This window comes from Falco rusticolus, chromosome 6, assembly GCF_015220075.1.
Source record: "Falco rusticolus isolate bFalRus1 chromosome 6, bFalRus1.pri, whole genome shotgun sequence".
Lineage (NCBI taxonomy): Eukaryota > Metazoa > Chordata > Aves > Falconiformes > Falconidae > Falco > Falco rusticolus.
The window spans coordinates 48,819,183-48,959,537 of NC_051192.1; the positions used below are offsets into that span (position 1 = coordinate 48,819,183).

Genomic DNA, 140,355 nt, shown 5'->3' on the forward strand with positions numbered 1-140,355 from the left:
AGCATTCTCTCAAAAATGTGCAGATAATTCCTATACAGTAAAAATGAATGATAAAATTGCACTGTAGCAAGAGCAAAACTTATAAAACAGACCTTCCTGAGAGGAGCCAAACCAAACGTGTCCAGCACTCTTCAGGAACCTGCCCTGCTTCAGCTCCTGCTGCCCAAACCACAGGGCGGTGCTGGGCTTGGCAAAACCCTGAGTGCTTATGGTGACAGCCTGGTGAGCCCAAGGGGCTGCACCCCTGCAGATGCACTCTGTAGCCAGCACCGTTGCCTTTGCTATGATGGGGCCAGGGGCTGCCCCCTGCCCACAGCTTTGCCTGTAGAGCACCACATCTATACATCTACAGGCTCACACTCTTTGTTTCTAAAAGCTCTAGTGTACTCCCTCTGACCAGTTTCTCCCCTTGCCTATTGTCCTTCCAGGTCCTTCAGATAAAAAATTATCCTCCTTCCTACTACTCCAGTTAGTTTACACCTTCCCTCCTTGCTTCTTTCACAGACCTCACGTCCACTCTCCCAGTGATTGTATGAGCTCAAGTGTCTGTCCAGGTCTTAAATGGCCCACCGAAACACTTCATTATGCGTGATGCCTTGTCTGGCAAGCTTATGTCTTGCTGTTCTTCCTACTGGGTGTAGTCAACATAGTACTGGGTGTAGGGTGTCATCAAACCTGCCAAGGTACATCTGCCTTCATGAACCAGGTGAAACGGCAAGCTTCTCACCATTTTCTTATGTAACCAGAACCAGTTTCTCTCACCACTGGGCTCAAGTTCATCCTAACTGGTCAAAGCAGATCTTTTTGTGGAGTTTAACACAAAGTGAGGAGTGCGAGGCCTGGAGTCCCATTGCCAGATGTTTCTGCCATTGTAAAGAGGATGGAGGACACACGGCTTGATGCACAGCTGCAGCTCTGCTGAGGCCTGACCCACCTGCTGCTGCACTTTGTCTCTGCAGTCATTGCTGAGTTAATTGGAACCATCTGACTGTTGCCATCTTCTAACAGCCACACATTTTCTGCATATTTTCTTGTCATTGCTAGTGCTTTGTTCCAGTGTCTTTAAGAAAACATCTGCCCTGAGGATTCTCCCTTTTTATAATCTCTTTAAAATATATCACCATCTGCTCGCTTTTAAAATCTTTTCCTTCATCCCATCACTAGCGACTGGCCCCTCAATGACCTCCCATTTCGTAGCAAGGTGCTCGAGTAGGAACATTCATTGCTTTGTTTCACATCATATAGTATTCTGTATCATGATTTGATCCAGTGGTTTGTTCAGCATTTAGCAGAGAAATGCGTCTGCTTTAGCAAATGACTCTCCTCTTAGCTGCTGAAGGCGCTCTGCTTCTTGCCATTTATACAGTGTCAGGAAGCAGACCTTCACCCCACTTCTCACTGCACCAGCCCAGCTCCAGACATACAGTCTTTGGGTTCTTGCATCCTAACAAACAATGTTTTCCACTGCCCCCAAGCCCACCTACACCATATGCCCAGATATAACCACCCTTGAACCTTCACTGATTGCTTTTTGCCTTTGTCCCCTTGTTTCTTTAACACCTCTGCTAGGTACATGCCACATTATTTTGCTGCTCCCTCTGACACCTCACCCTGTGCTGTCTCCATTTACTTTACCTCTTTTCAGCTTCATTTGGCTCAATCAGTCAAAGCCAAAGTGTTTCTTTTCAGCAACAGCAGGATCCACAAGAAGTTCCTCTTCCCCCTTTGCCCTCTCCAGTCCAGGCTCCCAGCTTGCCTCTGCTCTGTGAAACCCTTACGAGACTCTTGCCTCAAGATAGCTTTCTCCTTCTGCATAACCCATCTCCAGATAAATCCTTATTTCTGCAGTGACTCTGCCACTGATGACAATTTTTTTATTTTTTTTTTTTACTGTCGTAACTCTCCCTTTCTTCATATCCACCTGAGGTTCAGCTACTTCATAAACCAAAACGTCCCTTCAGGTTTTCCCACATATACAAGAAACATAACAGCACTGGAAGCTCCTATTGCTATAGCAGCCTTCATTTTTTAAAATCTTCCCAGATACTCCCCAGTTAACTTTATGATCTTTAGTTCAATGCTATTATGCATTTCTCCTTCACACCAGTTTGCCAGTGTTTTTCACATCTCTCTGCAAGTAGCGTCTCATTTCCTCATGCTTCTTAGCTCTTCTCTCCCTTCTTCCTATTTTTAATCACATTATTGTGATTCCTCTGCAGTATTTTGGACTCAAAGATTGCAGGGAATATGCTCTGTCAAGTGTCAGTGGCATCAAAAAGAGGTCCAAATAGAGCCAGGAGGGACCACTGCTGTCCTGCTTACCCTGAGCAGCCCTGCCTGTGGAGATGGCTTCTTGCTGCCAAACAGATTCTTCGAAAAATAATTTGCTTTTCAAGACAGGGACTGGAAAACAGAAATCTGTACATTTTTGTTGTAGCACTCTCCAAACTAGCCAGCTGCAACAAGGTCTTTTACCATCACATACCAAGATACTCTTCACATCAGTCCCTCTGCTGCCTTCTCCTTGTCTCTTCTCATCCAGAGCATATGCTCTCTGCTTCTTCCTCCCCTTTCTTCCTTGGCTGCTCCCTCTTCATTGCCCCTCAACCACTTAACCAGCCACAGCTGCACCTTATCTACATCGGCCAACCCAGTGCCCCTGAAGCCAGCCCACAGCTGTATATTATCAATGGTAATTAACCCAGCTTCATTCCACTACACATTTTCAGATCCGCTTGAATGGAAAGCTGAACTGAGTCAGTGGAGGTAAATTGTCTGTGGTACTTGACACAGTGGTTATATTAAAGTCAGTTTATAGATAATGTAATAATGCTTCAAGAGGTACTCTGTAATGGATTTTACTTCTCTACTTTCTTTCAGACTAAGCAGCTTTCTCCTGATTGCCAGACATGGCTTTGAACACCCCAGAGATTCTCTGGTATAGATTTGGGATCCCAACAGGACCCTGGTAGGACCCCACTCTGTAGACTGGTTCCTCTCCTCCATCTGTGCTCAGCATTTGTCTGGTCTCATCTTCAAATGTCTTTCTGCATGCTTTCTTCCTAATTAGCAATGGACTGCTGCACAAACATGGATCATCTGGTCATGCAGTTATCATCTGTACTAGATTTTGTGCTGCCTGCACTTGTGTGGGCAAGCAGCATCAGTTTGATTTTGCATGAAACACAGAGATGCTGTAACCATTGCATTGGGAACTTTGTCTAATTCAACAGACACACCACCACATATATGTACTGGGTGATGATCCAGTTTGTACTACCCTTCTGACAGCTCACAGCAGCAATCACAGTGTAACTGCAGCCTAATCCACACTAGGAGCAAGTAGGTCTGTACCCACCTCTGCTGAGGGATCCTTGAAGGACACAAAGTTATTAGAGTTATCTTGCTATCTCAATCTAACTGTAAGCCTCTGCTTCTGGGATCCTCAGCTCATAGCTGAACAAAGCAGAAGCCATCTCTGCATGTACTTTAATCATCAAAGGTAAGCACGGGAGATATTAAATTTGCCTCTAGCATTTCATGGTCACAAGGCGTCTTGCAGATGGTGATCTAGAACCCCTGAATTCCTGCCACATCCACCTTGCCCGGTGCATATGCCACCATGGAGGTATGCGGGTGGTACCCAGGCTAGCCAGAGCAAAGCACGTACTGCACCCGCTCCTCTCCCACCTGTCCACCTCCAGACCGCTGGCAAACGCATGGCTCAACGTGTCCTTTGGACATCACAGAGTGGCAAATTCTTTGGACACCCCTGGGTATTTCATACAACCAACAATTCCCTATACTGAAAAGAAAAAAATGATGAAACTTGATTGTGAGAGCCCAAAAGCTGTTTCCCTATACACAATGTGCATGGTTCCACATGTAACTGTTATGTTACAGCCAGTTCTTGGTAAGAACAGTTAATACCTGCTTTAAGATGAGGAAAACTTATTCCCAAGCCTCCTCCACAGCTCAGCTTTGAGTTGGGATTTTCTCACATCTCACAAAGCAAGCCACCAGGACTGTCACAATTGCTAGGTAAACTGCTAGTATTTTGACTCCCAGTTACCAATATAAAGAAACACAAGCTCTTTTTCCAAAGGTTTGAGAGGCACGGAAGTCTGTCTTTCTACCACCTAAAGCAAGGAATGAGGAATAAAACTCTTGCATCTGTCAATGCTTTAGAAAGTGCTACATGAGCTGGTTTGCAGGCAAGTGTAGGAAGATCAGAAAAACAGGCTTTGATTTCTTCAAGCAAGTTTATATAATAAGGGCAATTGGCTTAGTTCATTTGAGACTGTGAAGCACAGGAAGGGTAAAACAGTTCTGTAAGAACATATCCTGAGCAAATAGCAGGGAGGTGAAGGAACTGCCTGAAGAGAAGGATGTCCTTGACACTGGCACAAAGGGGCACAAACTGGATGGTAATACCATTAGGTTGCAAATCGGGAGAAATACCTGGCCCAGGGTACCGTGAAGATGAGGAAGACCCCCAGACTCTGCTGGGACAAGCAGCTGACCAGGTGCAGTGTCTAGTCTCTGGATCCCCAAAGGAGTTACATGCACCACTGTCCACAGCCCAGGGAACTGGACTTGCCATGCCAGAGCATCTCTCCCAGGTCTTTGCCCATCTCCAGCTTTCCATCCTCCATGGTTCAGCTGGCTCCTCTGACATCAGGGAGATGGCTGTGATCCACCCGATCCATGGACATGTTCCTCCTCTGCAGAGAAACATGTGAGAAAGCCTCGGAGTTTGTCTTACAGCAGAAGCACAAAAGAGACCATCGTGTTGCTTTGGATGGGGACCCGTTCCAGCAGCTGTGGGCGCACAGCCCCTTTGGCATCACACAGCGGAGCATGGGGCTGATTTGTGGCAGAAGAGGTGTCTTTCTGCACCTGGGAGACCTACACCAGCAAGCCAGCTGGCCCTCATCAAGGAAAGCCTTGCAGGACCTTAGAGATAAATTTTAGCATCTTAGAGACTCAGAGAAAGTTACTTGTGTCACTGCATGTTATTCGAGTTTGTTTGAATATAGCATCCTAGAGCATTACTTGCGGGACTGTGAGGATCTGAAACTGGAATCTTTGAGATGAAAAGAAGAAATGGGTTGATTTTTGTTCTTTCCTTTTTTTCCATTTGTTTTTAATTTTCTAAAATACTTGTGAATCTTCCTGGAGATTCACCAGGAATAATTCCAGAGGGACTAATACTCATCATTTTTCTGGATCTAATTAAATCTAACATCCACTGCCCCCATCACTAACATATGTCAAACAGAGCTAAATATATCGTCTTATTGTAAATTGCATATAATTTGCTTTCTTTTGTTTTTCTTCTGTGGGCACTAATATCTGTTTTCTGCTCCGAATTTGTCATCAATAAACCAGAACTCATCCAGAGAGAACAATTAATTGCTTGTATAAAATAATCTATCAGAAAACGTTACCAAACAATGTCATCAGGTGGGTCCCATGGACATTACAGAGAGTTACAACCATTTCTAAAATGGGGCAAATTATGCAATTCCTGCCACTGTTAACTGCACAACTTGGCTTCTAAAAATGCTGGCAAACAGAAATGCAGCATTGCCAGCGTTCGCAATTGTATCGTGAGTTGCTGATACTGAACTTTTCAATGAAGTCCCCACTCCTAAAAGCATCTGGATTAGATGAAAATCTAAACTTTAATTTCTTATAAAAGCCACATCTTTCTAACCCACATGGTTAGAAAAGCCTGGCAAAGCATGCATGTCATCTCATCTAGTTTTACTGTCTGTAACTTAGACACCTAGTACAAGCAGGTCATCTGCTTCTACTCTACAGTCCATGAAAGAGGCTGGTACCTCCACGGATTAACCTGCTCCCTCTACTCTCTGCTGACTGGAGCTGAGCCTGTATAAACTGCTCCCGGAGGTGGAAAGGACAGGGCTGCTCCTGCCCTGTGCCCACACTTCTCCTTCTTTGACTTCCCAGCAACTTGATTCAGCCCACAGTAACTTCATTTCAGATCAGATCCAGCAGTGGAAATGCAAAGTTTTGGCCAACAAAGATCAGCACAAAGAGCATAAAGTGGAGTGGTCGCAGGTGGTGTCTCTGGGGGACTCTGAGCTGTGACAGCCATTTACTGCAACAGTAGCAAGAGGGACAAATCCAGGTGACTCTGTGGCCCCACCAGGTCCAGCACCCCAGCACTACCTCTCCAACTGGTGGTCTTGGCCTGAACACCTGGGTGGTGCTGGGTGCCACCTAAGCCACAGAAAGCATCAGCTGCCCTGGCAGAAAGCTGTGAGCAAAGAAAGAGTACAGAGCTATGAAGACAGCAGAGCCAAACTGGTTGCACTGGTGCCAGGTGATATAAAAGAGGACAACCACCACAGACTGTGACTTGGGAGATTTCACTTAATGTTAGAAAAAATCTTTTCCCCCAGAGGCACTGCAGTGCTGGAGCAGGTCCCAGGTCCAGGCATGCCTCCCTGCCTTGGGGGTTTCTGCAGGACTCACCTGGCCTGGTGTTAGTACAGAGTGGGGCTGGACTAGGTGACCTTCAGGGGTCCTCTCCTACCTGGGCCTAGATATTTCATGATATACTCACCCAAAAAGAAGTGGATTTCCCGTGAGTGGTTACACCAGCACTTCCCAGAGAGGACTCATGGCACAATCCTAAGATGCTGCTGGGAGTCGGCAGAGACCCTCTGTTTTGAGACATGAGTTGTACTCCATGTACTGGCACACGCTCCCCTTTGGGTTTTAATGTCCCCCTTTTGCCTTCACTTTCTTACAGCAGCTGTGAAATAAGTTATAATTTTTAAGAGCTCCCTTCAAAAAATGGTGGTTTTCTGTTTTCAAGAATCTTTTGAGGAAGTCCAACAACAACCCCTAATCCATCAGGCTTCCTCCTATCTCCTTGTGAACACCTCAACTGGTTCTGCACCCTCACTCTCTCCTCCTCATTCTGGTTTTCCGTTCTCCAGAAGCCCAAGGGGGTGCTCTCTCCCAGCAAAACAGGGAAGCGGCTATACACAAGGCATTTTCAGAGGACCAGTTGCTCTTTTCACATCCTAGCTGAGTCTAACATCCAACATTTTCTCGCATCCCTGATGATGGTGCTTACCCCTCCCTGACCAGGGAAATCTGTGTGCTCATGATCTGAAAGTGGATCTTCCAATGCTGTAAGTAACTTGAGGCTGTTGTCCAGCAGATCCAACACACCACCCAATCCGTAGCCATGTGTTTTGCACCAGGAGGTCCTGGTCCATGACAATCCTGGCAAGAATGGCACTCACACTCTGTAAGGGACCATTTAAGATGTTATTTATTAGAGCTAATGCAGTAAGAAGACAATAGCATAGATAGCATTATGTCCTTTTCAGGTGCTGGGAGCCCCGAGCAGTGTGACATTGTGCAGGACTCCGGCACATGCACAGTGTGCCGTATGCACACCCCATCCACAGCAGAGACTCTCCCCTTTCAGTGATTTGAGCTATTACAGGATTTTCTTACAATGAACAGCTCTACAGTGGTCTGCACAAAGGTATTCTGACCAGGATCACACCACCACGTCAAGCACAGTGCCATATGTTAGCAAGACAGAAGAAAAACAAGAAATTTAGCAGTTTGGCTAAAATGAGTGCTTAGCGTGGTAGAGACTCAAAAACAGTAAGCCAAACGGCAACAGGAGTTGCATAGATAGGATTAGAACTGTTTATACTGCCGCCAAAAACTTTTTATATCCCCAGAAGGCTTGTTAGAGATGGGGGAAGTTTGATGTTGGCTGGAAATATTGTGTTAATAGGAGGAAACACAGGCTCTGTAAAAGAAAATTATTGTGTGCTACATAAATTTAATAAAAAGCTATTTGAAAGACAAATACAGTAGTGTATCATGGGCAGAGTAGAAATTACTTTGAAAAAAATGATGGTTAAGAAAACCTAGCACTTGCTCTCATTTTCTAAGACAGATACAAAACAAAACACCAGCAGGCAATCTGAAAAACAAGTATGTTGTCCCACAACCCATGCTGCTGGCCAATGTAGGGAACACTGGATTTCTGCTTCATGTAAACCCTAAATGCTCAAAATATTGCATTTAAAGAAAAAACATGAAACAAGAAAAATGCCACCAGAATGCAAGTAGCAGGTGGCTTTTTGGACACCAGAAGTGGAAAGCAGACCAACCTCTCTTTGGGCTAGAAAAGCAGCTGCACTGGTTTTGGGGTTGAGCATTTGAAATACCATTCTGCAGTATCTGCTGCAGAAATGATGCAAGGCTAGGAGTAAGAGAAAGATTTTTTTTAAGTCAAAAATTGGTAGGAAAAAGAAAAAAAAGTCCAATTAATTGCACTAAATCAACCAGCTTTCCTCAGGAACAAGAACTTTTTCTGTTCTGAAAGCCATGGGGTAATGGAAGGGCAAGTACTGAGCCATGGGGCAATGGAAGGGCCAAGCGCAGCTGAGAGAGGCTGCCCAAAAGCTCACCCAGCTGCTACACCTCCCTGTCTGGAGGGGTTCCTCAGCGTGGCAGGAGCCCAGCTCACCCAGCACCCCGTGTTGGGGTGTGGGACCCAGCAGCACCCTGCTAAGGGCAGGAAGCCTTGAGAAGGGTTGAAGAGGCAAAGGCAAGAAGGAGCAAGGCAGTGGCACAGCTGGAGAGAGTTGTGTCACACCATGTTTCTTGGCCATTGTGACAAAGGCTCACCACCCTGTCCACAGCCTGGGCTTCACTTTGGACTCGGGCTTTCTTCAGGTCCCCACACCCAGGCCATCTGCACCTTGCACCGGCAGCATGCTGACCTGCGCATCTGGACAAATACATGTAAAAGCAGTTTCTCACTATCTCACATTTTAATTAATGCACCAACCTGAACAAAAGCTGTTCTGATCCATCATTTCACACAATGGTCCTTCTCTCAGCCCATCACTGGTCATACGTCTCCTTTGGCACCTGCACAGCAGCATTCCTTCATCTTGGCTACTTCGGCTGTAGAAGGGCAAAGACAGGAGCAAGCTCCTAGGGGTACATGCAGATGTACAAGTTACATTGAGGTGTATTTGCATTGTAGCCAGCAGCAAACAACCTCTGTCCATCTAAATTAGCTTTCAGTTGCCTCGTGTCCACGACACGCTCCTCTGGGGCATCAACACAGTTAAGGACTAAATGTGCGGGAACAAGGAGAGAAGTAGCCAGCACCCATGCAGAATTCAGCCTTAATAATCTGGCTATTTTTCAGGAACTGAAACTGAGTTTTTAAACGCAGAGCTCCAACACCCCAGCCTTAGCAGGATTAGCAGGGTCTTGGTGGAACATCCGCACTTTGAAGGACAACTGTTCTGCTGAGCAAGTTTCTCCCAGCACCCAACAACTGGACCTTAACTTAAAATGGCAGGTGCAACATTCAGCCACCCTGTGTACCCAGCCTTTTCCTTGTGAGGAAAGGTTAGGAATCAGAATCTACACCAGGTGTGATCACCGTTCACAGCTCTACTCTTTATAACACGGCTAACTGCACAAACTGAGCAAAGCAGAGAATGGCACGGGGCAGCTGCCCCCCGGGCAGCAGAGGGCAAGGCGGTGCCCAGGCGGGCAGCCGGGCAGGAGGTGTGTTTGGCCTATCATTCCTGCAGGCACAGCACCACATTTGCTCAGGAAATATTGCCAAAGGGATCTAAAAGCCCTTCTGTAGTTCTGACATTCAGTCAGGACCTGAAACTAAGGAACAGCAACGCTACCCATCTTCTGCCACAACGGAGAGCGCTGCCCTGGCTTGGGGGGGGGCAGTTACCCCTTCTCATAGCAGTGGGGCAGAGAGACCCTCCCCACACCCGCGTGGGGCTTTTGGTGGGGAGTGAGGAGGAGGACAAGCCATTGCTGGACAATGAGCAAAGAATGTTTTGAAGAGTATCTTTGTAATGTTTTTTACATTACTTTGCCGGCTGGACGGCAGCGTGGAGCATCTGTTTCCAGCTACAGAACTGCTCATGGAAAATGCTCTGGCAAGCTGCAGAAGCTCCCTTCTCCCTCCCCGAGGCTCCCCCCTCGACCGCACCAGCACTGGATTGCAGGCTCCATCGCTCAGGGCATTTTGCCTGTAATCACTGGCAATAGATTTATATGTAGAGTCCAATTATGTCCTCAAATTTATGATTATAACAGAGTGATTTATACAGCAAACAAAAGAGCTAATGGGTCACAAGACTTGTCTTCCTGTGTTTCAGTTTGTTTCCCTGATGGGTTTTTTTTTCTTCTTTCCCTTTTGGGAAGTAGGGGTTTGGGGTTTTGTTGGGATTTTTCTGCCAGAGAAGCTGCTTCCTCGTAGCTTGGCTGTACAAGACAAGAGGAAGAGGGCAGGCCAGCAGGAAGCAGTGACTCGCCGTGTCTTGTGCATTTAATTGTTTTTAATTTATGAGCTGTAGGCAGACGGTGGCTGCAGCTCATTAAAGTTTCTTTAGGAAAGAACACAAAGGTTTTTCCCTCTAGTATCTGAAAATTTTGCATCCTGATTAAAAAGTATGAGGGCAGCCCAGTGTCGGCACTGGCGCAGCACCTGCATACACCTAACAAACCTCAGGCTCCGTTGCTGCTCAGAGCTTTTGCTACCTGAGGGCAGCTAAGGGAAAGTACAAGAACTCCAATGAAATCAGAAAAGCTGATGACAACAGATGCTTGCTCTGAAGGTGTGCAGTCCCTCTCATCCTATGCAACACCACCTCCGTATCCACTTAACTTCCCTGAACTGGTGAGAAACCTCAAAGGAAAAAGAACAAAGTGAAAAGAAACAGGACCTTGGAAGAGAAGATCTGCTGCTATGAATAAAGGATGCCAGATGGGAAAAGCACCACACAGAAATGCAGTGTGAATCACTACAACAGGAATTATGGCTCTTTTGGCATACCTGGACCTCAGCAGGCAGACATAGCTGCAGACACTGTGTGTCAGAAGCCTGGCATGTATTATTACTATTACTAAATATTTCATCTCAGGTTATTTGGAACATCTGGTTATAAAAAATCTCTGCAAGAAGACCGAGTAGCTCTCTGGATTTCACTGCTGACAACAGTGAAAGACAGATAAAATCTTTAATTCTGTTCATGACGTGAGGAAGCACCCTAATAGACTTGGCACAGGATGCTACAGGTGTAAAAGTCTGCTTGGGTTCAAGGGACAACTTTACAGGTTCATGAACCAGAAATACATCAAGAGCTATGACATACAAAGGCTCTCCCTTTTGGCCCAGATGCAACCTGCTGGAGGATGGGGAAGCCTCCCTTCACATTTGCCCCATTCATACCACTCCCTGGCTTCGAGTGTGAGCAGTGGCGGGACGCAGCTTGCTGGGCTGGGGGAACCTCTGTCCTGACCCACTCGGTTGCCCTCAAGTTCCTGTAGATGCATTTTATAGCAAGTCTGGTCCATTATTGGTAGCTCATTCCCACACCTCCCCTAAGATCTCCCTTCCATGAAAGAGTATCTCAGACCTTACCTACACACAGTAGTTTGCACTGGCATAGCTATTAAGTGTTATAATCAGTCTGATTGATTGAACCAGTGAGAGATTATACACAGGTACCAGTACTGTAATACTGTATTTTGTCTTAAGCCTTTTTTTTTAATTTATTTTCAGCATGTTAAGAGATCAGAATAAGCCACTCAGCCCCCAGCAGCCTACACCTACGCTGTCCTATCTAGCCACACCAGTTGAAATACACAATGTTAATTAATCCCTGGTATTTTGCATGCAAAACAGGCCTTTCTTGAAGCTCCTTGGGGGTGCTTTGCTCAGCACCGTGAAACTGCTTCTGCTGTAGACAGGAATTACTTTTTGAGGGAATACAGAAAGGTGTTGGAATGCTAAGGTCTAGAATGTCACTCTACATACCACCAGGGTGACAGCAAGCCCCTCTCTGGCTGCTGAGGGCTGAAATACTGCAGCTTTGAAACATGCCTCAGATTCGAGCCTTTGAGGAGGTGGAGAGCCATCTTTTCCCTGGAAAGGCTGCTTGGAGTAATAGATGCCTTTGAGGCATCCAGGCCCAGTATGGGATGAGCACTTTGTTCCACTGCACTAAGAACAAACTTAAACTTGGATTTTGGACTGTTTTGGAATACAAGTATAAACAGAAGTTATACCCAACACATAATTCACACCTTGCAGTGACAGAATGTGCTCAGAATTGTTCTTTCCATTGGTCGGTCCCTGCTTTCAACAGAATGATTCAACCTTGCACACCATTTGGAGCTTGAACCTTGCGGGGGTTATTATACATCCACATGCTTGCAGAGATGAGAAAGCCTTTTGGCCATAAGACCATACTCAATGTTTAAAACAAAATCATATGGAAAATACATTGCAAAGAACCATATTGAGAATCTTGAACCTTCAAAAAGACAGTATTTGGAGTAGCTGGCTTCTATTAAAAAAGAGAATGCAGAAGAAGTTGGTAAAGAGTTATTGTATCCCAAGAAAAGCTTCAAACTGAAGACAACCCCTTCCACAATCCCAGTTTGATGTTCACCAGCCTCCTAACACTACAGGCAAACATATACCCCAAGGCCAAGCTTTCCTGGGTCAACCCATTCACCCTTGCGCTCAAGAAAGGAAACCATTAAAAGCCTCCTGGGCTGATACCAAAGAGCAGGGCTGTGCCAGTCCACACCACTGAAAAAGAAAAAGTGGAGCAGAAGCACTGATGGTTTTTTTTGTTGGCACCACTGTGTATCTCACTCCTCAGTGTTGGTTGCTCTGGAGCACAAGCACAGCCATTGCAGGCAGGCTGCTGGGGAGCCAAACACACTGGCGAGGCTGGCACTTTCACCCATCAGCAGCGTATCTCCATCCCTGCCCTTGTCACCTGAGGTGGGACAGCTGCCTTGCCCTCCTCAGTGGGGGGGAGAAGCCGGCAGAGGCTGAGCCATGTCCCTGCCCTCGGTGAAGGGAGAGGGGAGAGAGCCAAGGGGTCCCCTTCCCACGGGCTGGGTTTCTGGGAGCAGTGTGGTCCCTGCCTGGTGGCTCTCGCCAGCACCGCTGTTTTCTCTCTGGGCTTCTCTTGGCTTCCTCCTGTGCAGCTGTGCTCTCCACATCAGAAGGGACTTTTCAGAGAAAAGTGAAATTAGTAAAAATAAAGATAATTGAATGCATTTTGTTTTACCAGAGAGACTGTTTGTGGTTAGCAAATAGACATGAAATGTTATAAAATATTTTCTAACAGTACCCTATAGAGATGACTTGTCTGTAAAACATGAAATAAAGCTGGCAGGAAACCACCGCATTGAGTTAATAAAACATAACATTAACTGACATCAAAAAGCAACCTAGTTAAGAAGTAGAAAACTTTACAACCTCAGTTATTTGAAAAATACAGAGGTAGCCCAACTATTAAATGAAAAGGGATCATTAGGGTAATTTGCACTATTTGGTTCGATGCTATTAAATGTGATGCACTGGATTGGAATCCCTTTGACTCTGTTATTCTCCTGACTACTCCTACTCAAAAAACAGTAAAAGACTAACTACCATTTTAAAACCATACAGTGTTTAGCAACATTCATTTAGAAATAATTCTAGCTGAGCCAATCAAGGCTTCAGAGTTTATGGAGCATATATCTTCCCAGTACATAATAGTACATACATTCTTGACATACTCCATGGCTCAAACTGGGTGACTAAAGGCACTGCCTTGGTCTCACCAAGGCCCTGGGAGCAGGTATTGTTAATCCTTTCCGTCTTTTAACTGGGATTTTATGAGAACATCTGTGCACAGAAGAGGTGAAAACAATAGTAGGATGCTAACCTAGAAGGTAGTTATTTGTTCACACTTGTATTTTTGTACTGCTGTAGTCCATGGGGACCCTGCGAACAGAGCGGGCCTCCAGGACGGCTGGCACTACGCAGGTGTGAGACAAGGCAGAGCCTAGGAACTGGCTTCTCAGCACTTGCATCAGATGCATGAAAAAGGAAAGAAAAACAGCTGAAGATGTTCTTGGCTGGTTTTTTTAACTATTGCGACCTTCTGGGCAATAGTTCTTGGAAGACAGCCCTAAAGCACCTCTCAACACAAACAGCAAAAACATTCACGTTCACCCTAGGTCTGACTAAACCCCTTGCGCCGTGGGGCCCAGAAGAGCATCACAGTCTCTGCTATTGTGCCTGGCATGAGCAGCTTTCTGGAAAATCGCAGGATGCTCAAATGGCTGGTGAGGTGGGACCAGTGTGACATCAGAGAGAGGCAAACATCACTGCCTGCGCCACAAGCAAGCCCTTGAGATGCTGCAGCTGTTATTATTTTACTTGCAATACTACAGCCCCAGCCCTCAAGTCTTTAGGCTGGGAATCTAGGGTACCAGATCATCTTGATATGACTGTCAGCAACAGGCTCAGTGTAACCTTACTTGAGGTGCTGCATGATCCCAAAGCCTTCCTGAAAGGCCTATCCCATAACTGGATGGGTCCTGACCCTATTCCTCTCTATTCTCCTTGCTGTCTGAAGTGTCTCCATTTTACCAAATCTCCTCTAATAGCACATTTAGTCATTTGTTCACTTTTAGATGTACAACTCCTCTGGGAGAGTCAGCAATTTCCCCACCTCTTTCTAAAGACAGGCCCAGCACACGCCGTGGTGTCAGGGATGCTTTCAGCTGCCTCTTCGCCAGGCAGACAAAATACCTGAAAGATGCCTCATTGTGCAACAACAAATACAGCTACCGCAAACTTTTGTGCCAGTACCTAAACAGCCCCAGAAAGAGAGAAAGGTGGGGGGGTTGTTGGTGGTGTGTGTTTTAAGAATGTCTAGTACCTTGGGTTATAGCAAGTAACTAAGTCTCCTGAGTGGTAAAATAATAAAAAGAAATTAATTAGGAGAACAAAGTAATTATATGGAGTAAATGTATAAGAGCAATTGATTCAGCCATCCCTCTTAAATTCTGAAGTGGTGTGCCATTCTAAAAAGAGAAGACTCCAAATACCAACATGCAAAGATTTAATACACTTTTTCCCTTAGGCTAAACTAAAGAAAAATTGGCTGCACTTTCCTGGATTTAACATTAAAACAGGTCACATTTATCATCCTGCCACTTATGTTCAAGAACTAGCAATTTAACTTTCCTAAATGGGTTGGTTTGGCCCTCCTGAACTTGCAGATGGGTTGTGGTTTATGTGCAATCTTATCTGCTAGAAGTGACTAATATTAGAATAACAAGGCACTGCAATTTTGGCATTCTGGAAAGCTGGTGAGATCCTAGCCCTAAATTCTCCTGCTTAAATGCTGCTGGTAATTTCCGCAGCGTTTGTGTTATTACTGTGATTTATGTATATAGGTCCCAGATAAGTTACTCATGAAGGAAAAAATAATTGACAAATTCTCCTCTAGCCTTCTGAGTTGATTTTTCCCCTCCTGGGATCAAAATTTCTTTAGAAAAAAGATGATTATTCTCTCCCCACAGCTATAAATTCCTCAGCCAGCTCCTCTGTTACCATGCTGTCTGCTGGGCATATTCCAGAATTATTTCTGAACTTTTCTCAGACTTCCATATAAGTCCAAAAATTCCACAGCCCTGCTCTCTGCCAGCATGACAGCTGACCCTTACTGCTTGGTATAAATTTTTGAAACACCCAGTTCTGCTGATGCTGAGAAGCCAGTTACACTGATCGGTAAATTAAGGACACAAAATCCGCATAGGGCTCTGGGCAAGCGCTGCCACAATAATTACAGATTGCTTTGTAGCAAACCAACCTGCCTCAGAAACCATGGGAATAGGAAGCATCCAGCCATCCCCACATGGTCCAGCATTGATCACCTCCAGAGAAAGCTGTGTTGTGGGGCAGTTATAAAAAAGAGGGGTGGGGGGGTGGGGGGGGTGGTGGAAATTCCCAATATCTGTGGAAAAATACATGAACAGTACAAAACAAAATAACACTCCCCCACTGGCAGCAAATAAATTACTCCCAGGCTCCGAGTCAAGCATGACTTGAAGTGCTTTGTGAAAACAGATGCAACGTCCTCAGCACGGTGGTGTTTGTGGTGAGGGCTTCCTAGCAGAACCTGGTGTCCCAGGTGTGGTGTGGCCCCCACACCCGCCATGGTCTGGAGGTGCAAGGCAAGCATCTGCTCGTGGTCTGTGCATCCCTGTTCCCTGCTAAAGGAAACAGCTAGCCAACAACAGCACTGTTTGTTTTGTTGCCATCTCAGTAGACGCTCTAATAGAGCTAATAGGAAAAAGAAACCTCACCAGAGAAGGGAAAGGTCAGGAGGCTAATAAAATAAATGCAGCTATTGTGCGTTCACTTGGCAATTTAAAAGGGAGCGTGATTTTCTTTTCTTTTCTTTCAGTAGTAAAAGCGTCCACTGATTAATCCAAAATGAAATTTCAGCTTTCGCACAAGTGTTGTTACAAACAGCCACATCATTGCAGAGTCAGAACTTTTAGAGGTTTAGGTTTACACTTACTAGGTTCCCTCCTCATTTAATTTCCTTGGGGTTTGAGTTTTTCTTCCAGCCAGTTCTGGTTATCAAAGAGAAGCAGTGTCATCCATGAGAAAATGTTGGCCAAAAAAGTAATTTTGTGCTAAGAGCCCTGTATTGCTCCTGAAGGGCACAGCTAGCCAGCTGCTGCCCGTTTTAGTGTTGCCCGGTGAGGTAATACGTGGTTGTTTTATCTTTCAGCTTGTGAGTGTTCCTCGCCTTATAGTCAAACACCTGCTGAAGTGTTTGGCTGAGCTGGGGCTTTGAGTCAACAAACTACAGTGAAAGCATACTCCTCTTCAGCACTGTTCTCGACACTGTGGCACTGTTGGATTCAGGGACCCCCATTCCTGTGTGTGTAGGAGTACACATGCACATGTATACGTACACATATATCCCGTGTATCACCACATACACACAGGGCTGGAATCTGATCCTCTTAACAGCGGCAAAAAATCACTATGGTGCTAGAAAAGATGTCCGCACGGATAAGGGATTTAAATGCAACTGCATCCCAGAAAAGATGCCCCTGTGCTCCCCTGCCTCCCGGCAAGGGTCAGGGTTCTGAAGCAGCAATGGCAGCCTGGGGCTATGAACGCATGGGCACCTCGGGAGGATCCAACCAGTATCCCAGAGCCTGCCCTGCACCCAGGCAGGACACACGACCAAGGCAACATGTATGTCCTCCTGGGCTGCCAGACCTTGGCTGTCCTCAGAGTCAGCGGAGAGAGGCAGCCACGACTCCGGAGCAAGGCAGCTGTTGTAAGGCTTCTGAGCACAAGCCACAGTGCTAATTACAGCTGATCACCAGCACAGCAGAAACTGGGGGAGAAGGTAGCCTGAAAGGCTGTGGAATAAGTTGCATGGCCACATTTACGAGTGCTGATTTGATCCAGGAACCAAGGCAGTTCCTAGAACTGGGAATCTGAACTCCAGAACTGGGGATCTGCTGCAATAAAATTCTCCCAGGTCCCAGAAGGACCCACTCAGGATGGATCCTGCCTTTCACATCAGCCAGCACACTTCCCTGCTATGGACTCCTACGCAGTCATCAGCTGAAACAGCAGTGTCTGCAGCTTCCCCAACAGCCCAAAGAAAAGGCCTAGTTTAAAAATCCATCAAACACATGAGAAGGCTCCATCCTGAGTTCTTGTACAGCAGGCTAGTGCAAGTGAACACCCAGCACCATGCCCTGCAGTGGAAGGAGGGCAGTGTTCTGGTGCGATACGCTTCCCTTCCCAGCGTACTAGAGAAGAAACTCCACGCTAGAGGGGAAAGAACATCTGCCAGGCCAGCCATCCTTCTGCAGCAGTGGAGCTTTTTCCTAGGCAATATGGTTGTTGCTTTATAGGGTCCACACTGGGGCTTTTCATGTCAACCATCACTGAAGTTACATCCTGATCCCAAAAAACTACTTTTGTACTCTTTCTAGTATATATGTTTCATAGGTAACAACATATCCTGCCTCAGCTTCTCTTAGCTTTACTTCATTTCTCTAAAAAAAACACAGCCTGAGATTCTCCACAGAGTTAATGGGATGCTGTGGTAAGGAAACAGGGATTAAGTATCACTCCCAGGTGCTTTTGCTCTCTGCACACAGTACTGGTGAAGGCAGGACAAGGAGAGCTAGAAGTATCAGGCTGATAACCATGCATATAAAGGGATGCTGGAAAAATGAAGCAGGTTCATAGATCAGCTACAAGAAAAATCTCATCTCATCTTGCAATTGATGACAGACCATATGGGAGATGCCTTTTGGCAGCTCAGTTAAATAAGGAAAGCATGGGAACGTGGAACTGGCTCGTGAACATCTTAATTTTTACTCTACAGAAAAATCCATCGCTCGCCACATACAATCTATCTTCTGATAGGCAGCCTGAGTCTTCTGCCTACATTAGTACTACAGGTCCTTAGTTTTCTGATGAGAGTTTCTATCCAAACTCCTCACTCGACTGGAAAAATATAAATTATATGTCAGTGTGATTCAGAGGAGGATTAGTTATTGCTTATTAGTTATCTCTCTAAAACAGAGACCATTTTTCTTTTTGAGGGTCTCTTGTATCATATGGGACTGGATGGCCTTGGAAAACCCGGTTGTTCCACACACTTTAGTGAAGAGGCTCAGACTAGCCACAGGCATCCTACTAATCTACAGAGCTACACACATTAGTAAGAGGGAGTGCAAGGATTTGATCGAAGCTCTCAACTTCTCATCAGGGAGAAAGACAGGAAGAGTAAAGCAAATGATGTGGAAATTGAAAAAGGAAAGAAAAATATATTACATTTACTGGCATTAAAAGACAAAGAGACACTGTGATCATCCATTTCATATAAATTCCTGCATAAGCCAGGCCATGACATGATTGATTACCTCCAAACAAATACATGGTTAGTTCCTCTACAGCTGTAATTAGAGGTATCTTCAGAAAAAAAGAGCATTTACTTGTACGCCAATATAGCAGTATTTTACCAGCATCACCCATGCACCTTTTGGGAACATATATGGACGTGAATTCTTGTGCAAAAATACTTTGGACATGGCCAATACATTCACTAGGGGACCTCAGAAGAATACGGGATGTCCCAGACCTCCTTATTAAAGACTGCTATTCAAACTTACTATAAGTCAACACCCCTCAGAGGAGGAACTGTCTCAGATTTTTCTACAAGCTCTCATTACCACAGTGATATTTATGGCTGTGCCTTAGGGGAGCAAGCAGGCAGCCTAGTCCACCCCATGCACAGCCAGTTGTCCCAGAGACCTATGTATTCAGAGGGTTCTTTTAATACAAATTTAATCTCAGGCCAAGGGATCAAGCAATGATCTTCTAGACACCACCACAGCCCCAGCAGTAATTGCTTGGACAGATTTTTATGCCACATTACATTTTGTAACCTTGATCTGTTAAATGGTACTGAAAGAACCTACAGCCCATTTGCTCGTAGCTGTTCTAATCCAGCATTATCAATCAGAGATTCGCAGACTGTCATCATGCTGGACAGGGTCCCCAAGGACTCTTTCAGCTCCCAAGAAAAAACACAAAAGACTTCTCCAGGTATTCAAGCTTTCTCCAAATACATACAAATCTGATGTGTTTTCAGAAAGCACCAGGAGCAGCAATATTTTTCCAGTCTCCGTTGCTTGTGTCCCTTCTGAAGGATATCAATGTCGTATCTCTTAAGGAAATTGCAGCTGAGATTTCCCAGAAGACTTGTAAAGAATGAAAACTTTATGTGCTGGGGAGGCAGGACAAGACCAGCAGTCAAGACCTCATGGACTTCTGCAGCTTTAGAGAAGTGTTGAGACTTGCTTGATATAGACTTCACTGAAACGCAGCCGATTTCTTACTCCGTGACATTGCTGGATATTAATACCACATGTGAACACTTTAACATAAATTGGAGATAATTGTATTTGTTCAGAATTTAGATGTCTGCATACTCACATCCCAAATTCACCTGTTTCCTGAACTCATTTTTTATCAAAGGTTTCGCCAGCATCAGGAAATTTTCACCTGAATCTGGGCCAGTTTAAGTTTTTAATTGCAATGCCTTGCTTGGATTAGTTCCAAACCAAATTAAGTTTATTAATCACTCATTGTAAATGGGATCCACACAAAGCTTGAAATTCAAAACCAAGTTCAGACAATAAAGGTGACATGCCAAGTCTGAAGAAAAAAATTCACCTGGCTCTCAGCAAAGAAAAATATTTTGAAAAGGAAAGATAACATACAAATCAATTCTTTTAAAAGCAGAATATATATTTCAGGGCAATTTTCTCATTGTTTTCTATATAATGCCATTTTCCCAAAAGTACCACAATTATCTGCCAGCTGTATCAAATGCCACTTCCACTCTGCACTATGTTGCGATACTTCATCCTACTAGGAAGAACACAAGAAACTTCTACAGTCAGTTTTGTTTGCACTTTTGGCCACCTTGAATAATGGATGAAGGACAGTATTGTGAAATGCCTACGTGTCCCAGTAAACCAGAGCATCTCTTTGGTTAATGGAAAAGATTAATTTGATTTTTACGTGGTCACACTAAAAAGCACAATCCCAGTTAAAAGCGTATGACACAGGACAGAAAATAACCCACAGAAAGGTTAGAGGAGAGGGGTAGATCTGCCTAAGTTCCTACCAGAGGAATGCAAGGCTGGACTCCAACACGAATTAAAGAAGGTCACTTCAGTGTGACAGCTCTTGCTTTTTCCATGTATTTGAGCTGATAGCGTACCATGAACAACAGTAGGGAGTTCCTGGGGAAAAAGATGAAAAAGACTTTTTGTTTGAAACCTAATTTTTTAATTTGCATGATCTGCACGGTTTTAGAGGGCACAAGAAGCAGCCAGGGTTTACCGTTGTCTGTTCCCTTCTCTCTTTTGCCACATGGCAAAGAAAGTGACATAAAATGGATTATTTTGTTCCTATGGAAATAAATACCATCTCCTACTGGAAGTGCTCTTCCCTGCCTATGCGGATCATGTCTTAACAGACAGCTGTCTGCTAGATTCACCCAGCTGCCTGCTCTGCCCGAGTCATGGTGACTGTGCAGCTGCTATCAGGAAAGGTGGATATTTGAGTCTGGACTGTCTATACATCAGCCAATAAACCTCACAAACAGCTACAGGCTCTTCTGGGAGCATTTTCTTTGGTGAGAAGGAGCAAATCCTCTAGGACAGCAGAGGGTCTGTACATAAGTTAAAGCTGCTTAGTTTCATGTTAGTTCAAGTCGAGAGTGAAGGTTATTGTAGCAATAAGATATTGTTTGGTCTAGGTGGGACATGGCTTTTATTGGATGTATTTTTCTTAAAGATTAATGTTGGCAAGGCTGGGGCATTCTCAGTAATACTGGACTGCAAGCTGAGAACTTGACAGGTGAGGTCAATGGACATGACAGGTTGTTTTGGGTGGACGGTGGTGATACTACCTCCTGTGGGCAGCTTTTAATCTTCACAAAAAAAATACTGTAACAGATGAACAACTGGCTTTCTACAAGCACAGGATTTTGGGGGTTGTTCTTTTTTCCAGCTACATCCTTTTTCTGATTCCTTGTTTTTTTCAGAAGAGTTTTACAAGTTTCTCACCATTGTCAAGAACAGCAAATGAGTACAAAAGACAAAACAGAGGCATGCTCTCCTCTCTCTACCCCTTCCACTGCAATTGTTTTTCTGCTCAAAATGAAGAATAAAACCTGATCATTGCTCCAAGAGAAGCTGAGGCTGCACTGCTTCAAAAAAGAATGTGATTATCCCAATTTTCAGCCTATAGTCTTTTTTTTTTTTTTTTTTTTTTTGCTTTTTGCTAAGCAAACAAACAAAAAAATTAAAAACTGGTGCTGTAATTTTTCCCTTTTGATCTGTAGCCTTACAGGTAGTTTCTTCTTTTTCACTTATTTTTCATGATGCTAATTCCTACTTATTATATTTAATTTTGCCCTCTATTTAATTTTGTACTGTATTTAATTTTGTACTCATTAACATAACCCAAATGTCACTGCCAGCTGCCACCAAGACAGTCATTCTGACTTGAGATGAACAAATTCATTGCGAATTCCTTAAAAAAAAAAACACTCCACAGCCTAAATATCCATAGAAAATGAAGCCTAAATTTGACTGTGATGAAAAATCAGTAAATCAGAGTTCTTGTTTAGCTGCCGTTACATGTTCTCTGACTCAGTCTGCAAATTTATTTCATTCCTGTTCCCCTTTCAAGCCAACAGAAAATACTTTCATGGAGTTGGAAAATGCTTTGGGCAAGACTAGGGGAAGCAAATAACTTATTTACTGAATACAGAGTGTTGACTGATTCAAAATGTCTTGCCAATTAATCCAAAGTCACCAAAAGCTTGGAGCCAGAAAGAGGATGTGGGGCTCAGTTAGTGGAACAAGACCACGGCAAGGGCAGATGGCTCCCCTTGAGCAGTTGGGATGCAGCCTGCAGCATTTTTCAGAAATCCAGAGTCCCCCTTTTAGGTGAGCATCTCAGGCACTGGACTGGAGGGGCTCACCTCTGCCTGACCACCCCAGCTAATGAGCATTGCAGTAATTTTGGCTGCAGGAACTCAAAATTCATCACCTCCAAAATGCCCCTGGTACGGCAGACAGGGCACTCTGGTGTGAGATAACACATTCGGGTCCACTTCAGCAAAGGAAGAATTCAATGCTGCTCTCCTGCATGTTGGAGGAGTGTCCAAATTGCCCACCCAGAGAGCAGAGGCAAAGCTGCAGCGCGCGCCTCCTCCCTCTTTGCATGAACAGTGCTGTCATCCCACCCTTTTTCATTCATCCAGAAATAAATCAAGGGGGTAAGACACAAGGTCTCATTTCCTTGGGGGTGTGCATGTGTGTGCACATGAGGAGGAACAGACAGACACCAAAACATATTTTTGCTGAATTTCAGTTCAGAGGCTAACAGGAAGCCTTCATTTTTTATTACACAGTGCAGAACTAGCATTTTACCTTTATGATACACCTGGGTAACTGCAAGAGCAGTTCCAGCTTTTTAAGGGGAAGGCTTTAACAATGAAGCAACATGAGAACCATACACATACACCGCCACTTGGATTAACCGGCTACAGTTCCATGTAAACAAGGTCTAATGGTGGACACTTTCTATCCTTACAACACATCGTCAGCTTATACCCTGCCATGAAGGGCGAGTTCCTCTCCAGCGCTCAGTCGTAGCGGGGAATCAAAGCATGGAAACCACAGGAGCAGAGATTACACAGCCTCTCAAGTCTGGCAGCCAGATGTTGATTTGCAAGAGTGAGCGTAACCAGATGGTTTTTCTTCCATTTTTTCCTCTGAACACCCAGAAGTTAATAGAACGACACACACAGAGATAAACTCACTATCACATTTGCATATTTAGACACATACACCTATTAGCCCCTTCAAAACTGTAATCTTTAAGGCTCCATAATGGGACAGCATGGTTAGTATTTCCAGGTATCAGGTCCAGCTCAGACTGTGCAAGAAGCTCCAAGCGAGGAACAGCCAGACGAGGACTTCTGCATACTGCTGCCTTGATGCCAGGACCAGCCTGGGGATGCAGTCCGCAGAAGCCCTCTGCAGCTGACTCCAAGCACACTCCTGGGTGCAGCACATGGCGACAGGTTCTCAGCTGGCCATGGAGAGCCTTGCTCTTTTCTACCCACGCAAAACCACCTGACAGTGAACTCTGGGATTTGGTGTAACAAAAGCAGCAGAAAGATCATTGCACTGTTGTGATGCACTGGCTGCTGATGCAAAGGGCTCAGGCAAAGGAAAGAGGGCTTTGATGGGATAGTCCTACACCTCAGCATGAGCTAGCTCCCTGGGTACTTCTCTGAGGCCACAGAAATGCGCTCCTTTCTAATGAAGCTGACATCACAGCTTACTGGAGAGAAATAAGCACAGGTCAGCCCAGAACCAGTAGATGCAGATGTTACTTTCAAGGACCAGTTTCAGGGCAGAACCCTCACCCACCAGCCCACACCTGTATCTGTCCCACAGTGTCTGTGCCAGACAGCCACATCTGGAACTAAAACATTTAGTTCCATTTAATATCCTGTGCTTTCTCCTATACAAAACATGGATTTGACATTCACACACACAATATGCATTACACAGTCCCACACCAGCTGGAGAGAATGCATTTAGGACAGCAATGTATATCAGCAGATAGACAACCACCACCACTTAACTGCTACGACTTATGTTTAAGATAAAACAAAATCCAGGAATAACTCCAGTTCCCAGCTAGATAATAGAGAAAAGCAGCAGTTCTGGCTCTGAACTGCTTTTAACTGACCTGGATCTCATGAAGGCAAAGGAAAAACTCCCAGTGGAGCTTTCAACCCTCAGACACGCCAATTCCAATTGATTGTTCCCATTTTATTTAGTTATACAAACAAGCACCAAGCCCTACACTTAAGCTCTCATAAATACATTCTTCCATCCCTAAAAAATCTAGGTGAGAGTTCTAGTTTTGTGATCTTATTCTTTCATAAGAAAAATAAATAAGCAGAAACTGATGAGCATTTCTTCCCTGTAAATACCAGTACAGCTTATTGTAATTAAACCCGAAGTCTTCTGAAATGGCCTGAAAGTCTTTAGAGGTGAGGGAGCCCAGATGGAAGAGAAGGGTAAACTCATTCTGACGCAAGTTTCCCTCAGCCTCTTGGGAAAGGAACTCAAACACTGAAATGACCCAAGAGTCAAGCTCTTCCTCTGGCAAGCTGGCCAGGTTTGTGTGCATCTTTTATGGGAGGAAGAAGTCAAAGACTGTCCAACGATGCTTCCTTTGAAAGCCTGCATTTCCCCTCCTCCCCACAGCCTCCTAACACAATGCTGCTTGAGGACTAACAGTGGCTGGAAATATCCCAGTGAAGCCTTTAGTCAGAAGACAGATGCATAGATACACAGAGAGACAGAGAGGGAGAGCTTCCTTAAATGCTGTGTTGGTGAGCCCAAAACGCTTTATTTGAAAAAGCTCTGTCTGAACGACCTTTGGAGAAGCCTGAGGCCTGAAGCCCATGACAGCTGCCCCAACAGACAAGAACATCAGCCTTCCCCAGCAGCTGTAGGGCCTTGGGAGCTTCTAGATTCCTGGAAATACTGAGAAGTTTTCAATTGTGGACAGTTTTGGCAACAGCCAATTTCAAAATTACTGCAAACTAGAAGCCCTTGCTTTTAGTTACCTCAGGACCGAATTTCTAGAGGCATAACTGGGGTTGCAGTATCACCCATTCCTGCCAAGTCCAAACACTAAAATAGTATTAATTGTAACAATTAGTAACAGTTCTCAGAATTGTGAGATTACCTTCAAATCACCACTTAAATTAACAGATGCTCTTTCTCCTTACCTTCTGGTTTGCAGATGTCTGATGTGCCGGTGATAATTTTTGTAATAATGGTGTAAAAACTTTTAACCCTGTCTTAAAAAACAAAGAAAAATTAAAATTTATATGCAGTAGTCTTCTGATAACTGCCAGTGTTGCAAAATTCATGGAATAAAATAGCTGAATTACCATGCTACTTGCTTCTAGATCTGACTTTTGAGAGCTACAGTTCTATGGCCAGCAGCATAAAGGACAAGCCCTTAAGATGCAGGCACTAGGGAGCAGCCATGGGAAGGAACACAGCTACAAGGAACACAAGAACCGCAGAGCTCGCTCTGAAGGAGGTGGCTCTCAATAAGGGACCTCACCAGAGGTAGGGAGAAGCCAAGGAAATAGAGACTTGGTTCCTCCCCAGAAAGACGGTGGCAAAAATAAGAAAGGACTAAGGGACTGTAGCCCAACTGAAGACACGTTTGGACTTTTCAAAGTTTTTACCTTCCCTAGCAGGGCAAAACTCTACCAGAGGAAGTCAGATCCTGGAAGCCCCCAACCTGTCTGCAAATACTTAGTGCAGTAACCAGCAACTTTTACATGTTTCCCCAGAGTTTTGGAGAAATTAATACTTTCAGAAAACTCTCATTTTTTCCGCAAGTTTATGTGCAGCAGGAGCCCACAACTATGGGACTGCCAGTCATTTCACGTAGCCCTAACACCAAGACTTCCCAAGTGCTGTACTGTAGGGAGTTCTCTGCATTCCAGGGATTTGCCATCAATCCAGACAGATCCTTAAAAACACCACAGTGGGACACATCCTTCAGAGAGCTGCTTCAGTCGTGTCACAAGGCTATGTGGGCCCACCACCAGCTCCTGCAGGTCCAGACAGCAGGTCTGCTGACTTGCCTCTGTGCTAATTTGTCTATCCAAATCTTCAGGTGGGAGGATCCAGTGAAAAGCTGGAGTTTCTTTGGAGCAGCGATAGCCCTATGAAGCAGCACAGGTGTAACTGTAAACATCCACCCCTCAGGTAGCCCGCTGCGTACTCTGCAGTCTTGGCTTAATAATAGCAGTAAGACAGACTTCATTCCCTGTGGTTAAATCTCCGGGCTCAAAAGACCGTTCAGGATGTCATGGACATCGTGCGCCCCTACCCAGATAATAGTTAGAGCCTGATGAGGCAGTGAGGTGGGAGCCCCAGAAGCATCTTCATTTTAATAAGCAGTACCTTCCTCTAGCCTCTGTCTGCCTGGCTCTAATTATACTAAGACCTGTATTTGATTGTATGTACTAAAATAAACGGTCTTCTCCACAGCAGCAGCATTACCTTCTCCACACATACTGCTCCCTGAGAAGTAGCTTCATTGACAGGGGTTACAGTGATGATTTAGAAAGCGGAAGCCCCAGCAGTTCCCCTTCTGTGCAGTGAGAACATACAAGCTGCTTCTTAACTTGCTTCTTGAAAATTCAGCTCGGAAGCCCTACTGACTACGGAGTAAAGTAGGTACACACTCCCACCTAGTGGGAAGGAAACACAGGGCTCTGGTTTTCTGGGGTGGCTTCAGCTCTGCAGTCAAACATACAGCCTACCACCGACCCCCAGAGCAGCCTGCCTTTTTGAATCAAAGGGGCAGCAGTAACAGCTGTGATGAAATCTGGGGGCATTACTTTTAATCATTAAGCAGAAAGCACTAAGGAAAAGGCAGGTTAAGCCTACTAAGTTACCAGTATTTTACCCGCTCAGTGTTAGACACGACTGCAAACACAACTCTTGCTTTACATTAGTGTAATGATTAACTTCCACAAGGTCAATGCAAGAGGCATGGAAAACGTTAGCAGAATGGCATAGCAACATTTTAAACTTATTTTGCTACACTAAAAATAATTAAATTATTGAATGCAGAACAAAGACAAGTCAGTGTCCTGTAGATAATGAGGTTTTAATACGTCTAGAAGAGCCTACCAGCTCACAAGCTGAGTCACTGACAGTATATTCTGGAGACAGTTTGAGGTTTACTGCTTTCTTAACACATGCTTTAGATAAAGGTGAAGTAAGTAATTTTGAGGTGGAAAGCAGAAGCTGGAGGGAAAAAGCATCTTTGACCCCTTTCCATTTGACTGCTCAGTTAAGACATCAACCGACCACTCCTGTTTCAGCAGCAAAACAAAAGCACTGCCTGCTGGGCTTGCTGGGACCGGCCACAGCATCAGCCCCACGACCCACCACAGAGGGAGAGCAGAAATACTGCAAGAGCTCTGTTTGGCTGGCCTTAATCTTTTCTAGTACACAATGAGACACACATACTTTGCAATTCATATTATTCATATGCCTTTTCACAGGTCAGAAATGTGCACTTGCATTTCACAGCAGCATATTGCCCTTTGAGACAAGATTGCATCTGCTTCTGAAAAGTTCTGCCACTGAAATCTATTTGCGGTCTGCAAACCGAAGTCTCTTACATGCAGCAGCTTTGCCAGTTCTAAGTATTGCTTATGGGGTCACCCTGATGCACTTTGTTCTTCCAACCCATAATACATAGTCATTTCCAAGAGGATTTGGGTTGGGTACTGCACTTTATTCCTCTTTTGAAAATGATTCCAAGTTCTTGTTTTAACATAGCATGGCCTGCACACAAATTAACCGTGTATACATACACTGCAGCTTCACAAGCAACGCTGCTAAGCAAGCACTGACAAAAACTAGGCTCCAGGGGGCTGCCAGGATGCAATTCTGCAGCTCTTCTGCCTGGCCCAGGTCAAAGACTGATTCAGCTAGCACTTAAGTTAGAAAAATCATTGTTCCTGTCACACACAGCAAATCTGCAAGAAATTTCATGCTCATTGAGGAGAGACACTGCACAGCTCAGGTTGGAGACGTCTCACACACAGCTACTATTTTTACCATTAAGGTCAGGAAGCTCTAGGTAGAACAAACTGTGTTAGTAGCTCAGTTTTGAGTAACAGGTCTTAGACTTGTCTGTTCAAACAGGGCATTTGGGATGGGCTGTAACGATTTACCTTCCTGTTTCACAATTCATGGAGAGAGAGACCCACCTGCCCACTTCCACAGCAACTTCTGTAATGCAGTGTTACTAACAGAGATTAGCGAGAGGTTAAGCACTTTCACTGCCCAGAGCCGACAGCTTTGAGACCAGAGTTGTTAAATTACAGGCACGTACTCCAGCTCCTAGCGTTGGAAGACCCACTAGGACTTTTTCCAAATTTCACAGAAGTTTGGAGCTAAGACAGTTTAACCAAGCCCTTCCTTCAAATGAACCACACAACCAACCTTTGTCCTTTATAACTGTCCACCAGAACAAGCATTAAGTCATTTTAATTGCTTCAATGTTCCCACTATTTGCCTTCAACATGTAGTAAACTTCCACCTTCCTGTTCCACAGACATTCCTGTCTGCATACAGCTTTGGACCTTCTGTACTCAGACTTAAAAGACGGAACACGAGGCAGCAGGACCAGCTCACCAGCTGACTGTAAGCAGATGAGCAGAGCCGCCTCTTAACTTTGGTGCGCAGCAGAAACTGAGCCTTAACAGCATGTGCTGGGTGTCTCACTACTAGCTTTAAAGCCTCCGTACGTGGTGGTCCTGCTGGAGGAGCTCTCCATGGCTACCTCCTCACTGCCTGGAGTTAACTCAGGCTTCCTCCATAGCTTAAGCACTCCCTTCCAGAGCACCAGTGTATGGGCACATTTCCCTCTCCATTCTTTAAGAGGATGCAGCACCAAGAAGATGCCTGACATCAGCATTACAGCACTCACCAACAAAGCCCTGCCTCAGCATTCACTCATCATGAGGAGCACTCCACTAGGGTCTCCTGCTCTATGCTATATGGTACTTCATCGTATCATATAGTCTTGAATAAGGAAATGGGGAGGGCGTGGGGGGGGAGACTCCACCATTTCCTTCATCTTCAGGCAGACATCATGGTAAACACAACATGACGCCTCTGTACTTTGAAGGTACTTCCGGAAAGTAAGAAACAAAGGATTCTCTTAATACCCAAAGTGCCTGTTCCTCCTCTTAAAAAATGCCACTGCTTCACCCCTGCTCAATCCACCCTATCTGCAGGATTTCAGTCAGCTGAAGTCTGACAACTAAAACCTAATATTGGCCTTTAAGGCCAGATACTAACCCAACTTGCTTAAATTAAGCCTTATATCTACAGCTAGCTACACATGATTTACTAGTTATGGCAAATATTATTCCTTTCTCTCCTTAATAACTTTCAACAATAGTAATCAACTCTGTAACTAATATTAAGTCCTTAAGAAGGATTTGCCTCAATTATCCTGCAACGGGAATCTTGTGGGCTACATGATGTATTTTGCATTAATTTCAGCAATCTGAAGCGCTTAAAAGGAAACACACAAGGACAGAGGCTGGGAAGTTAGGAAGATGTGTTTCAAAATAGACTGATCACCCCTGTAAATTGAGTTGCCACCTAGGAAGTATAATTCTTTCTGCCAGAAGCTTCTATTACGGAAAAATCTATGTAATGCTAGAGTTTACTCATGGAGATCCCCGCTTCCTCTAGGAGGAAATGCTGAGCAAAGTTTGTGACACAGATCTCAGTCACCAGCTCTCCAGACTTACAGAGGATTTTGCAGACGGTAAGCTTTCTATTTTTTTAAATTTCAAAGCTGCCAGACTGATTACCAATACACTTATTTTAATTCATCACTGCTCTCGCACCCTCAGAGGCAAACGAAGGATATGAGCGATGATGATACAAGTCTTAAACAAGATTATGAAGCAATCCAGACTTAAGAAGAAGCTCAAAAGCTGCATATCCAAGATGAAAACTAGGCCTAGAGAAAAAGTATTACATAGTAAAAAAATAAGCACTTTAAATGTGAAATATGCCCTGTTTGCACAATTCACTTTCATTCACAACAGAGGTATCTCACCAGTCACAGCACTGGTTAATGACTAAAGACTGTTGTTGCGGTGGTGACAGTTTCTCTCCCTGCATCTGCTAATGAAAGGCATTTCTTTCTTTATAAACACTTCTCCCCTTAATCTTACTCAATACTTCAAAACAGCAGCCTAGCAGTACGGTAATGTAAGCCTATTCCTTGTTTCCCTGAGAATCCATCCTGAACTTAAAGGGGCATACAGAGTATTGCATTTAACCAGGGCGTGGAGAAAGCTCGAAGAAAACTTAAGCACAAGGTACAATGTATGTTCAGTAGCATCCTGAAACACTTGCAACAAAAACAGCAAAAACACCGAAGCACACCAACAATTTCTTGTATTTTTCAAGACCTTTTGGGCATGCTCCTTTATAGCAGACAGTACTTCGTTCCTGCCTCAAGCATTAAGTTTAATTTGTTAGAACTGCTTCAGGAACACAGCTATGCAGAGACATCTTATACCTGGCATATGCATATAATCAGTCTCTTAAAGGATTTTTTAGCATATATACTTCAACAGCTAGTATGAAACAAGTATCACATGCTGTCATTCGGTTCCTAATTTAGCCTGAGCCAGTGCTGTAACCTCTTGCCCGAGGTAACACTTCAAAAGCTAGTGCATCAAGCACTACAACTGAAGAAGATCTCACGTGAGAGATCCAGGAATGGGTAGGGATGACTGAAGACAATCAATTCAGGCAGTCACAGCGACACCTATTTCCCCCCTTGCACCCATCTCTTTAATCTGTAAGAACCTCCATAGCCTGTAATACAACAAATTAAAAGAGGCATTTTTAAATCTTGACTTTTAAACCAACTAACTGGACCAGCTACTACAAAAAAATTAGTCTCCTGTACACAGTTATAGAAGATTCTTCTTTTGAGTTTTATTTGTTTATAGCAACGTTAGTACATGTTTCCACTTAGGTATTTTAGTGCAACAAGGAAAACCATGACCTCATTAAGTTTCAGCAAGGTGATCTATGTTTCTATATGCAATGGAAAAGATTAAAGTGCCTCTCCTCTGTTGCACAAGTTTAAAGCTTCAAAAATCTCAGTAAATACCTGTCACTGAACTAAACAAGCAGACACTTTGCTTGATTATGAAATACTTTTGTTGGATGAGCTATCTGTTTTCTGCAGTAGAGCAATTCATTTGTAAGCCACAGGCACTACTACAAGAGTGGTATCAGAGTACAACTGGTGACATTTTCATAGTCTGTGCAAGAATTTCACTCTATTTTTTGCAAGTTGCATATCTTGAAGATACATTCTCCCAGTTGATCACATTCCAGATGGCTTTCAAATAATCAGGTCGAACATTTTTATACTGAAGATAATAAGCATGTTCCCATACGTCAATTCCTAGCAAAGGAATGAGACCTGTAAAAATAAATACATAAATAAATAAATAAATTTTGTGAATCTATGAAAACATGCTTTACATGTATTGTACCCAATTTCTGAGTCTTTATCTACAGAAAGACAAAGAGCTCTCCAGCACATAGGTGCTTATTACAACATATTACAGAACTGTTTGCTCTCTCACACACATACATATATTGCATAAACTGAAAGAGCTAATTAACACCTATGAATATTCTAGAACTGCCTTGATGACATAACTGAAACCAGACAGCTGTTTTTGAAAGGTTTAGATCACTTGCACAGCTCTGCAAGCATACACCATGAAGGAGTCTCTTGCAATGCCAGTTTGCTTCCAATATTTAATTAAAAGTTATTCATTAAGTGTCTAATTACCTTCCTTGCTTTTGTGCTAAAACATTCTTCTCACTGAATTATTAATGGCAAGTTTTCATGGGGTGGAGGGGTGAAATTTACCCCATTATGCTGCATGTCCCTATACTAAAATGATTCTTTTTCTTTCCGTACTCATAAGCAATACACAGGCTGCTGACAATACACAAAATTCCTTGCCATACTCTGAATTCTACAGAACATGTATCTGCCATGGGATCTGAACAAACATCCAGTGCAGGCAGGATTCTCATTGGCCATAACCTCTTTCCTCTGTGGAGGGCATGCAGCCTGCCATCATCACTTCCATGTCTCTCTAAGCAAGTAAAAGTATCTTCAAAAGCGATCACTGCCAGAATTACGCTGTTTGTCTAGCTGTAAGATTTACCCATATCCAAGACTGATTTAATTGACACTCATTACTCTTTACCAATACTAAGGAAGGAGGTTACAAGCCTTCCATTTTAAACCCCACACCTTCCCCTCTCCTGTTGCCTAGCCTACACTGACACAGAAAATCTAAAGGCAAGAGGCTTAATCTTCCTTGATACAGGGAGATGCTCCAGCTACTCAAAAATAATCCAAAGGAGACTAAGCTGAAACTACTGTCTAGAGACAGCGCTTTCACAATATGCCCCATCTATTTCCCCTTGGACTAGACAGACTTTAAACCCTACTGCTCTTCATAGATTTTAAGTCCTGCTTTAAAAATGTTGTTTTAAAAGCTGCAACTGTTTTTCACTTTTGCTAGTAGTGACATTCAGTTTTCCAGCTGTATTTATCCAGCAATTTCTTCTCAGCATTTGTCCACAAACCCCTTTTCAGATCTCACACACTTGCTTATGAAATCTATGAAGAGAGAAGCAGAGGGGAAGGAAAGAAGCCTGACCTGTTGTTCCTTGCAAAGGGTCTTGATTTGCACAAGCTGCTATTTGTAGGCGCCCCTGCTCTTTGTTATAGCCAAGCCACCCCCAGCCTGATCCTTGAACACCAACTGATACAGCTGTCAGCTTCTCCTTGAAGTTTGCAAAGGAACCAAAGTCACGCTTGATGGCTTCCATCAATTCTCCTTTAAAAAAAGCAAAGATCACAGAACATCAGGTATTTAACATCTTTCAGTTTCCAGATATCACCTGGAAACAGAAGGAAAGAAAAGCAAAAACATTTAGGCTCTGTGGGAAAGAAGTGTCTAGACAAACAGCAGCTGCAACATGAATTAACAGTTCTGTCCCAACCTGCTTAAGAGGGCAAACAGACTGGAAAGAAATTAGCCCAGCAGTCAAACATGCTGTCCCCAAAGACACAGTCAAGGTGTTATCCACTGGACATCAGGACCTGTCATTCTTGCCTAAAGGGAACACCACAAAGGACGAGGAAAGAAGGTAAGGAGCTAATATGCATATCTCAAAGGACAACACTAAGTGGCTGTGATTTCTTTGTCTTAGTACAAAGAAATACTTGGACATCTTTGATAGCAGTACAATGAACCTATACATAGTAAGAGGTATTTAACTACTTCCCTCAGATTTTAGATTTGTATCTACCACTACAGTTAGTCTATTTGATATGGATAAAGAGGTTCCGTGATTAGATTCCTTCTTTATTATTATATGTGCATGCTGTGGCAAAGGGAACAGAAACTAGAATTTTTTAGTGTAACAACGAATTGTCAAACTACTTCCTCTCCCCTACCCTAGCACACTTGTGCTTTTCGGGTATTTAAGAATTTGCTCAAAACCTGAAGGTGTTTACACTCCTTTCAAATTAGGTTCCTAATTAGCACATGTAAGAACACTTCATACAGTACAATGATGGAGAATTCTTCATTCCTTCCACCTTCAGAGAGGGGGTCTTGAAAATGTCTTGGCAATAGCTCCAAGTGCATCTTAAGACAGGCTTTAGCAGGCTTCCTAGAGAAGCCCTGAACCATTCAGTTGAAACTGAAAGATGATGGTTTAGGTTTACTGACTTTCACAGAAACTGGGAAACAGAAGTCAAGGCTTTAAAGTGTCTTTTCTGAGAATGTCATCTGAAAACAAGTTCTATCAGAAATGTACTTATTTTAGAACTGCTTGTTAAAATTTCAGCTTTGAAGCTTCAAAACTTCATACTCTAGTCTTAACTAGATCATCTTCAGGCATCTTTGTACTTCCATGATAGAGTTAAAAGTCACAAGCAGATGTCACCTATGAAGGCTGGAGTACAAAGCACCTGAAGCCCACCAATTTACAGCCAGACATATAAACCCCATTCAAAACCCCCCAAGTTTATCACAACAGCTTTTGTGAGATGTGTATTACAGGCCCTTTACCCTTAATTGCAGGTCACTTGCAGATAATCACTACTCTATCTTTCCAAAGGAAATTTCTTCCTTTAGGCTTTAACTGCTAAACTATCCCTACTCAAACTGGAGCATAAATCCAGCCACTAGGTTGGGCAGTCTGCAGCACATTTCCTCCCTTTCTGTGAACCATAAGCCAACTTAATTAGTAGAGCTTTGTACAACTATTTTCTCTTTTGAAGATGGAAAGGACAATATACAGCAACAGCCAAGTATTGTGCAGTGTACACATAATCAGCTTTAGAAATTAAGAATACTTAAACACAGGGCTAGCTTTTTATATTCTTGGCTTGCATTCAAAAACCCCTGAATTCCTCAGAATTGTCATACAAAAATGCAAATTAACAGTGGAAAAAATATTCTTTAGACTCTTTCAAAGGCAGAAACAATCATCAGTTCTACTGGTCAAGTAAAAGTGATGCAATAAAGTATTCTAACAAGCACCAACCTTTAGGCTCTCCTCCTCCGTTAGGAGAAAGGTTTGTCCAGAAGATGGTATGATTGATATGACCGCCTCCATTGAATTTCAGTGCAGGCTGAAGTGACACCTGAGCTGTGACATCACCTAAGGATGCCGAACATAAAAATGCGTAAATAAATAAAAACATCATCATCACCACAGCAGTTCCTAAGATGCCACTAGGCCTCCGTCAATCTCCAAAATCTTTCAAGTCTTACTAGCCTATAACATGTCTATGGAAAACATAAGGTTTGTGACTGTTATCCATATTTTAGACAATCATTGACAAACTACATTAAAGGTTTCTTTATCTTTGACCTTTTCTTACGCTGTAATGATATGTGATTTGCCAGCATCGTAACTATCATGGAAGCCACGCTACACATGTAAGATCTACTGCCATTCTGCAGCAGAATAATGCAACTAGTACAGCCAGAACACTGTAAGGACCCAACACTTGTAAATCGCTCAGTATCACCAACACAAGACAAGAACATCATTCATCCATTAGCTCACTGATTTGCAAACTAAGAATTTTTAAAACAACCCAATTTCCAGGGCAAACGGGTTGTGCTTGAGAGAAAGTTGATGAGTACAGTAAGCACATATGCAAACAAAATGTTCTTCTCCCTCCTGCTTTTTGTTTCATTTTGGGTTTTTTTGGAGGGAGATACTTACAGGAAGAGATAGCGACCCAGATCATTCTACCCCACGTGACAGAATCCTGCATCTGAACTAAAGATGAAACAGCCCTGTACTTCCCTCTCCACAAAATGTCATGTTCTTTATAGAATTCACTGGTGCCTTGCATCTCTAAATGGTGTTGCACCACTTCAACACAAGTGTTTTGAATGCTATTTTGGTTTTTAAAAGAATTGAAACATTTTGAAGGTTTTAAAATCTTTTTTTATCACTCCAGTAAGAAAATTAGTGGGGGCAGCTGTTTCCTCCACTCTCTCAGGAATGAGTGGTAGAAATCTTCCTATAGCAATAAACAAGTCATCTTAACACAGATGCAAAGGCAAGTCACAAAGCAGTAGCACACCTGTTAACTAAGGTTTTACTACAGGATTCCATCTTCTCAGCATCTCCTCGTACCTCTCACAAACTACAGATGGGTACAGGACTGGAAGAAAGCATCCAACGCAGTTAGTAAAACCACTATTTGCTGAATTCAGATATCAAGTTAAGGATGAGACACATCTCATACCCACTCAAATGGCATCTTTGGGACATTTTCCTTGAATTCTGCATGCCTTAATGACACTTTTAAGTTCATCCAGAGCATACAGCATATCACAAGTCAGAAATCCAAAAATAACCCAGACGTCTTTAACGTCTTCATCCCTCTTTACTCCACCATTCCTTAGAGGAACCTATTCCACAGGACTACGAGGAACCAGAGACTGCATTTGACTACTGTCCTTAAAACACAGTATTTGTGGTGCTGTCTGATCACTCCAGCTCAACTCTGCACTCAAAAGACAAAGGTAACTTGCCCTTAAGTTACAGTGAATGTATCTTGGAATCTGTTTGTATACATAGCCCCTGGCCTTTGCTTCAGCTTACCACGCTCCTCAACACAGCCAGAGGACAGTTCAGTAAAGTAAAACTGGCAACTCAGAGGTGCTCAAAAGACTAGTCAGCTCAGTTTCTCAGTCTACTGAGAGTTATTTGTTTCTCTGTAAGAGCACTTTTCCTTTTTTTTTTTTTTTAAGTAAAGCACCACAGGGCACATGACAGAAAAGAGCAGGGAAAACTGTAGGCACAAGTTTTCACTGAAAGTAAGTTTCAAGCTTGTATGCTTCCATTAGCAAATCTTGCACATTTTGATGGACCAGTAACCAGAACCAGCTTATGCAGAAACAAAAGTCCTGTGCTGCACCCTATCACAAAGTACACACTTGTTTTCAAGTGAGCTGACAACGTAAGCCAACAGGACTCAACTGCAGACAGCTTTTGAGTTTTCTAAGCAGATACAGATAGGTGAAGAACTTGTTAAATATAATCTAAAGAGAAAAAGAAAACTTTACTTTCTATTGCTGAACAAAAGCTACTGACAAGGATCTGTTACCCAGAAGAGATACTAGACAGTCATCAGATGTGCTATGTAACACAACACTGGAATGCAGCACAGAAAGATTTCTGACCATGCTCAGTTTTAAGTATGGAAAAAGAACTACAACACTGCAAGAACGAAGTAGCATGCGTTCAGACTTTGCCCTTTCCTAAAGCCTGGTCTTAGAAGTTTTTCTAGTGAGGGTCAAAATACTACACAATAAACTGGGATACCAATTTGGGGGAAAAGAAAAAAAAACCACAACCAAAACCACAACCTGAAAAACAAACCAAATCAAAAGACACAAGTATCTCAAGTACGTGTTTGCTTTGGTGTGCATAACCACCACCAATACCTTACCCATTTGCAAAACAATGCCTGAAAATTCCTTAAGGAAAGATTTTTACAAACGGCAAGCAAAGAGATGGTATCAAAGGATAGTATGTTAAAAACATACCTCGAAGGATCCACAACACTTCAGATGTTTCTGCTTATCAGAAATGCTGCTTCCCTAGGGGCTGAAGCCTCGGTCATTAAACAGCATTAGTAACAGCAGCCACAGATACACTGTTTTCTTATAGTTCGGGTTCCCTCCTCAGTTGTGCTTGCACTAACCAAACTCCGGAATACAACTTTCCTGGATTCACCACTGGCAGGACAAAGCAGCCAATCCCAATTGCCTGATTCTTAATCAAACCTCATTAGTTCATTAATTTAGACTGCACAAGTTATTTTTAGGCTTACTCAGGCACTTGAAAATCTCTAAACTTGCATAAGTAACCAACAGTCTCTATTCAAGCACACAGGCAATTATCAAGGGATACAAGGTTCAAGTTAACCCAGATCTTGACAATTCTCACTCTCATCCAAGCCCAAGCAGTTAAATTACACTGTGAAGCAACCTGGCAAGACACAGAAGTGAGTCTATACAATAACCGTTTCTCAGAGGTAAAATGGCACTCTTTAGAAAAAGATCACCACAACAGAAAAAAAACCTCAAAAATATTCCATCTTAAAAAAAATATACACACTATTTCACACATTTTCATCAGTTGAACTGAAAGAAGACTTGAAAAGAAACATTTTATGAGTTTCGGTGTAGCCCTGCTCCAACAATTGTAAAGTTTTCCTGTAAGTCAGCACATCTCAAGATTCAATTTGAGATCTTAACAAAAAATTCCACGATGGCTTGCTGCATATTTTAGTATCTCACACTGGCACGAGACCTATGTGACCCCTTAAAATGACGCAGCGGTGTAACTGACACCCAAATTCAGATCTCTTCACTGGGTGTTGTACAGGTTAACTGCACATTTGTCCTGCTTCCATTTGTAGGTGACTAAGATTATTTCACAAATATCAGCTGAGTATCTGATGGTGCACAAATTTTACTTATGTTTGTTAGTAAACTTTCATTACAAAGTATTTGTGTAGTAAAATGACTGCAATTTCCTATTAACTCAGTCTTTGGTTCAAGTAAATATGGACTAAATCCACAGCAATCAATTAATTTTCTTCTAGTCTTACAGTATTACAGAGAACAGAATTCATGCTTTTTAGTTACATCTAGTTTCCAATTATCAGCACCACTGAAGCTTACAATAAAAGCTTGTTCCTAATAACATTTCACTGCATAAAAAAAAAAAAGAAAAAGAAAAAAGAAAACAAGAAAGCTTGAATTACATAATCCAAAACTTATTTCCCCTGGAAAGAAGGGATTTTTTTTTTTCTTTTTCCTGTATCATCTATGTCAACAAGCTTTCATCTCACCTGTTGACTGCAGATATACAAACCTTTTGCCAGTGCTTCTTTGTATTTCTCCTCCGTAACATTCAGGTTGTTCACGTAGGTGGCATGATGTTTGCTGTGATGCAGCTGCATGATCTCCGCATTAATATGAGGTTCCAGAGCACCATAGTCATACGGCAAGTCAGGAAGAGTATGCTTTTGCCTAGAGACTAAGCATCCTAATGGTGCTATCAACTTGGCACTACTTCTAGAAGAGAAAAACAGGAGAAAGTAGTCTTATGTAGTACTTGGGCTTTACCACTGAAGCAGACAAACCATGACCGTTATGATCGGTTCTTTTAAGTGCACAGGGTAATAGCTTAGGTAAACAAGGCAAGCTTCCGTTTTTCTGGAGCTTAAAGCAAACACAGTCTGTAGCTTCACTGCAAAGATGAATTCACGTAAAGGTCACAGACACAGGGCTTTGCAAGGTAAAGCTGCCACTTCTCAAACCGACCCCCTCAAGCCGCTGCAGCCACACCCTTCCAAGCGTGCTGGTAAGGCAAAGATAGGAATTGAAACCCAGCAGTAACACGCTGACACGCAACGCTTCACCTGATCTTTATTAATTAAAAAGAGAAGCCAAGAAGCCCCTGAAGCATCCTTTCCTCACTGTCCACAAGGTCCCTATACTGGGAAATAACTGCAAAACCCCACACAGCCCCCGGGTTCCCAGGCCCGGCTCTCTCCAGCGCTAACAGCAGCACACCTGCTTCCCGGTCCCTACGGCGGGGGCAGGAAAACCGCGCGCTGCGTGGGGAGCGGGCAGCCACCACCTCCCACGCACAAAGACACACAGGCCGTCACCCTTCCCCGTTCGGACACCTCACGCTTGTCATGAGACATAACCACCACGATGAAAGGCGAACCGCTAGGCCAGGAGGGAGGTCGGCTCCCGAGGCCCCTTGTACAGTTCACTGGTGACCTTGGCACAAACCAGGGACAAACCAAGAGCAAAACCCTCGGGGCGCCGAAAAGCAGCCGTGCGGCGACCTTAGCCAGCAAAGAGGAGATCTGGCAGCACCTCGCCAGGCGACGAGAGCCCCTCGGCGCAGGCCGCCAGCAGCAGCCGGGCGGGTGTGCGGACAACGGCCAGCAGCCGCCCGGCCGCGCCGCTGCCCAGCTCCGCGGAGCAGCCGGCAGGAGCGCGACCTCCCTCCTCCCGAAATGGCGGGGCGCCCATGAGGTGTGCGGAGGGGACGACCCCACCACCATCACCTCCTTCTCCCCTCCCGCCCACCGCTCGGCGGCGGAGGGCGAGGGCGGTCCGGCCGCCGCCTCACGCTGCGGGGCTGCGACCGGCGCTACGCTCCCCCACCCCGGCGGCGCGGCGCTCACCTGCCCGCCGAGGCCAGGCGGCACAACATGGCGGCTGTCTCGCGGCCGGCTGCTATACCGACGGCGCAACCGCGTCTTCGCCCGCCCCCGGCAGCGCCCGCCCCAGCGGAGCCGGGGGCGGTGGCAGTGCGGGCGGCGCCGGGGGCGGGCACCTGAGGGGGCTGGCCTTCGCCGTGTGGCGGTTGACACAAGGCTGTAGTCACCCTATTTCTTTAAATTGAGAAAAACACCGTTTCTTTATCAGTCCGCGTAGCGCAGCATTATAAACCGAAGCCGTTATCCCAAAGCTCGGGCCCTCAGTGCCGCCGGGCGAGGCGAGGCAGCCGCTGCGCCGGGAGGGAGCCGCCGCCGAGCGGCAAAGCGCCGGCCGGGAGCTGCGGCCTCTGGCGCGGCCGTGGGGCAGCGGAGGGGACACAGCGGCACGGAACGGCCCTTCGAAGGCCTGAAAACCTGCCCGACAGACAGGTGCCTGTCCGTGTTCAGCAGTGCTTACAAATACCTTTCAGCCATTTTCTCCGCTTTGTTTGTTCATCTGTGTTCCTTGCCTCAGTTCTGGGCACCTCTTGTTGCCCAACATCCGGTTCCCTCCCGGCAGCAATTCAGCAGCCCTTAGTGCTGCTGACAGTCCTTCATTCGGGCACCTCACCGATTATTTTAGCAGACGGGGTTACAGTTACTGCAAATGAGTTCAAAGACCTATTAAAAACCGGTTCTCCAGAAAGGTCAGTGAGGATAACTCTTCCCTCAGAGTTAGGAGGCACTCTGCAGACAAGACAAACATTAGGTAAAATTTTAGTTCTATGGAAATCATCTCTGCCCCCACAAAACCCACAGTCTTTTGGGTTTAGTCCCATTAAATAAACACATTCTAAGATCTTACAGAACCCACGTTTATCAGAATACAAAAACACAAGTTACAAAAATTCAGTGCAGGTTAGGTCTGAACAACCTTGCTGAAAATAAATTACCTTATCTTGGAAATTGCCAGAATATCCAACTGGAGAGATCCAGGCAGGGAATCTCAGCCCACCATGAGGCACAGGACAGCGGCATGTGTCCCTCCATCCCCCCGCTCCTTGACAGATCTGAGAAAGCCATGCTTCACCTACCAGCCACCAGCACTCTGGAAGTCTGAGCAGTGAAAGTAACTGCTTTATCAACAGATACGATAACAGGCGAGTTGTCTGAAATCAACAGGAGGTTTGGAAACAGAGTTCCCTGTGAATGCTGAAAATATGTACAGCAAGATTTAGACAGCATCTAATTTTAAGGAGTATATCAGTGATCAATAAAATGTCCTATTTTGTTAAAATGAACTAACTACTTTTGGCATTACTAAGTGTCGTAACAGCCACTGACAGCCAGGCAAGAACATCAGTATGTTTTAGCATTCCTGTATTCTTATACTGCAATTCACTAATGCTTTTTTTCCAGTAAGCATTGAAGCAAGTCATTATATGATGCACTTTTAACTGATGTGGTTGCTGGGTTGCTTTCATTAAAGAAAAAAAAAATCAACAACTACAGCTTGCTTATTTAGAAGATACCCTGTAAGCAGAGAATGACAACGGGAACAGCTTATCTTCCCTTACAATTATTTTCCTTCAACAAGTTAAGCTAATTTCTAAGTCTCAGGGTATAATTTGTATTTCTGGGTTTTTTTAGCTCTTTAGCTAAGCCTTAATGTTTTACTAATTTAAAAGTTAAGTACCACCTACTTAAGAAAATTAAAACCATTCTTTACATGAATTTTAAGGCATGAATGTCCTACAGTAACTAACAGTGTAAGTAGTAAGCTGTCACCACCCGAAAGCTATGCATTTTTTTAACCTTCACACAATTAACAGCAATTACTGTAACTCCAAAGATATTTTTCATCCTTCTAACTCATTACACTAGGTGAAAAGATGTCTACCGTTTTCTTGCCATGAGTTGGTTTCAGATTGAGATTCAAACCTCAATCACACATTTCCCCACAAGGTTTTTTACCTTCTATACTATCACATAAAGCCTTGTGATCTATTATCAACATTTTAAACTTCTTACAAATATATTCTACCATGTACAGGATCCAAGATGTCTATAGTGCTTATGTATGTACAATCAAGCCACATGATACTAAGACCAAAAATAAATCACCAGCACCTACAGATCTAGATCACCATCAGGGATTTTTGTAAACCAAATTACTTTGGGTGCCAGATGCTGGTACTGTTTTTTATAGATACTTGTCACTTCCTTTCCATGCATTCAAGTAATAACTGCTATTTTTCAGGCAATGCAAGCTGAAATAATATTAAGAACAACCAGGTATTGCCAATAGAATACGCACTTCCAGTGACAACTAAGTGGGTTTAATACATTTAAGTGAACCGCATGAAGCTGAAATAGCAGCCGCACATGGACTAGCACATCTCTACACAGATGACAGCAGCCAGTAGTATTTTAGTTACATCCATTTGTCTTGGACAATACTACTGCAGATGCTAATGCTCATATAATATGCCACTTAAAAGGTACCACAGAAACCCTTCTATAATCTAGGAATTTATTGTAACTGTGTAAATTTGAAACAAATTCAAAAGCTTCCCTTTGAACAGTGCTTAAAAGCAAGTGCTTTTTCATCTCCTTATGTTACCATCACTAAACACCTAGATAGAAAATAACCACCAGAAATTCAGGTTCCAAGAAATTCTTAACTCATCACTACTGAACAAAAAAGGTACACCTAAAGATAATTTTTTCATTCTCTGCACCTGTTTAGTCAGTTCCCTCAGGCAGGCATTTAAAAACAACAGAAGTAGTATCTGGTTTAAGAGGCTGAATTACTAACACCTTGATTTTTTTGTAGTTTAATTTGTATATCTACCTGCTGGATATGTCTAGAATTTTGGAGGTTTTAAAATCTTTATAAAAGCCAGTTTCCAACACTAACATCTACTTTTATTCCCAGCCCCACCAACCCCCACCCCCTTATCTGCCAATAAGGGCAAAACCTGTAGGATAAGCACTATTAGGCTGTCCTGAAATTAGTATGAGTACACACCTGTAACTTCAGGCATTTGGCATAAGCTGTATCATATACCATTGACACAGGAACAAATTCAATAAAAAACACAAGTACTGTAAATACACTGCATACAAATAAGCCATGTAAGCCAATGCAGAACAATGAGGAAATTACATTATTAAAAGTTTTTATTTAGGTTTGGTCAGTACAGGTAAGATAATATTGGAGTCACAGAGCAATATGCATAAACAGGATACAACAGTTCTTAAAAACTGAGTAACTATGCACACAATTCAAACATTCGGTCACCTAAGGAGAAAAATGCACAGATGTATGGTGGGAAAAACTGTAATTAACACTGAAACTACTACAGGACTTGTTCAGTAAGTCCATCTTTTAGTGATATAACTACTGTACTGGGCAAACTTGGCAGTCATAAACCCACGGCTATTATGACAAATCTTGAAGGTGGTGTAAGTATAACAGTATGAGTAAGAATGCCCTTACACAGCACAGGTTCTAGATATACACAGATTTGTACAGACATCATTTATGTTATACTTTATGGAAATAATTTCCATTTCAACTTCACATTAACTCATATAAAAATAACTTGAGCTACACAAACGTCCTTTTAGCAACATTCAACGTAATTAACTGTTAAAATTTCCAAAGTGGCAGAGGTATTGAAGCAAAAAGAAACCCACAAAAAGGCAAAATCGTGACAAGTATGCACTAATTTAAACAGCTTCTGGACAGTATCCTCTCCCAATTTAAATGACACTGTATAAAAATGTTGCAGAAAAATGTTACAAAACTGAACCCTGCACATTTACACTGGAGTCCAAACCATTCTGGACATGACGAGAACCCACAGTTCTGTTACCTTTCATGCTCACTGTTTTCTCCTCTTGAGGATCATGATTGGAGTCTGTGTCATTTGAGTGGTGAGTGAGAGAGTTTTCACTGCCAGTGGGAGAGTCTACACTTTCATACCCAGTACTGAGTTGATTTATGTAGCTACCACTTCCTCTACCAGTTCTATCTTCAGAGTGGTTGGACAGCTTATTACCATTCCCTGGAGAAGCCGGGAAGTCATCTTCCGTGCCGCTACCCTCCCTATAAAATCCAGGCCCAGACGTCCGCTGATGGGAGGAACTACCATTGCTTGGTCCGTTTGCCAGGCGGCTGCAGTCTTTACCCACAGCCTCTCCCTGGTCTGTAGGCTCTGAAGATGGAGTCCTGCTGGTACCCGGGTTGGAGGCCTGGGACTGCTGCTGCTGGTACTGCGCCAACTGCTGGCGAGTCTCCTTCAACTGCTGCTGAAGAACTAGAATGGTACTCTGCATACCCTCTACCTCCTCATCAAGCTGGATGATGAAGTCATTCAATTCTATATAAAGAAAACACATTTGTTGCAAATACTTAATAGCCCATATATAGCTTCAATCTCAGACAAAAAAGTTAAAATCCTGTAACAACATTTAATGCTGAATTTTGAAAGAGTTTTTCAGCCATCAGGTATGCAATGGTTTTGATACTCTGCCTCTGAAAGAGGAAATGCTTAACTGTCATCTATACACTTTTCATACTGCTACTCAAAAATACATGAGAAGAAATTAATTTCTGGGCAACAACGGAGGATATCTGGAAAACAGCTCAACTCCAGCAACTAGTATTTTGCAAGTACATCCTCATGTATCTACTTTTACTCAAGTATAAAACCTTTGCTGAAATACTGTAAGAGTGACCAAGAACCACATCTGTATATAACAGATCTGAATAATTATAAAAGACTGTACAGCAACAAAAAAAAAAATTTAGTCCTATCTCAAGTAAGATACTGTTCTTAATCCTGCATAACAACAGGACACTGAAAGACTTTTTATAAAAAAACCCTGTTAACTAATTCCACAGGGTATGTTAATACTTATGTACCAAGAAAAACAATGTTACAATTTAGACTGCATTTTGGAGCAAACCAAATCTGAACCAGGAACTGTGAAAGAAACAGACTCCCTTAGTTTTCAATTTAACTGCACACCATTGATATGGTGGACCAAACAAAATGCAAACTGCTTATTACTGTAAAAATTTGTAAAATTGAACTGTGTCTGCTGCTGTGTAAAAAAAACATCAGAAAACTGCTACTGCAGTATTATCATCTTTGTTCATACAGGGAAGCAGCAATAGGAGTTAAAGAACACATCTCAGTTCTGGAGCTTTCTTCACTATACTGCACTCAATAGCAGACATCTTTAAAGAATGTCCACGCTCGCTTCAGTCTAAATTTATCAAGTTCATAATTAAGTGCATTATCTTAAACAGTAGTTAAGAAGCAAAAGGGTAACTATTTCAACATGTCATTGCAGAAAATCTAATATTAAAGATTCCAGCTATTTCATACTGCTGTGTTCTCAAAAATATGACTGGGGGGGATCTATTCTTCAAAATACAGGGTATGTCAAGACTTAGATAATGCCAAATGAAATCTATGCTATCTTACAGACTTCACATGTAAAACAAAAACACATCCAGGTTTATGTAGTGTCTAAATAGCTCATGTCCCAAAACTTACTGTAATTATGAGATAACCTACTCTTAACATTAGAGTATAAATACCTACTGACTATGTAGGTCTCTCAACTGAAGATTTTTTAAATTTGCATTTTCCCCTCCACTTAAATTATGCAAGAGGTCAGAGTTTATAGGTAATCTCAATTTAGGTTTACAATGCTGTAAAATTTGGATTGTAAATACAATGATGACATTTTAGTTTATTCAAATTACCGAAGGGGGGAAAAAAAATATCTATTTTTCTGAAGCATTGTTAAAAAGTTGGTATTTTTAAAAATAATTCCAAAAGGAGTCAGTTAATAAGAAGCATTCTGCTCTCAGTGCGTGCTTAGCTTCATGCAACGTTAACAGCTTTCGTGTTACCAATTCTCCAATAACATGTGCAAACTAAACATTCTCTATTAAATAGCATGGCCTACCATACAAAGTCTGGCAATTTCACATTCAAACACTGCATTACTGGAACTGCAAATCCCACCAGTCCCCCAAAGATAAGGGTGGGTTTGTCTGTTTTAAGTTAAGACTACCAGTGATGGCTTACAATTGTCATATTTCACTCTGTATTGCCTTTTCTTTCATTCTGGCAAAGATGGTTTTACAGTATGTGTATTATCAGGAAATTAAACTAGCAGAAGTGCAAGGCAACTTCCATTTTCTTAAAAAAATCCCTTACCATCCTGACTGCTTTTAAGTTCCTCACTATATTTCTTCTGTAAAGCCAACTCTGCCTCAAGCTGTGCAATACGTCCTTGGGACAGCTGCCTTCCAAGCTCTTGATTCTCCTGGATAAGCATTCGACACTTCGCCATTAACTTTTTGCCTGTTTGGCTGCAAAGGAAAGAGCCATCTATCACAAAATGAATACAAAACCTTCAGTAATCTTCCTCAATCACAATTACAGACAAAAAGGAGATGCAATTTCTGCATGTCACAATTCACGAAACATTATGCCTCAACATAATTGTCATAGCAGAAAGTCTCCCTATAGTTACCACGTGCTGTTCCAATGTCAGTTGATCTTCTGTCGCTGTCCCATAAAGTGGAAGGAGGCAAGTTTTATTACTGCAAACACGAATAAGCATATTGTTCTTTTTCAGTACCAACATCTGGATTATCAGTATGCACAATCTTGCATGTGCTAATTCTCAGTGGAGTTAAGTATCTGATTAAAGATGTGCCCTGTAATTCAAAACATCAGGTACTGCATAAAAGTTACATGTGTAAACTAAATTATAAATAAAAACTTTCTTCATTTATTGTACTAGTAAAATTAATAATTTTTTGTTTGTTTTTTTGAAGAAGGAAGTTGCTTGGGGTAAGTATTAAATCCCATGTTCATTTTCATAGTGACATCCATTTTTAAGAGGCTTAGACATTCTTTTGAATGCTGTCCAGGTACTATTATTTAAAAAAAAATCAGATGTCTATTTTTCAACCCAATTTATGTATTGACAGTAACGTACAGTCTGTTTCACAATTCCTATGGTCAGCTTTCCTAAGCACATCTTGCATGGTGAGGAGAAAGTAAAAAGTAGTTAAAAATTGGCAGGAACTTAAAGAAGGAGTCTATTAATACACTTCCTTTAGAATTTCAAATCATGAGTAATGATCATTACGATGCCCAGTTTCTGAAAGAAATGGGAAACTGGCATGAAAAACTATTTTGAACTGACAAGATTTTCTTTACTAAATGAGTAGTATCACACATCTTTAATCTTCATGATAAATGTTGCATTGTAAATAAAGCATTATAGGAAGTAGTATGCAAATTAATATATAGGCAATACAGCTGACTCCATAAAAGAGAAAAATTAAAGTCCTTTAAGACCTTGGTCTGCCAAAGTCAGGATAGCAATAACAAAGTTCTCCTTTTAATAGGCTCAGCAACATAATGAAGCTGTCCTCTTTTCTACATAAGTGCAAACTATGCCAAAAAAAACCCAACTCAACAAACCCAAAAAACCCAACCCCAACTTGAACAGGTTTATTGTTAATTCAATGGCAGGACTTGCATTACTTCAAGACCAAGAAGGTCATTTAATTTTTTGTTTGCTTTTAAACAAGTGACAGACTGAAAGAAATTTTGAGGATTAAAAAAGTAGAACAGGAAATTTCTGCTTCATTTCACAGCCACAGTTCTCTCCTGCAACCAAAATACCCAACCAAAAGAATTTAAAATAGTAATTTTCTTATCAACTACCTTTTAAGCATTCAGGCCTTAGACAACTTTTATGTTCTGCCAATTCTGCCCCATTAAACATTTTCCGACTGACTTTCCCAACTCTTTCAGATGGGCTGCTCCAGAAGGAATCTGGCTGTGTAAAGTCCTGGGAGCCTGAAACTCTGCTAAAGGCAGCAACCCGTTTTCTTTCTTGATGTGATGTCCAATGCCAAGTCCTTGAAGTTTAAATTGTGCTGACCTAATACAGTCCAAGTCGCACACTTTAAGATGCAAGTTTCCTTAGAGATGTTCATTCTGTGTAAAGCAGGACCACTTTGGAGATAACCAATGTGACACATCCCAAAAGTTATTAGGCAGACATGCAATGATTTTTAGCCGTTTGCAAATTCCTGTTACTGTATTCATCACCACTACAAGTTGAAGAAGTTCACAAGAAGTGCTTAAGTCATTTAATGCTTTTCTCTTCACAAAACAACGTCAACTGTAGAGTTAGCCAGTACCAGTTACCTTGGAATTGGGACAATTTTAGAATCCCATTAATTTCTTCATGTCAATTCCTGCCAAAATGTAAAATACTTATTACCTGTATAGAAATTTGCATAGTTACCTATAATGCTGTTTCTTCCCATCAAATTTTTTTCCAGATGTTCTTAACTAGTATGGCACCAAGTAACCTCCCCTTGCAATTTACAAAAAAAAGACAAGACATGCAAGAATATAAAACTCAGTACTACTAAAATAACTCCTATTAGCTGTAAAACTAAGTTTGGCATCATTTTTTCAAATTTGCTTGAACATACCATGCAACAAAACCTGTAAGAATATAAGTGGTTAAGTTTCAGTGGACTAATGGTGTACTAGGCTTACTGCAAGTGAAATTTCTAATAGTTTCTAATGCAAGTGTATACTCCATGTTTAATGACTGTTGAAATGGCTTTGCATAGCCATTCTTTTGATTACATGCCCTTTTATTTCTCCCTCCAGGCGTCAGCAATGATTGTGCTGTACACCCTTACCTATGGTTAAGGCCCAGAGCTAAGATCACTTAGGGTTGCAGTTAACATGTTACCTTAAGAACACTAGTTAGGGACCTGAATAGGAGCATCATCTCTTTCAAAAACTAGGTCAGATGCTGTGAAATGAAAGTAGTTGCATACAAGGATGGACAATTAATACAATTAAGGGGGGAATGCAAAGAGAAGGAAAAATCCTATAAATACATGAATCATCATTTCTTTACCTTTCCAGAAAGGGAAGTCAATAAAATCTTATCCCAGTTAATGAAGACAGCCTCAATTATTTACCAGGAAGTTAACTCTAATTTTCTGTATTTCAGCTACTGCATGTATGAATTATAGTTTTAAGTTAGTGGTGTGAATGTGCATATGAAATACAGAAATCCCACAGCTACAGAAACAACAAAAGTTTCTTTCGATACTTTTTCTTGAAAGAAAGTGGTGAGTTACTTGTCTCTCCTCAGTTGTATACACCCATTTAGAGCCTGAGGACCAATCTGTATCTAAATGTATTAAATCACTTTCTGAACTCCAAGTTAAACAAGCAATCTGCATGGCATGCCTCTATCCGCATATTATAGTGAGCTTTACAAATAACTTGGTAACACATTAACAATTTATTAATGCAAGTCTTACCTCTGTTGTGATGCTAGATCATTAAAATCTTAAGATACTGCTATAGCAAAATCAAGCATTCCAGATGTATCACATTTAAATAGGTAAAGTTTTTCCTGTAGGTTTTTCTTTTGCTGTTAAGTCATTACTCATTAAAAAAAACAAACCTGCATAAGTACACTACTCTTCAATCCCATATTAATCATCTGAAGCACAAACAGTTAAGATACTTATTTAACTTGGAAGTAATGCCATCTTAATAGAAGTCATCAAAACAGTTAGAATACATCACCTTCTGTGATAGCTGGATGTCTTTTTTTTTAATTTAAAACTGAATTTTCTAGGATCAGACTGAGCCATAAAATGTTGCCCAACTGTTTTGAAAATCAAAACCTCAAATTACTAAATAGAACTCAATTCACTAAGGAAAAAAAACAAACACACAAACACTATACCAAATCTGCATTTCACTTTACACACCTCAGACATGCACTCCCAACTGTCCCGAATTGCTACTTTTACAAGTAACTTGGGACAACAAAACAGAGGCATCAATAGAGTAGCAAAGGCTCCTTTCACTGATTCCACCAAGGAAAATGCATGCATTTAAGGTTTTTTTGGTTTGTTAAAATACTGACTTTGTTTTCAGAGAACGAGACAATGCAGAAATAACAACCTGTTGAATTCTCGTTCATCCCAGGAGTTTCACAATACAACAGTATAACCAGTAGTGTTCCTTGAACTATATATTACAACTATTTCAAGGCACATTTTATATAGAAGTGCAATACAAAAAAAAACCCAGCTGTACAAAAGGAATAAAAACACCCCACCAACACTCAAAACAGTTGCCATCGTGTGCCTTCTGTATTAAGCATTTGAGATCAGTTCTTAGTATAAAAGATAAAAAAATTCTCATTTCTGCATGAAAACATGCAGTGAAATACTATCACAACCAGTTTTTCTTATACATGCTAGTTGTGATCAAATATATATTGCTTCCAACAGTTTTAAACCTGCAATTAGGTAGAACGTACATTTTCGTACAGCCCTAATTTTGAGGCATCCACAGTTATTACCAACCATCCAGAAAACAGTTCATTATTTAGCAACATTGACTTAAGGCTCCGTCAAAGTGCTATAGAGCCCACAGGCTAAACAGTCAAATGTGTACACTACCACTGTTGTGATATCAAATAGCACTCTCACGGCTATTCAAAACTGGTTAGCAAGTAAACTCTTTAACGCAAAATTCACCTCATCGAGTTTTGACCCAGGAGTTCAGTGAACAAGCAGGAAGTCCACAGTCTTATTGGCAAAACTGACTTACAGTCTCTAAGTCACTAGGCTCAAGGTTAAGAGCGAAGCATATTCCACTTCTACATTTTACGGGAATTTTACATGTTCAATTCATGATTTATAATCTCTAGGTTCTCTCTCCTCCAAACTGTCTGTAGACACAGTGTGCCACAGACTTAAGACTTCTGTTTCTCCCTCTATTTTCTTCAAATAGAACAATTTTGCAAGTGTCTACATGTTCTAGAAAAGATTTTTTTTCGAAGATGGCCATTTCTTCAGAATAGTCCGACGCTGTCAGGCCTCTGAAGCAAAGGGGGAGAAAAAAAGCTGAAACACAAGGTTCATCTGATAAGTTTTACATTAAGCATTACAAGCTGGACAGTATAAGAATGTGGCTTTTGCCTCAAAACGTCTGAGTCTTGGTGTGGAAACGAGTACTTGGCTGTCCCACCATAGCATTCTCGTAGTGGGACTGTCAGGGAAGTCTTGACTGGGGAGTATTTGTTTTGTTTACCTATCAGGCGTAAATTTCCAGGCACTCAGTTCATTTTGGGCTTGTTCCAGTTTGTCTTTAGTCTGTTCCAGTTCACCTTTCATTTTTAGGAAAAACAAGTTGATGGCTGGGTCCACCATTGTCGATCGCAGTTGGGCAACACTAGGCTGCTGGACTTGCTTGAGGTACTGAATCTGATTCTGCATAAAGTAAAAAAAAAAAAAGACTGTTATTCCTACAACATAAAATTAAATTTTAAAGTCATTTAGATGAAAGTTATTCCAAAGATAACATCAAGGAAGTTTGCCTTATTTCAGTGTAACTTGAAAGAGGCAGGATAAAAAAATTAAATCGCTTTTGCCCATCTGAACCCCATGAATGTGCATGTTCACCTAATCTCCGACCCCGCCACCCACCAAGCTTAAGCTTTCAAAGCCAGTTTTTTCCTCCCTTCTTTCTGCTTCAAATAATTCTCTATATGCGAGTTTACATTTGCTAAAGCAGTGACTGGAACATTAGAATGCTTCCTTTCTTTTTTACCTGCCTGCACTCTTTTGGAAAAAAAAAGTATATACAAAGTTATCTCCTTAAAACAGCCAATTCCCACATAACTTCAGTGAAAGTTATTATGAACATTACAGCTAATATTGACCAATAATATTTTTAAGCAGCTACTAGAAAGGTTTATTACAGACTTCTAAGGTTTTTTTGCAAACACAACAGTTATTTATGAGCAAAGTTGGCATACTTATTTTTTAAACAAAATAATTTAGAAATAGTAACATCCAAAAGATTTTGGTTCGATTTGATTCTTTTGAAGTAATTAAAACTCAAAAGATTTACAATTTTGTAATTTACTACCCAGAGGATTTACAATTCAGTTAAACTTTCAGGAGTAACTGAGAAGATTTCTTTTACATACAGCATTCATTAGTCAAAACTTGTACATATTTAAATAGGATTAACTTCTTTAAAGTTTCATGTATTTTTAACTCTTCACGACAATCTTAAAATGCACTAAACAGTACATGTTTAGAATCCAGCTAATCACTAGAAGCACATCAGCCCATTGTTATGCTCCCTGTATCATACACATTTCTTCATCAGCAAGAGGTGAACAAAATTACATGAGATGAAAAAAAGAAATATTAATTGAAAGTCAGTGGGTTTGCCTCCTGCTGCACACAGAATGTTACAACCAGACTTGATAGCAACAGTTTTACTAATGAATACTACAAGGCATCACCAGTAAAATGGAGGGAAAGAGAATCTCCCTCCACACTTGGGACAAGCAGCACAGTCAAAAGCACTGTCAGTTTAAAAAAAATTTGCTTTATATACAGTTATTGTGTTATGGGATCCTTACACAGCAATGGTGAAGAGAAAGTTTAAGTACAAACAATCTATTTACCTTAATGTGCAGTAGTGACTTCAGTCACTTCTTGACTGAGGACAACATGTTTTGATTTATGTATTGTTAAATAGCAACCACTCTTGGATTTTTATTTCAAGTAAGTGATTTCAAAGGTATTGAAATAACTGATATATTGCCACTGACTTCACATTAACTTGATACTGTCAAAATAAAAATATTTAGCTACTTAACGGAAATAACCATCACAGTAAGTTTTAAATAGATCAACTTGTGTCCAAAAGAAATCTAAAGGGAGTGAAGGACTGCATAAAAATATTTTCAAGAAATAACTCAAGAACCCACCAATAAACTTTACTTGGAAACAGAAAGTTCAAATTAAGATTATCTTAGTGTTTCTTGGATGGCACTTTACCCTCCCAGGTCCTTTGCCTCACTGAATGCACAAAATGTTGCTCTCACTGAGTAAGGATCTATTTAATTTATTGTTATTGATATACCTTTTCCATCCACTCAATTTTCTGACACTTGCACTACTGGAAGTATTTCAACAAGCTGTCGATTCTTTGTGAGGGCTAGTGCTAGTAGAGGGCAAAACAGCTAGTTTAACAGATGTCTGCAAACATACAGACACTCCAGCTGGCAACATATTCCAGAAATAATAATATGCTACAGCTACATGGTTCCCAACCTATTTTTAGACAGGCATCACTGAGGGGAAAAAAAGACCATGTTCCTTGTCTTACCTAGACCCAGCTCCCTCCTCCTCCTACTGCCAGCCTAAGAACTGTAAGATTCCTTGCTTCAGTAGCACAAAGAATTGCTGCCACCTGCTCCTTACTCATGCCAGAAATGCACTAAAACACTGAAGAGGACTCAGCTGATTCCGTCCGATGTCAATTATTTAAGTTTCATTTGGGTTATCTCTAGCTCACACTCTTAGACCAAGCAGAGAGCACTTGCATAGGCTCCATTCACTGACACCTCAACTGTCATTCCTAAAACAGTAGTGTAGAAAGAATTTACTTACGCTGAACAAACCTTGATCCTTCCCTCCCCAAACTTAAGACCATTTATTCCTCTGGTTTTTCCAACTCAAATTTTCTCCATCCCTCCACAAGTGATTTTTCCAGCTGCAACTCCAGAGTTTTCATCTGTCAGTCTTTTCATCCACCCAGACCTAGCAGCCTCCCCCACTATGACCCACTCACAAAGCAGGCAGAAGGGTTGAAAGGTATGAGCTTACTTCCTTATCCTATTAATCTTCCTGCTTAGCCAGTCCAAGTCTCCCATCCTTGCTCCCTCCCTCTGATAACACCCTGGTAAGTGTCTCCCTCTCATTGATATTCCAGGTGGCAAGGGGTGGGGAGCAGAAGAGTTTGCCTGTATACTCAGCTCTAGCCTCAAGTTGGTCTTGACTGAGAGCATAGTCAAGTCATGTCCATTGCCAGACCCCAGGACATGCCTGCTCTTAACACCTGAAATGCCTACTGGCTGTTCATATTCCCAGACACGAAAGCACACACTAGTTGGTATTTTTCAAAAGCCCCAGTGGACAAATAGGGATGAATTTTCACAAACAAAATAAAAACCATTGTATCAGCTTTCTCTCTGCTCTAACCCAAGGCAGGAAAACACTGAATACAGCATATCAGGCTGTGCAGGGTTTTGTTTGGGTGGATTTTTTTTTTCCTCAGACAATAACATTTTCAACCCCTCTGCTTCTCACATTCTCAGAAAGAGTTGTATTCTATCAGCTGAAGCTGTCCAAAGATACCCACAAAAAGTAGACTCCCTGATATGAATTTAACAAAACAGAACACAAGTGCTAAACAGAAAATATAAGCAGTCTAAATAAGTACAACACATATCCTTCTTATAAGGAAGAAGGAGGAAGAAACTGCATAATGAAGAATAAACACTGCACCCTAAACCACAAGTTAAGAGCAATAACTACATAGGTACTACAGTACAACTGCACCCACAGGAGGCTTCCACTTTTTGTTATCTGGTCCACAGAAAACCTACTTGAATAGCAATTATTTCCAAATGCCTGTCTTTTATTGACCTATAGTAGCTGTGCAGTAGCTTGGAAGGGGGTTAGGGCCTTTCGCTAAAATAGCGGCAACTTCATCACCCCCTCTGCCAGAAATAAGGCTTTATGTAGCAACAGCAGCCAATACGTTATCTGCACTTCCCTAACAGCAGCAACATCCTTTAGGGGTTGTTCACGCTAGGGGGAAGGTACTTCTCGGCTGTCTGCTGACAACAGGGCACCTGAGGTATTGAACACGTAAACTTCCATCTAGCTATTTAGTTAGCCACCCTTAACTATGCAGAGTAAGTTTGCAACACCAACCACACTCTCAGTAAGCTGCTACCTCAAAGGAAACCCACATACTCTACCGCTAGACTCAGCACAGAGCATGACAGAAAATGGAGCTATGCACTACCACCTTGTTTCTTAAAATTGGTACTGAAATAGGATCAGGATACAGATTCTGCTACTGCTACTCTGACACACACACCTATATTTTCAAGACAATGACTGGTGAGGTTTAGAAGCTGAAATAGTTTTGTTGTGGTTTATCTTTTAAAAAGAAGGGTACAAATTAAAACAGCAACTAAGATGAAGTCTATTGTGCCTTATTTTAAAATAGAGCTAGTATATTTCAGTGCGCAAGTCATTTTACACATTAGTAATCAGAAAACTCACTTTGTCAACTACTACCATTTGAACATGGTACAGTCTCTTTCATTTTTAATCCATTTAAAATTTGAATGTGACCTGAATATGATGGTAAGTATAAAACATACACGTCCCAAAAATACAGTAAGAGTAATATGAGCAGTAAGTGTTATAGGTAAATTTTCACCTGCAGTTGTCAAGAAACTTGGTATCATAGATGCTCAGCCTTTCTAAGATGTGACAGGAAACATTAAAGGCTTATATATAAAGTAGCTGTCACTGGTGTATTTTACATGTAAATATGGGTTATAAAAAACTACACTAAAAATAGTTATTGTATGGACTAAAAATTAGACACGTCAAATAACATACAGTGATTAGTTTTTGTTCATTTGTGAAACTACTTCACAACCTACAGCTTGGCTTTGCACCTTACCTAGCATGATTTATTTTGCTACTGTTATTTTACTAGAAGAAATGCTATCTAATAATACAAAGTCAATTAGTTCTTCAGAGCTTCTTGACACTATGTGCATTTAAACTTAAAAACACCTTAAGGTGCTAGTATCTCCATTACAGCTTTTAACCCCCTTCTTAAAGGATTCATCTTGCTACATCCACGCACTATGGAGGAGACTACATCCTTGATGTTATTCATGTGTCAATACCTGGAAAAATACAAGCCACCTGGGGCAGGGGGCTGTGGTGGCAGTATTTAGGTTTTGATTCTTGTTGGCAGGTTGTCTCCTCCTGTCACCCACCCACCCCCCACCCCCTTGAGGTACACTGAAATTAATAAAAGCTGTTCAAAAGCAATAAAAGATGTTCTGGAAAGCCTATGCATCACAACTATGAACATCTGTAACAAAGTGCAGCCAAAAATCCTGTAGCCTCCATGATCTTGTCAAAAAATTCATAGGCTTAAATACTTGGAAGTTTTTGTCTAACTCCCCATTTTAGAAATAGGAAGAAAGGTGACAATAGTACAAAAATTTGGTTTTGATGAACAACTTTTTTTAGTATTTGTTTCAGCTATATGTTCAGAAGTTCAAAAGGAAAAATAACCTCTTACTACTGCTGTTCCTCATAGCAGGATTTATCAGTAAAACTATCAAAGGCAGCAGGACCAATATAGTAATCTTACTACTAGGGAAGTGTTGTGGTATGGTAGGTACCAGAACAGATCTTCATTAGCACCCCAAGCTGCATTAGGAAGAGTGGCGCCAAAAGGTCAAAGGAGGTGATCCTTCACCTCCACTCAGCACTGGTGCAACCTCTGAAGTACTGGGCCCAGTTCTGGGCTTCCCAGTACAAGAGAGGCATGAACATATACTAGGGTGAGGCCAACTATGGGCCATGGAGATGATTAAGAGACTGGAGCATCTAACGTACAAGCAGGGGCTGAGCACGCTAGGGCTGTTCAGCCCAGAAAAGAGCAGGCTCAAGGGGATCTGATCAACGCACATGTACACCTGATGGGGGAAGTAAAGGTGGCAGAGCCCTTCTAAACTCAGCTTTCCTGTGATTCATTTTTTGCCACTGCAAAGTAAGCTTTACCCCCTCTTTTCTTCTCTTCCTGTTAGTGTTTAGTATGAACTAAAGTAATCTTATAGTCTTAAGAGCAGTGGAAATACTGCATGCAGATTTAAGTGTCACACTACTGTACCTGACAGCTCTGAAAACCTATAGGAAAAAAAGAAAGGAAAGCTTAAAGTGAGAGGAAAAGCTGCAATACTAGTTATTAGTTTTTCACAGAGCTTGTATTTTTTAATAAGATAAACTCTCAGGAGTATATTACAGAAACTAGCAATAAGAAGCTTTTTACAATCTTCTCTCAGGAACTGCCACATTAAAGCAGTAGGTGAAAGTTATGCTAAGAGGGTAATTCAAGAAAGATCAAAAGTCCAAAAGTGGTAAGACATAGCTTCGAGAAAGCAAAACTAAGCACAGAAAACCCACAGGAATGAAGGAGAGAAACAGCAACAAAAGAGGTATTCAGAACCAAGAACATGAGAAACCCTGAGAAGCAGATTTGCCAAATTTCAAAAGAACCTCCTCCAAAAGTCACTAGCTCTTTCCCTACCTAGCTAAATGGGTGCAGAAACTTACGAATACCTTGTTATCCAAATCCAATCTAAGTACCAGCCTACAACCTCCTAAATGAAACCCAGTAAACTCAGTCTTATCCTTTTTCAATTTGTTTCTGCATCCAATGACAGAAGTAACATTTTTTTGTAAATATGATGTCAATAAATACTATAAGCGAGCAATGGTTCATGCAAGAATTAGCTTGGTTCTGAAGCAATGTTCTTCCAAGCACAGTTGTTGCTGAAAATCAACTGAAATAACCAATACTAAAAAGGCAAGTAAGTAGTAAACTTTCACTGACTTTGTAAAAATCAAGTGCCCTGCCACCTCTTTATGCACAGAAAATGTGATGCTACACATATACAAAAAACACAGAACAAGAGTACTGGCTCAAAAGCCAATATTCCTTTAACAGTCTGAAAACACTTATCTAAATACTTACAGTACACTCTTGCATCTCCTGTTCCTTAGTTGCCAGCCTCATCACCAGAATGTTTTCTCTTCGGGCAGACTCTTGCTGTTGCTGTTTCAACTTCTCTTCAGATTCTCTCAATCCCGTCACATCATTAGCTAATACAAGTAGTAACACACAAGAAGCACATGTTTTACAGCATCTTCTCATGAAGATTTTTAAAAACAGCTAAAAGAATCTAAACCCCAAATTCATACACAGCAAGAGTCATAAATGAACATGACTATAACCATAAATATGAAAAATCAAAATACCTTTTAAGTATCAGAAAAGCTTGACAACAGTTGGTTTTAAATATATCTTTCTTTCTGATCCTTTCTCGAAGCTTACTAAACTTTTGAAAATGTTTCCATGTCCATATAGGAAGTAACTTTAAAATTGCTTGCTTAACTGCTATTACAACTTGCAGTCTGAAACTTGGGAAGTTGGAACTGTCCAAGGTGGGGGAAGAGGGAAGCCTACACTGGACTAGAAGTGATCCTCAGTCTGTAGAACAGTACTATTTGTGGTCAATCCTCAAACTGGTCTCAACACTCCATGAGTAAACAGCAAGACATTCAAGAACATCAGAAATAGTGGTTCAGCCTTAACTAGAATTTTTCTGACCTATGAACATTTAATGAAGTTTATATATATGAAAGATGAGAGAAGGCAGCACATCACATTTCTAAATTATTCACAGGAACACGTGCCGTCTGATACAAACAGTATCCATTCACTCTACTTGTCATGTACAAAAATACGGGAAGTTGGATTAAGATTTCTACTTCTTTTATTAATTACTTGAGAACAACTGGCTGTGAATGTAAGCTGAGAACGTCACAAATTGCTTCAGAACAATTACTTTAAATAATTCTTTGCAGATAATTCAGTAACACTGATTACTACAGCCTGTTACTAGTTGCCAAAATTGAAAAACTGAGAATGTTGAAACAACTTGCTTCTTTATCTATGACAGGACAATTTGAAATTATAATGAAATCCAATGCTTACATTTGCTAATTTTAGTCTCTCCAAAACTCAAACTTTATGGGGTGGCTGTAGAAAAGGTGCATAACAAGAGAAAACAGAGGACATCCACTTGGACCAACAGAAGAACACCCCTTCAAACTCAGTGGTACTGAGTCTTTAAGAATTTAGATTGAAAAGGTAAGTGGAAAACAGGAAATAGTCCGTCTCTAGCTGCTAACACAATTTTTAAGAGTGACTTAGAATTAGCAATTTCACTTCCAGAATGTATTCAGCTTTTTCCATTTAAAAGTAGGATGGTTTTCTCATTCTCTTTTGAAAGACTGGAGTACAGACCAGGTTTTAAAGACCAAGACTGACAATCAAATAATTAATTTGCCTAATCAGATCAAACATTACTTGGGGACTCATTTTAGATCTTCATCTCTACAAACTACTCCGCTTCCTATGTGGTTTCCAATCCTGTGAGACTACTGAAGGCACATTTATGGAATATTTTGGTTAAGGATAACATTTCCTTTCTAATGGAAAAGTCCAGAAAATACACCTGTTTGTGGCATGACTTTTTAAGACTTCTTTTCCCCTAGCAGTCTGGGTATAGATGGTCCTACAGGTACAAAAATACACTTTTTAGATGCTGTGTTAGATCTGCAAGGGAAAAATCGGGGGCTAAGAAACTGGGAAAGGCTGAAAATTTACACTAGAAAAATCAGGGACGTTTTCTGACAACTAACTGATATACATATTATTAGCTCTTTATTTCTAATGGTTTTAGAAAGCAGACATTATTTGAACACTGCTTTATGTAAGCATTCAGGTAACTCGTACCATTTTGAAACTTGGTTAACTTACAATTAAGGTCTGTGTACTTGCCCTCCAGAGCTTGCACATATGCTTCATACTGTTTCCACCTATTGCAGAGAGGAAGAGAAAAACATTTTCTGAAGCTCAGTTTGTTACATCAGGTCACCTCATTCCTAGCTTTGACAGTATACTATCACACGATAATCAAGAAATGTCAAGAGGGAATTACACAACTGCATAAAAGCCAATTCCAGTTTTCAAAAAGGGGCTTTTAATCATGGAAATAAATACACTTTGCACCAAAAAAGGATAAAAAGGTAGCCATCTGTTAAAACACTTAAGATTGACATCTGAAAACTTACTGTAATATTTTGGACAAACAGTAGGATCAAACACTTATTACTTAGTTATCTGTGTAAAGTACCCAAGATATATCTCATTCTCAAAGCAGAACAATTAAAACAAAATTCTGCAACAGAAACCATGATACAAAGACAACATTAAGTCTGTTACCAAGTGAACAAGACAAGCAGGAATGCATTACAATACACTAGAATTGGCAGTCCAGGTTAAGTAGTTACACCAGCTCATTCAAATCAAGACTATACTCTGATTATATTCATCAATCAGAAGCCAACCAGTTTAATAACTCTTAGAAGGCATGTTATTTAGCTGCTCATCCACAGTCAGAAAACATCACACAAAAACAGCAATGCATTTGATACAAACCATCAAATCAGTAGCAAAGTCTGCAGTAAATATTAGCACCACATGCCTTATCAACAAAGTTCACTGGATGTTTTTGGTTTTTGTTTGGGTTTTGGTTGTTTTTTTGTTTTGGTGTTTTTTTTTTTTTTGGGGGGGGGGGGTAGGTGGTGGTGTGTTTGTTTTTGAAGAAGTAATTTGCTCCTAACCACGTGTCTTCCCAATGGTGTAATTCTACATGAGACAAATTCATCTAACACCTTACCACTACGGAAGGGGAAGGTTTCTTTTCCCTCCTTCCAACTACCCCTTCTCCCTATCACTTGTTTAATTCTCCCTGTCACCTGTTTAAAGCCACTCAGCATAACTGCTATTTTAACTCCAACCTACACCACTATTCTCAAAACTATAAAATCTAGCTATAGATAATTTTTGACCATTTAGTGAATTCAATCAGCTTGTTAAAAGGTCTAAAAAGCATCAGATATGTAACAGCAAGTGAGATCGCATCACTGAGAAAAGCAAAACTAAGCACAAGATTTCTAGCAGCAACAAAATTTTGCATCTCTTCAGCTGAATGTGAAAACAGCGTGAGTTAACTCCCTTAAGCTCTGCAGAAGAGCCCAGTGTGTTGCTATTTTATGCTTAAACTTACCTCTCTGCTTAAAAAAGAATACTGTTAGAAACAAAAGTTTCACCTTTGACCACTAAAGTTCTGTAAATTCACGAGATTTCAATCCCACAAAACTGAAACAGTCTACTAAATAGCAAACCTGGAAATAACCTAATTTTTTTACATGAAATAATTATATGACATGAAAGAATTGGCCCTCAAATACAGCTGCAGAATTGACTGACTCCCAAGTTAAATCTCGCAGCCTGAAAACAGTCATTCTGTCAAAATCATGACCTATCCTCACCTACAACAACAGGAGCTATACAAAGAGCGAGTGAAACAAAGACCTGAAACACAAGTCGATGTGACAGACCACGGGGGGAGGGGGGGACCAAAAAAAACCAAACCATAGCCCATTGTCATCAAGAACATCAGAGAATACCTCTAAGTCACCTCTCGACAACTATGAATATTTAAGCAAGAACTGAATTTCTGGAAGAGAAAAGCCAAAGCACACTATACCATACCTTGGATTTTTCAAGTCACATGCCTGACAACTCTAGCAGAAACATGACTGTTCAGACATAATGTTTTGTCAAAATCCTGGTGAAGACTGTTGCTGTTCCATCTTCAAGCAAGTTATATTGGGTCTGGCTGAAATGGAGTTAATTTTCGCCACAGCAGCCCTTGTAGTGCTGTGCTTTGTATTTGTAGCACTGTGCTTTGTATTTGTAGCTAGAAAGGTGTTGCCAATACACCATTGTTCTGACTACTGCTGAGCAGTGGGGACATAGCATAAAGGCTGCCTCCCCAGTGTTCCCCCCTTTACCAGCAGGTTGGAAGTGGGCAAGATCTTAGGAAGGGATATAGCCAGGACAGCTGACCCAAAGCTATCAAAGAGACATTCCAATACCATATGATGCCATGCTCAGCAATAAAAGCTAGAAGGGCGGGGGGGGAGGCATTTGTTGCTGTGACATCTGTATTTCAGAGCAACCACTATACACACTGAAGCCTTACTTCCTGGGAAGTAGCTGGACATCACCTGCTGATGTAAAGTAGAGAATAAAACTTTTGTTTTCCTTCTGTTTCTGTGCAAGGCCTTTGCTTTATTAAACAGCCTTTACCTTGACCCACAAGGTTTTTTTCAATCTTATTTTCTCCCCTCCCCATTCTGCTGAGGAAGGGAGTGATAGAGCAGCTTGGTGGGCATCTAGCACCCAGCCAAGGTCAACCCACCACACAAGTTTACAAAATGGTACAGAATAAACTTGTGATCGTGACACTGACATCGTCAGAACTCTTCAACAATCAAGCCATCAGTTTTAAAACTTAAGTTAATGTGGTAGAAAAAGTTTTACTTTCACACACATGCACTGTCTCAATTTTGCTACAACTACAGATCTCAGAAGCAATTTTCTCTTCTAGCAATTGACCTGGTTTTCAGCTCACTTGAGACAAACCAGAAAGCTAGTAACAGAGAAAAAAACCAGTAGCAGCTTAGTTGAAGCAATTAGATTAAAAAAAATGATGGTTAAAACAACAGTCAAATAACCTAAAAGCATCAAAACAAGAAGTGAAATAATGAAGGCTTAGAATCATTCACATTAATGAAGCAGACCATTCTTATACATTACTTCGGCTCAGGAAAATCATCAAGTATACAGGCAGGCCCTCACTGAAAGGGGACTGGCTCCTTTTCAATCAAACTTGCAGTTGTGATTCTTCATCTGACCTGTACACATTTTTGTAGTGATCTCACTAATCCTGAGGACTAACATGTCAAAATATTTACCAAATATAACAATAAAGTTTCACAAGAACATTCATGAAACCAAGTTAAAGAAAAAAACCCTAAGATTTTTCTTTTTTATATATATACACACACACACTTGGACTAGTTTTAGGTATTTTAAGAAGTCTTGTGATGGCCCCGATAATATAGTTTTCGCTTCCGCATCTACTAACTGACTTGACTTTAAACACCTTTTACGATTTCGAAGTTCTTAGGTCTGCTAACTCTTCTTGTTCAGTGCCTTTAATAACGTATTCCTAAACACTCTTTCCAGCTTGCTTCACTATGATCATTTCCCCTTGTTTACAGTAGTAGCACAGGTCATTAACAGAGGGAATTCTATCTTTGAAAAGCTGAAGTTACAAGCTGTAGCTTCTGAAGTTACGCCAAAAGAAAAAGAAAATAAGGAACCACAACAGAATAAAGCATTTAAAAAAAAAACCAAAGACACTGAAGACCATTGACAGGGTGGGGTTTTTTTTAGTACTTCAACTCCAGACAATGTTAATTCTTACCTGTTTATTCCTTCTTCTCCATTTACTATACCTATACTGGTAGACAAGACCAGATGATACTATGAACATACAGCACAGGTGTAAAATTCTATTTCTAGGTCTCAAATGACTACATGAATGGTGCATGAGTCTGTAACACCATTCTCTAAATGAACAATTCTCACAGAAAATCTCGATTTACCTGTACAATTAAAGGGCAGTACTTCTAGATGCAGGACTTTGGTCTGAATCTCCATGCACAACAGTTCTGCTTCTATGCTTTTTCAGTAATATGGACTCTCTCCCAGATGCTGACACGCAAGGCTGAGGTAAGCCTGCACTGCCATTACATGAATCTCACATGCTAAGTTCTCACACAGAGCTTGAAAGAGGTGACAAGGACAGCAGGTTTGGGGAGTGTTGTAATGATGCCTTTGCTCAGTGATGAAATCTCAGCCATGCTATGTTGAAACTATACAGCAGAAGCTGAAGCTAATCTAGCAGTGGATGTAGTATCACCTAGAAATGCCAGCTACCAAGCACAACCCCAGTACAATCCAAGGATTCAGAGCTGCAAGTTAATGAAAAAAAGCAAGTATGATCTGAAGCCTTCATTAGGCCCTACTGCTATGAGGAAACTGTTAGAAAAAGTCAACTCACAGATGTCACTATATGCCACAGAGCAGGTCTTTATTTCCGATCCAGTTAGAAACTTTAACGAAAACTGTATCCAGAAATATTGTAATGCTCTGCATAAAAACACATAACTTCCCAAAAGACATCAGAACGTATTAAAGATCTCTGATAAATTATTAAAGTTTCCATATAAATAGCATTCCTAAAAATTATATGCTTCAAATACTTTCCAGCTAGCTAACTTTACAGGTTCTTCAGGGAAAAGATTTTTGCCCTTACACACATTCTAAAGTTCAATAAAAGAAACATGTTCTAGAAAACCAGTAGTGATGCAATCTCCAGATTCTAATTCTGACAATTTATTTTTTAAAAATATTTGTTACTAGCACATCTTCAACTACAGGAGGAAAGCATTCCCCTCTGGGAAACTTTTTTGCCTTGAAGATGATATATCCCTTCTACAGGGTTTCAATTACACATAATACCTGCATTAAACTCTTTTTCAACATGCATACATAAAACAACACTTACACTGATGTAGAAACCCAGTTTTCAGTTAAACTATTTAAGAATTTGCACATACTTCTTTAAATAAACCAATGATTTCTAGGAACTCACTGGCCAGACATTGTCTGAAGCCTTTCTTCCCAAGATCCAAGAAAGAGTTCGTCTCTTCCCACATGCAATGTTAAGAGATGCATTGGTTTAAGCAAATATGAGAGCTGCCTTGACCTCCTTGTCCCATATTGCCCCTTCCAGTACATCTGTAGCAGACTCCAGCAGCTCATCAGTGAACTTGAGTGAAAAAAAAAGACAAAGGGTAAAAGCCAGGTTTTTTTCTCTAGTAAGTTTGGTTTCCACTCAATATTGGCTTCTTGATCTGTTTAGTAGTTCACGACAGTAATCTGATGGCTAAACACTGAAAATCTGAAGAGCTTTACAAAAGTGTTACTTGGAAAGGCACTAAAGAACAGAGCTGTACACAGAACTAGGAAGACAGTCCTGAATCACAATTACATTCAACGGGTTCCTTACAGTCTCACAAGAACTGGAAGGTAAGCGAGATCATTATGTAAGTCAGTTAATTCCCTTCGTTCTCTGAAAATACTAAGCAGACTTCAAGACTCCATGGCTTCAAAATACCTCTATACATACCACTATTTTTCTTGGACCACTCATTTTTTATGCTAAGCTTTGGGGTTCACTTTTTCCAAGAATAAATAAGCACTTAAGAGAGTAGGGCACACACGGCATTGCACCTAAGCCATTCCAAAAGCAACTGAGGGTAAGTCCATGTAGTTTGAAGTCCAGCAACAGCAGTGTATTTCCTCAGAACTGCTTGTGCCAATCGAGGTGCTTCAGTTTTACAGACTAACCATTAGGCTAAATGATCAGGCAGCACTGATCAGATTTTTAGCTATGATCCACAGAACGCTTTGTTATCATGTTCCTGGCTCTTTCTTCACAGAAGCTCCTACACAGTCAAGCTAAGTAGCTACTGCATTAAAGTAAGGAGGGAAAAGATGAAGGAAATGAGTCCACAGCAACCTGTAATGACACAAGCAGAAATTCCCAAAAGGCTGGACTGCAAGGCTTCTTGTTGATCCTGCTCACATTTACTTAACAGAAATTAAAAGTAAGCAAACTTAAATTAGGTACTTCATGGAAAAGAACAGTGAAATTGGGACTCATGGCACAGGAACTGACAAGAAAGAATTAGTATTTTCTACAGATGTATTTTATCCATGCAATTGTACAGTGATGATTATGTATTACTTAAAACATCAAACGCAGATGACACGCTCCTATCTTAAGAAGAATTTGCCTCACCAATGCATGAACCAAAAAAAAATATGCATTCCAAATCTTAAGACAACCTGGCAGCAGTGAACACATGCTTTTCTATGGCTGGAAGTAATACAGATGTTTTTGATTCAAGTATGATACACATACAATAGTGTTATATTTTATTCCAACCTACAAATGAACCAGCTGTTAGTATAGTAATTGCTAGTTTTACATGAAATCACAATTAAAGGTGGACTTACTATAAATTCATTAAATATGCACCCCATTCAAACAAAAAAGTGTTTGTAAGGCTGCACACAAATAAAGTGGACATAGCCAAATCGTCATTTAACTTTCCACTTCTGGGTATAACGGACAGTTACTCTCCTTCAATCCATTCAAGTGGCCTCTGAGAGCAGAAGTTGCTTTGTCTACATTAAAAAGATGATTCAACAGCAACACAGCTGTCATTAGCAAATTCCCTCCTTTATCTTCATTAACACAATTTAGCTGCTGACACACTTTACCTCCTTGGGTGTATTCTATCACATTTTCACTTGAATATATGCTAAAAACTTATCTCTTCTATGGTAGCAACTGATCACAGTTGGAAGCCATTTTTTGTTCCAAGTGGCACAAAAATCTATGTTTTAGTACTTTGACAGGAATTTTATAGCTGGAAGTAAGGGCATAGCTTTACAGACTTAGTAGTTTACTCCTCCCAGGCATAAACTTCAGTATGGAAACTTCTATAAAAAGCTTCACAAGGCCTAAACCACTTAACACCAAAAACTTATTTTTTCCTCTGTTTAAATACATTCTCCTTTACTACCCAAAAGACTAGATACTCAGAGGAAGCCAGAAACCAGTTTTAAACATGGAACCAAACTATGTTGACTGCCCAGAAAGAACTGTCACACCAGGAGTACCTGGCAGGATAGTCTGCCCAGAAGAGGGAGCAGCTGATCATATATGTTAAGTGCTGCACTTTCATCCTGATGTTACCACACAATTTAGTCTTGGTTCTATTAAAAAGCAGTGTCTGACTTGACAGACCCTAATAATACGCATAACTTACAGCATACAAAAATTCAGGAGTTAAAGTTTACCAAAATGCAAACACTAGCAGCAGATAAACACAAGACCCACAGATACTTAGTTAGCCTCTTGTTTACAAATCAGGATTTTCAGGTATACAGAGACAAGCGGCTTAGGTCAGTTTCTTTAAGCAGGTGGTCTGCGCAACAGGATTGCAAGACTGCCTATTGTCTGTTCCATGGTGACACTTAGCTTGCTAAGAAGTGAAAAACATGGCCAGGCTCTTTTTTATGCAAGTTTCAGGTGATGAAAACTTCACTATAACATTTTACTGTTAATACCTCAATGCACTGAGAAAACAACTGTGCAGACTAAGAAAACCTATAACTTATTGTAGGAGTAAGGAGTTTACTTTTTTCTGATGCTTAAAAATAACATGCTACCTAGCAAGGAATGTAAGCAACCGTATCTTCTGAAGTTACAAGTGAAGAAAAAACACTCCTGCTCATGTATTACAAAACACTGTTCACAGTTTTGTCTCTTTGGAAAACCTGTTTCCCCCCAAACTATATGTAAAAATATTTGAGACAAGATGAGAGCTTTATAGAAAAGATGCATCACAAAAAAAGTAAAATACTTTTTCAGAGCAAGGACGCTCAAAACAATGGAAGAGGGAGGTCATGCATCTTCCACTGGAAGTTCACTAAAACACTGAGATGGAAAAACAGCTTTTTTACTTTACCTTAGGATAAGCTCGTCCCTAGGTAAAACCTTAAAATCTGCTTCACTAAGGCGAACCTATGGAGCAAAAGGAAAAGCACAACTTACCAAGCTGTCATGACTACTTGGTCGGGGGAGGGGGTGGTAAAGTTACAAGTAGTTTTAAACATACCTTCTTTGGGAGAGGTTCTTCATTCGTCATTGTGAACTCTGAAGAGGGAGGAAAAAAAAGAACAGGAGTTTTATTTAGTGCATCTACTAGTGTACAGGAAATACTGGACAATTCAGAAGCTTGTACTTCAAGTCTTTTTTATTTGCAATATTGGACCAAAATACTGGTTCCACACAGTGCAGAGCCAGAGTACAAAACAACATATGACAAGTTTACTGCTGTAATCTACATACAAAGGCAGATTATTTTTTCCTGAAAGTTAACCAAAACTTTTAGATGTCTAAAAAGCCTGTCAGTAATCTATTCTTCCTATTTAACTAAGCAAAACCACACAACTTTGTCCATTTATGTTTAGATCAAACTGACGTTCTTATGTATCTAAATCTATTTAACGTTGTATTTTACGAGGTAGAGAATCAGAGTCTGAGAAAAGCAATTTATACTACTACAGTATATCTTTGGCATAAAAGTAAAACATTTGTGAACATTACCACTAATGTTTGGGTTATGTTCAAAATAGTATGTTCTTCCTGTTTAGCAGATACTTAAAAGAAAGTGCTTGGAAGTATTAAGCAGTTATTTTAAAACCCTTGTAAATATTTTTAGGAAAAGATGTCAAACAAATGGCTTGAATACACTGTGAAATTCAGTTCCTCTTGTGTGCGTGCAGTGTAATAGGACTGCGTTGTGCTAGGTTAAGTATTCACACTTACTTGAGTTACAGGACATGCTTCACTACCTCAAAAGGATAATACACAGTATTTTCTCAAAAATATCAAGTTCACAAAAATTATAAGCATGTAAGCAATAATGAATGCAAGGTTTTCTACAGGTATGCACCTTTGCCTTACGCTTTCCAACAGAAAAGTTGCATGTAATACTAAGATTCTACAAGCTTGTAAAGCTGCTGTGATGCATGTATACCATGTGTCAACCAGTTATGAACACCTGGCTTTGCAAAAACAGTTATCTTAAGTAGCTAAAATAGTCTAAGTCTTTTTGAGAAAACAGAATATGTTATTTTCACAATGACACCCAACAAACTAACTTTTCCAAATCTTAAGACATTTGTCAATAAGACAAACAAATACACACCAAATTAAGCACAGGCCTTTTCAACCTACACTAACCACTGACAATACACAGCACTTTACCAAGCAAGGCCTTGTAATAAAAAACACCCCAAAACAACACCCCTTAAAAAAAAAACCACACTAAAAAACCCCACACCAAGTGCAGTACACAGATGAAAACTTCTAAGCCCTTCATAAAATATAAACTGACATTAGAACCCACAGAATAGTTTCCAAAAACATTAAGTAGAAGCATCTCACTGATGAATAGCTGCTCCTGTTCTTAGTCTTAGTAACAAACACGCACTTAAGTGCTTCCCCAGCCTAGGAAGTCCTCCCACATCCTCCACCTTCACCCTCACACACCAGAAGTTACTCAAGTATTTTGCTTGAGCTTCTGGATGCAGCTCCTTATTATGAGACTTTTACCAAAACCATACCTTAAATATTTTCAAGCGTTAAGAGGCTATCAATACAAACTGCTGGTGCCCAACTCAGTCACCCAAAATAACTTGATCACAGGGGGAATGCTTGTGAATACTGTGTTTAGGTTGCCTACTTCTCCTGCTATAGTTTTCCTAAATACTTTTATAATCTTCTAAACTCCTTTATCATTTCAAAGTAATCTTGAAGATCTTAGCAAGCTTTAAGTCCTTGACAGAGAGAAACATGCTTTTGAGATGTCCTCAAAACTACAGCTAACAGCTATTAACCTGTGCATTAATCTCGTGCAGATGATGTCAAGTCATTATTTTGCTTCTCAGAAAGGTACCAGAAGCATACAAATAGCAAAAAAGGTGAGTTTCCCCAAAGACTTGCCTTGTGAACCCTGCAGCAGCATACCACTACTACAAGCACTTGATTGCTGCCACAGTCACGACAAAGAAACCAAAAGCTGATGCTCCATCTAAGGGTATCCTCTTATCTCCAGACCTCACACCAGGTTTAAGCACCCAGTTCTCTACTGCAGCACCAGAGCTGGCTTCTCTAACAGCTACACCCAGCACACCAGCATTTACAAAGCCATCTCTTGCTTTCAGACAACAGCACGAAAGTCCAAAAGACTGAGGTTACAGGCCACTGTGCTACAGAAGCTACTGTCTTACTACCACCTATTATCAGTTGTAGTGATAGAAACACACATTTAAAAAAAAAAACATACACACTAGCTAAAAATATTCTACAAGTTACTTTGGAAAAGACAGGCTGATGACTTCTACAGATAAACACTCTCACTCATTTCTGTTCGCATTAAGTTCATTCACCTCACTACTCCCATGCAACAGCTTTTTTAACATCTAACAATTTCAACAAATGCTTAGAAATTTATGACCACTATGTATTTCCACCACTGCGCTCAGTGTTTTTCAGAAACATTAAGAGCATCAGGCTAACTACATCAGTTGTCACAATGATTTGCCTTAGCTCTATGTTCATCAAGAGATGAATCTGTATGCTACAGACAATAACACTACAACTGAAATGTTCATTCTTGGCACTTTATACAGTAACTTTTCAAGTACTGTACATCAAGAGGTGCTTTGCATCACTTGGCTCTACTCTAAAAAAAGAGGATCTCTCCTACTACACAGATCAGAAGTATTTTGCAACAACATGAAGTACTATTTTATGCAGAAAAAAAATCAACAGAAACAGCATTCCTGTATAACTGACTGGAACTAACATTTATATGCAATTTATATGATTAACAGCTTAATTGTACTATCTTAACTAAGCACTTTCATGACTTGGGGGAAAACTATGACTCCTGAACGCCAGTCCTTCATATCTGCTCCTGGCAACGAGCAATATAGAAATCCATACTTAAAGTAACATAGTCATGAGCACAGGAAGAATTTTTATGTAATCGCATCATGTTTTAGGCTTTCATGGCACTTTCAACACGAAGAGAGGTGAAAACGGGAAAGTGCGTTTTAATTTCGGGGACTCCAGTAGCCTGTACACCTTTTACTACAATGTTTAGAAAACGTGGGATTTCAGGATTACAAAAACCCTAGGATACAAAGTAATTAAATAACACCACGGATGCTGCTTTACTAGTTACGCTTAAAGTAACTGCCAGTTAGTTATTTTAACGATATGAAAAAGAGTTGCGTGAAGAAAACCCCGTCACAGACACCATGCTCCCGAAACATGAAAAAAAAAAGCTTCAAGACACCACTCCTGACCGGGCAGACCGCACGCTCGCCTCAGGCACGGCGCTCTGGGCCCCCCGCACACGGCGAGGCCCCCCCGCAGCCCCGCCCCCTGCGCGGAGACCCCGCCGGCGGCGGGCCAGGCGCAGCTGCAGCCGCTGACCAGCCGGCTCGCCGCAGGCGTTTGACAGACCCTGCTGCCGCCCCACCACCACCCCCCGCCCTCCTCAAGCCCAGGCACTGCCCGCCCAGGCGGGCCGCCCTCGCTCGGCTTCAACGAGGAATGAGAGAAACGCGTCTCCCGCGCCAGGGGGAGGCGGCGGCCGCCGTGCCCAGGCGTGGCGGCTGCCGAAGGCGAGGAGGAGGATCCCAGCCCAGCAGCCGGGCCGGGCTCGGGGCCTCGCACAAAATGGCTCTAAGTGCTTCCGCTCCTCCCCCCGCTGAGCCGAGGGATAAAGCCGCCACCGGGGTTTGGCGCCCCAGGGCCGCCAGCTGCCCGGTCCCTCCCGCGGGCCCCGCCGCCTCCCGCGCAGGAGAGGGCGGCGGTGCCGGGGGAGGCGGGCGGGGGGGCTCGGTGGCGGGGAGGAGCGCTCGCGCGGCCACTCACCTCCCGCCCGCGGTGCGGAGGCCTCGCTCTCCCAGCACGCTAGTTGCCTGGGCCGCGCCCGTCACATCGAGGGCGAAACGCCGCCACCTCTCGCGCCTGCCGCCACCTCTGCGCCCGCGACCAGCTCTACGGGGACCGCCGCTCCGGAGCCGGGGTCGCCACCGCGTCCCCCCGCCCGGGCTCCCTCGCGCGCTGCTCCCGCCCGCTCTTTATTTGCGGATTCTCTGCGCTACAAAATGGCGCCCAAGGAGGAAATGAGCGCCCGGCCGCCCCGCCCTCGCCCCGCCCCTCACGCTCGGGGCGGGGGGCTGCGCGCGCAGCCAGCGCGGGGCGGCGGGAGCCCCCGCAGCGCCGCGCGGAACGGGGAGCCCGGCAGCGGGCGGGGTGGCCTTAGCTCTGGCCCCGGCTCCGGCCCGCTTGTGGGGCCGCCTCTGGGGACACCGGCCCCGACCCGCCGGAAGGCGGTGCCGGGGCGCTCCCGCCGTGCTGAGGCGGCCGTTTCCTTGGGTTATTCGAACGCTGATTTAAAGCCTGTCAGTTAGGCAGGCCGCGGGCAGCGAGACGCGGGGCATGCCGGGGCGGGCGGAGGGATACGGGCGCAGCGCGGCCTCCTGCCGGCGGGCGGCGCCGCTGCTGCCGAGCGGGGCCGGGCCTGCGCGCCCCGCGAGGGCGGCCGGCGGGGAGCGGGGGGGGGGAGCAAGCGGCTTGGCGCCTTTTGGCAAGCTGAGGGGAAAGATGGCGTCTTTGGGAAGGAAAACGGCGCGTAGTGGTTAATAACGTGCAAGATGGGCGCCGAGTTCTGGGTGTGACGTGCAGGGCTTTCTGCCCGTCCGCCGGGCCGGGGCAGGCACCTTCCCGGCGGGGTGAAGCGAGCTCAGCCGGGTCGGTGCGAGTCAGCGACGTTAATCGACAGTGAATGAAAAGGGAGTTAAATTCTGGCTGCTTCCAAAGAAATCAGACTTCTTTTGCAGCATCTGGGAATCATAAAGCATACTGTTTGCCTTTACCTTGCAGCACTGAGCTGTAACTTCAAAACCAATTTTTTCTGTCCTACTATCCATGAGTTCTCAAGCAATGCTATTAGCACAAGTAAATACTTTCCCCTCGTGCCAGCATGGTCATAAAACTTCTGTAGGCTAAGTCAGTCCTGTCAGCTGGGTTGCACAGGTGTAACTGATTGTCACTCACTACATCAGTGTTGAAGATACTCCAGAAATCTCTTGATGACTTACTGGTAGCAGAAAGAATATAGTTGCTACAGAACAGATTCTGATGTACGTCTCCCCATATCCATCCGTATATATATATATGAATACAAAGATTCATCAGTGAGAACTTGAAATTTCATTTTGAAACCCATGCCACGCTACAACTTATTGACATAGTTACCCAAAAGTGGGTAAGGATCATGTTATTACTGACCACAAGGACAGAAGGCTTTCATTAAATCTTTCTAAGTCTTAGCTCATTTTTAAACTGAAAAAGATGCTGCTGCAATTATTGTTTGGGGTTTCCTGCTCTGCTCCTGCCTCTGATTTCCTCCGCAAATACCCTGCAGGTATTTTTTAGAAGTCTTGAAGATCCTAATTAACAGATGAAGCCATCACAGGATGGGGCAGCATGGAAGAGGCACTGAAATACCGGAGTTGATCTTCAATATGAACACTAATGTAGAAAATTGACTCAATTTCCCAGTATGCAAATGTAAACATCACAACAGCAAAAATGCAGATAAGCCAAGGCAGACAAGAAACTGAAACTTTTTCCCTATAGAAGAGATGCAGAGATAGACTCAGAGTTGCTTCTATTCTGTGTATTGCTATTCTGTATATAAATTACCTAACATTTTCTGTATATCGGTGGCAATGGAAATACAAGATCTCCTAGTATTTGCTTGGAGTTTGGCTATTTTTTGCTATGTTCAGAAACCATGCCTCGCTTGTGTCTCTTTCAAAGTACAGATGAAGGTCTAGCTCAGATGCACTGTAAGGTGTGGGACCGTAAACCTTCCACCAGTGCCTGTTGTTTGTGTTCATGACTGTGTAGAAAACAGCCTTGCATTTTTTACCCCTTTCAGCACTTAGTTATTTTAAATGTATCTTTACAAGTGTAGATTACGTTTGTGGGAAACGTGCTAGCTGAGCAAGAGGCAAGCAGCCGGAGACATCTAGAGATAAGTGGAACCAGTCTGAAGAGCTTTATATTCTGGCCTGCTTTCCTTCTGTCCATTCAAATTAACGTGTGTATTATCAGGCTACTTTTTTGTTTGAGAAAGTAAGAGCAGCAATTTGTTAACTAACCTGGTACCTTTGGGAAGAGGATATTTAACTGAAATAGTCTTTTATTCTGTTTGCACATTACCTAACTCAGTGAGAACTAACATGGGACTTTCTGGTGACACTGGAATAAACGTGTTGACACCTGCATTGGGTTGTGTTTACAGTGTGATAACTGGAGTAAATTTTCAAATAAGAGTTGCTAGCACAAGCACCAGCAGCATCATTTGTCCTCAGATGAGAGGGCACTTAACTGTCTGTCTGAGCACCAAAAAAAAAAAAGCAAAATCCATACATTTGTTCATCAATAATGGTAAGATGAGGTGGGAAACATTATGAATGCACGGGCAGGACAGCTTGATGTAATTAAACACAAGAAATAAGTATGTTTAAGGCAAAATTAATCACAGCACTTTCATGAAGCATATTGTGTTGGTAGGTCTCCTGTTGGTTTAAGAAGTCATCAATTGCTGCAGACTCTCCTCTACGTTTGGCTTTAACCGGAAAGTAGATTATAGAATGAGCAAGGTGGCACTGGGGGAAAAACAGTTCTCCCGTTTGTTTTAAATCTGTTTCACATTGCCTCCCGGATTTAGGTTCCTTGACGGACAGTATGTCATTCATTAACTTAATTATCCATTAACTGGAAGGCTTGTAATTGTTTTTACCTGCTCGGTACTGGGTTTCTTCAGACGGGCGCCAGCTGGGACAACGCGAACACTGAGAGGCTTGGAACCTCGGAGGGGTGCTGTCTGTCCCCGTTTTGTTTGGCTCCTCTTTCCGTTCGCCGTCTATCGCGCCTTCGTGTCCCTCCCGTGTCCGTGTCCCCCCCACCCCGGCGTGGCGTGGCGGCCGCGGGGGGGCGCTGCGGAGTGTCGGCGGGCGCCGCTCCCAGCCTGGGGGGCGGGCGGGGCGCCCGTGCTGGCGCGAAAGGCGCGTAGCGCGGTACCCCGGGGGTCGGGGCGCTGGGGAACGGGCAGTAAGTGGGGTAAAGCACTGTTTGGAGGCGGGGGAGTCTGCAGGACTGTTACGTAGGTTTCTTCGCGTTTTAAAGTACCTTGAAATACCGGGGCCTGCGGGCGGGCTGGCTCCCGCAGCGGTTGCCCTTGCGGGGGGCAGGCAGAGCGCGGCGAGGGCGCTGGGGCACCGCGGGGGGGCGCTGCGCTGTGGCGGGAGGGAGGCGGAAGGGCCTGGCAGGTAGCTGCCGGGTGAATGCCGCGGTAACGGAAAGACCCAGCCTGGCATCTGTGAACTCTCCCTCAGAATGCTGAGCTGTAAGCTCAATGCTTGTTTTATACCTGATAAGGTGTTTTTTATGGGTCTTTAGTGGAATTGTCACACACCTTTCTACCATTTTTAAAGCGCAATATAGTTAAACATCTTCAGAAGGCTCTTACAAGGACTTATCTTTTGATTACCAGTGATTTTTTTACAATTTAGTAGATAAGTAAGACTCCACAAAAGCATATAAAATCAGCAGTATGGTAACACAGAGCTCTGCAGAGCCAGTGTGGTTTGCAACTGGTTGTCTCCAAGATAGCAGCAGCTGCGGTGCCTGCACACACCCGTGAGGTGGGGAGTGCAACGAAGCAGAAGCGGTCAGGACTGTTGTTCCTGTTAGGGGCTGACCACACCAGTGAGTAAACTCCAGAGCTTCTCCTAAAGACATTCCTTGACTGATAATCAGTCAAGATACCATTACAGCTTCAGCTAAAAACAGTTTTAGGATGCTTGGTAAATACTGCAAGCTTGCATTTGAAGTACAGGTATGCATATAGTTGCAAAGGTTATAAACCCAGGTTTTTATTGTACCTTTTCTTTTTTTAAGCCCCAGAAAGGCTGTGGTTTTACTGTACCTTTTCGTTTTTTAAGCCCTAGAAAGGCCGTGGTGGTTTTAATAATGTGAAAATTTTTCTGTCTGAGGGGAAGACAGCATTTTTTTATTAAACACTGATTAGATTATGGGCTGTCCCTGACAAAAATAGATTCAAGGAAAACACAGATTGCTTTTAACACAGCCAAGAACATTTTTTGCCTATCATGAACTTGTTTGCCAAGGACTCAATCAGTCAGGTTGGAGTTTGAGGTTGAGGAATTTTAGAAAACATCAGTCTCATCCTCACTGGGAAACAAGTTTGTTCTTTGAGATATACCTTATGTGCTGGACCTACCCGTAGATAACTGAGTGTCAGACCACTGGTAAGAAAACCTGGAAAAAGAATTAATTGTCTTTCTAGATGTGAGAAAGGGCCTTAAGGTCCTAAAGGTACTTTGCAAGCCTGAGTGCCCTGTATATCCTGGCACTATGTCACAGTACATGGAGAAAGGGAAAGGCTTCCTCAGATCTTTCCCAAGTGAAAAAGGCTCTGGTTTTCAGGAAATTAAGTTTGCTGTCAAGCTTCATTATTTTGATAGCTGATGAATTTTTATTATTTTTTTTAAGGAGAGAAAAAAAAGGATAACTTTGCTGTTGCTTTCTCAAAGAGCAAAAAGCTGGCTTTTTGCTTAGACCAGCCAAAGAACAATTTGTATTCTCTATGAGGAAGAGAAGTAATATCAGACACAGACAAAGCATAGAAGTCTTGTATCTAAAAGGTGAATGCCTCTTAAATGGCTTCAGATGAGAACTATGGGCCCCAAAAGTATCAGAAGATTATGAGGTGTCTTGCGCGATTACTGTGGCAAGGTTTGACTCCTGTCTTTGAAGGCGCTGTTTTTAATGGACACTGCTGCAAAAGTAGTTAGGTGTGTTCCCTGCTGCTGGCAAAGAATAAAAGCCAGAAGAGAAATAACAAAACCCGGGATACTCGTATCACTACTAGTAACAAAGTCCCAAATCTTTGTCAATTATTTGACATTAAATTTATGTATTATAAGTATCCTATCCCACAGCAAAGGGCCAGTTCCATAAAATATGAAGATGGAATGCTTCTACTGTGAATTTATGTTTTGATCATTGGGACACACTGGCATTTGTTTATTTCATTGCTGTGAGTGTTCCCTCACAGGTGCAGATCAGCTGAACACCAATGAGGACGTGAGTAACAGCATATCTGCCTGAGTGACCCGAGGAGCACATCGGTTTTTTCTGGCTGTGCAATATGGAATGATGGCAATGTCAGCAGGGAAGGGGAGGAATCCCATGTGCATGTTTTTCTCTAAGGATCCCAACAAAGCAGATATTAGAACCATTATTTGTGTATAAGATTTTAAATACTAGAGGATTTCCTAGTACAGGAAAATTGTAAAACTGTGTTGGTTTTTTTAATTATAGTATGATTTTGTATCAAGTTTTATGAATCTGAAGTAATTGTAGTATTTTTTTTTTTTTTGCCTGTAAAAGGCGCAGCTTAGTATTTGTCAAACTCACATCCCCAACAAAAGTATTCTTGTAAATACTCACTGACCAAGTGTCAGACTTATTTTGGTAGCAACACTTATCTCAGTGAAGACTGAATTTAGAAAAGCTTTTTTAGCAAAACAGTAAATGAGTGAATAGTGAAATGCTCTAAATTTTAGCCTATTTCTAATAAAACTGAGCCACCATTACCAAATGAAAATGCCAAAATCCTTGCACTTTAAGTATTTCATATAATGCAGAAGTCCATTTCATTATGTTCATAGAAAGGTAATAAACAAACCTTGGGCAACATAGCCTTACTCTTTTACTGACAGCAAGTAAGCTTTCTGTCCTGAAGTGACGTCCTCATTTTTACTGACTTCATTTCCCAGAGCTTACATTTCCAAGAAATGTTAAGATGTACCAGCACAGGGCAGTAGTTTGCTGTTGAGTATTATGCTGCTCATTAACTACACTGAATTTAAGAACACAGCTGCCTAGTTAAGTTTAATAGTTTTTTTTTTCCTACATTTAACTAACTTAACTTTGATCTGTACCATACGTGTTTCATAATTATTTGCCTTTGTGCAATTGCTATGTTATTTTGTTCCTTTACGTGTCCCTTTTATCCATTTGGATCTCAATCCTGGACACCATCCAAGCAGAGTTAAATAGGGTACTGCAAGTCTGATAAAGATACCAAGATGAAACTCATTCACCTCTGTGTTTTAGGGTAGCCCAACATTGCAGCTTGGTCTGTCACTCGTGTTGAGTTGCAAAACCATCCTGCTGTTTGGGGCTGAGAGCAAAGGTGCAGCAGGTCAGCTCGTGGGGGCGGGCTGGCCTGAAGTCCCTAAGGCTGCTTCACAGTCAGTCTTTCTGTCTGTTACTGGGTTAAAGGTGAATTGTGCGGAAGGAAGGGGCTGAACTATTCAGTATTTATGATTATATTTGTAAAGTTTTAAATACAAGGGAATCCTGTCTGTAAGGCTTACTTCAGGTGTATTGTTGGTTTTGGACTTTGCACACCTGCTAACATTAACCTTAATCTGTGCTCATCCTACGTTACTGATTTTGTATTTGCATTGATGACCTTAATTGTCATCAGTCAAATATTACATTAAAAATCATGTCTTGGTATATGGTACAGTTGTTAAACTAGGTGACTTGGTGCTGCTTTCATACATCCCCATTACTCATTCTCGACTGATTTTTTAAAAGGTGAAGGGACTACATTCACTTATGTAGTGTTACTCAGGAACTGAACAATATTTTTCTAAATCAATCACTCTGTATTGCTTACAATCATATATTCCTGAGTTTTCCTTATATAGTAGAGCTACTAATTACTGATGAGTCTTTTGAAAAGACACCAATCATGTTTTTCCCATCCAGATTTAATCTGAGGGTTTTTTTTAGTGTTGTCAGCTGCCCTGAGTGCATAGCATCATTAAAGAAAAGCTGTCACCCATGCCTGTTGCCAATTAATGCATCCTTAGGGGGCTGGTAGATGGGTTCACTAAAGCATTTGGCTGTCCATGGGATTTTTGTCTGAGAGATTTCCTTTGCTGAAGACACCTGGGGGGATTCATCTCTTGCTAAAAGCTTAGAAGCCCCAAAGTAACTGAGGAAATCTTTTGATACATAGTTCCTTCATTTGGCTGCATTCTTTGGTCAGACTGCAATATCTGAAAGGAGAAATGTGTTTTGAGTGTTGGGAGTTATGCTGACCAGAGTGGTTTAACAGTGTTACTTGTGAAATTTTGGTGGTGGTTGGTTGGGTTTTTTCCCCCTGTGTAGTAACGCTGTAGCTTTTTACATTGTAAAAGCAAGAATAGTGGCTTCTGGGAGCCAGAGTAATCCAACTCAGGTATTGTAATGCTGTTGTTGCTACGTGTTTCCACACAGAGGGTTCAGATACATTTTATACATGCAAATTTAATACCACCAAGTTACAATTGGCCAACATGCAGTGTAATCACGGGTGTATTGCTGCAGCCACTGTCACGTATTCTTGTCAGTGACTGTCATCACATACTGTGTGCTTTTCTAGGACTTAATTTCTGTGTGTCCGTGTCCCAATCCTACTAAATTTTACTGCATGGATAGAATAATGTGTCTCACAGCTTTGTTGATACTCTAGCTAAGGTAAGAGTGACAGGCTGTTTTCTAACCATGTCCTTGGCCTTCAGCTGCAACTTATATGTGGTACTGGTACTTTGGCTGGCATGTCCATGAGGCTGAGTATCTTCTGCGAATGAGTCAGCGCAGGGCTCGGTACAGGAAGGAGTAAGGACTGAGTATCTAGGCTGTGAGAGACTCACACCCATATATCCATTGGTTTTTTAACTGCTGTTCCGTTCTTTGACTTAACGCTTTTGGGTCCTCCCTTCACTCCGTCCCTTCTTCCTACAAATGCCTTCCTACCGTCTCTCCCCACCCCACATCTCTGGGCTTCCCAGCTACGTTTCCCCGCAGAGGCATTCCTGCAGCCTGCCCTGCTGAGGGCTGCGGCCATCGCTGCCTCCTCGGAGCCTTCCAGCCTCCGCCTGCCGGGGCGGCTGCCCCGCGTCCCTCCCGGCTGCCCCGCGTCCCTCCCGGCTGCCCCGCGTCCCTCCCGGCTGCCCCGGCACCGGCCGCGCCCTGGGGCCGGGCGGCGGGAGCGGCGCCGGGGCCGGCGGCGTGGCGCCGCCTGCGCTGTGTGTGTGTATATAAATGTAACGCCAGGCTCCTGGTAAATTCGATTAAAAAAAGGACGTCTGGGCGGTTGTGATCTCTGGGTGTCGGTAACCACTGCTGGGCAGATCTAACGCCGATGAGCGTTTTTGTAGGGTTGGATTTAGGTTATTGCCGTGCTGCTCGCCTCGATCCCGTGAAATAAACGCGCTGCCCTTGGAGCCACGGTGTAATAACGGGGCGCTGATCCCGCACTGTATGTTGTACACAAGCAACCCCGGTACCAGCCGGGGTCCGCAAAAGGCGCCGACCGGGCCCGGGCCGGGGCGAGGGGCCGGGACCCGGCGGCCTGAGCCGCCCGCGCCGCCTTGGCGCCGCCTCCGGGGGCGGCCGGCTGGGGGCGCCCCGATGCCACCGCCCTCCCCGCTCCCCTGAGGGCCCCGGCCGCGAATCACCGGTGCGAGCCCCGGGCAGCGGCCCGCCTTGCCGGGCGAGGGGCGGGACCGGTGCCGACTCCGCTCCGGCCGCCGCTCCTCGCCGCTCCGCTCCGCCGCCGCCATGAGCGCGGACCCCGTCGTCTTCGTCGCCGCCGCCAGGACCGCCGTGGGTGAGAAGCAGGGCCGGGTGCCCGCGCCGAGCCCGGGTGGCGGATGTCCCCGCGGCCGGGCGGGCTGGGGCGGCGGGAGCCCCCCGGGCCGCGGCCGGTGCTGAGCGCTCTCCCTCTGTCCCAGGCTCCTTCAACGGCGGCCTGTCGGCGCTGCCGGCCCACGAGCTGGGCGCCGCCGCCATCCGGGAGGTGCTGCGGCGGGCCGGGCTGGCCCCCGGGGAGGTCTCGGAGGTGATCCTGGGGCAGGTCCTCACGGCAGGTAGGCGGCGGGGCCCGCGGCCGGGCGGTCTGGGCGGGCCGGGCGGGGGCCCCTCCTCGCCGCGGCGGCTGGGGCCGGCGCCGCCCGGAGCGTGGCTCCCGACAAAGGAGCTGAGCGGCGTCTCGGCCGCTTCCCGGAGCGCCCTGGGCGACGGAGCCATCGCTGGGAAAGCACGTGGGGGGGGGGGGGGGGGCGCCTTGGGGTTTTTTGGAAGCCCCGCAGCCGCTGTGTCTGGCCGCAAGTTGGTTTCTTTCCTTTGTTGCAGCATCCTTCCCCCGCCCCCCCCCCCCCGGCGTCGGTCTCGCCCCGAGGGCAGCATCCTGCGGGACGGAGCTGCCGAGGCTGTGCGGGGCTGGCCGGCGCGGTCTGTGTGCGCTGGCTGGGAGGCAGATACTTTGATTGAATAAAAATGCGGCCGATAGGGAATTCTTTTGAACCGTCCCCTGCTTTTTCCAGGGAAATATTTCACCAGCAGAGTCATAAGGCAGGTTTGTTTATGAAGATGGAGGAATAAAATAAAGGAAATAAACGTTTTTATCTTACTTAAAGCTGATCCAGATTCTTCTGTATTTTTAGCTCGCTGGATGATGTGGTTTCCTTCTCTGTTTCTTTGCATACAAAGAGCTGGCATCACTTTGGCCCGGGGAGACGCAGATGAAGAATGTTTTCTTTGAATATTAGCACTCCTACTCCCTCCATCAGGATTACAACAAAGAATGGAAGCTTTCAGGACTGTACTTGCATAATTGTGCTTTTGATTTCCATAGGAACTGATAGGGAAAGTTGTGGGCTGCTGGTATGCAGAGGATGAGCTCTTATCTTACACATGTACAAGAGGCTAGCGCTAATTTGAAGTTGGTGTTTCATCTGACCTGCCATCAGAAGCAGAGCTGCAGATATAAAACTGTCAGTAGCAAGCCCCTGATCTTGCAGGGATTTTATTGATCAACAATATAAACGAGAGGTAACTGATCTCGTGTTTACTGATTACCACTGGGAACTTCTCTGTCTATCAACCGAAAACAGAGCAAGTTCTAAATTTTGGTGGATTTGGTGTACCCGTTATGAAAAGTGACAAGGCTGACATCTCTTTTTTAAGGACAAAGGTAAAATGTTGCCTGTTTCTGCAGGTGCTGGCCAGAACCCCGTCCGACAAGCGAGTGTTGCTGCAGGAATCCCTTATTCTGTCCCTGCCTGGAGCTGCCAGATGATCTGTGGGTCGGGCTTGAAAGCGGTATGTCTGGCTGCACAGTCCATACTGACTGGAGACTCCAACATCGTGGTTGCAGGAGGCATGGAAAGTATGAGCAAGGTAAAGCAAACGATGGTGCTCATTGCGCTGACTTACTGGGAGCACACATGTCAAGTGATGTTGAAATCCTGCATTTCAAGGCTAATGCTCTGGAGGCAGATTGAAAGAGTAGCTTTGGTTTCTGCACTTGGGAATTAATTTACACATGCAACAATTGACTTCAAGTAGCTTTTTTTTTTTTTTAATTAAAAAAAATACCTGGTACTGTGGTTACTAAAAAGGTGCCATGCAAACACACCCCATGTTTAAAATCTGATTTTAATTTCCATCTAGCCCTGTTGTGTTGATGGATTTGCTTGTGACAGGTGGCAATAGATGGGTTTTTTCGGTGTTGCAAGAATGTCAAAGAAGGAATAACTGGAAATGTTATTGTTCACCAAGCAATTTTATTTCAAGGTGTTCATCCCAAGGTTGTATTGAGGAATTGTGCTGGGCCAGTGGTTGGATGCCTAAGGGGGTGGTCTCTGCTGCTGCGGCTCACTAGCTGCCCATGCTGAGAGTGGTGGTGGTGTTTGCTGGCAGTGGAGTGCGATCGGGAACCACCTACAAGAAGACTGGCAGGATGGTGGACCCATGGCCGTATGGCCCCAAGGACAATTGATTCAATCTGTGGAGAGAACACATTGGCTGCTTGGTGATACGCTGCTGTGGAAATGCGCAGGCCAAACAGACCCTGCCAGCTGGCAGGCTGGAGGGAGAGACAGAGCGTGCAGCCAGGGAGACCGCCGGGGTTTGAGATAGCTACCTGCAGCTGCGAGGCAGGGAGGGATCTGTCTCTTCAGCTGCCTGGCTGTATTACACACTGGAGATCTAAAACATCTAACTCCTTTCAAAATACCTTCTTGCAGGCTCCTCATGTCATTCACATGCGAGCCGGGGTGAAAATGGGAGAGGCTTCCTTGCAGGACACTATAATCCTTGATGGCCTTACAGATGCGTTTTATCAGTATCATATGGGTATCACAGGTCAGTTATGACAGTTCAGAAAACGAAATGGTTAACTGAGGAAGGGGAAGAATGCACTGACAGGGAGTTTCAGAAATGCAAATTTTCAAATAACGTGTTTCAAGTTGTTCTTAGGTTGTAGTCATGAAAAAGGAAGAAATTCCTGATATTGAAAGGCATTGAAGGCATTTTCTGCTTTGCTTGTAAAGCTACTGGTCTTTTTTTCCTGTCTGAGCTAATTTCGCTGTATCTCTTTTGCATCTGAGAAGTTTAATTTAATTCAGGAAAAATAAACGAAGCAAGCCCTGTTCTGAACTGGAGCATTCAGCAGGATGGATTTGTGGGGGGTGGGGTGGGGGAGTGTACTGTGGATACACATGGTTCTGCAACTTCAGGTTATTGCACCCTGGATGGGACAGTCAGCCAACTGCTCTTTCAGACCCTGCTTATGAAACAAGAGTAACTTCAGAACTGTTCCCTCATCTGAAGTAGCTGTAGAGAGACCTGAGCTTAATAATCTAGAGAAGACATAAACTAGAAAAGTTTGTTTGCATTTGTATTTAACTTGACAAAACATCTGGGAGGAGATTCCGCACAGAAATTTTCGCTCTTAAAAAAAACATTGCACAGAATCTTGAGCAAACAAAAATGAGGAAATCTGAATGAAAACTGTTCAACAAGCTTAGCTGCTTGCTACAGTAAACAATGGCTACCCTTGTGCTTAAAATTTTACAACTTAAAGTTTTAGCATTTCCTGATGGCAATTTGCATTTTGTTCCTATTTCAGCTGAAAATGTTGCCAGTCAGTGGCAAGTCAGCAGAGGTGAACAAGACCAGCTTGCTGTACAGTCACAAAACAGGGCAGAGGCAGCACAGAAAGCTGGCTATTTTACAAAAGAAATTGTTCCTGTTCTTGTACCTTCTAAAAAAGGTAGGTGTGAGTGGATAATGAAAACTGATTTTAAAGAAAAAAAATCTGTTTTCTACCATGTCTCCTACAATCAGTGGATAGTTTCCCACTTACACGGCCTTTTCTGTAAGCTGTTCTGTAAGCATGTAGCCTGTTGCTCTCTTTCTCAACTTTCGGTGGTTATTTTTTAAATAAGCGAGAAGTGATGCAAATATGGAATATCTAAATGTAGCTCTCGGCGAATATGCCTGTTGTGTTTTATTGGAGATGTAATGACTACCCACGCAAACCGTTGACTTAACATAGGCTCAGCTATGGTATCAAAATCGGTATTTTTCATTTTGTTAGACTCCTGCTGCACCAAACTTAAAACAGTCATGTTCATTGCTCACCTAGTAAAATACGTAGTAGAGTAACTAAGGTTACTAGGTAATTAACTAAGTCATATATATCAGGTATGCTTCTCTTCAAGTCTGCCAGGGATATAAACGGGCATGTTACGGTGCTTGAGCCAAAGGTCTCTTAGTAGAGCATGGGAGTTCCCTCAGCTCCATACGAGGTGGGTGCAAAACCAAACAGAAATCAAGAATCAGTTGTTAAACATTTGCATGTAATAGACCCTGTAGGAAAAGTTCTGGCATTAGGCCAGTTACAAACTAAGGAAAGGCTTTCCTGATACCAGTTTAGATAATACTATTTAATGACGCTTGACTACACTTTGCGACAAGATTCCTACAAGTATCATTTGGAGGGTAGCCTTCTGTTTGGAAGAGAAGCTATTGGCTTAGGAACAGCGAGAATAAGATCTGCTTTTGTAGAACTAGCCAGTGTTTTAGTTGTTAGTATTTGTCTTGGAAAACCCAGCTGTCCGTCCTCCTAGAAGCAGCTGGAGGTTAGAGCTTTGTTAAACGGCACACAAGTTGGAAGCTGTCTCTGACGTAAGAATGGCCTGTTGGTTAGAAGGAGCATGGCATATGTTCCTGATGAGCCTGTTGTTTGTGCTGGCTTTCTGTTGAGGTGAGTGTGTGTGCGATTAGACCCTCCTGTGAGTATAATTCTGTTTTGCAGGTCCTATAGAAGTTAAAACAGATGAACACCCTCGACACGGGAGCAACTTGGAAACAATGGCAAAGTTAAAGCCCTGTTTCCTGACAGATGGAACTGGGACAGTAACAGCAGCTAATGCATCAGGTTGGTCCGTCTGGCTAAAACCGAAATGGAAAAGCAGCAGTGGCGCCTGGCAGGGTCTCTGCAAGGGGCTTGGCTGCCACATGGTCACTGCTGAATGGATTTTGCTGGACACGGCAGTGTGTTTGACAACATAAGTAGAACTCGAATAGAACTGTGGTGGAGGATCTTCTGTGTGTCTTTTGTTAGCTTGCTTTCTATGAAGCAATAGAAGTGTTTGGACAGTAACAGCAATATTTGATAGGCTGTTGATCAGAAACTACATCCTCTCTTTTTAAAACTAGCTGTCTGGTGGTTTCTAATACTGCAGGTTTGGACAAAGGAAAAGTCAACAATTCATGTTGGAAAATGTTACTCCTGTGGGACTAATGCTCCTGCCACAGGCAGCTTTGAAACTTCTTCCTTGGTCCTTACGCTGCCTCTTCCAAAGCCTACCGAATAAAGCTGATGTGCTCGTTTTTCAGAATGTGCCTCAGGTCTTCCACCTGCTGCTTTCCAAATAGGATCACAAATGTGTCACATGTACAGCAGTATAGATATGTTACCCGTTTTAAGTGTTTGTGGCAGGCAGACTTGGCTTGCAGTCATAAAAGATTTATGATTTTTGTGTTGTCTAGATTGTGAACTTACGCAAGTAGGAAAAGGTGGTACAGTAACAGCTGTAAAGCCCAACAAATACAAAAAACCAAAGTTGTTTGTCACTCCACAGGTATAAATGATGGAGCTGCAGCTGTAATTCTGATGAAGAAATCGGAAGCTGCTAGGAGAGGTCTTATGCCTTTGGCTCGGATTGTGTCTTGGGCTCAGACAGGTGTAGATCCATCTATAATGGGAGTAGGGCCCATTTCAGCAATAAAGCAAGCTGTAAGTAATTACCTATCTATGTATCTATTGTTTGAAAACCCTTCCTTGTAATCACTTCATTTTCTGGCCATGTCTTGGTTTTTCTATATTCTGAGTGAAAACGAGACTTGAAACAGTGGAGAGTATACAAGATTAAGATTTTTAGTGCTACCAGGCTAATGCCTACTCATTGGGGAAAAAAAAATAAATGTACAGGTGTATGAATGGAGTTCAGAGCACAAACTAGTCAGGTTTGTGGAAGGCCACCTGCACAACCTAGGAGGCTAAAGATCGCATTTAGTGGATGCGTATAGTAACCTAATTTGGGGATGATTTTGTCCTGACACAACGTGGTTCTGATGCTGTGTCTGGCCAGGTTACTTGTCAGATCACTGCCTGACTGTATTTGTAATAGCACAACAATGAGAGAAGGGCCAGTCAGTGCGTCTGCGTTAGCAAACGTGGTGATGCCCTTTGTGTTTTAGTTTGCCCTGTGAAAGGGTTGGAGCGTGCCAGCTGGATTCCTTGCAGATGAAACTAAACCAGATGCACTCCAGAACCATGTCTGATGTGCTCAGACCATTACTGCACCCACTGATGCGCTCTGCGTTCAGCCCACGGGACAAGGTTCTCAAATGAAATGCCCTGAGCGGGCAGCCCCTACGGTACCATGCTGCTTGCCAGTATAGACGTAGCCCATGGCAACCCCAGCTGATTGTTAAAAGCTGAGCTATGAAATTGAGTATGAAAAGAGCTCTTACACAGCTGGTAAGGACAGATTTGCTTTATTTTAGTTTTATTTATACTCTGTAAAGGCCTTACTTTGTTCATCTCTGAAATGTCCTGGCAATGTAGAAGCCTGATTTGAACTCAGCAAAGCTCTGTGGCTTTTGACAAGAAAATCAGAACTGTAATGGAGAAGCTTTTTCTTACCAGATCTCAAACTGTTCTTTTAAACTGAGAATGCTATAAATGTATATACAATACACATTGCTAGTTTAAATTGTAGAACAGACACAAAATAATTTTATAGGTACTCTGCAAAAGGGTATACCACTTCTTAATGCAAACTTTGTAATGTGTGTTATCAAACCCTTCACACCCTCCGTATATTAATCTCTTCAGAATCTCATAGCAGCACTTCTTAGTGAGAGAATGACCAGACCATGCCTTTTACTATGTTAACACTAAACCTTATAGACTTCTCCCAGAAATGGAGTGGTTGCCATACTGTCTCTAGCGTATCTAGCAGGAAGGGCCCTCATCTTAGACTATACTTGGAGATGCACCAGTCTGGCTAGCTGGTTGTGAAACATTGCTGCAGCTGGTCCTGCTGGTAAAGTGTTGCTGTTAAAAAAAAAAAAAGTGAATGGAAGTAACAATGTACAACATGCCTAAGCCTGTACCCGAGTAGGCAATTGCACCACAAGTTTCACAAGTAGAAAACATGAGCCAAGCCATCTCCCAGCATAGCCGCCTGTGAAAATCTTCAAGCAAAGACTGGACAAATGATGCTTGACACTAATGGTTACTTCACTATTTCCTGTGTAAAAATCTGTATTAGGCAGAGAATCTCTAATGGAGTTGCACTTATGTCCTGAAAAACTTGCTGTTAATCTGTTAAAACCTACTTTTGAAAACAATCCTTGTTCTATTAAAGATACCACACACTGCTTAACTCCCACAATTGCACCACCGCTGCGTGTGAAATTAGTTAAGTAACAGCAGCCAGCATTTTATAGCGCGTTGTGTTGCCTTGTCACCAACCCTGGCTATGAAAAAATGTTTCCCTCAACTTTTAGAAGTGGTAGCTTCAAATCAACCAATTTAAGTCTTACAAGAAGCTTCCTCTGCTGCTGAGGAAGACTTAAAAAGTAATAAAGCCTCTTAATTATTTTTTTTTTTCCAGATTGACAAAGCTACCTGGACTCTGGAACAAGTTGACCTGTTTGAAATTAATGAAGCCTTTGCCTCGCTATCTGTTGCAATAGCAAAAGAACTGAAAGTAAATCCAGAAAAGGTAATGAATATATTTGAGGCCACAATTAGTTTGGCTCCTGAAATTCAAACTCGTTCCATTCTATGCATCTGGATTGTATCCCCAAGACATGAGAACAGTCAGTCCGCCCTTGCCGTCACTTAGCTGTAAGGAAAAAGGATGGGAACCCCAGCAGGCGTTCCCTTCACATGCTGTGCCGCAGGCTGCAGCTTTATTACAGTGGATTTGTATGCAAATCTAGGTTCCTGTTTGAACATACTTATCATTAACTTCAGAATTTGAACTTGCTGCTGGAAATGCATTTCCCCCTGTATTCTTCCAGTGATGGCACAAAGTGTTGGTGTTACTCTCCCCTCCCCAAACCCGTATTAATTATCTTCAATTTCAGAAATACTAATTATTAGCAGCTGTTGCATCCATGCTTGGTTTCTCCTGGAGATGGTCGTAGCAGTTTATTCACAATCACAGACCATATCCAGTGAAGCCATGCTGAAGCTAACCTGTTTGAATGGTTTCTTAACTTGGCCTTCTGTATTGGCTTTTTTCTTACAGATTAATATCCAAGGTGGGGCTATTGCTCTTGGCCACCCTCTTGGCGCCTCTGGTTGTCGCATCCTTGTCACTCTTCTACATGCACTGGAACGAACAGGTGGAAAACGTGGTGTTGCTGCTCTCTGTATAGGAGGAGGAATGGGAATAGCCATGTGCATTGAGAGATGAAAGTGACTGACTGAAGTAATAGCTGGTGTGAACTAGCTTTGAAACTGTTTACTAATAAACCTCTAATCATGGAACATGCGTTTGTTTTCTCTAAAATGAAATAATCTTAATCCATTACTTTTTGCCAGTTAATGGGTGGCTGCTGCAGGCACTCTAGTTGTTAACACAGGCCACAGCTAAAATTGTCAATGCCAAGGACCAACCCTCACCTTCAAAAATCAGTTTGTTCACAAGAAAATAGCAGCAGCATTCAACCACTTCTTTTATTAACGTTTTAGTTACAAGAGTGAGAAGTTAGACAAACATAAATAAAACCTAAGTTATTCTTCAAGTGCGCCAGAGTGAACTGCATCCTCATAGCACCCTCTCTCTTCTTTAGTTTCAGGGTGCAGTTTAATGAGATCGTCAATCCGAAGAATAGTAATTGCAGCTTCTGTTGCAAACTTCAGGCTCTTAGTTTTGACCATGGTTGGTTCAAAGACACCGGCTTGCTTGTTATCACGAGGTTTTCCGTTGATCAAGTCAAGACCAATCCTGCAAAACAACAGTCAGATGGAGAGGTAGAAAAAGCAGAAGTACAGCTGGGAGTATGCGGCTTAACTACTACTAGGTGCCAGGGACACATACATAGGACTGAAGGGCAGAGGGAGAACAGCGTGTTTTTTACTTTTTTCATGCAAATCATTGTTCAGTAAACTGGCAGAACAATTTTCCATCTAAGTCACCAACCCACTTTCGATACTCTTCCTCCAGACAGATACTTGCCATTTCAGATTTTTGCGATCCGGGTTAACTTGAGCCTCATTGTGGAATGCTCTCAGCTTTGCAACAAGATCTGTCGCATCTTGAGCAGCATTTACTGCCAATGTATTTGGAATTATTAAGAGGGATCTTGCAAATTCTGCTATTGCAAGCTGTTCACGTGATCCCTAGAAAGAAGAAAATGTTTTTCAACTAACTGCTGCAGTAAAAGGAAAAAATACAGCCATGACCAAGAGTGTCAATAGCAGGCAGGGGTTTTCACATACAAAATCTGGTTTTATGTCAAAGAATCTAATTATCAAAGAAAGAGTAACTCATATCCCCCATTTTAAAGAAGTATCTTACATTCTATATGATGATGAGGTTTTCATGAACTGTAGAACCAAATTCTAGTAGAAGAAAATAAATACTTGAAAATACACATTATCCTTGTCTTAACACATACGCATTGTTACTTCTTCATGTAAGACTTACCATGCTGGTTGCATAATTTTCGAGATATATGGAAAGTGCTGCCTCTACAGCACCACCTCCTGGGACAACAGACTTGGATTCCAATACTCTTTTAACAACACAAAGAGCATCATGTATAGATCGTTCCATTTCATCACACATAAAGTCATTAGCTCCTCGTAAGATAATTGATGCTGAAGTACGAGCCTTTGTACTAGGGAATAAAAGGAATCTGATGTCAGCTGTGTTGAACAGAAAATAAAACTCTTCTTCTAAGATTTTTTCTTCAATGTTTATACATACACACTGTAACTTAGTAAAACATTTTTGTTTCTAATATGCAAGATTCTAGTTTGAGTCTTAAGACTTAGAGAAAGCTAGCTGAAAAAATGACCAACAACATGTTTTCCCATCAAATAAGGGGAAAATGTAATTAGATATTAAGAAAGTTCTCTTCTACATAGCCATCAAGTGAGCAATTAACAACTGCCAACGTTACAGTGTAAGCAGGGATGTAAGTGCCATGGTCGGAGTACGTCATTCACACACAAACAAGACTACAGCAAGTTAAAAACTGAGATGGGATACTGTAGCAGTGGAAAACAATATTCAAGGTACGTTCCTGTTAAATTCATACTCAAATCTTCAGGTACTAGACAGCAGTGGCATACTAAAAACCTCAAGGGAAAATACCATGTGCATAGACAGTTAGTAATGGTTGCTCTTCTTACCCATTAAAACAAATAAACAAACCCCACAAAACCAAAACTCTTTTTTAACAACATGGTCCATTTCACACTACCAAGCAGATGACTGAGTCAATGAAACCAACACAAGTAAACCCTGTCTTCCTATATAAATGTCAGATTTAGCTTTGTAGCTCCTTTTTCAGATGACATTAACTCAGATGATACCAATTTCCTGTTACTGTCTGTAAAGGGAAGCCAGTTTAGAAAAATCTGTTATAAACAGAATTTTAAGTCTATCTAGTAATCATACATTATGGCTGATGGAACAGCTCTCCAGCCCCAGCAGAAAAGATTAAATACTAATACTTTCACTTTTAATTTGCAGTGGACTTGTATACCCTTTCCCATGCATATAACTACTCATACCACTGAGACAGCATGAAAGTAAATAAAAGGGATTTTTTCTCAAACTTGGTAGAAAGCGTTCACAAAACTGAGTATTTTAAATAAAAGGATCCTTACTTCTTGATTAGAATCAGCTCATCATCACAGATTCTCTCTTGAATCACCTCTTCTGCCTGTCCCAGCATTAATGCCTCAAAACTTTCCTCACCTTCAAGGTTTGCAAGGGTTGAACATATGGTTGCTTTAACAAACAAAAAAGTGAAATTAACTTCAAAGTCCAGCACATCCTTCACAGACTTCCCAGAACAGGCATACAGAAAGAAAGACAGAAATTGAAAACAGAAATAAAAGCAGTGTAAGCAGAATTTTCTTAAATTCAACACCATTTCTAATTCTCAGGTAGCAATTCAGTATTCTGCTGTTTATAATCAATACTGTTCTTTCTGCTCAACTTTTACAACACTTACTTTTCCACAGCTAGTACAAGCTCCTGTGCGTTACCATTATGGAAGTGCTTTCTTGCAAATTTAAGAATTGACAGATGAAATCTGTATAGTACCAGAACTTTTCTCAACATATATTTCATGATTTAGAAGTTCTTCGTTTGTCTTGAGCTTTCTATACAAAGTACTTAACACAGCTGTCCAAACAGAAGCTTATGAATGTGTGTTTAATGAAGACTTCTAATACAGATTCTGTTCCAGGAGAGGACAGTTTTCCCAGTGCAAGACAGCATTTCCCCCTGCTAAATCTTCAGCAGTCAACTCTAATGGTAGTCATCTGCTTTGACAGAAGGCACGTAAAAGCAACAGTAAAGTTAAAACCTAAAAGCGACTCAGCTCTAGTCATCCTCTCTTTGCATGGCTTGCATGTTAAGAAACTGTATTTTGAAAAGTAGTTATTAATACCCTAACAAGGGGGAGGGGGGAAGAAAGGAGGAGACAGGTATTGATTTTTCTATATACACACCTCCAGATGCCTTGGCAATCCGCTTGAGGTCCTTTTTTACAACTCTTCGTACTGCCATGGCACCAGCATCAACAAAGTATTTTAGGCACATGTCATCAATACCTCCAGTGGTAAGAATAACATTGGCACCAGTGGCCAAAATCTTCTGGATCCTTTCTTTGGTAATATCTGACTCTCTGTGAGGATAAAGTCAAATAAAAATACATAAAAATGTATTTTAAACCCTGTAATCACATTCTGTCAACCCATTTCCTGAAATCTTAATGCAGAGCTCTGCAAGAGGGGACCGCTGCACAAACATACTCTGATTTCTCAAAAACTGACTTAATACTAGTTCTGCTTCCAGAAGTGAAGACTTTTACCATTAATATTTGGTATTGTTGAGAAATATTAACATTTAAAACATCTTTACCTCTTGCGCTCAGGCAAAATTACATCGAGCCACCTCAACTGAAGAGACCAAAACAAGCCTCTGAAACCCCACTGTCTCAGTTACTCAAGGTTCCACACACCTCTGCCTTATCTGGTCCAGCTTCTCAGGGTCTGAGATAACAACCTGAACACCAAGCTTCATTTTTGCTTTCTGCAGGCTGAAGTCAAGGCATGCAATCTTTGCATTAACTATTCTCTTGGTCATACCTGAAAGCAAGAGAAAACAAGAAAAAAGATTTTGTAAAATAAAAAGAACATCGAGTTAGCATTAGAGATTTAAACTAATGTTACATTCATGTTTCAGATTTCTATTCAGTTTGCTTCTCCGGTTCTGCCCTAGTACAGAAAAATGCTAAAAAAAGACTTTCAAAGAGAGATTTTTTTTTTTAATCTTTCCTGTAACCTCTGTGAGCTTTTTTACAGACCACATCCCCAAAATACGAATGACCCATCAGTCTTGCATCTTACAGGCTACCTAATCACAACACAGCTCCACTAAATGTAACAGTTCCCTACAAGCGCAACAATGGCTCTGCACAAACAAGGTGCTTACATTCCTCCCGAAACTGTTACCACGCTGATAATGAGCTAGGGAAACTACAGTAACTTGCCCATGCTCTGTGGATCACTGCTGGCTGGCAGATCCTAACCTAGAAACCACTGGGGAAGCAGTAAGGGTTTTTTATGTTCTTGTTTTAATTGTTCTGGAATTGAAAACCCACATGATTTGCAACTAATGATAGAACAATTACTCACTTTAAAAAAGCAATATGTAAATGGCTGTAACAGAAAGCAAGAAAGAATTTGTAAAACAGAGGATGTTACTTAATCCTTGCAAATAGTTAACAAGACATGGCCTTGGGAGAAGGAACAGACACCATAAATACCTCAAGTTAAGAAATAACAAGATAAACTCAAGGAGAACCAGATGGTTACTGAGATTGAACCGAAAATTATTTGAACTATGAATAAACTATCCTACTTAGCACACAAAAAGATCCACCCTTGAGCAAAGAAAGCCCCCTCCTCACAGAACATGCACAGTGAAAAGAACAATTGCTCAAAGTATATAAAATGTTTTACCATGTGTAAAGAGCTGTGTTAGCTTTGTGGATTTACCACCTAGCACCCACCTCTGCGTAGACATGAAGTAAATAAGTATCTCGACTGTGTGTGTGTATTGCTCTTGCACACCAGGTGAAGAACCCAGATTTTGGGATAACAAGAACATACATGCAGAAAGACTAAGGACTGAGACCACACAAAAACTTTGTGGAACAGCATATGCTCTTACCCTGTGAGCCCACCACGCAGTTCAGAGCGTAACCGTTCACAAGTATGCTCTCTTTTTGGCTGCGGCCATGTGCCTTCAAAACATTAACCGAGTTGATTGGATACCGAGCTTGACCCTTCTGGTCTGTGTATTTAACTGCCAGTGCAGCATCCACCACCATATTAGCAAAGAAATCACCATCTCTAAAATGTTTTTTGTTAAGGTTAAAACTGAAGAAGAGAACTAGTATTATGCTTATGAAAAAGAAGTCAGTGACAGTACCCAAACTAAGAGTCAAAAACTGTTTCCAAAAATGAGCTCTAGGAAGGCATGGAAGTGCTACCTTTCTTCCCCATTTCATTAAAAGGAAGAGTAATTCTTAAAGCTGAACACTGGTATGAAAATTAGGACAGTCTAGTATGATAACTGCATTTTACTCGCCTTTTGTCCCTTAACAAAAATACCTATCCTATGGTCAGCATGCATTCCAAAAGCTGAAAATGCAGGTTTTCCTGTGACTATGGACTAAAATGTAACCTTTCCTCTAGTTTCAGTCCCCAGGTAGTACTTCATTTCTGTAACATTCTTCCATTCACACAATTCCTTATCTAGTCTCACTAACGCATTATGTTTCCCCGTGCCAGATAATAACATCTGTGAAACGTTTTTCACACACCTGTATAAAAACAGCCTCAATACTATATCCCATTCATAAAAACTTCTGCAAAGATAACTAGCCTAGCTACTCAAGCTCTCCAATCAATCACGCGCACTTAACTAGCCTGATCAACTTAAAGGATACATTCCTATAATTTTAGAGGACATGGATGTTTTAGCAGCATTAATTAGGCACTCCCTGCCCAATTCATCTGTGTTAATAATAAGATTTTCATTGATGTAGCGAACTGCTTCCCTGTAAAGACAAATATTGGTAAAGATTTCCACCCTCACAAAACATAAAAATCTTACATTTTTCAGCCCCTCTAAATGTTACCTCAAAGAACCAGGGATGAAATCAATTAATCTTCTCAGACAGGAATGTGTCATTTTTATGTGATTATAGAAATACAACATTATTAAATAAATAAAAAAAAGCAAACCAACCAAAAAAGCTGACTCTCCCAAAATAAAACCATACCCAATTTGCACCAAGAAGTCTGTATTAATGTAGTCACAAATACAGAAATCAACAAAAAGCATGCAGTTATTGTACCTCAGAAAATGAAATGTACTTCAACTATATTAGTTTCTTACTTGCAAGCAAGTCGGTATCCACCAATAATGGAGGTAGGATGAATTTTCTGTTTCACTAGCTCATCTGCATTTTTCAGAAGTTCTGCAGCAATAATTACCTGTTTGAAATACAAACACTAAACACAAGTATTCCATACACAACCCCCCTACCTATTGTCATTAAGTGGAAAGCAGAATCATGGTTCTCCAATGCCTACTCAGTGGAAACAAGTACCTGCAATCTAGAATTACAAATAGTTTCTGACACCAGGTAAAAGCTACCTGATTCTACCCCCTAGCCCCTGCCCCACAGTGCCAGAAGTGTCAGGCAAGTTTTCAACACTCAGCATCCTTACTAGTCCTCACACTTTAATTTCTTACGGTAGTTAAAAATTAAGAACCTTAATTCAGAGTCTATCCTCAACCCTCAAGAAAGGAAAAAATAATGAAACCGCTGTAAGCAAATACCACTCCAATGCACCAGCTGTCTATGGAAACTAGCATCATTCAAGAAAAACAAATATGGATTTGGTAACCTACTTAAAAAAACTGCCTATATTCAGTCAGCTTCAGTGTTTTTGTTTTTCACTCTGTATAACTGATCGACACCGCATCAAGATTTGTAACAGATAAATCAAAACGCGCACTGTGATAATGAAAAACTGACTTCTGCTACATCCACCTGCAAAACTTCCTACGTACCACTGAGGTTGTCCCATCACCAACTTCTTTGTCTTGCAGGTCTGCCAGCTCACAAAGAACTTTGGCAGCAGGATGCTCCACTTCCAGTAGTTTCAGAATGGTTGCACCATCATTAGTAATGGTCACGTCCTAATTTTCAGAAATCAAATGTTAATATGAATTATACTTCCATTATGTTTTAACTCTTGGGTTTCATAACATTCAAATAAATGAAAGTTAATTACTCTTTGCAAATGGCCATAAAGTAACTGTTTATACTAAAATGTTTACTATCTCTTTTTAACCAGGCGTCCCAGTCTAACAACGGAAATGTTATCAGTGCAAAATCTGCACTTTCTTTTTACCTGGAAAGTTTTTATGTTACAAAAACTCATCTAAGATGTTGCACATACTATATTAGTAGGAGTGCAATGACTACCCTCTAATACAGTATTTTATTACAGCAGCTTGTACAATGGCAAAGTTCCTTAATTTGCTTAAAATACTCCAAAATATGAAATACTGCTTTAAAATTGTTACAGGATTATTTGTTGTATTTTTTTTTTTTGTATTTCTCCTAATGTGAAGACCAATATGTACCAGTCAACACCATGACAAGGCCCAACTTTAGTGGTGATATTGTGGGGATAACTGGATTTGACCAACACTTCTAAGTGGTGACAAGAACTTACGTGTAGTGAGGAGACAACTGTACCATGGGAACTACAGTACTAGACTAAACTTAAACGATGTAGCACACACTACCTGATGCTCAATTTTACCAGAGTTCTCCTCCTACCCCCTCTCAGAACCCTGGAAAAAACCAGCAATGTGGCACACTGGACCTATGAAACACACTAAGTGGAAGCACTTTTACACAATCATGTAAGTCTTCCTGACAGTTCTTGAAGAAAGCTTACTTACCCCAATATCATCCACCAACATCTTGTCCAGACCAACTGGCCCAAGAGAACTCTTCACAATATTGGCAATAGCAGATGCTGCAGTAACTGAATAAATGAAAGAAAAATTTAAGTTTTTAGGTTTACAAGAAAACGTGCCAAGAATCTGCATTTCAGAAACTTGAGATAGTGACCTAATCAAGATTAGGTTTCAGCCTAGCTAAACTAGTAATGGCTTGCTGCTACTAAAAAATACTATCTGTGCCAAACCTCACACGTCTCCCTCCAAGCTGGTTCAGCAAACTAATCTGGCAAAACCAACCAACAAGATTCATTTTCTGCTGGCATGGAGGACACTACAGTGGTCAGAACAGCAATAACAGGAGCTCAGCAACAGTTACAAGCACTGGTTCTTGTGGCAGCAGCCAAGTCATGCCATGAAATTTCACTCATTTACTCCTCAGTTCCAGGCAGATAAAAACCAATGGTATCACCACATACCAATCTGTAACACATCTTTTTGTCTTGATCAGATCTGCGACTGAAACAAAACGCTTATTCTCTAAGTCAAGAAAGTCAAAAGTGACCTTTTAGTCACTACTAAAATAACATGAAACCTCTAACACAGCGGTTTGTCCGAAGGATGTTCTGCCAATTTCATATAGGGAAAAGATACAGTCAACCTTTTCCTTCAGACCATGGCAAGTTTTTATTTATCCCACAAGCATAGCCACTTAATCTGGAAATTGAAAAAGTGGTAGTATAATGGGAATATTTACAACTCACACCTTCACACTGAATTTCAAACAATACAACCATTTCCTTTGCTTTGGAGAAGTAAAGAGCAGCTCTCTGAAAGAAACAACAGTTGTATCAAAGGTCCCATTACCAAGCAGAATCTCAGGTGTAGATTAAAGTAATTCTCATTCTAAGTGTTCTGCCTAGAGTATCATCACAGATACACGACTCTCAGGACCATCAGGAAGCAAGACTTCAGCTTCCCCTTTGTCTACTCCGAAACTGAGAACAGTCTCGGAATTTGCAGCCTTCCCCTTTGATTCGGGATAAAATCCTGAGAAATGTGGAACGTCTTTGAAAACTACAGTCAAAAACACTCATTTTGAGGACGGTCTCCACTTTCAGCAGCAGTTTATTTCCCCGTGCTGTGTAGCTGTAAGCTTCCCCAGCCGCCCCTTCCCCACCGCGGTTCCTCGGCCAGTCTGCAGGCCTTGCCGGCTCACGCCTTACGAGCTCGGGAGGGAGGCGAGCCGGCATGCAGTCGGCAGCCGCCCCCCTCCCGGCGTACACTTCTACCAAGAAACTGTGAGGGACGCGGGATCGCTTCACAGCGGGGAGCGGCGCGGGACTGCGCGAGCCTCCCGTCTCCTCGCGGAGACTGCGGAGAGGGAGCAGTGCCACCCGCCCTCCCTCCGGCGGCAGCGGCCCTCTCAACGGCTCCTAACGGCCCAGAGCTGAGGGAAGCTGACGGCAGGGCGAGGCCCTGCCCAGGAGAGGCCTGAGGCATGTAAGCACATGGCAGCAGTAACAGTCGCGCCATGTTACCTCCTTCCTGCCCCTCCCCCCACCGCTGATCAAGCCCCTACCGGCAGTGCGCGGCCGTTACCGTTTTGCGTGCGGATCGTGTCGCCGCTGGTCCGCTCGCCGAAGACTGCCAGGGGTCCCTCCATCGCCGCCATCTTCCCACCCGGCCGCGGCGCTAAAAGGAGAACCGAGGCACAGCGCGGAGCCGCAGAATGGTCACGGCGCCGCAAGGAATGCTGGGTACCCCCCGGCGGGTGGGGGAGTGGAACCGCCCCGCGGGTGCGAGGGGCGGGATCACGCCCTGCCCGCCCAATCCGAGGGCGCGGTACGGCCCAGCCTCAAGCCGCGATTGGTGCGCGCGGCCGAACAATGGCGACACGCCGAGTGCGGGGCAGGGGCGCTTCCAGCAGGTTCTAGAAGGCAAGGCGCGCTTGCGCGCGCTCCTCTCCGGGGCGCGGCCGACGCTGGGGCCTCACCTCGGCGGGGCTCGGCGCGCCGGCTCCCCGCAAAGCGGGCAAGGGTTGTAAAAGCTCAGAGTAACCCTGAAGCGGAGCTCAGCGGCCGCTGCTATGGGGTAGGCGACATCGCACGGCCTCCGGCGCCGCTTGTGCGTGATGCGGTAGCAGTAGATCTGCAGCCTGCAGCGCAAAAGCAGCAGCAGGTTTACTTTTAATAACGGTGGGCAGGTTTTTTTGTAGCCGCTCTGGTGTCTGCCCTGCGCGTTTGGCAGGCGCTGGGAGCGCACCTCCACGCCTTGCCCCGCGTAAGTCCGGGTCCTGGGCCACCCTCCCTCGTCCTTAGGCCCGTTCCAGGGCCGGTATCTCCTCGCGCCCTTTTTCAAGGGGAAAAATTAAAATATGATCTCCGAGTCAGGGAAAAACGTTTCCTGCTTTATTCCGTCAGACATGACACAGGGACACGTTCCCACAGGCCGCACCTAGTGCGACGGTGGTCGGCGCTTCTGCGTGACATCATCAACTGAGGCCGGAAGTCGCCGGTGTCTGCTTCCGGGGACAGTGCCGGCTTCGCCAAAATGGCGGCGCCCGGGTGCACCTGAGGGGAAGATAGGCGACTGTCGCTCGAGGCCGTGGCGGACGCCGGCTCCCCATGGCGCTGAGCAGCCGCACCTGCCTACTGCTGGTGGCCAGCAGGCTCCAGGCACGTGGAGCGGGTAAGGTCAGGCCCCTGCGGCTCACCATGCCGGCCTGTGCCGGCAACAGGGCTCCGAGTCCCCCGTGCTGGCGGCGGAGGGCCGTTCCCAGGGTGATCCGCAGGCTGGATGTCTCGATGGGGCTGCGTCGCCGTGCGCAAGTCCCGGCTTGTGCTGGGCTGCCCCTTGTAATGGGTGTTCGGGCTGCCGTGGGACGGGGTCGCTGCTGGAGGGTCTCCGGCCGGGGCGGGCGGTCTGGCGAGGAGGAGCCCTGCCCGTCGGTTTGGGGAGAGGCTCCCGGTGCTTCTCTGGACCGAGACGTTGTATAGCAGAGTGAGTTTGCAAACCTACCTGCAAATTCGTGTTTGTTAGGTTAATTAGTGACGATTAGCCTGACAGGGCCAAGGATTTTTACCTTCTTGTTTGGTAGTGCTGTTATTGGTTCTTTGTGTGCTGAACTTTTAATATTCTGTGAAGTCATAATCCTAGAAACTTTGTAGTCAGGTCTGAATTTATATTTTATGCATGAGTTTTGAACCAGTGTTAAAACTTTATGTACTTTTAATTTTTAGTTTAGAGTTCACCTTGTAGTTCTGTTATTTCATCTATTTAATGTTTAAAAAAAGCGCTGATTTTGCCCTGCTGAGTTTTACAAGCTGTATCATTCTATGTCGTATTCATTCTACTGTGTGCACTACTTTATATTTTTTTTAAGTCTGTGGGATCTTTTTTCCTGCTTTCCCCCAAAGTTTTTCTTTTGTGTCAACTACAGCCAGTCTCAAAATTGAGACCGAAGCGGACACAAGCGAAAATGAGGTTGTTGCCCCAGACTTTACTAACAGGAATCCTCGGAACTTGGAGCAGTTGGCCCTGGCTAGGAAGGAGCGTGGCTGGAAGACGACATGGCCAAAGCGTGAATTCTGGCATAGGTGAGTCAGAAGGTCACCAGCAGAAATTAAGACTCCAAATGAAAACAAACAAAACAAAACCAAACCCCAGAAAAAACACCAGGTGGAAATACTACAAAATATGCTTTTTGGGTTGCTGAATCAGTTGCCCCCTTAGTTGTTCTTATTCTAGGTATCTTTTGTGTTCAGAGAACAGTAGGCTAGCATCATGTTAAAGTTGGCATATGCGGTGAAGATCTTTCCATCTCCTGTTAAGGTAGCAGTAACATGGCTTAAGCAACTGCCATTTGACTTGGGATTCTCCTAGTCCTGTGCTGACCATGCATCATTGTTTTATTTGAGGCACTGTAATCATCTGGTGGGTGGGTGGGTGTGTATGTGGGTTTTGTGTTGGGCAGTTTGGTTTTTTTTTTTAATGCTGATTGCATTAAGTAGTTCTTAACTTGAGCATTCAAAATAATTTATTTTGAGGTGAGAAGTATGTCCAATGTGTTCATACTTGGAAATCTGATATTGTCTCAGTACAGTAAGAAATAGTTGCTCCCAATACTTTAGTTGTGTGTTATGGCTTAAGAAGTCCTGCTTGATCACTTGCCGATCCTGACAAGTTAATTTGCCATGTAAGCACAAGCCTGTAAGAGACTGCGTAGCAAACTTGAAATTACATTTCTGCTGGAGCAGTTTCCTTGATCTGGGTAATAGATCACTGCAGCACGCCGTGCAGGTGTACAGTGCTTGGTTTGGAGTGCTGGCGTGAGTTGGTGTAGGACTGTGCACCTGAGTAACAAGTGAAAAGTTGCTCTTGGAATTTCGCTCTACTGAACTAATAATGAGTCCTATTTTATGTCCCAATAAGCAAAATCCTAGGTAATAAAAGCAATATTAAGAATTCATTATTACATTAATAGTTCTAGTACATTCAATTTCATGAAGTGAATCACTTAATGCCTTTTAGCATTTGTGTGTGTTCTCTCTTTGCATCTGGAAAAGACATCACAATCCCATGTTATTTCTTCCCTGCACCCAGATTACGGCTTGAGCGCACACAGCATTATGTAGAAGCCTTTGTTGAGCGCCCCAATGGGGATATTGTGGTATCTGCCTCTACCCGAGAGTGGGCCATAAAGAGACACCTATATAGTCCTAAGGGAGTAGCAGCATGCAAAAACCTTGGCCGCGTAATGGCGCAGCGGTGTTTGGAAGCAGGAATCAACTTTGTGAACTTCAAAGCTGTTATCCCCTGGGAGCGTCGCTGTGACTCGGCAAGTACCCATCTCCTTACACTTATTTGGCTCTTTGTTCCTTTTTAAGCATTAATTTTACTTCACCATTAATTTGCTTACGTGGCTTGACAATCCCTTCTTGCAATGCTCAAAAGGGTAGCTTTGACAAGCTGCGGTTCCTGGAATTATGCTTCAGTGAGACTGTTAACCTCTGCCCTTCCATGTAACATGTCCCTGTTGGTATTCTGGTGCCAATTGCTTTTTCTTTGTATTTATTTGTGTCTCTATCTTTTAAACAAGATTCAGGAATTTGAAAAAGCTATGGAGGAGGGTGGTGTCGTTCTGCGTGAGCCACAAAGAATCTATCGGTAAAATGGAGACTGTTGGGAAAACCTTCCATGGAACAACGATCACTTCTTTAGGTGCACGTAGCAGCACAGTGAAGGTTCAGAGCTGGAAAAAGTTGGAATGTGACGTCTTACAATAAAATGTTTGAATGGACGGGACTATGTCATATTCTTGATCCTAAAATTATCGACACCTTTAAGGCTAGAATAAACTGTTGCCATAGTTCAGCTGGACAGGTTAACAGAATTTACTTAAGAATTCAGGAATTTTAAAGTATGTTCTATTTTTCATACTTGATTTTGCATTTGTTCTAACCTGGAAATGCTTAGATACTTGATACTTGATCCCTGTACACTGCCAGTCTAATTTAGCGAAATACAGTAATCATGTCAATGTTTAGAATCGTAATAAAGTTATGTGCTACATTTGGTAAAAAGATCAAACTCCCCCAACTCATCCCTGCAGCTTTCTCGCAGCCCCTTAGGTCTGAACTGCTTCAGCCCCACCCGTCTAGGAGGGAAGCAGCACAAATGCCAGCCGCAGGGGGTAAGAAGCCCCTTTCCCTTTGCGTGTCCCGCCGTGTGGCCGCCGGCCGGTGCCGCCAGCTCAGCTCCCCTCCCCTGCCCGGGGCCGGCGGCGCTCCCGGCGCGGCCCCTCTCAGCGGGGCCCGGGCTCCGGCTCGGCGCGCTCCTCTCCGCCAGCGGCTGAATCCGGAGCGTTCTTAAAAATCATCCTGGTGTTTTACTGCGTTTAATTCACCTAGCAGCTGGTGCCGTTTCGTAATGTTCAATGGCTCGGGGACGGCGTAGCTGCCCGAGCTTTACTGGCGAAGATGAGGCGGCGCGACGGGAGTGAGGGCCCCGCGCGGCGGCTCCCCGGCCTCGTACGCTTCCAGCCTCACCCTCCCGCCTTCAGTGCCCGGCGGCTGCCCCGTCCCGTCCCCTCCCGCCCGGCTCAGCCTGCGCTTCCCATGGCTGCGGCCCGCCTGATTCCTTAAATCCGGGCGAGGGTCGCCCCGGCGGCGGTGTGCGCAGGCGCGCAGGGCCGGGGCAGCGCGGAGCCCGCCATGGAGATGGGGGCGGCCGCCTTCGAGCGGCGCCTGCCGCGTCTGCGGGGCCGCGTCCGCCGCGCCGCCTTCCTGGGTGAGCCGCGGCCGGGGGGCTCTCGGCTGGGTCCCCGCTGTCTGCGAGCCGCTTGGCGCAGGGCCAGGCTCCGGCGTGGCTGGCGCTGAGGCGTATTTGCGCAGATAATGGCGCTGGTGTGTACACGTAGGGCGAGCTCTGGGGCGCTGGGCGTTAAAGCGGGCAGCGGCGGTGGGGAGCGAGCCCTCTGCCGTGCTGGCCGCAGCGCAGTGAGCTGGGGGTCGTGGTGTGTGTTAACTATACACACTCTCATCTCAGTTGCCTTTTTTCTTGAGCTGTGGGTTTGACACAGGTTACGGCATAGAGAGGTGTTCTGGAGATTCTTGTTCTGATGCTGGCAAAGTACCTGCTTCGTATTTCATATTTTTTTTTGTTTCCTTTCCACGTCCCAGCCATTGATATGGAGTTTACTGGGTTATATTCAACTGCCACCCAAAATAACAAGCCCAGGTAAAAGCTGTTGGGCTGGAAATGTGAGGGGTACTTGTTGCTCTAGCTCTGGGAGAGCTGCCTGTGCATTTGCAAACCTCCTTGTTTCCATTCCCTCCAATTCTGGTTTTGTTCGTAGCCTGTTTGATTCCCCTGTGGAACTGTACTTGAAGGCCAGGCAGAGCATTCAGCGCTTCACTGTTACTCAGCTTGGTAAGTGCTGTTCTGACACAGAAAATAATCTCCCGAGGTCTTAGTGGGAGCTGCCCTTTTGCAAGCTGGCAGGCCCTGCAGGTGCTGGTGGTTTTAATTCACTTGTTACAGAGACATTTGTTTGCTGTGGTAGGTTTTTTGGTTTTTTTTTATTTTCACTCAGATGTTTGAATTATATCAACTTTTCAGTACTTTAAATAATGTAGAGTCGGGTGGGCCATATACTTTTTACTGGTCTAAAGTTGTTCATATTTAAAGATGGCAGGTACTAATACAGGGCTTTTAAAACAGGATGCAAGCAAGAAGCAGGGGACAAGCTCCTAGTCAAAGCTGTGGCAGTTGGTGTAGTGTATGAGTAAGGGGACTGTTAGAAGAACATGAAGGCTAGTATTTCTGATATTCCTAAATAAAAAAAAAAATATCAGCTTAAGAAAGGGCCTGTGGTGGTAGAGGAGGGTTATTAACGGTTAAGAACCAGTTAGAGGTCAAGAAATCGGCTCCAAAACCGCTTAAAATATTGTTCAAAGACTTAGGCTATGTAAGATCTTAATGTGCTTTTTAGGGATTAATAGAAAAAAAAGAACCTAAGTGGTAAAAAACATGTTTCAGTCCTCTGTGGTGCCTAGCTCCTTCCAAACCCTTTTGTGGTGTAGTTGGACCCACAGACCTATGTATGCATAGTTGGAGATTTTCATCACCAACTCGCCTCTTCTCACCCAATGCTCAGTCTATTTGCTATTTTATCAGACTCTATTCCTTCTCCCACTTAACACTAAAAGCTTGTCCCTGTTTCACTTTCAGGGAGCAGGGGAGTGGCCTGGCAGTTGCTGTTAAGATTTGCATTGTGGTGTTAGTGAATGGAAAACATGTACTCCATCGGGGGGGGGGGGGGGGGGATCCCTACAGCCATTATCTAATTTTCACAGTATCTGTAGACATCTAGCTAAACATTGCCATTTCAACAGAGATTTCTCTCTCTTGCAGGGCTGGCAATATTCTCAAATGAAAATTCGAACAAGTAAGTTAAAAAGCAGTTTTCTGTCTTAATTATGACAGTGCAGTTGAGATTTTATGCAGAATTCTCTTGCGAGGAGTTATTTCTTACAATTACCTTCTAGACATATTTTTCTTTTCATTGTAGGTATGTGGTACATTCATACAACTTTTTTCTCTTTCCTTCAACATGGGGAGTTACGGATGTTGAATTTGCCCTCTCTGCATCTAGCATTCAGTTCCTGTCTCATTATGGCTTTGACTATAATAAGGTATGTAATCTTTCTGCCAGAAATCTAGAACAGAGGAAGTCTGTGCAATTACAGGAGAAATTAGGATTAATATCCCTAAATGCTACATTTCTGGGGTAAACAGCATCTCGCTAAAGTATGAACACATCATGTGGTTCATTATCAACAGGGAGAGTGAGTGCTGGTTTTTCTGAACTGCTGTAGAGGCAATAATCCCATGTATGTCAGCCATACAGATTTCTCCACCTCAAAAAAAGGAAACCTGTCTGTGGTGAGCCAAAGAGTTACTGAACAGACCCCAGTGGGCATTTTTACTAGCCATGAAGGTGGGGAAATCTCAGTTTACCTGCATCTTACATATTACCACATTTCCCATAAAATTCAGACTATGTCATCTCGTAAGAGCACTTCTAGCAATTTTTGGACAGGAAGCATCATGATGTTGATACTGGAGGAATTTTACCAGTGTGCTTAGCTGTAAATGTTGTAGCTATGTATCCACAATGTTGCCCAGCTGTACAAGTCTGTATTATGTAGTTTAGCTACTAGTAGAACACTGCATTGTATAGTTTACTAAGTAGATAAGAACCAGTCTGAAACCAAGATGTGACCCCAGAGTGCTGAAAGAGGGCCAGAAGAATGGAAGGTCATGAAAAGAATAAGAAGAGGAAGATGACAAAGAGGAGAATGAAGAACGGATAAAGATATCCCAAACAACCACTGGAGGACCCCTGACCCGTTAGGCCACACATGCGTAGTAAGGGTGTAGATATGATAAGTAGTTCTTGGAACTGTAATGAATATGCTAATCGTTTCTCCGAAATGTCATTAATGTGCGTAGATCGGCCATATAAAGATAAACAGTGAAGAGAGTCAGTATGCATGTTGGGCATGTCGTCCCCCATGCATCTGGTGCCAAAAATAAAGAACGCCTGCTGTCTAAAACTCCAAACTAAGAATTAGAGTTTTGTCTCTGACTTTTTGGTATCGGTATTTTGACCCTTGAAGTATCTCATTGAAGGAAAGGTAAAAGCAGAGCAAAAAAAATAATATTACAGTTGACAAAAATCCTTTTCTTTCCTCCATATCTAAACATGCTTCCTTTATGTAAGAATGCATCTTGGATTACCTACAGTTTATATTTTTGAAGAGGATATTCTGAGAATGAGGCACAGCAGCATCTTTGAAGTATATGCAGGTTTTGGACCTGGCTAACCTGCTGTTCTCTGATTTGCTGCAAGAAAGTCCAAGGGAGAGTAACCAGCCTAGCTTTTTTTTCCCCCCCCCCCCACCTCAGTTCCTCAAAGATGGAATCCCATACATGAATGAGGTACAGGAGAAGATCTTTAGCCAGCATCTCTTAGCGGGTAGCTGGAACATCAGCAGGTGAGCACTATTTAGAGAGGTGGGTCCTCAGTACTGACTGTGTTGACAGCTTACCTTCACTAGGATCGCGTTCTGTAGAAATATTAAAGCCTATTGGCCTGAATGTCTTGTCACCAGCATTTCCAGCACACTGTGGTCTCTCCAAAGGAAGACTGAGATCACAGGATGTAGTCTGGAGAATTGGGTGAATGTTGGGAAGTGATGCTTTTGCATTCCCACAGCAAAGTATATGGTAAAGAGCTCTTTCTCACGCTTTGCCTCTTTCCACCTGATCCTGCTTTAGTGTTGTGAACAGGGATGTGCTGAAGAAAGCTATTGATGAAGTGACCTGTTGGGTGGGTGCAGCAGAGGAAGAGGAGACTCTGATTCTGCAGGATCTGAGCGGTATGAAACGGGGTGCCTCCCTTGGGCATCTGTGGGCTCTGAGTGGCTTTATCACATCTCCTGAACCTCTGGGGCTGCTACTGTCCTTCGCTACCTCTTCTGTTAAACAGCTCTGTTGAGAGAGAACCTGTTGAGATGGGCACCTGTGCCCATCCTGCTCTTACAACTCTTTGCCCTGTCTCTGCCTCTGCTCCTGTCAGCATTCAGCTCTGGGCTCTGCCTTTCTGCTCCACTGGGGTGGTGAGTTTTCCTATAGTGAAGTGAATGTCTAGGTACTTGGACCATGCTTTTTGGTAACTGACTTCCATTTTGTGCTTCTTCTGAGCAGGAACTGAAGAATTTGTAGTTGTTCTGAATCAGGAAAACTTTTAAACTTGTTTTAAATCCTGGGTGGTCTGGTTTTTGTTTTTTTTTCTCCTTGGAGAAGTGAACAGCAGGTCTCCTTTCAGAGTTTGTTCTGTCTCATGTGGAGCATCAAGGAGTTATATATGCCAGTGCACTATAGAGCTGAGGGACAGGGAATTGTAGCAGAGAAAGAGTTTGTAGGTTTGCTCACAGAAACCAAATCTTGACACTCTAGATCAGGGAATAAAATACAGAAAAGGTTACGAAGGACAGAAAGTATTTAAGGTTTTGTCTGTTGGGTTTTTTTTTTTTGCAGAGTGTGAAATACAGGGGTTGGAGAGTGTGCTGTGTTTTGTATCTGCTTTTTCAGCTGTAGTAGATATGATACTAATATTTTAATAGGGTCTGGCAATGGTGAGCACCTGTGACAAGACAGACTATTAAGTAAACAGTAAGACTAATTAAGGTGTCTTTTTTGAATGCTGTTCAGAAGGGGACTGGGCTAGTTCCTTATCATCTGTGGGGGGAAATGCATTTTTCCCTCTAATACATGCTTGGCTTCTGTGTGTGTTGCACCGAAACCTTCCAAAATCACAGATGGTCTTTTTTGTGATAGTAGTCTTCGTCCCTCTTCTTTTTCAGTTAGTCTTTTCCTTTCCTCTGTGTCCTTGCTAAAGCTTATTATTGCTGTGACCTTTTTTGTTGTTTGTTTTTTTTTTTTTTGTTTTTGTTTCATTTGTTTGTAGTTTTTTTCTGGGAATGGGGTGGGGTGGTGTTTCTTGTTTGTTTGTGGGGATTTTGTTTGTTTGTTTGGGGTTTTTTTGCTGTCATCATGTATGGCAATGTACCAAGATCATACATTCGGGAGTATATGCTGTATGTACAGTGGGGGAGAAGCATCTGGTCAGTCCTGCCTAGAAAAATGTGGTTTCCTAAATAGGCTTGTCTGTACCTATGAAGTTTTTACTTTTCTTTTTTTCTCTTTTGTCTCAGGCTATCAGGTGTTTGAAGTTCAGCTGGTTCTGAGACAAGCTCTCCAAAATGTTTGGACACAACCTCTTGGAGACAAGAAGGTGAGATGGAGATGTGGACCTTTTGAAAAGAGGGTTTCTATCTAGACAGATAGGACTGGCATTCTTGCAGGGACCTTGAAATGTTGCTTTTGCTTTTAATGATAGGGTCCAGGAGGAGAAGACTGTGACAAAAGAATGTTCTGGGAACTGTTCATTATGGGATCCCAAGAAAAGAAATCCGGAAAACTCAGTAACTTTGGTTTCTGTTTGTCCTGTAGCCACAAAATACCTTGAGCTGGAAGTGCTTGTCCTTGGGGCACTTCTGGAGGGGACCCTCTCTGTGTCTCCAGACCTTGCTAGATCTCTCTTTCAATACCTCTACAAGAATGTACAGTTTGTAGCCTTTTTTTTGGTGTTTTTCCTTTGATGACTTTTGCCATGTAGTTGCTTTGAAGGCTTGTACTCTGTCTGTTCTGTGGCTTGCTGTTTTGCTATTGCTATTTTACATTTGGTGCATTTTTTTCTGAATTAAATCTATGGCTGTGGACTTCTCAAAATGTTGTATGAGTATGTTACCAGTCAGTTGCTTAAAGTAGATCATGGAGGTATTTTTTTTTTCTTCATTGGTACTATTTTGGTCTGATAACCAGTGTCAACAGAGTGACAGATTTACTCAACCTTCTCATCTGAAGTGTAGCCTTTGGGGACTCGGTTTATGTGATTGCTGGCGGGTTTTCTGGTGCCATGAACTTACCAACTTACCATATTTGTATCAAGTTACATTGAATTATGTTTGTTTGTGCTCCAAAAAAGCCTGTGGTAGGAACTGTCCTCTTAAAAAAAGAAGCATTAATAAGACACCCTTATAGCAGGTCTCTTCTGTTACTGGAGCACTGGTCTCCATACGAAAGAGAAGTGAGACAGTCCTGTGCTCCCAGGGGGATGCACTATTTCTCCATCCTTCATAGCCTACAAGCTGAACTTGTCCTCAGCATTACTGAACCCCAGTAAGCAATGTACATACAACTAGCATGGGATGCTGAGATACCCAATAACTGTTCTTTTCAGGTAATGGTGAAAAAAGTGAGTCCACAGCATCGTTGGCTTCTGGAGAACTCTCCTTATGACTCCTGCCGGAAGGAGCTCATTCTCCTATCTGCCCGGGGCTTCACTAACCTCTTCCAGACACTTGTTAAAGCCAAGAAGGTAAAATACCTTATCCCTAATCCCATTTTAACTCTCTTCCTTATTCTGCTACACTGGATGTAGAGGGATGATAAAAGATAAAGTAGTAATTTGTATTAAACGACTCACCTCATTCGGTGTGACCATCCTGTCCGGTTGTCAGTAAAACCGAGATGAATACTTACGTTGCAGTCATGGTTAGGAAAAATGAGTGTTAAACATTTCATCTTCTTACTGACCAGGTCCCGCTCCCAAAGCATGCTCAGAATTACGGATCCAAACACTTGATTTCCCTGTGTTACTTTTCTATTACTGCTGCAATCCAAGTGCAGCCAGGGGAGAGGGAACCAGAACCCATTCTGCAATGTATTTCTTATTTCATTTGAGAAAATGCAGGAGTCTGCAATGTTAAAAATCCTTGTGTTACACAGCATGAATCACCATCTAAGGAAGCTGAGCAGATTCTTGCCTTTTGGGCAAGTTACTCTTTTTTTTCAGCATGTGACAGACCAGTTTATTGAACCCAGTGGACCATTGGTCTGATTATATGTGGGAATTCTTCTGTTCTGTATGCAGATGATTGAATGAATCTCAGCTTCAGAAGACTGTGTGATGTGCAGGCAAAGGCTGTCCCTGCCTTTGTGAGTGAGCTTATAAATGTGATCGCTGGAAGGTTTTTACCAGCGTTCAGTTGAACTATGAATCCACCTAGCTCCTTAGGTCCACTGAAAATAGAATGCTTCTGGAAAAAATACTCCACTCCGTGAATCCACAAGTCTTATTTTCTGAAAGCAGTAATCTTCCTGTGAGCCTTGCAGCCTGAATGACTGGGTGAGTGTGTGGATGCTGTCTGCCAGAGGAAAGGGTTATAGCTGTTGAGTGTGTTGAGCATGAGAGCTGGTTGTCTCTGAGCTTTCTTCAAAAATATGCTCCAATGGGCTGTTATGTTTGTATTTTTCCCATAGCCCCTGGTGGGACATAACATGCTTATGGACCTTATGCATCTTCATGACAAGTTCTACAAGCCCCTTCCAGGTAATGCTGTACATAGGTGCTGTCCCCAGGCTGCTGCCTTTGCAATGGGGATGCGGCAGTGGTCACTTGCCACCCACAGTGCTTGGCAAGCAGCAGTACTAGTTGCCTCTTCGGAGCTTTAACTGTTGGAGCAGTACGTTGTTGCTCTGGCTTCACCTCTCTTTTTTTACTCATTTGCAATACCATTGGCTTTCCCTCAGTTCTATGCTGTCTTTCTTCACATGTGTTTTGCTTTCAGAAAGCTATGAGGAGTTTAAAAGAAACATTCACAACCTGTTTCCTGTCCTCATAGACACCAAGACTGTAACAAAATCTGTCTGGAAGGTAAGATGTGAAGGTCTTTACATTTGGAGGTAATGCTTGTCTTTCGCCCAAAAGAGAGGATATCTTTCCTCAGTGCTCTGTGGTTACAGAACTGTGATTGTTGCCCTGAGACATTCTGATTTTAGTTCTCATTTAATGAATCGGCAGTACCAGCAGATGAGTTCACTTACCATGAGGTCTGTCTTGGTCGGTTTTCTAATACGTTCTTCTTTTACAGAAGCATCCATTTCCTCGAGTATCTAATCTTTTGGAGATATATTCAGTTTTGTGTAGGTAAGTGGTGGGATATAAAGCCTTCAACAATCCCTTTGTTTTCTTGGGAAAGATATTTCAAAGTCAGTTATTTCACGTATTCTGTACTTTCCCTCCTCCCAAATGTTTTTCAGCTGGTTTCTTGTTTTTCTAAATTTAAAAGCAAAAGATTTGCTCATCTGTCTTGTAAAGTAATTGTGAAATAAATTATTTGTTCTAAGTCGCTTTTCATATTGTACCACTGGTAGTTCATTTGTCATGAGTTTGGCTCGCAGACAGCCTTGACTCTGAAGTTGTATGTTGCTTATGTTGTGTTAGGAAATGAGTGAGTTTCAGGTCTCAGTGAAAATACACCCTAATTGCAAATGACAGCTCCCAAGAAATGGCTGCACTGAGCCCAAAGCAGTAACTAATTACGATGTTCAAACAGAGTGTGTGCCATGATGTGGTAGAAGAGTTCTCTTTTTTTTTTTTTTTGTTTGTTTGTTTGGTTGTTTTTTTTTGGTTTTGTGCTTCCCTTGTAGATAAATTGCTAAAAACAAACAAAGAAAAAACACCTCAGAATCCCAGTACTATATTTATAAGCACTAATTTTGTATCTCCTTCTTGGGAATAGAGGGATGAGGGGAAACTGGCAAAATTTTGCTTTTCTTAGCAAATTTGACATGAACGCAATTTCAGAACCATCTAGTCACCTCCTTTCCTTGGAGTTTTCCATTGATTTTTAGTTTGGCTGACACTTTTTGTATGCAGTTAGAGCAGATTTGCAGCTTAGAAGGTTTGACTAGGGGAAGAGACTGAGGAAGTATTTAAGAGTTAGTTTTCAAGTATCCTAGCCTTTTCATAGAATACTACCGAAGTTCCTTTTAAAGTCTTCAGTAGCTTTTTCTGAAGTGAAGTCAGAGGTCACTAGAGAACAGTAACTTGTCTATAACGTACTGAGGAAAGGCAAAAATCTTATACACCCACTTGTCTTCAGCAGCAACCTGAATTCCAAAGATTCAGCATGCCCAGTGATAACTCCTGCAAGTGACTGCTCAAGATATGGTATGTTCGTAAGCAGATCTTCAAAGTCAGGTAGCTAAAAAGGGGTTTGTTGTACCCTGTGGATATCCACATGCAAGGCATGAGTGAGTGCCAGTGGGTCTACTGAATTTGCACACATTTTTGTCCAGACCCAAAGCCTGGGCTCCCAAAATGTCATGTATTCTGCATGTCCCTGGTAGCTGCTGAGGGTAATGTAGGGCAGGTTTACATCATGTTGCTAAGTTGGGCTTGGAAGGGGCAAGGGGAGGTGGGAAGCAGCAGTCCTAGAATGGAAAGTAGTAGGAGCTTAAAGGCAGGGAGGTCCTGGAAAGTAGCAGAAGCTCAGTGGTTCATGTACAGGAGGTTGTGTTCAGTATGTGGTGTGATACTGGCTGCAAGGCAGACATTTCGTGGCTTCTCATGGCAGCAAGGTGTCCTGCAGTGCAGGGCCTGCTCTGTATTGAAATGGTTCCCATACCATCAATAACATATACAACACAGTTTTCTTTAGATCCTTATAAAAGCTACAGTTTTTTTAATGGTCATCTCACTAAGCTTTTCAGACATTCATGTAACTGCTGCCTTTGTGTTGGTATAATTTTAAAATGCGTGGCAGAAGCATAGACTTTGTTGGGTGTAAAGGTTTGAGGGCGAGGAAGGAGACGGCTGAGAGGGGACACACACCTCCAAAACACAACAGTGGATCTTATGAATGTTAGGATTCTGCAGTGGAGCAGTATACTCAGTGTGCTAAAGGTGTTCATTCCTTTTTGTTTTTGCTGGACACTTACAGCTGAGAAGAAATGTCCTCATGAGGCAGGCTATGATGCATTTCTCTGTGGTTCAGGTAAAATGCCTCTTAAACACTTCTTCAGAGTTTGTGTGGGGACTTGGCAATTCCTTTCCTCCTCCATAGCTCTATTTCATACTAAGACATACTTGTTACATACAGTCTGTTGCCCTTAGTAACTTAGCTGTACTTCAGTGAGTTTTTGCTTTCCATTCGTTTAATTATCTTTCTTTAGCTTTGTTCTAATGCCACCTCATTATTCCTCCTTCTAGTTCTTCTGAAGTCGGCTCATTTGCTACTGTGCGGATACACAGAGTGAGTGATGTTTAAATGTTTGCTGAGAATTGCATTACATGGATGAGTTCTACAGAAAACTGTTTTCAGTTCACTCTGGCTGAATTTCTGCTTTGCAAGCTCGCCTTCCTTTTGAATAAGAGAAAGTCTTACTGGAAATGTCACTGTTCTAATTAGATTTTTATTTTATAATCTGAAAGTAGTAGCTTTATGTCAAAGCTGACATTTAAAAAATGGAATCAGGGGCCATGTGGTGGCTCAGAGATTGGGAAATGGCATTGTGACTCCTTTATCCTTGAACAATCTCTCAAGTTCAGTTCACTTGGGTAAGGGTCAAATAATTTCCCATTGGTTTCCTTTTTTGACATCCGTGTGATTCAGTGCCTTCAGTTAAGTTCCTAATAGGCAGCTGTTCAAATCCCTTCCCTTTGCTTGCAGCATTTCGACTTCTTTAGAAGATGCCAAGATATGAAATACCTATGTTGTCACTAGTTAAAGAGCTGCTTCAGGAGCTCTGTGCTCCATAGACACTGTGCAGCAGTGCAGTGCTGAAGAAACAAAACTTTGTTCCATTTTTGTTTTCTGATTTAGTGATGCAGTGGAGGTTGATTCTTCTTTCTCTCGATATCTCCCCGTGTTAGCAGAGTATCTGAACAAAGTGAACGTCATCCGAGGTGGTGTTGCTAGCATTGTGCGTATGCACTGCAGGTTTGTGACCAGGTTGTGGGGTGCATGGGACAGTAGCGTAGTTGATGGCTTTATTAGAGGACAAAAACCCAGCAGTGCCTGGGCCCACCTTGGCAGAAATTGTTGTCATACAAATGACACAATTGATCTTTCAAAATGATAAATGAGTTGAATTTCTGCTTTGTGAAATATATTCATATTGTTATCCTGTAAGATGGTGTTAGTTTACGTTGCTGTTTCTCTGATGGTTTATCCGTGGCAATCATGACCGTTTGCTTTTATGTATGATGTTTAGAAGAATCTTGGGACAAAAGAAAAATAATTTTACGCCAACAGCGATGTTGTCCAACTTGTCTTATTTTGGGTCGCATTTTGCATATTTTCTGATTATATTAGTAGTGCTTATATAGTATTTGTGAACTCGGATGTCTCCGTATTGTACACTTTACAGAATTTTTCTGGGGAAGATGCTCCCTGTCAGCGTCCGCCTCTCTTGGTTGTCCATGTCCGAGGCTGGTCAGGGCTGAATGAAAGGCAGATTCGCCAAGAGTTTAAAGCATTTTGTCACTTTGATGTGAGACGGCTTTCAAAGGACCAGTTCCTTCTTCTCTCCAATAAATTTAAGCAGTAAGTGACCGGAAAGTATTTCTTTTTTTGTCCCTTGATACTCTCTGATCGAAGTCTTCATCCCACCCCTTCCTCTGCTGTGACAACTCTTAGATGAAGAGATTCCTGTCCCGAGCTGTGGGGTGCTGTAAGCAGTGTGCAAGCCACGGCTCAGGACATCTGCTTTCATTACAGCGTCAGGCGCGTTCTGCGAGATGCTAACCATCCCCCTCGCCTGGGGGTATCCATCTACCGCCACTGGAGACACTCTCCGAGCATCAGCTGCCTGCTGCAGTGAGTTACGGAGATCCCAGGAATGGGGGAGGGGGAGAGTGTGCCTTTCAGGGTGCCTGGCCCTGTCATGGCAGCAGTCTGCTGCTCTTTTGCAGTGTTCTTTTCTGCCAGCTCTTCAAGAGAAAAAGGGGTTCAGGAGGAGGTTCACTTGCCAGCTGCTGGGTGGCTACTTGTGAGCGTTCAGCCCTGGGCAACTGCAGTTTAATCTTGACCCAGGTTAAACCGGGGAATGTTACCCTGTGGGTAACACAACACTGTGTATGTGCTACCATAACAGAGGGTTATCTTAATGAACTGTAATGCTAGCTCTAATAAGCCTGAGGGGAGAGAGGCAGTGTCTCCCAGGTGTGGGATAGATGTTTTTTCTACAGCAGAGTTGAAAGCTCAGTAGTTAGGAGAGAATTCCAGATTCAAAGTACAACCCTTTTGTGAGGTGGTGACAGCAATGTTCATGAAGGGTGAATTTCTGGTCTGATAATGTTTGGGAAAGAATCTCACTGCTTAATAACAACAAAATTAAGCCCTAAATACAAGTAGCCTAACAGCATTTTATTATTCTTGCCCTTTAGAGTCTCTGGTATTGTGGCACTCTGGTCTCTCTTGGCCTTTGTACTCGGAGGAGCTCCCTGCTGTTCATTCTAAAGGACTGCCTTACAGATGAGGCGTGAGGAACGCAGACTTTTTTGTGTTTGTCTATGTTTTGTTTTGTTGTATTTTGCTCAATAAATATGTGGGGGCAAAAAGCTATGAAGAGTGTTTTTAATTCTTTTCTTGGAAATGTGTTTTTGAAGAGGATGTGTTCATTTCCAACCTGTGGTAGTTTGTAATCTGTTCAAAGCATAGTCCCCTCCCGAAGAGGGAGAGATGGTTCTTCTGATGCCTAATTTACTTTGATCCTCTGTTGGTTCTTCACAGCTATTCGTAACCCCAGTTTGTTCCCAGTGCTTGTGCTGCTGCATTAAACACATTTCTGATGAGGTTATGAAATGAAAGAGGTTATTTTTAGCTTCAATTGTAAAGCAGGTGAAATATCACTGTTTACCAAATGAAAATGGGCAGCACTGATGGAAGCAATTGCTTTTGGGGCACATGAAGGATTCTGGGGAATAGTGAATCATTTGCAGTGCTGTCAGTGTTGTTCAGTGGTACTTTCAGTGGCGGTGTAGGTGATAGGCAAGTGCAATTTATCAGCTTCCAGTTTGTTGAATATACACAGGTGAGCTGGCACACATTTATCTTTGCTTCTGGCGCACAGCATGTGAGAAGCCCTTTATCCATAAATATCATGAAACATGATCAGTTTCTGTGATACAGCTGGAGAATTTGTCAGTCCAGGGACTGTGGTCTTCAGAAATTTTTCTTATTAATTTCCTTCTCAAAAACAACCTGCTGATCTGTGGTTTCCAGATAATGGTCCCTGGATTTCATTAGGCAGACCTAGTTGGATGGGGCCCGTGATCATCTGCTATATAGAATCTGCTGTTAATCAACTGTAAAGTGGGAGTTGCTGCAGGGGACCTTAAAGCAGCAGCACAGTATTGTGGTGTGCCTGAAGATCACGTGCTCTCTGCTGCTAATGGTTTGCTGCTGTGCTGCTCTTTAGAAGACAAGGGCTGTATATCTTCAGATGTGGCTCAAGTTCTGCACAGCTGGTGGTTTTTAGCCTTTGTTTCATAAGCCAGCTCCTAGCCAGACAAGTAACTGACTTCTTGATGACCTTTCTTTCTTTTTTTATTTTTGGTAACCCCTTCAAGTGATGGGGTTCTCTGTCGCAATGTTCCTTCAAATACCATTGTATCTCCCTCCCTATTTATTCTGTAATTTTTGTTATCTTTCAGCATCATTAGACACCCTTCTTGTGTCAAGGAGAGCACAGGCTCTGTGTGTTGTGTAGATTTGGGAAAACTTCAGCTGGGCGTTACGCTCATTTTCCCATAAAAACACTCTTCTTGGCTTATGATCTGAGAAACAATACTCTTGTTCTCTGGGGTCCAGATTCATCTAACTACTTAAATATGGGGAGGTGCAGACTCACTTGCATGTAATCTGTAGTCTGTGGATCATGCTGTTACCTGTGAGAAGCACAGCATTTTAAGGGAGCACGCACTTTGAAGGAACAAAGAAATTGTTTGTTCTGTCTTTAAATTTTGCTCCCTTCCTCCCATTTTCTTCTCCGGGTGGCACACTGACAAATAATGAATTAGCTTCCTGCAGCACTGTTTGCTCTCTTGGCTTACCCTCTAGAGAAACACACTTCCCTGTGGAAGAAAGCAGAGATCCTTTCACTCCTTTTTGAGAAATAGCCCACGGGTCTTCCCAGGGGACAGACATACCTTGTGTAGCGACGTTGTGTAATGGATCAAGAAACTTGGCTTTTCTGCATTACAGCTGGGAGAAATTGCAAATTAACCATTGCTGTGGATCCTACTAGATTTTCCTACTATAAATCAGAGAAGTTTACATGCAGAGCAAAGACATGAAGAAATGAGAGCGAGTCGAGTATATTCTGATCTCCCTCCTAGGGGAAAACTTACAGAAACAAGTTGCGTGTCTGTAATAACCTGGGGTCACTCGCTGCTCAGAGCCTTTTAAAGAGATCAATCGCATATGCTAGCAGTCAATTCCCATGAAATGGGTTAGCTGAGGGCTAGGCTAATGAATCAGAGCAGCAACTTTTAGCTGTGGGAACAGATTTACAAGCTTTTCTGAGCGGCTGTAGATCAAGACAAAATCTCCCTGAACATGCCGATCTGGCCAATCTGACCTCAGCTGTTGTTTTTGCTCCAGACCAGGGAACTGTTATTAATTGAAGTTGGAAGTATCAAAAGTAGTTCAGGTTATGCCTGTTCCCGCATGTCTTCTGCAAGGAGTTTGGGGGGTACTTTTGATTCTTGTGAAGCCAATTCAAGGGGGTGGAACCTGCCTTGTAACTCTGGCTCTGAAGAGGTGCATGTCAAAGTCACCGAGAGGCTCTGAGGGCTGGCGGCTCAGAAAATCCAGCCTGTCAGTCTAAGATGGTGACAAAACCACAGCAAAGGCCCCAGCTGCAGCTGTAGCACACCTGCTTCTCAGCCCTATGAGAAACTTGTACTTCTGCTGTAAGGCTTGAAAGGATAATTCCAACCCTCAATGAAAAAAGACGTTGAATTCAAGTTGTAAATATGCATATGGGAAGTATAGCCCTGCAAATGGAGCACTGCAGATCAGAGCGTATTTCCAAGAACAATTTGATTTTTGAGACATTGACTTTTTTTTTTCCCCGCATGTTTCAGATTAAATATATGTTTCTTGAGGTAACAGCTCTACTCAGTAGGAAGCCTCTCAGGGTACCTCCCGTTGCTGAACTCCCAGAGTGGAAGTCTTGCAATAGAGGAGCTCAACATTGTCTCAGATTAAAAGAAATACTGTCAGACCAGACTGTTGCTGAGAAATTTTATTTTTGTCATTAATTTGGGGGAAAAAGAACCCACCCACCCCAACACATCAAACACCACTGTTCAATTATGCAAAATTGTCTATGGATCCATACATGGAGAAGGCAAAACTTATCTCTAAATATTCCTTAAAACATCACTCTTACTGCTTGTGACTTCAGTGGTGACATACCAGGCACATGCTGGCACTGAAGGAGAGCAGGATTTACCTCTCTTAGAAGTCAAGATACTTTTTTTTTTTTTTTTTATAGAAGAAATTTTTATATACTCATGTTTCCTGATGGTGTGAACCAAGGCTTCTTGATACTAAGCATTCAGTCAAAATACATCATACCTGAAAACCTCGGTGCATCTTAGAATGGTGGAGTTGCACACGTCTTGTTGGACAATTCAAGTGAAACAGCCTGGTGCCAGCATCGCTCGCCCCCTGGGTTTGGGGTAGCCCAGCCACTGTTGGCTGTACTGCAGTGCCACAGCTGGGTCAGAACTTTATGTGCTGATGAAGCAACTGAGGAAATCTCTGTGTGCCTTAGATGGGAAAACCCTGCTGTACGACTGCTTTGTTCACAGATTTTTGTGGTGTTCTCCATATGCAGCAGTAGATCTGACTTTTATTTTCTGGTTTTAACTTGCTTTTTCCAACAGCACCTCTCTACTGCTTGCTGTAGTCTCCACCACTTGAGAACCCCCTGCAGAAGACTGATTGAGGGGTCAGCGCACGAAATGCTGTGGCAGTATTTCTTCCAGCATCCCTTATGCTTAAGGAACTGGGGTGATTACACCCTGTCTGACACAAAGGACCCTCAGAAGGGGAGCATTGTGTCGGCCAGGACTCCTCACTAAGGTGGATGTGTTAAGAAGATAACAGACTAGCAATGCTGGGGAGAGCACAGATCTGTCCCTTGGTTTGCCGGAGGAGCCCAAAAGCAATGGATTAGAGCTGTGCTGGAGGTGTGGCTTGTCTCGTGGTGGGGCTGGCTGATGACTGAGATGACTGGCTTGCAGATTTGCCGCTTGGGCTAGCCCATGCATCCCCAGGAGCGCTGGTGGAGGGCTACCCATGCAAACGTATGTAGGCACTGTGTGTTTTGTTGCAAAGGCTGTGGCTGAGCACCAGGGAGGGAAGTAAGCCGTCTCCAAGCCCCACCTGTGCCCCCGGAGACATGTGGAGTTCATGGGGCAGAAGACGGCTGAAGGTGGCTGCGGGACACAGGCTGGGGCAGGCAGAAAGGGGGGAGGAGGCTGAGCAAGGATGGAGACTGGAAGGAGAACATATGCAGGCAGAGGTAATGGGAAGGAAGATTTTCTTCTGGAGGTCCCTGAGGGGCTGTGAGTTTGTTGCAAGGCAGGAGGCCATGAAAAGCAGCGCAGAGCTGTAGTGCCAGGATGCACGGGGCATCCTGGAGGGAGAGTTTACACCCTGTGTCTCACCCAGCTCATCTATGCTTTTTCTTGCTGCAGAAACTGCCTTGTTCAAGTTTGTGGTTTTAACCAGATTTAACAAAACCAGCCCTTCAAGTATTGTGTGAGCACCCTTGGGGTCCTCTTCAGGGAAAGAGCATGGGGCAGCCCCAGCTTGGAGGAGTACCTGGGCTGGGGTTGCTTGGTTTTAAGCACAGGAACGGGATGCAGAAGCACTTCTGCCTGAGATTCAGACACCTGCCCTGCAGCTCGGGCAGGGGAACGAGACCCATACCTTCGGCATAGGGGGATATTCAAATGTGCCTTCCCCGTCAGCCTCCTAGTAAACAGGTGAGTTGTCAGATCCTCTTGCAACTCCTTCCCAGCTGGGTGAACATATAGAGATGAAGAGACAGATATTTCACCAAGGGCAAGATGGAGATGGGGCTCTTGTGCCCCCTCCTCCTCATGCAGGACAGCCAGGGGCCTCCTCCAGACACAGGACTGACTGACACTGGTTCTTCTGCTTCTGGGGCAAGCGTGCTGAGCCATAGACCTATAAAGACCTTCTGCAATCAAGCTTTGAAAGAAAATAGCAACAGCAAGTCTGTTGGCAAAGAGCCTAATGCCAGTGCTGTTAGACTCACTTTTAAAATGCCTGTGAGGTAGAAATCTGCAAGAACTAACGGTTATGATGCAGGAGGAACACATGGTGTCCTGGCAGAAATACATTCTGTTAAAAAGAAAAAAATAGAAAAGTGCTCTATTTAAAACATGAAAATGGGTTATTCCACACCACCCAGGCACACACAAATTGAGGAAATCCTAAAGCAGTTCTAAGTCTGGACCTGGTCCAACCCACTGACACCTCTGGAGTTCACCTGCATTTCTAAGCAGTGGAAGAGTAATTGGCAATCCTAATTCTGTATTTTGAAGTAATACAAACTATTTTATTTGTCCCATAAAACTTGGCATTAGTGATTGGACAGAGCAGTGGCATGTTCTGAGCTTGCTCTGAGAGATGCTGTAGGAATTTCTCTTTTGCCTCCAGCTTTTGGTTACCAAAGGTCATGCTGTCTGTAATTTCTCATTGTTTAGCAAGCTGTTTGCTTACAAGTGCAGCCAGCGTAACCAAAACAGGCAGTTGTTCACTCACCCGCTGGAACTCATCTGTCCTGTGCATGAAACATGCACAACGGACTTTGCCATTCCTGCATAAACACGAGGCTCTGCAAACCCACAGGCTCCCACAGCTGCCTGCAGTGCTCAAAACTTGCCCCCTCCCTTGGGATGCGGGACTGAAGCAGCTTGATGTAATTGTTCCATAGGGCCGCTGGGTCATGGGAACCGATGCCACAGGAGACATGCTGGGCTCCTGGGCCTCCACTGTGGTCCTGCAGCCTCCAGCAGCTGAGCAGCTTCCAGGGGATGGGCTGGGGCTGGCTGCTCAGTGAGGGGTGTTTGGAGCCTGTCTGCAGCCAGAGGCATCCCTGTGGAGGGGGAGGATGCTATTGCTGCACAACTTGCATTGATGAATCAACTATATGTACCATAAGCACAAGAGAACAGCACGGCGATGGGGGAGAGAAATGCAACCGGAGCTCTTCCTAATCCCATATGCACCTGTCACTGTCTCTAGACTCCCAAATACTTGCATAGTGTGGCTGACACCTCCAGTTCCACACCCACTCCCTACACGTAGCTTCCTTTACCTGTGTGCCTCCGGTGGTGTTATTGCTGGAGGAGGCACCTGGAGGAACAAGTCATGCCTGCTGGTGGCTGCTGGCCCATGGGGCAGTCACATTGAGCAGGAGGCAGGGCTGCTGCTGCACAAAGTGCTGCTCCGTCCCCTTGCTGCAGGCGGTTCCCCAGGAGGATGTGCTTGCCTATCTGCTGTTTTTATTAGTATTTGTGCTAAAGCAGCGGTCCTGAACTCCTGGCACACATGCCAGGATTAGCAGCCTCACTGCTGGCAAGGTGGGAGTACAAGAGGACCCTGGTCCCACCTTTTCTTCCTGGTTGCTGGCCCCCCCAACAATCCCAGGGTCAGCAAGAGTAAGCGAGAGATGGGCTTTGCCTCTCCTCTGTGGGGAAGAAGGGCTGGGAGGAGAGGTTGGATTTGGAAAGGACGGGCAGGAATAGGTGGCTGGGAGCTGGCAGGTGTGAAAGGGTTTGCCTCTGCTGACCTGCAGGGTGAAACTGGGCTCCAGCCCAAGGCTGGAGATTTTGGCACCTTCACTGGCACATGACTTCCTCGTGGCTGAAGGTTACCATTTCTCTCAGGGTTTTGCATTCACCCTCTAGTCTGCCACATCAGCACAAAGTCCACCCAGCCCACCAGAGACAGGCAAGAGGTCTGGAGCAGCCGACCTGAGAGGCTGGTAACCCGCAGCAAGGGTCAGCATTTCTTGCCTGCCACTGTCCTCCAGCTCTGCAGTATAAACATGAATGCAACTTTCTTTGTAAGTATGGATTCCCCCTACCCCAACACTTTTTCTAGTGTGGGGATGGTACTCTGTTCCGTGTCCATGTCTCTTATCCTCAGGCAGCTGAACACAGCCACGGTTGCCGCGCTCTGCACCCAGCTCTCCACGGGTGCCAGAGCCGGCCTGGGCTGTGCCAGTGCCCCGGCATGGGCAGCCTGCCCGTCCCCAGCCCGCTGCGCTGGAGCTGGTTCCCCTGCCCTGACTTCTTCCATCGGGGGACTGGGAGGAAATTTCCCCGAATCACTCTGGCAGGGTCTCTGCCTGATTTTGATTTTCTTGTCAGGGGATGGGTGCCTACCCAGTAGGGTGGTCTGAATGTTTTTTGCTTCCTTCATTCCTTACCCATGCAATACCCAAGTGGCAGCTTCCCATCCTATAGCTGCTTGTGTTCCATTTTTTAAGATGTGAAATGCTCTGTCTCATTAAAGTTTTTAGGATTTAGTGCTTTTTTTCCAAGAAATCCCAAGTTCACCTATAAATGCAGTTTTCACCACAAAAACGGGGAAATTTTTGAAAAAAAAAAAAAAAAGAAGCAAGTTCACTTTAACTTTTCAAAACTCGCTTTTCTTTGGAAAAATGTTTTGGTTTTGTCACACTGCGTGTATGACAACACTGCCTGCTGCTTGTTTCACCTCCCCTTCAGATCCACTTGTGCTGAAGACTGGTAAGTCTTCCTCTGCAATCTCATGTAGTGGCTCGCTGTCTTTATAGTCTTCACAAGTCTGAACTCATCCACCTTCAGTGTGCATCCTCTCAAGAGGGTCTTGTAATTCAACTCCTGAGTTTCCAGCCCATCCTGGCTCTGTTCCTGCTCTCACCATGCCCTCCCTGTCCCATCCTTTAAAGCTCTCTGAATGGCTTCTCCGAGTTTGATCTTCCCCTGTCCTCCCACACAGGAGACCGGGGGGTTTGCACTGCCGTTGGTGATGCTGAACGAAGCAGAAACATGTACATGAGCCGGAATGGCAGTGATGTAGGAAGCCTGCACCTCGTGGTGCCTGCAAGTCTGGCAGGCACAGCAAAGGTGAGGAATGCTGTGAGTGACAATGACGGTGAGGTCAAGTGTCATTTGGGGGCCCTTCTGTGGAGGCCTCTTTTGGACAGTGAAGAACAAGACCAAACTGGAGAGAAACATGAGGGGTAAAAACAAGGTAATTGATATAATCATCAATTAATACAAATTATCAATTAAAATATCAAATAATGACAGAAGTGAAGATAATTACTTCATTGCTGCTCCCAGAGCCCTTGGCAAGCAGAGCTTGTGAGTCCTTCATTTGATGACAACCCCTATGCCTCTGAGTAGGCAGGGCAGGCTCCGAAGTGGGGTGAGAGGGGCTCAGGCTGACTGCACCAGTGCTGGGGCAGGGGAGGGGGAAAGGACAGGACCCTCAGGCACCGTGCTGCACTGGCAGCTGCCAAAAGGAAGGGACCAGCATTGTACCCAGCAGAGAAAACGACACCCGGCACCAGGTCAGAATAGCTGAGAAGCTCCCCTGAAGCTGCAGGTGACTGCAGGTCCATTAGTGTTGGCGTGGAGATGACATCAACAATGGCCAGATTTAGGACACACACAGTAAATTTGCTCCTCTTCAGCCTGGAGCACAGCAACCAGAGGATGGTACCATTCCCACTCAATCCCAAAGTGGCAGTGGGAAGCACTCACCTGGCAAAGACTGCCTTCAGAAGTAACTTGCTGTCTTCTCAGCCCTTGGATTCAGACTCGTCAGGTTTTGCTGAGTCTGTAATGAGGGACAACACAGCGTTCGACTCTGTCATGGTGTAACCGAAAGCTGCTTCCTCTGTCAGCAAGCGGGGGATGTTGTGTCATCAGTTTTTGTTAGTGAAGCTGATGGAAAAGTATCATCTTCTTACCAAATAGTTCAAAATTTCATAGGTATTATAACTCAGAGAGATTGCAAACAACTGTTTGTCATGAGTCCAAGGTATTAGGAACAGAATAGTCTCCGAATGTTAAATTAAACAAATTACTTCACCAAAGGAGAAGTGGGTTTATCGAACACCTGAGAGTTGAAGCCAATACGCATTTTGTACTGCACATTCTATCACAGCTGACAGATTCTACTGACTGATTCCCAGTTCCCCATTACAGCAGGGTTACAAAGCTCTCAGCTCAGGCAGGAAAGGGGGAAGGTAAAAATAGTTTCTGGCAGAGAGAAAGCTGCTTGTTGGGGAGGACTTCTCCAAAGGTTAGAAATAAAATTCTGCAAGTTATGCAAATGTTCAAGCTGACAGTATTGAGCTGATGGCACAACAGAGATTCTCTTTTTGATAGCACTGTATGCAAAGAAATAACCAGGAATAAGACTCCCAAACTATGTGGCCCTACTGATCTTACTTTTGTGGATGAGTATTAGGAATCCAGAGCCCCAAAGCAATAAAGGATGCTTCTTCTCTTGTGATAAAGACCCAGCAAATGTGACCATGTTAGCAAATTAACTGTATTACAATGCACTTCATCAGCTACTAAGTACTTTTCATGGAAACCAGTCTGATAAAATCATAACTATCATCAAAGAAAGAAATCATCACAGCTAGATAAAGTCTTGTAACCAAAAAGGTTGTAATTTTTAGAGCACACAATGGCAATCAATGCATTGTGTTAATACATAAATATACACAAGTATATATACATAACTCACAGTATCATTTGATGTTGTGCCTTTTGCTGCCTGGTGTAGTTTGCTCATATTTTTATAGGTTTGGAAAAAAGTACCAAGCATCTTTTACCCCATTTATAGAATCCATGGAATGATTTAAGTTGGAAAAGACCTTAAGATTATTAAGTCCAACCATTAACCTAACACTGCCAAGTCCACCACTAAACCGTGTCCCTAAGTGCCACATCTACACAGCTTTTGAATACCCCCAGGGACAGTGACTCAGCTGCTTCCCCGGGCAGCCTGTTCCAGTGCTTGACAACCCTTCCAGTGAAGAAATTTTTCCTAAACCTCCCCTGGCACAACTTGAGTACATTTCCTCTTGTCCCATCACTTGTCACTTGGGAGAAGAGACCAGCACCCACCTCCCTACAAGCTCCTTTCAGGTAGTTGTAGAAAGCGAAAAGGACTCCCCTCACCCTCCTTTTCTCCAGGCTAAAGACAACCCAAGTTCCCTCAGCTGCTCCTCTTTTATGGACTTTTTATGGTCCTATTTGTGGTTATAACAGCTGATAATGTTCAATGCTTTATGGGACTAGGGCCTACATCTTCTACAAGTCTGAATTTCATTCTAATTTCCCTCCAAGGATCTAACTGGGGGTGTAACACTGATCCCCCCAGCTCTGGTGTACTGATTTCGATCATTCACTACATCCAACAGCAAAGGGGAGAGGTGGTTGGTGCCATAGGCTTGTGGTCCTGAGGCCGTGACTCCTTGCCTTGAGACACAGCCTCCATACATCTGTTGTGAGGAGGGGCTGGGTACTCAGCTCTGTCACCCTGACCTTCCCCAGCATGTCCTGGGTTATCTCCTGCCAACAAAGGCAAAGCACCACCTTACCAGTCTGCTTTAGAGAGCTAATAGGGAATGCCTAGGGGCATTTTAAAAGTACATAAAAAAAGAATACAACCCTACCACTGCTATTTAAAAATGAGACTATGAAAACTGAAAAAAAAAAAAAAAGAAAAAAAAGAAAAAAAAGAAAAAAAAAGAAAAAAAAAGAAAAAAAAAGAAAAAAACTTTGTTGGGGATGAAATCTTTATTCTGGTGCATTTGATCTCTGAGTTTTGAATGAAATGGCAAAAATTCTTCATGCTGTTTAAATACTTCTTTGTATACTCCATTAATTAAAAAGACCCAGAAAAATGTGAGTAGTAGATGGCATTGAATTAAAAGAACAAGCCAACCAGCATTACAATTCAAATTTTCTTTTCTTTCTTTTGTAAGCAAAGGAGGCCACGGGGCGTTAGCTAAAACTCTTGTTTTATGCTTACAGCACCCACACCTGCCATCCTCAAGCTGTCCTTGCTGGGGTAGAACATGAGCCTTGTGGCAGCCTCACATGGTTTTTCAGCTGCCTCGAAGGTGGAACTGCGGGCACGAGGGCATACACTTGCTATTGCAGCTGTTTAAGGCTGCTCTGGTCTCCAGGGAACAGCAGGAGATGGCCGCCTGCTTTCTCAGACAACTCTCCTGCTTGCAAGACTTGCAAAACAAAGCAAATGGGAGGCTGCAGGCTCCACTGGTCATACAGGAATGGAAAGTCCCAGACATACCCGTGAACTAGATTAAAGCTAAATAAGCAGACTTTATTAGTACTGTCACTGCAGGCACAGTGCTTGAATCCAGAATTCCCAAGAGCAGAACAGATGCAAAGAAGAATATACTGATATTTCTTTGCACTAAAGTGAAGTGAGATCATTAATGTGATGGAGCAAGTGGGAACAGAGAGCTACAAGGAAGCCCTTACTTTCCAAAGCCCAATTTCTTGTTACTATGTACATATATTAAAAAATCCCATATTTAAGTTGATCATACTCCTTCCTAAAAGTATTCAGGTTTTTCTGCCCCACTCTTATCCCAGCTTGTCCAAAACCTGTGGTCTTCTGATGACCAGACCCATTTTCATCCCAGATGCACTGTCATACCAGAGGTGATACAATCTCGTCAAAGTCAAGGCACTCTGACACTTCTAGATAATGCCTGACGTAAGTAACCATGTCGCTTCCTAACTGGCAGAAAATGTGTTTCACAGGCAGTTTTCTTCAGTTTTTCAGAACAAAAATCTTAAGTCAAGATTCAAGGCAAGTTTCAGGCTGGGTCCCGTTTCAGGTCAAGCCAAGGGGTGGGCTTTGCTGGAGGTTTTGATGGGAGCTGCTGCAGTTATTAAAACATTTAAGATACATGCTTAAAAATAATGACTTTTATCTTGAATAATGCCAGCATGCTATTTTTTGCAGACAATGGGTAGTTGTGCATCTGAAGAATTGCACATGTTCAGTGGCAGCCACCATGCTTGTGACAAGAGGAACCCCAACTAATCCAGCCCATGACGTCTTCACCAAGCGGGTTAGTGATGTCCCATGGTCTGTAGATGAGGTGTGTGGGAGGAAGAGCAAAAGGCCAAGCCCAGGCAGGTCACTGCGTGCGCTCGGACAAGCTCCAGGGTTGACGTTGTAACCAGAGGGACAGAACAAATCCTCCCAAAAGGTAACATTTCCTCAATTCTCAGTGAATCTAAAGGGTTAAGATAAAAAAGAAGGTTTTCTTTTCTGCCTAAACTAGGAAAGTGAAGAAACTTCTGAAATTATTTGTTTCATGTGTATGTCTGTGCTCTGGAAGACCTGCACCAGAGACTTCATGTAAACTACTTGACAAAAATAAATCATCTGCCTGAGGTGGGTGCACGTTGGAAGAGGGGGTGAAGGCAGCCTCCTGGAGCCAGAGGGTGATTTTGGAATGAGCAAGTAGAGAGTAGAGGAGTAGTGAGCTCTTATTGCTGGTGGTGTGACAGAAGGGCATGAAGCATGTTATGATTAGACTAAGTGTGGAGACCTGCTGGGTAGAAATGCAATGATGGGATGTCACAGAGAGACACTGAAGATGTGTGCTCTCCATACTAGTTTTACTTGTGCTTTGAGAGCTCTGTCTGCACTGAAGTAAAGGAAAAAGTCTCATGGTTTTTTTCCTTAGAGTTTTTTTTTTTTCTTTCCATCATTTTCATTTTCCCAATCTCTCAAGTCTTGTCTGGCACTTCAAGTGGTCACAAGAAGTTAAATTCTCAAGGCAGAGCTGAAGAGCATGTAGGTGATGCAAGAAAGGGCAGAGAAAAAAAAAAAGTCAAGAATCAGGCATAAATGAAGAAGAGAGGAAATAAAAAAAAAGCTGTGGACATCGGAGTAATTTGGAGGACAAAGGAGGCACAACAGTCGTTTTAGCGCTGCTTATTCTGTTCCTTTTGCTTGGTCCAATTCAACACAGGGCTTAAAGTCTGAAGCCAATGCAGTGGCAGAAGTACTATTTTAAAGTCTGTTTATTTTCAATTCAGCTGTCAAACAGAAGATTTGGCAGCCCAGGCCTTTGCTTAGCCCCAGGAGGACATCTCTGGCTTCTACATCCATCGGATTGTGAAGTTATACAAGAGTAGAAGGGACCAGGGCAGAAGCCCAAAAAAGAAACGTTTCCCCTCCTTTCCCCAAAAGCATTTCCAAATCCTCATCTGAGAGAAACAGCTTGGCTTTGGAATATGAGAAAGAAATGACCCTAGAGGGGAGGGGCCACCTGTGCCTATTCCAGAAGGATTTTGATTCTTATGCAACGTTTTGTATGGAGATAAAGGCTTTTCAAAGCACAAACATGTAATTCACCTCATGGTGCTGTAACAACCATGTCTAAGAGCGATACAAGGGACTCATCTGTTTGTGATGCAAGGGTATGTTTGAGGTACTCAAGAAACAATTAAAAATATGAGTATTGCCACTCTGGAAGATGGTGCCGGTTACTGCAGTCAGGGAATGCTCTCGGCTGTGAATTAGGGCAGAGAATGTATCTTCTCTTGCATCAACATAAAGGCCTGTTCTTGAAAGCCAGAGGATATAATTAGGCTTACTCAGTCACATGTTCCCACCAGGGAAGTCTGCTCCACCACTGACACAAGGGGATAAATGCTTGAAAAGCCTGCCCTTGTTTTGCCTGGCATGACATGCCTTCAGGAAACCTGCACCTACAGTTTAATGATCATCACGAGAAAGATTTGCATTTGTAATTATGGGACAGACAGTGCCACCTGCTCAGCTGTTTCTTCCCAGCTGATGAAAACCTGAAGACTGAAGCATTTGAGGCTCGATTGAATAAAATGCCTGAACACAGGCTTGAATTTAGGTGATGTGATTTAAGTCGTGTGCTCACTCCACACTGGATTGAGCTTGCCTTTCAGAAGAGAGCTAGTGGTTTGTATACCATGCAAAGCCTTTTTATTGAGAGGCTCCACCCTGGTCCCACCCTCAGGTATGCATACGAGCTTGCTTAAGTAGCTGAGAAGATGCAAGAAACCCCTGTAAAACTAGTTAGCAAGGATCAGGAAGCACCCTGTAGCCTGGGGCTCATTCCCTGTTGCTGGGCTCACAAATTCTGTACTTTAATTTAACTCTGCCAAAACAGGATTTGTGAAAGCACATGGAGACCGGAGACAGGCACAGGTGATAGGAACAAGGAATGCACGTTAACAGGTCCTGGCCAGCATCCTCCCATATTGCCTCCTTTATTACAGCACAGACATCAAACTGATGCCTGTGAATGATGACTGTCCTGGAGCTCCCCATCATGCACAGATCATTGCCAGCATATGGAGGCAGGAGAGGGCATGTGCCATGACCTCCCTCATCATCACTGTGCAGGGGCATGACTGCTGGTAGACCCTTTAGCACCAGGTTCAGAAATTCATTCATCTGCACGGTCCCTGGCACCCAGACAAGCTGTGGCGGTAGCAGGCAGGTTGGGCAGTGTACACCAAGGATGCCACGGCAGCTGTACACTGGTGCTGGACATCTGCACCTCATCTGCAGGGCCAACAGGGCACTGCTGGTCCAGAATGGTGGTGACCTGCTGGTGGCTGACTGCTTTGAGACCATTTCCTTGCTCTGTGCTTTTGAAGTTCTGCTCCTCCCCTGTTAATCCCAATATATCCTTTACTTGAAAAGGGGGGGTCAGCCTCTTACCCCTCCAGTGCCTGTTTCAGGACTCTGTCCCTGGAGTCACCTGGCAGCTCTGGAGGATGGCAGTCGATCTCTATGCGGTGTCAAAAGACAACTCTGATTTTGGTCTTCAGCCATCACGATGTCCCCAAAACTTTCCAGTGAAAGAAAGAGATAAAGTCTACCCAGTTATTTTGATAATGTCTTTACCTGCTTTTTTTCTTCTAATATGATTTCTACATCAAGTACATTCTAGTTTCTTACTGATTCTTCCTTCCCCATCCCTGTCCCCCAAAACAATGCCAGAAACTAAGCTTTTCTTCACCCCAGAGAGCAGTAAGTTTAATTTTGGCAAGATTTGTGTATGTGTACAAATATTATGCATGTTATATATTATACAGTCATCTGGAGTATTGGTGCATTCAGCCTGACAAGGAGGTGTTGTCTAGCTCTGTGACTGACACCTGCTTACCTCCTTCCATCAATCCATCTTTGGAGAAGCACTAAGGAAATAGCTTTGCTGAGAATTCATCTCAGATCAGAGTCTGATTTCTTTGTACCACAGCAGAACAGTCCACGTGAGAACACAGGTGGAGAAGACTCAATCTGTGATGGGTATTAAGTGTGCCTTGAGTCATGCTTGTAAACTCTGCTCCTAAATGAGAATATGTATTCCTATCAGTGGGAGCGCAGGTGCATATAAACCGCAAGGCATTAAAAGCTTAGGCCAAGAACTGGGAGGAAAAAATATAGGGCAATGAAGCAGAGAAACATGACAGATGATACAGAGCTGCCAACCTTCCAGCTTTTTAACCTAAGTGCCTTGTGAGCAGCTGAGGTGCAGTTAAGTGCTTCCTTGCCAGGGCTACAGCCCATGGTTTTTACTGGGACTGTGTCGGCTAGGGGGCTGGTGGTAACCTGAACATTTCTGTGCTACGCTGGCTCTTCTCTGCACAGCCAGCTCAGCCCCACTCCGTCCCACCATGGTCATCCCACCATGACTGCCCACTGGGGACATGCCCTTAAGCCCTGCCTGCGGCTGGTTCCACTGTGGCCAGCAGCACCCATTGCATGGCCAAGAGGCACACAGAAATGCTGGTGTGTTGCTCATAGGGCAAGAAAAGTCCTGCATCCTTGGCATCGAAAGATAAAGGGAAAGCATGACATGGAAGAAGAAACATTCCTAGGAAATGTGTTCAGAGGAAATAGAGGCCCCGAGAGTCATTGGAGCATCTAAAACCTGAGGAAAATATTTTTTATTAAGAAAAGACTAAGACTTCAAGTTAGTCTTAATATATTTTAGCTGCTGGAAGTCCCTGTTAAGGGGAGGGAGAATGCAGTGGTGTCTTCAACCCCTCTACCTCAGAGGAAGAAGGAACCTGACATTTTGATGCAGGAAGAATAAGTGGAATTCCTAAAAAGCATAGAACTTCAGGTTCTTTATCTGCAGCTGCAATTCAGTTGGTTGCTCACAACCTAACTTATTTTGTGTTATCTCAACTCTGCAGAGCAAATGCTGTTACCAAGCCAACCTGTGAACAGAAGAGGACAAGTCAATACCATTTCTGGAAGCAAACTGTTGACACAGCCAATATAGATGGTCATGCTGAAACATTGGCAAGATGTGGCTATAAGTCCTCAAGAGCAGCCTTTGTTCCCATGTAGGGGCTGAGTTGTCACCTGGTTTACTGACACTGATTTCCATGGCTTTGTGATGACTTACCACAGCTGAGCATCTTGGCCCATTTCTGTCGCAGGTATAGAGGAGAAAGTTGGAAAAGTGGGAAAAATACAAAAACCAAGACCACTTGTTCTTACTATAATAGAATCAAACTTGCTTCCTATTGTGTGAGTGAAGCTGAAGCAGTAAGTGAATTCCTTACATTTTTAATATTTATATTACTGTGCTGGCTAAGCATCTCCCAGTGCTCCTGTATTTCTCCAATTTTGCAAAGGAGGAATTTTCATGAGGATGAGGAAGTCTGAGACTCAGTAAACACAGGCCTCATGATTTCTACCCTCAGAATCGTTTTGTACTCTAGCTACACTTCAAAATTATCCTTCTGCAGAAAATATAATGGCTTTTTTTCATATTTTAGGATTCTAAATCCTCTCCAGGTACATAAGAGACAGTTCAGTGTTTTCATTCAGTGACCTTCTGGCTTTATGTAGGAAACTTACTGCACAAGGTTGTTTTGCACTTGTATTCAAGCTAGATCACCTTGAAAAATACAAACTATCTGAGTCTGTATTTTGTCTTTGAAAACAGACTACTATTAGAAGCTGTTTAAAAATACTAGAAAAATTTTACTCAAAGGAAAAGGTTTGGCTACTTGGGATTCTTCATTTTAAGAATTCAACATCTGGGAAAAATCCTAAAGTAGAAAGAAGTATTTCTCTTCTGAAATGATGTTTTGATGCACTGTGCTCTGGTTCATCTCTGTCAGTCAGGCTCCCAGTTGGACGGCAAGAGAAAAGAGGATTGTATTACAAAGTCCTATTCCATGGTGCACTGTGGGAGGTTCAATCCAGCAAAGGAGAAATAAGACATGAGAAAACTGGACTACAGTTTCCCTGCAGAAGCACAACATGATATTCACAATGAAATTTTGATTTTAAAACACTGATTTAATCCATGGACTTCTAGATGACTTTTACAGTTCAGATGGAAAATCCTGTATTAAACCACAGCATCATATAGCAATACACAGCTCTTTCAGTCAGGTCACTACAAAGCTTTTATTGTTTACTGCTTATTATCTAATTACGTCCATACACAGTAGTTACATTTGCAAGCATGCCATTAGATGACTTTTAAAGATGTTGCCCTAAGGAGTCACAGACCTATCCTGTTTGAGTCCACAGAGTGCTCAGAAAAGGCTGTCAACAAAACCAATGCCATCTACCTTGATTTTTTGAACTACTGGTGCCTCCATACAGCAGTTATTATCCTTTTAAATAATTTCCGGTACAGGAGGTCCTCAGTACCGTAGCTATTTCTCTTGTGTGTAAAGGCAGAGTGCAGGGAGATAGGTGGACCACCAGACTTCAGCTAAAAAATCACGAGTGTTCAGTGAACCCAACCAAAAAGACTGAAATTTCACAGTAGCAAGCATCAAGCATTTTACTTAACCACCTATTCCTGCAATGCAGAGAGCAAATAAAGAATAATGGCTAACTCCTATGATAGGTTGGAAATGCATGTAAATGACAAATACGTGATACAGAATAAAAATAAAAAGAGAGATGAAAGAAAGAAGACAGGCAGACTAGTACTATGAGGAGTAAAGATTATTTCAGGGTAATCTTTTTTACTAGGACAGGCACTTCACATAACTTAGCCTGACCAACAATTCTGTTTCAAGAAGGATTTGGACATCTGTTGATGGGAACCTCCAGAAACAATACAGGTTGAGGGGTGGAACACCATGGTACCAGACCCTTCTTTCACTATCTTTATTAGTAATACAAAATGTGTTAGTCTATATGAGGTAACTGGATATAGCCACACCATCTTATCTCAGCCTAAACAAAGCAAAAGCTAAGTTTACTGGCTACTTGGCACTCAAGCTTGTTCTTCCAGCCTTTTATCATGGAAAGCTCTGACTCATCTCTGTCATGTGTCATATTTCCTAATCCTGTAACTTCTGCTTTGCACAACTAAAGCTAAAATGGTCTAAACTGCCTATACTACTTAATCATACATGCCAAGTTACTACTTCCATTATTATCCTCTTCTCTCCCCAGTGGTTTCCTGTATTGTCTTACATACGTAAAATGAAATTGTAGAATGAAAATGCTGTTTCCTGTATTGCCTGACACTGCACAGCCGCGGTGGCCCTAAAGTTTGGTTGCCGGTGGGGCTGCCGGCAGGCAGGTCCAGCGTGTTTTCTCTTCTGATGTGTGAGGCTGCTGGGTTTGGTGCTACCATTTGCACCACCAGTGACTGGCTCAGGAGGGAAATAAGGCTCAGAATGATTTTAGCAAGGGTAGATTTCTGCTGGGGACAGACCCCACTGTTCCCAAAGTAAAAGCTGCCATCTGCTCTGTGTGTTAGGACTGAAGGGTAGGTCAACAGACGGTTGGAGTGCTTCTGAAATCCAAGGACAGAGGAGACCTCCTCACGATCAGTGTGGCTGAGGACAGAAGCTGTCTGAATAAGCAAGGTTTTGCGCAGGACTCATGGTGATTTCTCAAGAAGAGGGAGATAGGGAACAAAACGTTGGTGAGGCTTTGCAGGGACCCCAACACTAATGGCCAAAGCCTCAGGTAGGTGAAGCGTAACCAAGGGTGGATCAGAGTACGGAAGGAAGTGAGGCCAGTTTGTGAAGAAAGACGACAGCTGCTCTGTACTTCATTAAGGCCCAGGTTCCCCATCTCCGTGGCTTGCTGGAAGGCAGGCAGGGAGCGAGAACACGCTTCCACTTGCAAAGGACACTTCTTCTAAACCAACAGATACAGAAATATGTTACAGAGATTCTTTGAGAGGTGAACACTTGTTGGTTTTAATAAAGGTATGTATTCTTTTCCTTGCCCAGGAATACCTTCTCCATTCATTTTTTAGAACTTTGAAGAGTTTATACGTTTTCCTTTCCTCCCCCAAAACCACAGAAAGATGGGCAATAGGAAACCTTGCTATTTTATATTAGTTTCTCCAAAGCTCACAGCATCACTGAGAGCTCCTTGCTTCCCAGTACTCTCCCTCTGTTCCCCACCCCTCTCTGATTTGACAAGCTCCCTGCGATTTTCCCCTGGCTGCTTCCTCACCATCACCGTGACAGGACACAGAGGTACAAGCTCAGACCCAGAGCACCACATGTGCTGCACCCAGACGGGTGAACGCAGCCACCTGGTATAGTATGAATGCATCTGTACATCTCCTGTACCCACACTGGCCCATCTCCCCTCTGGTTGTGGGGCTGCACAAGTGGAGCCAGCCTGGAGTTGTGCTCCCTGCCAGCAGCAGCATGCCCAGGTGGCACACACCTCCCCCTGGTCCTGCGGAGCCTTCTCCAGCGTGGCACAGCCCCGCCGTGCCGAGCCCTGGCATGCCACCCAGAGCTCTGCTGGCGGGAAAAAAGAAGGTGCGGCTCAAGTCAGGAGTGGGAACATCTCCAAATCCTCCCATGCTTCACGACAGTCAGCCCATGAAGTTACCTGTAAACAGATCCCCTAACCTGCCACCGGTCTGGGCAACATGGGAATGGGCCAGACATCTCACTTTGCTTCCAGAGATTTCCAGAGCCCTGCACACCATTTTTGGGCTAGTCTGAACCTAGCTTTCTATCCACTATTAACTACCTTCTGACCAGCCATTTCAGAGCAGAACCTAAAAAGCATGAATCATTAGAAAACATCTCTGACAAAGGATAGAAAAGTAATCTGAAAACAGCTGTACCAAACTGTTTTAGGGGCCGGTATGGTCCCAACAGCAGCTATAAGCTGCCCACCTCTCCCTAGCTGCCTTAGCCTTGCCTCAGATAAGGTTCTTTGCATGTTCTCAGAGTACACTGAGCTTTCAGGCCCTCTGCCGCAGGCCCTAAATCTACTTTCATAAACAACATGTGGCAGGTCTTAACCACCCAGAAAGAAGTATGATTAATTCACCTCTACCAGCCTGCCAAGATCTCTCAGCAGGGTTTCAGGATTAAGCTGTTCCACACTGTTCCCATAAAAACACAATCCTACAATTGCCATTAACAGGATTTTACTACTGGCCTTATAACAACTGAGCAGCCTCTAACCCCGATTCTGGACTTAGTCTTCTTAGTCTTTATCTTCTTTTTTCTTGAATCTTAACTCCTACCTTAACCTTACTTTTAACTGTGAGCAGATGACCCATGCTGGCCCCAAAACTAGCTGGTGACATGTATGTGCACCTTCTTCACAGAAGTCAACAATAAATCCAGTTCTCATGACTGTTGCCTACAAAACACAGTCCACCAATTCCTACCCTTAAGGGAACTGGGCATACACTAGGATCATGGCTGATACGAGTAGGACAAAAGCTGTACAGCAAGTTCTGTGGTGGGTTTTGGGTTTAGGGTGAGACCAGCTCTTCATTCTGCACTCCTCTGGAACCTAAGCCCAACTCCTAACCTTTGTTTGAGCTAAGTAATTATGGAACAACTTTTAGCTGGAAAGTGGTAATAACTGAATGACCATCAGGAAAAATTGCACTGCCTGAAAGTGCTGCCAAAGCTCATCCCTTAGGGGTTTTTGTTATGGGTCATGTAAGCATATAATTAGGAGCTCTGATTCACAGGCACATAAAGGCTCTGTTATAAACTGTCACCTGTATCAACCACATGAACCCCTCTAATTTGGTTTATAAAACCTAGGTTGTTGGGTTGTGTTTAATGAATGAATTGCGTGTTCTTTTCAGGTCGTCTTCTGCTTCCAGGAATTGAAGATATAAGAATATGAAATTATTCAAAGGTTCAAAGCAAAATGATAAAAAGGTAACGCTGAGCTTTGTACATACATGGTATTTGAAAGTGTTAGTACATTCAGTTTACATCCACTGCAAAGCTGCTCTGTCCCGCTAGGTTAGTATCTCAGAGAAAAGTTTTAGGATAAATTATCATTCATGTCACATCTTGCTGTATATTCAGATTAGATTGAAATTAACAGAGTAACTATATTTTCCATCACATCTTTATTGCCAATACTAATTTCTAGTCCCAAGACTTGCTGGGTTTCCATGCTTTGTTATTGTAGCCACCTTGTTCAATACCTGAATAGTTAAGCTGATTCAGAAATAGCATTCCATCTCTCGGCAGCATCTGATACAAACACTCCAACAGCTGCCAGGCAAGGGTCACCCTGTGCTATTCAACCTTCCTGTTAGTCCTGAAGTCACCGAGGATAAGTTTGTGAGCTATTTCCCTCAAGACCTGGTTTCATTCTGCTGCCCTGGCCACGTAGATGATGACTGCTGGTGCCCCAGGGACCAGTCATGAAGGAGGTGCTCTGTGTGTGTGACAGATATATCACAAACCACCTGTCCTGTGGAGACACAGAGGCCAGAGCATCCCTGATTTTGGATTGCATTCGTGCAGTAGGCTACGAACCCAGGTACCTGGTCAATCTTGAAATGTTAGCCTATTCCTACAATGACCCTTCTCATTACTCGTATGCATATTTCGTTTTATGGGAAAGGAACAGTTTTTTTTCTTTTTCAGAAGTAGCTTGAAACGTTTGGTCGCATAGCTGTTGAACGTAAGGTAGATTATGACTTAAGCCAACAAAAAGCAATTAGAAGTTGTTTTATTTCACTCTGGTTCTTTCCTAACTTTATTCTGACCCTCCCTTTGGGGTCATTTATTTTTCACATTAGTTAGTAGTTTTTCCCATTTGGGGATTTGGTAGTTTTAGTGAAACATCTAAAGGAGAAGACCAAGCAAACTCTCTCCTTTTTTGGCTAAGAATGTTTGTTCTGCTAATATCTGAATATAAAAACAACCTAATACTTGGGGCAAAAGCAGGGGACATCCTCAGGGGACCTTTCAAAGAGTTTATCTGCCCCTAGGCTTGTTTGAACTTTTCAGGGGAGACTGTTTAAATCTCAAGAATGGATTTTTTTTTTTTTTTTGGTAGAATAATCTCAAGATACAGTTTTTACCAAGAGGAATGGACATATAAGACTAACACAAGGATGTGGCTGTTTTCTTTGCTCTGTGATTTGTTTCTTTCCATGTATTTTCTTCAGTCTGTGAATTAGTTTCCTTCCTTTTCTTTCTTTTTCTTTCTCTTTCCTTCCTTTTCTCTCTCTTTCTATCTTTTTTGTCTTTCATGCTCCCTCTCTGTCCCTCTCACTTTCTTGTTTTCTCATATTTAAAACATGTAAGACAAACTTACGAATCAACTTGTATTATTTTAGATGGCCTGTGGTGGCACAGTTCTAAATTGAGATTTTTCCTTCAGATCTTATCATCCCCAAATAGATTTCCTACTCACTTCACATATGTTTGTTTAAACTGTCTCCTGGTATTGTGGCAGCTCAGGACAACTTTCCGTATACTGCCATTCAGTTCCCACAAGAGTTAACTCCCAGGCTTTCAGCTAGATGACTCGCCAGTTACTGAGTGATGCCATTTGAAGCACAGCCTCAGATGATGAGCCTGGGGCCCTTTATTTGGCATGCCTCAGCCATCTGGAGCAATGGGAGAGCTGCACACTTGTGTTTGAGGGAGTCATGGTCAGAGTCTCTATTTGCTCCCCCTCTCGCCAAAAGCAAATGGTTGGAGAAGGTAAACTTCAGCTTCTTCAAGGAAGTTCTTCAACAACTTCAGGGAAATCTGAACAGACCATGGATGTATCTGGAAGGAGAGGATCCTTTCCATTCTCATCTCTGAATGCTGCCATGTTGGAATGACCTTGGTAAGTCCAAAACTTTTTCCTCTTTGTTTTACTGTCCAGAGGTAAATACTCCATTGATACAGAGATACGGAACAAGAACTTTCTTGAGTCTTTTCATACTTTTGAGTCTTTTTTTCACACTTGAGTCTTTTAATTCTGTTTTTCCTTTCCTATTTGTTTTAACTCTTGAAGTAGATAGCTTCACCTCTCCTTTCCTTCTGTGAAGCTTTACTAACTACGCTTCCAGCAGCACTGTGTTTGAACACCTTTCTGCATTTTTTGCAGAACACTGCTTTTGGGAGGCTTGCCACTCATTCTGGTCACTACATTTACTTGTTGCGTTCACTCTCTCCCACTACCCACTTCTCTATCACATTTCCAGCTATGTTGTTTATTCCTTCTGACTGGGTCTTAGAGGGTGGCATGGTCAACATACAGGTGGGATCATCATTTTTGTGCAGGTTTAAATGCCAGTAAGCCCTGAGGCTTCCCGGGTTGTTTACTGAATGCTTTTTTTTAGACTGTGATATCCTATCTTAAGAATCTGTTTTGAACCCAGGAAGCCCAAGGCTCATGAGTGAAAATATATGACTGGGGTGAATGGTTGTGTTTAAATAATCATTGCAAAAGTTGCTCCAGTAAAACTTCTTTACCTTGCATTTGACGTTCTTAATTGCTTGAGGAGCTGGGTAAATTCTCATTATGGCACGTTAATGAACAAGGCTGCTTATATGGATGAACCAAGTCAGCTGGACAAGCTTATTGTCAACAGTTGGTGCCCTGTTAACATCAGTAAATTGGCAAGGGTCCTGAATGTATCATCACAGGGGCAGCCGGGAAGTTAACAGGGAAGGGGGCATGAAATATTCATATGAAAATCAGCTGAAGCCAATGCTGCTAATTCTCTGTCATGAGATAAAAGGAGACATACAAAAGGAGAACTTGTTCCATGACTCAGAAAAACACCAGTTAAAACCATTACAACAATGGCAGGGAACCTTGACAATTACTTCTCCTTGTGATGGGTTGGATTCGTAATGTTTGCAGGATATTTGCAGTTGTGCTAAGTGTTCAGAGTGTGTAAACATGGTTAAATTATGTTATGCTATGATAAATGACGCTTGAAGCTGGTAAAAAAAGACTGTCTCAAAACAGTGGCATTTTGCCTTGCCTTTACCTCTGTACTTGGAGGGAAAACAATGCTGAGCAACTACATATTATTTTTACTTACTTTATTAAAGCCCTTCCTGGAAAAGTGATGTTGGTATCATTTTTTTTTTTTAAAAAAAAACAATAAAAAAACCTCTTACGAGCCAAATTCACTTGAAAATACACATGTGTAACTTAAAATTAATGTCATTAGCTTCAACGGGAGCTGAATAGACCTGTCTGGGAACAATCTAGGGCTCTAACAAGAACCACCAATGCTATTTGTGAGCACTGTGTCATGAAAGTTTGCAGTGTGATGGAGACAATGCTTGTCCAAAAGCTCTTTCAGAGTATCTCTTTCGCTGTGGTTCAGCACCCATAAGCTGAACCCTAAGAGAAGAAAGCTCAGGATTTCTGCTAGCCTGATGAGCTTAGCAATGTTTAACATTGCCAAGAGTAGTTCCAACTGGGTTTCAGCTAGCATCAGTATATCCAGGCTGGTTTTCCTTTCGCTAAGGCTTTCAGCTATGACCAGAAACTGAGGGTCCACAGAACAGAAAGAAAAGGGGGAGGGGAGGAGCACAAAATGCTCACAGTATATTTTTATACATATTTACAGAAGGAAGAGCTGTGCTATCCAAACTTGAGCTTTCCCCATGGATGAGTCAAACATAACGTTTCATCCCAGCGAAGGCACAGAGAACATCTCAATGCACAGAAACATTTCTACACAGGAAAGGGTCTGGGAGATATTGACCCCACTTTGGGTAATTATGATCATCTCCTTCCTGGGTTTTTGTGAAAATGGAATTGTCCTCTGGTGCCTCTGCTTCCAGATCAAAAGAAACCCATTCACTGCGTACATCACACACCTGTCCATTGCCGATATCTCCTTACTGCTTTGTACCTTTGTTCTGTCAATTGAGTACATTGCTGGGTTTGGATTCGCATATGGTTTTTACTATTATATAACCACCACACTATCTATTGTCTTCCTTCTTGGATATAATACTGGTCTCTATCTCCTGACAGCCATAAGTATTGAGAGGTGTCTGTCTATTGTTTACCCCATCTGGTACCGATGCCACCGGTCACAGCACCAATCGGCAATTGTCTGTGCAATTCTGTGGACTCTGTCTTTTCTAATGACGGTAGCCGAATACTTAACATGCAAAGATGATTCAATGAAGGAACAATTCGACAATGGCAACCATTGCCAAGCACTGCTCATCTTCACATGGATCCTGACTTTCATGATCTTCATTCCTCTAATGATTCTGTCCAGCCTGATCTTGGTTATCAGGATTCATCGTAACTCCCTGAGACCTCATTCATCAAAGCTCTACATCATCATTGTGGCCACAGTCATTGTCTTCCTCATCTTTGCCATGCCTATGAGGCTGTTGTATCTTCTGAATTACCACCACTGGTCGTCTTTGCTCAGCCAGCAGAACCATGTCACCGTTGTTCTCTCCACAGTTAACAGTAGCATCAACCCCCTTGTTTACTTCTTCGTAGGAAGCAGCAAGAAGAAGAGGTTCAAGGAGAGCCTCAAAGTGGTTCTTAGTAGAGCACTTGCTGATGGGTTGCGGCCGAGAAGCCAGGAAGTTGGCATGAGTTTGGATATAGCTGAAACAATTTTCTAATTGGAATTATTTTCTAATAATTGGACTTGAAAGGTTTAGTAAACCACTGCAAAACTAAAAGTATTTGTCTTCCGTAGAATGTCAAAAGTAGTGGTGAAATGGTACTATTAACTTTGGTGGTTGAGCAATGGAAAAATATGGACTAGAATAAAGTTAACTTTTATATGTATTTTCTTAATTATTCAAACACATGC

At 43.1% G+C, this 140,355-nt stretch overlaps 7 protein-coding genes and 1 non-coding gene across 20 annotated transcripts; 4 read left to right on the forward strand and 4 right to left on the reverse strand.

Annotated features, from left to right (window-relative positions):
* Window positions 1-31,063: 31,063 nt before the first annotated feature.
* SOD2 (superoxide dismutase 2) lies at window positions 31,064-40,082 on the reverse strand. The gene is made up of 5 exons (XM_037392777.1): window positions 39,950-40,082; window positions 38,617-38,819; window positions 34,753-34,869; window positions 32,853-33,032; window positions 31,064-31,588 (listed from the first exon to the last, which is right to left on the reverse strand). Exons 1-5 carry the CDS (start codon window positions 39,976-39,978, stop codon window positions 31,443-31,445), a joined length of 675 nt encoding a protein of 224 aa, XP_037248674.1. The 5' UTR covers window positions 39,979-40,082; the 3' UTR covers window positions 31,064-31,442.
* A 3,047-nt stretch (window positions 40,083-43,129) lies between these two features.
* On the reverse strand, window positions 43,130-74,361 carry LOC119150334 (WT1 associated protein). Of its 4 annotated transcripts, XR_005105026.1 has the most exons (9): window positions 71,336-71,589; window positions 67,500-67,537; window positions 67,350-67,405; window positions 59,584-59,642; window positions 57,733-57,860; window positions 51,163-51,341; window positions 50,607-50,950; window positions 46,210-46,364; window positions 43,130-44,352 (listed from the first exon to the last, which is right to left on the reverse strand). XR_005105026.1 is itself a non-coding variant. In XM_037392790.1 (8 exons), the coding sequence occupies exons 2-8, from the start codon at window positions 67,527-67,529 to the stop codon at window positions 43,769-43,771; spliced, it is 1,191 nt and encodes a 396-aa protein (XP_037248687.1). In that variant the 5' UTR covers window positions 67,530-67,537; window positions 74,280-74,361; the 3' UTR covers window positions 43,130-43,768. The 4 variants fall into 4 exon arrangements, 2 of the variants coding, with proteins under 2 accessions (XP_037248687.1, XP_037248686.1); XR_005105025.1 differs by having other exon boundaries at window positions 46,210-50,950; XM_037392790.1 differs by lacking the exons at window positions 50,607-50,950; window positions 71,336-71,589 and adding an exon at window positions 74,280-74,361.
* Window positions 73,702-88,484, forward strand: ACAT2 (acetyl-CoA acetyltransferase 2). 2 transcript variants are annotated; one of them, XM_037392788.1, is made up of 9 exons: window positions 80,109-80,234; window positions 80,359-80,493; window positions 81,624-81,805; window positions 82,654-82,771; window positions 83,538-83,681; window positions 84,729-84,851; window positions 85,558-85,712; window positions 87,601-87,711; window positions 88,243-88,484. In XM_037392788.1, exons 1-9 carry the CDS (start codon window positions 80,186-80,188, stop codon window positions 88,408-88,410), a joined length of 1,185 nt encoding a protein of 394 aa, XP_037248685.1. In that variant the 5' UTR covers window positions 80,109-80,185; the 3' UTR covers window positions 88,411-88,484. The 2 variants fall into 2 exon arrangements, with proteins under 2 accessions (XP_037248684.1, XP_037248685.1); XM_037392787.1 differs by lacking the exons at window positions 80,109-80,234; window positions 80,359-80,493 and adding an exon at window positions 73,702-73,924.
* Window positions 88,485-88,648: 164 nt separating this feature from the next.
* TCP1 (t-complex 1) lies at window positions 88,649-98,005 on the reverse strand. The gene is made up of 12 exons (XM_037392778.1): window positions 97,834-98,005; window positions 96,232-96,317; window positions 95,329-95,457; window positions 94,648-94,745; window positions 94,196-94,306; window positions 93,415-93,596; window positions 92,201-92,327; window positions 91,689-91,864; window positions 90,837-90,960; window positions 89,647-89,839; window positions 89,176-89,339; window positions 88,649-88,944 (listed from the first exon to the last, which is right to left on the reverse strand). Exons 1-12 carry the CDS (start codon window positions 97,904-97,906, stop codon window positions 88,731-88,733), a joined length of 1,677 nt encoding a protein of 558 aa, XP_037248675.1. The 5' UTR covers window positions 97,907-98,005; the 3' UTR covers window positions 88,649-88,730.
* Window positions 96,847-96,982, reverse strand: LOC119150615. Its single transcript, XR_005105156.1, has one exon. It is a non-coding gene; the product is annotated as a small nucleolar RNA SNORA29 (small nucleolar RNA).
* Window positions 98,006-98,245: 240 nt separating the features above from the next.
* MRPL18 (mitochondrial ribosomal protein L18) lies at window positions 98,246-101,533 on the forward strand. Its single transcript, XM_037392791.1, has 5 exons — window positions 98,246-98,514; window positions 98,655-98,922; window positions 99,674-99,830; window positions 100,837-101,071; window positions 101,333-101,533. Exons 2-5 carry the CDS (start codon window positions 98,859-98,861, stop codon window positions 101,402-101,404), a joined length of 528 nt encoding a protein of 175 aa, XP_037248688.1. The 5' UTR covers window positions 98,246-98,514; window positions 98,655-98,858; the 3' UTR covers window positions 101,405-101,533.
* Window positions 101,534-101,637: 104 nt separating this feature from the next.
* Window positions 101,638-114,776, forward strand: PNLDC1 (PARN like, ribonuclease domain containing 1). 9 transcript variants are annotated; one of them, XM_037392781.1, is made up of 19 exons: window positions 101,638-102,522; window positions 102,915-102,972; window positions 103,091-103,164; window positions 104,149-104,182; window positions 104,306-104,429; window positions 105,706-105,794; window positions 106,090-106,178; window positions 107,517-107,596; window positions 108,605-108,742; window positions 109,687-109,756; window positions 109,995-110,080; window positions 110,298-110,353; window positions 111,312-111,379; window positions 112,152-112,205; window positions 112,421-112,463; window positions 113,034-113,133; window positions 113,581-113,756; window positions 113,931-114,029; window positions 114,599-114,776. In XM_037392781.1, exons 1-19 carry the CDS (start codon window positions 102,447-102,449, stop codon window positions 114,669-114,671), a joined length of 1,587 nt encoding a protein of 528 aa, XP_037248678.1. In that variant the 5' UTR covers window positions 101,638-102,446; the 3' UTR covers window positions 114,672-114,776. The 9 variants fall into 9 exon arrangements, 8 of the variants coding, with proteins under 8 accessions (XP_037248678.1, XP_037248679.1, XP_037248680.1 ...); XM_037392779.1 differs by having other exon boundaries at window positions 102,020-102,522; window positions 106,078-106,178; XM_037392780.1 differs by having other exon boundaries at window positions 102,020-102,522; window positions 106,078-106,178; window positions 111,315-111,379.
* A 24,381-nt stretch (window positions 114,777-139,157) lies between these two features.
* Window positions 139,158-140,199, forward strand: MAS1 (MAS1 proto-oncogene, G protein-coupled receptor). The gene has a single exon (XM_037392832.1). The coding sequence runs from the start codon at window positions 139,172-139,174 to the stop codon at window positions 140,159-140,161; it is 990 nt and encodes a 329-aa protein (XP_037248729.1). The 5' UTR covers window positions 139,158-139,171; the 3' UTR covers window positions 140,162-140,199.
* The last annotated feature ends 156 nt before the right edge of the window (window positions 140,200-140,355 follow it).

Bases quoted from the DNA above. Each gene is read 5' to 3' on its own strand.
- SOD2 (XM_037392777.1), bottom strand. From the start codon at position 39,978: ATGTTGTGCCGCCTGGCCTCGGCGGGCAG. The intron at 34,870-38,616 runs GTTTGTATATCT...CGGCATCCTTAG, and splicing joins CAAAGAAGCACTGGCAAAAG to GTGATGTCACAGCTCAGGTG. The intron at 33,033-34,752 runs GTTGGTGCTTGT...CTTTTTTTAAAG, and splicing joins CGGAGGAGGAGAGCCTAAAG to GAGAATTGATGGAAGCCATC.
- LOC119150334 (XM_037392790.1), bottom strand. From the start codon at position 67,529: ATGACGAATGAAGAACCTCTCCCAAAGAAG. The intron at 67,406-67,499 runs GTATGTTTAAAA...TTTGCTCCATAG, and splicing joins AAGAACCTCTCCCAAAGAAG to GTTCGCCTTAGTGAAGCAGA. The intron at 51,342-57,732 runs GTAAGTATTTAG...TACTTTATGCAG, and splicing joins AGGAGATGCAAGAGTGTACT to AATCAGATTCAGTACCTCAA.
- ACAT2 (XM_037392787.1), top strand. From the start codon at position 73,717: ATGGGACTTTCTGGTGACACTGGAATAAACGTGTTGACACCTGCATTG. The intron at 81,806-82,653 runs GTAAAGCAAACG...ACCTTCTTGCAG, and splicing joins GCATGGAAAGTATGAGCAAG to GCTCCTCATGTCATTCACAT. The intron at 84,852-85,557 runs GTTGGTCCGTCT...GTCACTCCACAG, and splicing joins AACAGCAGCTAATGCATCAG to GTATAAATGATGGAGCTGCA.
- TCP1 (XM_037392778.1), bottom strand. From the start codon at position 97,906: ATGGCGGCGATGGAGGGACCCCTGGCAGTCTTCGGCGAGCGGACCAGC. The intron at 91,865-92,200 runs GTGTGTGGAACC...TTATCCTCACAG, and splicing joins CTGGACCAGATAAGGCAGAG to AGAGTCAGATATTACCAAAG. The intron at 88,945-89,175 runs GCAAGTATCTGT...GTTGTTTTGCAG, and splicing joins GATCGCAAAAATCTGAAATG to GATTGGTCTTGACTTGATCA.
- MRPL18 (XM_037392791.1), top strand. From the start codon at position 98,859: ATGGCGCTGAGCAGCCGCACCTGCCTACTGCTGGTGGCCAGCAGGCTC. The intron at 99,831-100,836 runs GTGAGTCAGAAG...CCCTGCACCCAG, and splicing joins AAGCGTGAATTCTGGCATAG to ATTACGGCTTGAGCGCACAC. The intron at 101,072-101,332 runs GCAAGTACCCAT...CTTTTAAACAAG, and splicing joins GGGAGCGTCGCTGTGACTCG to ATTCAGGAATTTGAAAAAGC.
- PNLDC1 (XM_037392779.1), top strand. From the start codon at position 102,447: ATGGAGATGGGGGCGGCCGCCTTCGAGCGGCGCCTGCCGCGTCTGCGG. The intron at 105,795-106,077 runs GTGAGCACTATT...ATCCTGCTTTAG, and splicing joins GGTAGCTGGAACATCAGCAG to TGTTGTGAACAGGGATGTGC. The intron at 109,757-109,994 runs GTAATGCTGTAC...TTTTGCTTTCAG, and splicing joins GTTCTACAAGCCCCTTCCAG to AAAGCTATGAGGAGTTTAAA.
- MAS1 (XM_037392832.1), top strand. From the start codon at position 139,172: ATGGATGAGTCAAACATAACGTTTCATCCCAGCGAAGGCACAGAGAAC.